Genomic DNA, 144,179 nt, shown 5'->3' on the forward strand with positions numbered 1-144,179 from the left:
AAGCAGGACATTAAGTTTGGGCCTCATGCCAACTTACAGTGTCCCACAAAGGATAGACCCAAGCAAAAGCTCTTCTGGATTAGAGTACTTGCTAGTGAAACTCGGTTTCCCCTCCAAATACATTTCCTTTATTCCTCACTGTACACTGAAAATCAAGCCTCTCATCTAGTCAGCAAATACTCACATGCATTTGAGTAAGAGCGAGCAAATGGGAAGACCTTGCGTTAAGAATGTCATGGTGCCACTCCTGGGTCAGCCCTGTGTGTCCCTCAGCTAAGTGCCCACAAGATGGGTTTGGGTCAGGAGTTTTAGTCAAGGCCCTTGAGCCAGGAGCAGTCTTTGCAAGTTCTATGATCTGCATAGAGAGATCCAGGTCCCTGTCTCAAACAGTAACCAGAAGATGCAGACTTGGTCTCAGACAGGCTGTTTCAACATGTAGCATGTGTAAAAAACAGTTTCTGGAGCCACAAGCCTTCTACCATCTTACCTTCTTAGATTTATTTCAGAACTTTGAGTAACAAAAAGGGCCAATGGTACTCTGGGAAAAACAACCATGACTTGAACTGTATGATGTGGTGTATGCCTGTGCTAGCCCACTTGTTTTTTACAATTGAAATTTTTTAATATTTATTTTATTTATGTGAGAACACTGTAGCTGTCTTCAGGCACACCAGAAGAGGGCATCGGATCCCATTACAGATGGTTGTGAGCCACCATGTGGTTGCTGGGATTTGAACTCAGGAACTCTGGAAGAGCAGTCAGTGCTCTTAACCGCTGAGCCATCTCTCCAGCCCTGGACATGTCACTCTTAAGACTGCTCCCTTTCCTGATTTGCTTTGATTATACTTCCAGCTAAATTCTAAACTCATTTGTCAGTTTGAACAGAATTGCCATCCCTCCAGCCTCCAGCAATTGAAAATTTTTATTCGATTTATCAAAACATAAATCTGATCTCTGTTAGAAATTTCTTAACTCATTTTTACAGGGTGAAGTCTTAAGATCTCATGTGAGACTGGCAGTATGGTTCATTAAAAATGAAAGCCTCCAGGCTTGAGTCTGTTCTCCTGGACCTACATAATAGAAAGAGAAAAGCAGCTCCACAAAGTTGTCTTCTGGTCTACACACGCGCGTGCATACACACAGACACACACGCACATGCACACATGTACAGGCACATGCACGAATACACACAAATAAATAAACTCATGTGAAATGTCCCTAGATATTTGGGAGCACTCACACAGTTTCCCATTTGCTTTTAACTTCCCAGATCTCAGGGTGCTGGGCTCGTTACTGCTCTCTAGGATTCTAAAAGGCACTTGGAAAAACATGTACCACATTTACTGCCTTTAATGCAATAGTGTGTGTGTGTGTGTGTGTGTGTGTGTGTGTGTGTGTGTGTGTGTACTTTGAAGTTTTGGTTTAAGGGTTCAGCTGAGCTCCCCAATTAGCTTATAAATGGTCTCTTATCTTTAATCTACCATTTTACTTCATTTGCAGTCAGATTTCAGTTTTGTTTACCAGATGCTGGAGAAAGAAAACTCCATCTTGAGCTACTTCTCCAGTCTCTGAGTCAGTGAGGGCCGTACACTGCAGTGGCTCTTCTCTCAGTAGTTAGCTAGCCTGCTTGTGGCATGTTGTTGTGCAGGGGTAAGACTGGGCTGGGGGTGCTTCTGTGTTAGCCAGGCGCCCCTACCTAGAGGTGCAAGCCCCGGGGAAGGTCTAGAGCCTTCACTCTTACGTGATTATGGATCCTCTAGTTAGGGTCTATACACCTCTCTCTCCCCAGATCCATTCCTCTCTCCCTCTTCCTTTGTAGAAAGAACTAAATTCCCGAGAGGGAGCCTGGGAACGAATATGTGGTGAGAGAGACCCTTTCATCTTGTGCAGTTTGATGTGGTCTTGGGTGGAGCAACTGAAAGAACCTGTAATCAGCAAAGAGGATGTGGACATGCTGGTCGACAGACACGCAGATGCTGCCGAAGCCCTGTTTTTACTAGAGAAGGTAAAGTAGCAATTGGACCGCTAATGAAGCTAATTAGGGCCTCATAGAAGCTTCACACATGTGCAGAAAATCCATTACCAAAAGAATGAATTTTCTATTTATGTCTAAATCAGTAGGTTTTCTTTTCTTTGACCCCCTAATTTTGTGTGTATGGTCTGTGTGCAGGTTTGTATGTTTGGCTACAGTACTCACAGAGGACAGGAGAGGGCGTCCGATTCCCCTGGAGCTGCAGCTGCAAGCCTTTGTGAGCCACCTGCTGTGGGTTCTGGGAACTGAACTCAGGTCCTCTGCAAGAGCAGCTCATGTTCCTAACCACTGAGCCGTATCTCCACTCCCCTGACTTAGGAGTTTTTCTAAGATAAGAGACTAAATTGGGGCTGGGATGTGGTTCAGTGGTAGAGGACTAGCCTCGTGTGTGCAAGGCCCTGGGTTTGATCTGCAGCACTGTAGACACAGCAAAACTGACATACAGTGTAAGGCTTAGAAAACAAATGGCAGCAAGTGCTTGTAATCCCAGCGCTCAGGAGGTAGAAGGAGGGCTATAAATTTGAGGCCAGCCTGGACCGCATACTGCATTCAAGGACATCTTGTAGTATGCAGCAAGACTGTCGTAAAAGCCAAGCTGGGGAAGTGGCTCCATGGTAGATCATTTGTGTAGCATGTACCTGGGCCCGGGTTTGATGCCCACCCCTAAAAGGAAGCTGTCCATTACCAAGACCGAGATGACCACACTTTAGGAATCATTCTACTGTGTAAATTTCAGAAGAGTTGCATTAAATTCTTCCAACCTTTCTTTCCTTTTGAATCTTTTCAGTATAAGTTTTAACATAGCAAATGTCATTAAATTTTAGATTTTATTTTGTCTTAAAAGTGTGGTATTTTATCAGGTGTGGTAGTGTACATCTTTAATCCCCTCACTCAAGAGTCAGAGGAAGGCACATCTCTGTGAGTTTGAGGACAGCCTCATCTATATAGTGATCTCTAAGCCAGCCAGGGCTACATAGTAAGACTCTGTCCCCAAAACAAAGCAAAACAAAAAGGTATGATTTTTTTCCCAAGTAGGTGAGCATCTCAGGGAGTGACTACGGTGATTGTGTAGCTCTTAAGCAGGCTGTGTTAAAACTCTTCACCTTTTCAAAGTTTCCTTTACTGACTGTGAGCATGTGTCCATACAAACTAAGGTGCGGGCTGGAGTGTGCACTGTGAGCATGTGTCCATACAAACTAAGGTGCGGGCTGGAGTGTGCACTGTGAGCATGTGTCCATACAAACTAAGGTGCGGACTGGAGTGTGCACTGTGAGCATGTGTCCATACAAACTAAGGTGCGGACTGGAGTGTGCACTCCTTAGAGTTCTTAAAAGGGACTGTTTCACTTGTGTGTGTGCATGCGTCTACATAGGGAATGTTGTACTTGTGTGTGTGCATCTACACAGCTTAAATATGTACAGAGTAGAAAAGAGTATCAGGAAGCTATAAACTAGTTCCAGTGTTTGCCAGCAGAGAAAGATACTGTGAATATAGGAAGAGATGGAAATTATTTGTCATTATACATCCTATTACACAGTTTAGTATTTTAACCACCTAAGGATACAATCTTTTCAGTTCAAAATAGGCCTTGCTTTTGTTTTGGGGAACAATACTAGCTGTTAGCCTGGAGTTACCTACCCTGAAGTTTAAAAATCTCATTGTTCCCAAGTCTTCGCAGAGATCTGTGACTGCATCTACCCACAGACTACTGTCACAGCCTGTTCACAACACACATGTAGGCAGTGCCCTCACACGTTTGTCATGTATATGTTCATGAATACACATTTGTGCATGCATGTGAAGACCTAAGGTTAGCGTCATAGTCTTCCCCCATCTCTCTACCCTGTGGCTAGCCTGGCAGCTTGCTCTAGGACCCCATCTCCACCTCCTTGGCTGTGTTTATAGCCAGGCCCCTCATACCCATCAGGCTTTCTGCATGGGTTCTAGAAATCTGAATTCCGGTCTTAAGGCTTACACAGGAAGCTCTCTACCTGAGCCATCTTCCCAGCCCCGTGTATACCTTATAGGGTATGGTTTTTTCCAGTGTGTAGAATCCTTTTCTTAGGGTATCTTCCCGGTGGTTCTATGTCAGAGGTGAAACAGGAGACGGTAGACAAGGAAGGGCAACCTTGCTGAGCAGCTGTGAACAGCCCCTTCCCACCTCTGGCTACTTGGAGATGGAGGACGCCTTTCACAGACGAGGCATGGTAGAGCAGCTGGCTCAAGGTTCCTTGATGAGATCAGACTTGATCCTTCTGGTGATGCTCATGCACTTGTATGTAATGTAATGACAGTTTGTGTCCACAGGGGCAGTACCAGACCATCCTCTGTGTGTTGCATTGCATTGTGAGCCTGCAGACGCTTCCGGTGGAGGTGGAGGAAGCTTGCCTTTCACATGCCATTAAAGCCTTCACCAAGGTGAGTCCGTGTCTCCACACCATCACGCCACCTCTGTAACTCAGGGGTCCAAAAGTCAACTTCCCTTCTCAAGTCAGACATTCGGCTGTTTCCCGTAATGCAAATGTGCTCTATAAGTCGTTACAGAGTTTCCCAACAGTGCATCAGGACAAAGCTGGCCTGTCAGGTTATTGAAGGATAATGTGGGAGCAAAGAGAAAAACAGAGGGGTGTTCAGCAAGTCTTAAATCCTGTTCTTCAGAGTAGTCGGGTATTTGCATATCCAGCCAGCCCCACCTTGGGTTTAAACAAGAATCATCTAAGCAGAGTTAAACATCCAAAATTATCACGTTGGTACCCACAAAGGCATGAACTACATGCTTTTAGGAGAAACGCAGTTATTTATTTCTGATGTGTGAGCCTTGTAGAGGCCATCAGCAAGACAGCGGCTAACAAGCAGATCAGCAAACAAGCGTCCTGAGTCCCTATGTTGCTGGTGAAGTGAGCAGCCTCTCCTTGTCATCCTTTGTCTGTGGAGGGGAGAATCTGTGCCAGGAACCGGAGTCCTTAGTAGGACATACCTTCCTCTGGGACAGTGCGGGGCTCTCTGTCCTGGTACCATCACTCCTCGGCAGAGAGCAGCTGGTGTGGCAAAGGCCCCCCCGTGTCTTCCCAGCAGTGGCAAAATGACAGTTGGGAAGGAGCAAGGAAATAATTGTGTGGTTGGGGGTCACCACAACACAAGGAACTGTATTAAAGGGTTGCAGCATTAGGAAGGTTGAGAAGCAGTGCCACAAACATTAGATAAAGGATGGAGCTGCAGTGACAGGCGGAAAGCTACACTTTCCCCGTCTCACAGTCCCCTGCAGCCTTAGGCTTCTGGACGTGGTGTGCCGCTGTAAGGAGCTGTCCCTTGTAGCATCAGTGCTGAGTCTCAGCCTCACATGGCTGCTGACGTCCCTGGGGCTCCTGCTTGGAGTGTATTAAACTCCAGGCACGACACTGAATGAGTTTTCAGTCAGAGGTTTGGTACCAGTGTGGTTGACAGCTCTAACATAGTCATTCAGCTAAAATGTATGAAACTTAGCATATGCATTTAACTATATGTATTTTTATATAAATCTTTATTGTTTTTTTTCAAATCCTTCTTTTCTTTGCAAACAGAAACTCATTAGATTATTTACTCCAGTGTCTTAAGTAAAAATTTTTCTTTGTCACCAGGTTAATTTTGATTCTGAAAATGGACCAATAGTTTACGACACCCTGAAAAAAATATTTAAGCACACGTTGGAAGAAAAGAGAAAAATGGCAAAAGACAGCCCGAGGCCTGGTCTCTCCTGAAGCTTTCTTCTCTGGACGAGCATCCGACCTAAGCATCCATCCATCCCAAGCGGGGAACAGTGCTGGCTGCGCTTCCCCCCCTCCGGCCATTGTCAGTGCTGTCTCCCTTTTTTAGTTATTTATTTTGAAATATCTTTGAGCTGTGTCTTAAAAAATTGCCATAAAGTTGGTGCCACTTTATTTATTTACTGAATTGATAGTATTGTATTGACATTTTAATTATATTTGTGTCCTTACTCTTTTTGACATTTTGGAGGAAAAAAACAATCCTTTCAAAACAGTTATTCATTTTCTCTTTCTTTTTCTTTTCTTTCTTTCTTTCTTTTTTTTTTTTTGACAAAACTCTTTGTGGAGTTTTTACCAAATAGATCATTTTAGTAGTAAAACCTCACTATGTATCCTTCCCAAGACATGTGTCCCTCCCTCAGAGATATGACCTAAGATAGTCACCAAGTGTCTTAAACTGTTTTATATTCGTTACTAAGAAGGCTACTAATACATTTTAAAGGACCTTTAAAAAACTTTGAAGCTTTTTTTGTTTTGTTTTGTTTTTAACAGATGTGGCAAAGTCTTTCAAAGAATATTATTTTCAGTGATTCAGTGATTCAGTTTACTTTAACAGACTGACTGGAGTGGTTGGGTTTCGCACTTGTAGAAAGTAGTCTTGCTGTTAGTCAGGCTTCCCGACAACCTCTCCCTTGGCTTTCAGGGGAGGGAGCAGCTCTCAACCCAGAAACCTTATTCTGTGTCCCCAACCTGCCGCTGAGCCTTCACTGCTGTCCAGAGAAATGGATCAGAAGTGGCTATGTGGGCAGTTGCTAAGGAACAGAACTGGCCTGGTCCTCCTAGGGACTGTAGAAAGGACAGCAGTGAAGGACAGCTCTCGGGTGGGGGGGGGTAGGGTGGCCATCCTGCACAGGCCACTCAGAGCTGGAGCAAGTCAGACCGGCCACTTTCTGTCCCCGGGAGTGCTGGCATTGCTACCTGGCCTATGCCCAGCCCCAAAGCTGCCCTTTCACAAGCCCACTTGCCTCGGCCTCTGCCGCCAGCTGCTGTTCTGCTGTAGGATTATAATTTTTAAGTTGAATTTGACCCCAGGTTGCACTCACCCTAACTGGCTTCAAATAAGGACAGGTGACCGGTCAAACTTGTTCCCTTAGATTAAACTGGTAATCAGCAACTGAGGCCTTATTTAAACTAAATTACTACACAGGAGTAGCAGAGCCCATGGCAAATAGTTTTCTTGACCAAGGTGATGACCAGACCAATTCAAACTAAAGACGTAACTCTGTGATTCTCAGAGTTGTAGGAAACAAGCAAGACTGAATTAGAACAAATGAAATTTCTCTAACTCATGCATTTCTGAATTACAGTCTAGCGTGTCCAAAACTATTTCGATCATTAATTTCACCAACTCTGACGGCAAAGACCAAGTGCAGTTTCCTTCACCTTGAATTTTCTTCTTGGGAAAGGAAATACGGTGGCAGTTACTGGACCAACCAGCTTACCCAGTGCTGAAGTATCCTTTTAAGTGCCTAGCCTAACAACAGGAGCCCTTGCACTCTGTCTCCTGTGATCATTCTAAAAGCCGACATTCAAAGAGAACGCTTGTCTTCGCCTCTCGTCAGCCTTGAATGGGCAAGTGACACTGTGGACCTTCGCTACCCTCCCTCCTTAAGGCCAGCCGCGCCTGTGCATTTACAACACTTGCTCTAAGTTCTGCAACAGCCATGTGCTAACACCACTGCATGTCAGAAAATCTAAATACACCAGCCTGAGAAGACACAGGCTCCATGCTTATTTGAATAAAGGTGAAAAGAACCAACCACTGACCTGTCTTGTGGTTCTTCACTCTACTGCTCTCAGGCATTGTGCATTCTCCTGTGACCCAGGTAAGGGGTTGCTCTAAACTGAATTAGCAGTGAGCGAGCTGTGCTCACCTTCAGATGTAGTGGGTCCAGGTTCTAAGAGGAAGAGTTTCTAAAACAAAATCCAGGCAGACAAGACTCTACCTTCCTCTGTCTAAATGTCTAAATGTCTAGCCAAAAGGATGAAAAGTCACATATTGAAGAAGTTTTAAGGTTGCAAATTCGGCTTAAGGAAAAGCAGTTGAGCAAACCCCACACTGAGTGTGCTCTTCTCACCAGGGACAGGAAGTACCTCATTCCCCTTGGTACCCTGAAAAGCATTGGAGACACTCGGTGATGAAGACCCCAAGTAAGACAGACTCCCCACTGTATGCTCCCTGCCCATACTGCAGCCTGCAAGCTCTTGATTGGTGGACCATCCCAGTCTAGAGCACCCTCATGACACCAGAGCCCTTCGAGTGCTGTGAGCTCTGGATTCCAGTAGATGCCTATTTCCCACAACTTTGGAAGCAGCACACACAGGGAAAGGCAGAGCCAGTACAGTGTGCCTGTCTCCAGCATCCACACTCACCAGCCCAGCAGCTCATTCTCACTGTTGTTGGTTTCCGATGCTTCCGAGACTCACTAACCGCCCTCTGGGAAGAATTGCTGCTCCTGCTGAAGAATTTGCTTATTTGCATAACTCAAATTCTATGCTGATTTACTTAATCATATATTTAGCCAATTTTCCAGTTTTATGTGAACATGCCATGTTGTTACAGGCGCAGGTATGAGTCTAGAGGGCAGGCAGATGCTGACGTTTCCAGGATCTTGTGTCCAGTTTACAATGAGTTGTCCAGAGACAATGGGATCGTCACTGGAGAGGAGATGGTTTCTTGAGGAGATGCAGAAGGGCCTGGAGGTGTGCCATACCTTCCCCGTGGCCTGGCTTCAAGAGGGCAAGAAGGGTGAGAGGGGCCAAGAAGATTGAAATATCCTGACACCTCTTGTAATTAAGTTTTATGTATCCACAGTGACTCAGAATTACTTAACTCATTCTTACTTAAGTAACCTAACCATTAGCCTGCAGTTTGCCTCTGATGGGTGGCAACGTGGATGGGTGGGAGAGAGTCTCCAGTATTCAGGGCTGGCTTTGCACTCTTTACATTGCTGAGGATGCGCTTCCAATGATCCCGCCCACACACACACACACACACACACACACACACACACACACACACCCATTAGTTCTGTGATGTAATACGGAAGTGTTTAATAACGTCTGAAAGGACAAGGAAAGCCACAAGCACAATGCACATACAAGTTCAGTCCCTACAGAGGCAAGGAGAGGCGTCAGACCTGGAACTGTAGTCACAGGAGCTGAGAGCCACTGCATAGGGGCTGAAACCCAAGTCCAGGTCCTCTGCATGAGAGTACACTTTAACTCTGAGCCAATTCCTCTCTACCCATTGATTTCTTGTGAAATTTTCTGCATTTTATTCTTTTTCTTTTTTTAAAACAAGGGCTTGGGAAATACTCAGTGGCTAAAGTACTTGTTCACGCATGTCTGTGTGAGGGTGTCAGACCCCTGAACTAGGAGCCATAGACTTGTGAGCCCATGTGGGTGCTGGGAACTAAACTGGGGTCCTCTGGAAGGGCAGCCAGAGCTCTTAACTCCTCAGCCATCTCTTCAAACCCCAAAAGAAAAAATCAAAAGCCCCAGGCTTTTGATTTCAGATTCATGTAGAGGGACCATTTCTGTAGGGAAGAAATGGATAAATTGGGCATTCGATTGATGTGGTTCAACCTAATATTAAATGTTCCTGTGACTGGCAGGGATAACTCCTGGATTCTGGTAAGGTCTGGCTTAGATGGCCATTCTAAACAGCATCCTGCACTGTTACACTGGTTTCTTTTACAAATGTAAAGGGTTTGTTTTTTTTCGAGCAAGCATGTGCCTGTTCTTTGCTGGGCTGTGTACAACATGGGAATCATGTAGGCATGAGTTCCTTTATCCAAGAGCTGAGGTCCAAATGGCCTCCAAATTCATGTGATGGGCACTAAGTCCTCACAGCAACTGTGCTGAGGGAGAGCCTCTGAAAAAGGCTAGCATCATGACCAGATCCTGCCACCACCCACTAGTCTGTTATTTTCCTCTCTGCCACATGAGGACACCATGTTCTTGCCCCAACCTCCACCCCTAGGTTGAAAATCCACCTTGGTAGTAGAAAAAAGCCCTCCCATAAGTGGCCAGCACTTTAGCCTAACCTCCCAGCCTGGACAGCAATAAAATTATTCATTAGTTATTAAGAAACTGGTACCTGGGGTTGGGGATTTAGCTCAGTGGTAGAGCGCTTGCCTAGCAAACGCAAGGCCCTGGGTTCGGTCCCCAGCTCCGAAAAAAAGAAAAGGAAAAAAAAAAAAACTGGTACCACAGGAGTAGGGTGTTGCCGTGACAAGTCAAAGTGCAGAGGCACTCTGGGAGCTGGGTTAATGAAGACTTGCAATAGTTCTGGAGTTGTGTGGCCATGACTGATGTAGCCTTAAGTCATTCTTAGTGGTTGTGTGGTAAGTGGACTACACTAGACACAAGATAACTGTATCTTTTCACAGCGTGTGACTTTATCAAGTAGACTAAATTCGTAAGTGACATGGCTTTTGTTGGTGGCAATTTGTACAGTGGTCCTGGTTTCTCCTGAGAGCTGGACATTGCTAAGAATGTTTTTTTTTGTTTTGTTTTTTTTACTGCAAGCTTCATTACTGATATTAACATCTCAGAGCACTCTAGCACCAAGCCTGTTCTAGACATTTCTAGAGATCAGAACGTAGGGATTATGGACTAGTATATTCAGCAGATTTCTTCTGTCCAAAAGATGTCCAAGGATGCTGCTTGGCTTCTCTTAGCTGCTTTTAGTAAAGCAGGAGAAGAAATTATTTAAAACAGAATTCCTAAGAGGAAGCAGGACACAGAGCTCCACACCAGGCCCCCTTGATGAGCTCAATGTATCCAGAAGGAAGAGCGATGCTGTTCATCAAAACCCAGGCTGACTGTCTAGGAGGCGGTTCAGAGCTCTCCCAAGCTGTCGTAAATGCTTGGAGAAGTGGGCAAGTTTGGAAAGGACCTGGATGCCTGCAGACCTCTGGGCTGCTCCTCAGGCTCACCTCATTGGTTCTGACTGCAGCCATCCCATCTGCGGAAGCCCCCTCCCCAGCCGTGGCACTGTTGGGGGCTGGCAGAACTTTGAAGAACTGCAGCTTGACGGATGGGCGTTAGGTCACTGGAGCCAGATCTCTGGAAGAGATCGTCGGGACTCTAGACTCCCTCTGCTTCCTCAGTCTCTGCGTCCTGAATACAGGGCAAACAGATTCTCCTGCACTATTCCCACTGCACAACCGTGCTGTCACAGATGCAGCTAGTGAGGCTAAGCCCCCAGAGTCAGAAGCCTTTGAACCATGGACCTTTTGTCCCAGAAATATTTCTTTCTTTAAAATGGTTCTGTCAGGTTTTTTTTTTTTTTTCCCAGCAATGGAATGCTGACAACAGCATGACTTAAACATTTCTCCAAGTCTCTTATTTAAGAAAAGGCAGCTGGATTCTCACTGCTAGCTGCCGTCTCATGCAGTCTGCTATAGTGTCACATGCCACGCCGCAGCTGGAGAGTGCCCCACCATATTCACGAGAATGAAAAGTCCACATGCTCGCTTAGGATTCCGGAAAGAGTTTTAGCCTTACGGATACCACGAAGGAATGTAAAGTCCTTGGAATGAGGCTTAGGCGATAGCTCAATTAGTGCTTGCTATGCAGGTACAAGGACCTGCACTTATTTTCCTGAACCCATGTCAAAAGGCTGGGCATGGTGGTGTGTGTTCTCAGTCCTAGTGTTGGGAAGGCAGAGATGAGCAGATCCCTGGGTCTCAAAGGCCAGCCAGCTTAGCCGAATCAGTGACTTCCAAGCCAGGAAGAAGCTGCTTCAGACAAAAGGTGGACAGTGCCTGAAGAACACCACCAGAGATTGTCCCCTGATCATCACAGGTATGCACACACGTGTACATGTGTACCTGTGTGCATATATGTGCACACACAGACACACACACACACACACACACACACACACACACAAACTTAAAAAAATCTCATCTGGGGGTTGGGGATTTAGCTCAGTGGTAGAGCGCTTGCCTAGGAAGCGCAAGGCCCTGGGTTCGGTCCCCAGCTCTGGAAAAAAAAAATCTCATCTGGTGAAATACACCTCAAATATATTTTAATAATTATATATATTAAAACCACTCCACCCATTAGACTAACAATGAGGAATATTCTAGAAAAAAATCACTGCTGCCCCCAGTGGCGTTGCAGATGTGACTGCTGTGTCACATGTGCGTCAGTAGGTGGCAGAGAGGAGAGAGACTATGTCTATGTTCCATGCTCTGACCTATGGACATCTGAATGATTAGTAGTCTATCATTCCCTAAAAAGGAGTGAGCCTGAAATGACCACCTGACTGGCACCAGGGAGCCCAGACAGGGTGCTAACCTGAGACAACTGTCATTTAAGTGCCAGGCAGGCCCTGACAGGCTCACAGGATGGGAAGCAAGCCAGAGACTAGAAGAACCCCACCTGGGACCAAGGACCCCCTAGCAGGAATGAACCCAAGACAAATGGCCACTTGGGTGGGCAGGAAGAACAGGCCTGACACATGCACCAGACTGGCCCCGTGGGGCCAAGACAGGAAGCGAGCCTGAGTTGACCACTAGTCTGGCGCCACCCAGGTCTGGAAGGGAAGGCCACAACACTCCAGAGATCATTCCTGAAACAAACCTAGACACTCAGAGACCTCGGGTGCTGCTGAGAGGAGCAAGTAAGAGGTGGAGAAATGGAAGAGAAAGAGAAACAGAAGGATGTGGGCCCAATGAAGAGAGGCAGAGCTGGGGACTCAGGGTAGTGAGGAACAGTCTGACGTGAGTACCAAGGATGCTGCCTGGGACTGATCATGTGGGGCCCTGACTTGTGCTGACACTGGGGTCCAAGTCTGGGGTCCAAGCAGTAAGGATCTGTTACCACCAAAGGACAGGCAGGCGTCCCTGGTCTGAGCTGTCACTAGGAACAGATTGATGTCTGGATGCTGTGCAGAACCGGCCCCACCCTCGCCCCTGCTTCACAGGAGAGCTGGGCCTACAGGCATGAAAACCTGAGAGCTGCCTCAGCCCCTCGCCAGCTGCAGTACTTGGGAGAGCAGAGCATTTCGGGAGCTGTGGGTGAGCAGGCCTGGAGGAAACAAGTGTGGGGGAGCTGGCCCTACCACTAGTCTCCCTGTGGTGCTGTACCTGGGGCAGGCAGGAGAGCAGGCTCTGGGGTCATGAGAGCAGGAAAGCTAGCTTGTCTCCCACCTGCTGCAGCAAGTACGGGGCTCGAGGTGGGAGATAAGGGGATAAGCAGGGCACATAATGTGAACTTTGCAAAGAACCAGTAATAAGTTTTTTTAAAAAAAAGTTTTAATTACTGGATTTTAAAGGGAGAAGAAAAAAAATAACCAGACAAAAGGGCCAACATTTATAAGGAAAAGGAAGCCAGATGGCCAGATTTGTTTAAAGCAACCCAAGCCAAAAGTGAGTATCTTGTTAGGTGCGCTCATGCATGCATACGTACGTATATGCGTGCGTGCATGTGTGCATGTGTGCGTGTTTGCGCGCGCGCGCGCGCGTGTGTGTGTGTGTGTGTGTGTGTGTGTGTGTGTGTGTGATTCTAGCTCTTCAGTGAGTAGAGACAGGATGGTCCCTAGAGCAAACTGGCTAATGTGGTTAGCAAACACAGAAAGTTCTTGGTTCAGCAGGAGCCCCTGCCTCAACATGTAGGGCAGAGTGACCCAATATAAACCCAAGCCCTTCCCATGCACAAATAACAACACACAAACATATGCACATTATGAATTCCTGAGGGCCCTATACCCGAGTCACGTTTAATCGTAAGCTTATCAGGAGACAGGAAATTGTACTGAAGACAGTGTATAGATAGCCACCCTGGGAAACTACAGGGTTAAGGACCCATTTCCTTCAATAAACAAGTCACAATAGAAAATCAGAGAGAATCCATAAATGGAAGAGAACCTGTGTGGACCTGGCTTCGATCCTGACATGAAGAAACCATCATGGACTAGTAATGCCAATGCCCACAGGAGATCTGGTGATGCCAAGGAGGTACTGCAGTTTTTGTTTTTAAAATGCTTATGGGGGTTGGGGATTTAGCTCAGCGGTAGAGCGCTTGCCTAGCAAGTGCAAGGCCCTGGGTTCGATCCCCAACTCCGGAAAAAAAAATGCTTATGGAGGAAGGGGAAACTGCAATTAAATATGGTGATGCACGCCTTTAATCTCAGCTCTCGTGGGGCAGAGGCAGGTGGAGCTCTGAGTTCAAGGCCAGTCTGACCTACAGCTCAAGTTCCAGGACAGATGGGGATACACAGAGAAAGCCTATCTTGAAAAAACAGTAAATAAATAAATTAGAAAGATATATTTTATGAGAAAAGAATCTACTTCCCACAAACAAAAATCTAAAAATGAGTTTAGCACTTGTCTTTCCACCTTCCTACTTCCTCCTCCCCTCTCTTACTTCCTTTTTTCTTCCTCCTTTTTTTCTGATTTTTAGAGAGTATCTCCCTCTGAATTCCTAAGCCTCAGGAATTCTGAGGTGCCATTATGCCTGACTTTCCACCATGTTTTCACACGTCAGCAATCCAAACTTGAAATTGCAGAGGCAATGTCATTTATCCTAGCATCTAGAAGACAAGATACCAGGACATGAACCCCAAGAGCTGTGAATGGCCTGTTTGTTGTATGGGCTCCAGAGTGGCTGCAACAAACCATCAAACTTTGTGACTTACCGGAAATGAGTTCTCTCAAGGCTCCCCTCAGTTCGTGAGCCTGAGTGGCATGTCAGGAGGGCTATGGTTCCTTCAGAATCCCTCTCACCTTCGTTGGCACCCAGCGTCCGCAGTGTTTGGCTTGTTGCTACAATACTGATTCGCTTCAGTATCCGTCTCCATAGCCACCATCTTCACACCCATCTTCTCCATGGCCCCGCCCCCCTCTTCCCCTCTTCCCCTACATGAGCTCTATGGCTGCATGGCCGTCTGGGTAACCTTGATTGATGCTTCTAAGGTGCTTAAGTCTATCTGGAGAGCCCTTTCTTGCACATGAGGTCACATCCAGGTCCTGCAGATGAAGTTAAGGGTGACTTGCTCCGGTGAGGGTCATGGTTCACTTTACTCTGACTGTCACTGGAAACTGTAATAGACTACAACATAAACTAGACAGCTATTCGCTAAGTGAACAGCGTGCCTTATTTATAAGCGGGAAGACTCAAGACTAGCAAAACGTCACACCCTCACTGATTGATATTCCAGTGCAGTGCTAAGCAAAACCCGGCTGCCTTATCTTTAGAAGTTGCAAAACTGATTTTGAAAATTTTGATATGGAAAGGCAAAAGATCAAACAAGCTGAGACAACTTTGGCATCCTATGGCCCCTTGAATCATCCTCCTTGCGGAATGTTAGTGTGTGTGTGTGTGAATGTGTGTGTTCCTGGGATAGAACATTTTCTTCCTCACTTATAAATATTATTCATTTTAACAGCTTTAGTGAGAGAAAATTAACGCAAAATCCTTGGCAATTTGGTAAAGGTGTGTGTGTGTGTGTGTGTGTGTGTGTGTGTGTGTGTGTGTGTGTGTGTGACTGGGATACCAGGGATCCAGCCCGGGACCTGCTGCACACTAAGCGTGAACATTCAGGGAACTACATACATCTCTAGCCCTGATTCAGTGAGCTTTGGCTTACTTATGTGCACATCATTGAAACCAGTACCACAGTTGGCATATGGGATGTCCCCAGGACCCTAAGAACCTCCCAGGACAACGCTCACACGGAACCTCCCTCCGCACCCAGAGGGCCACCGACCCAACTGTGGATTGACTGCAGCTTCACTTAGGCCAAATCAGAAACGAGATTCTCTTTTTCTGTCAGGCTTCTGTCTCAGCATCATTTGGCTAAAGTTAATTCTTGCTATCATAGGTACCTATAGTTTATTCCTTTTATTGATGAATAATATTGTCCCCAGTGGATAATCTACCTTTTTTTTTTCTTTTCTTTTTTTCGGAGCTGGGGACCGAACCCAGGGCCTTGCGCTTGCTAGGCAAGCACTCTACCACTGAGCCAAATCCCCAGCCCCAATCCACCTTTTTTTTTTTTTTTTTAATTTAAAAAAAAATTTTTTTTTAGTTTTTTTGAACTAGTATGTAGCCCTGGCTGCCCTAAAACTCACTATATAGTTCCAGGCCGGCCTTGAACTGTAAAAGACCCATCTGCCTCCTAACTGCTGGGGTTAAAGGTGTGTGTCACCGATGTGTGTCACCATGCCAGCTCACTCCATAGCCATTTATCCACTCATAGGCTCATGGCCTTCGCTTCCAGTGTTCCCAGATGTCATGAGCACCTGAGTCCAAGTCTTTGTGGCCATGTGTTTTGCTTTGTTTCTTCTCTCCTTGGATAGAGATTTGGGAACAGCCGGGTGGCATAGTGGTTCCCTAAAGTGTCTTAAGGTCTCTTAAAACTATGTTTCAGAGTGATCGGGCCATTAACTTCCCCACGGTCAAATATCAGAACTCAAGTTTCTTTATATCTTCGATGATACCTGGTATGGTGAATCCTGCTCGATTTTGTGTGTGTGTGTGTGTGTGTGTGTGTGTGTGTGTGTGTGTGTGTGACAATTTTGAAGTCCCGCCTCTGCACCCTTCCCCCATGTGTGTACACGCCTAAGTGTGTGCGTGTGGAGGCTTGAAGTCTACCTCAGTCACTCTCCACTTATTTTTTAAGACAGGGTGGATCTCTCCCTGAACCTGAAGTGTGAATAGACTGGTTGGCCACCGAGTCCCCAGAATCTCCTGTCTCTTCTCCCAAGCACTGGATTGACAGTCACATGGTGCCAGGCCTGGTTGATTTGGGTTTTTTTGTTTGCTTGCTTCCTATGTGGGTGCTAGAAGATTTGAACTTGAGTCCTTATGCTTTCGTGGCAACTATTTCCCAACTGGGCCATCTCCTCTCATTGCTATTTATTTATTTATTTATTTATTTATTTATTTATTTATTTATTTATTATTTAAAAGTAAGTAGACCTTCTAACTGAATTCCAGCACCTGATTGTGATCTCCAGTGAACCTTTGTCATTTGTCGTATTCTTAGGATAGGAAGCTTGGGCTATTTTATTTTATACTCTAAAATGTCTTTAAATAAATTTCAATTTATTTCTTAAGATTTTCCTTTTCTTGAGAATTTCTAAAGGATCGAATTTGGAAAAAAAAAAAAAACCCAACCCAATCTGTGTTGTAACAGCTGTCTTACATCCTTCCTTGGTCCCTGTCTCTAAATATTACTCAGTAAAAGTAAACCATCATTCTTCTAGACTCTGACTAATGCTTTTTTTTTCTTCTTGGTTTTTCTGGCCACCACACATTCAGCACACAGCCTCCCTGGAAGCCAGATGTTTGGCTTCCTGCTTTCTATATTTAAAACACACGGAGGAGACATAGCTGTGATAGCCACATATTTTTTATTTTATTTTCTTCTTTGGGTCAGTGATTTAAAATGTTGACATCATTTTAATTTGAAGGTACAAGAACGCTGGTTCCCTAACCTCGCTTAGGAAAGGGTACAGGCAAACCGTCTTCTGCAGGGCTGGGAGGGAGGTCAGGCCAAGGCCCGGAGGCCTCCTCTGCAGGAATTCTGACACAAGGCCTCCTGGCTGTGGGCCAGAAACTGAGTCATGGGGAAAAGCTGCCTGCAAAATAAACCTTTGGGCTAATGAGAAACGCTGCTTTGGAAGGGCCTTTGTCAGAGCTGAAGTTAAAGGTCTGAACACAGCAGCCAGGCCTTCATTCAGGCCTGACTAGAAACCCTTTGGAGTCCTCCCAACCCCCCTCCAGGTTAGACCCCCTTGAGCAGCCCATACGGAATGAGGGGTGAACATGGGAACAGACAGCAGCCCGAGGCAGAAGGGGTCTTTCCTGTAGGATATTCCAAGCCAAGTCCTGGGGAGATTGGCCACTGGGGACCACATGTGCTCACCTGACAGGACTGGCTTTCTGGACACAGAGCCACTAAATGTGAGCTCTTTTGTTCCTTTGTTCTGAGAAGACCAAATAATTCTCTGTCCCTCCATGGGAAAACAAGACTCAAAATGAAGCGAAGCCAGAGGGTCATTCCGGTGACAAGTTTCTAAGAGCCGTACTTTCCTGACGTTTTGTTTTGAGGAAGAATTTTACTATGTACTCCTGGCAAGCCTCAAAATCAGAGAGCTTCCTGCCTCTGCCTCTGCCTCCTGAGTGCTGGCATGAGTCACTAAACCCAGCCTTGTTTTTATTAATCCATTGTTCGAGCTCTTTAATCTAAGTGTTTACAGCAACCCAGAATTGTCCCGGGGTCCCCACCCCACCATGTTCCTCTATGCTGTGAAATACTTTAGTCTTCCCCAAAGCACCCAAGGCAAGGCCTGAGACGGTGTCTGTGGCTCTAGACATTGGTTCAGTTCCTTGTCCTTATCCCTCATCTAGATCAGGCAGAGACCTCCAGTGTAGCCGGAACACACACATATCTTTTCCTTAAAAGACTAGAATCACTATTGGATTCAGCCTCTCCAAAGGACAGATGTCTGTGCTTTGGCCTATACAAACTGACAAATAACCCCTGAGCTTGTTGGATAGGACCCTAAGGAAGTCACTTTGATTTTATCTTTTTAATAAGTGAAGGCGGTCTAATGTATCAATGTATTCTCTGGCAGGTAGCACCAGGGCTTCTTATGGCCTCAGGGTCTCTTTCTCCTCAACACCCTAACCCCCTTTGAAACAACGCATTTTAAATCTCAGACTGGCCTTGCATTCACTACGTAGCCAAGAACAACCTTGAACTTCCGATCTTCCTGCCTCCACCTGGTACATTCCTGGTTAATATGAGGCTTCATATATGCTACCAACTGAGCTACACCCCCAGCCATCTTTCTCCTTCCCTCTCAGCGCAGCCTGGGTACAGGCTGAATTCTTAGCATGTTCCTTTCGAACTTCGAGTCTCAAAGTTGATCCAGAGTTGCCTGAGAAGCATCAAATCAGATTCGAGCAGGAGTCCTGTTCATCTTTATCAGTCAGAGCCACTGTCCTGGACCCTTACAGGAGCAGAAGATTTGGTAAATCTGAAGTGAGAGGAAATCTGTGCTAGTTTCATGCGGTGGTCCCTGCCAGGCATGCTCTATTATATGCTGTAATCCTGCTGGACAATGATGGGTCATTCCTGGTGTTGTAGCCCTCAGAAAACTGAGATAGGAAGAGTATGAGTTCAGGGCTTGCCTGGGCTACATAGAGGAAACCTGTCACAAAACAAAACACAATCTATCCTGTCCTGAAGCAAGCAAACAACAGGTGGTCATTTGAGCAGGGGCAGAGCCCAGGCTACTCCCTCACTTCTATTCCAGTGCCCCACGAATGGTGTCCCACATAGGAAGTAAGGGTAAGCCCAGGCTAGCATGTCTCCAAAGAAAATAGGGTGTAGAAAGTAGAATGTGAATTTAGAAACAGCACCAATCTCCCAATGCTTTTCTTAAAAAAATAATTATTTATTTATTATATATAAGTACATTGTCACTGTCTTCAGACACACCAGAAGAGGGCACCAGACCTCATTACAGATGGTTGCAAGCCACCATGCAGTTGCTAGGATTTGAACTCAGAACCTCTGGAAGAGCAGTCAGTGCTCTTAACCACTGAGCCATCTCTCCAGTCTGGGTTTGTATTCTTGTCCTTTCTGTTTCTATTTGGCAGTATTTTATATTTTGAATTTCTATTGAATATATTAATTTTACATGGTACTGTGTTACCTAAAGATACCTTTGCATAAGTATACATTGTACGTTGGACACATTCCCGCTAATTTTTTTTACTATATTTTTATAAAAGCATGGATCTGGAGGTGTGGTGCACATCTGTAATCCCAGAACTTGGGAAGCTGAGACAGGAGGATGGAAAGTCTGAGGCTGTCCTGGGGGAGACAGAAAGACCCTGACTCAAAAACAAACCAAAGAAAACAACAGAGGCTGGGGATAAGGCCTAGCAAGTAAAGCTTTCTGGTCATCAAGCCTGGCCAACTCAGGAGCTCCAGGATAAGCATCTATCTGAAAACATAAGGAGAGAGATAGAAGACATCCAACATGGACCAGTGACCTCCAGATGCATACATATGTACAAATGCATGCATACATCATACACACACACACACTCACACATACACTCACAGACACACACTCACACTCACACACACACACATACACACACACTCACACACATACACACACAGACACACACTCACACACAGACACTCACACACATACACACACACTCTCACACACACACAGACACACACATACACACACATACACACAGACACACACTAAGAAGTATCGTTTCTAGGACTGCACTGATCAAAAAGCCTCAGAGAGACTGGGAACACATGGCAGGGGATGTAATGGTCAGCTATACAGACATGGTCCTGGGCTTTTCTTAAAACCCATGTTTCTGTAAAAGGGATCTCGCTGTCACTGTGGGCTTGGGTCTTTGAGGCAAGCGTCCATCTTTGGCCGTGACTGCTTGTCTTTGCAAGACTATCCTCTGGACTAACAATTCTAGCAGGGCCTCACCATGGGTCCCATGAGCCTCTCTGCTCCGCACTCCTGACTGCTCCTCTGGAGTATACACCTTCTCCTTCACATTTGTGTGTCCAAACAGGACCCAACCTTCAAGTTCAGCTCTAAACACTGAGTCCTCCACAAAGCCCGTGAACCAGACACAACTGAACGCTTAGAACTGCCAAGCTTTGTGGCTAAAGTTGGAAAGATGTGGCTCTTTAATTACAGGAAGTCTCCAGCATGGAGAAGCTGGAGTTCTTGCTCAACTCATTGACCCACTGTCAAGGTTTGGGTCACAGTCTCAGCAGATCTTGGGACTTGACGTCTAAATCATAGGACAGCTTCTACAGTTCCACGGTCTTCCTGAATGTGAGACACGCAGTGGGTGTTAGGAATGGTAAAGAAACAAGCCAGGGACCATAGGTAGCGCTTTAGCTTGGGTTTTATTGCTATGAAAAGACACCATGACCATGGCAACTCTCATAAAAAAAATATTTAATTGGGGCTGGCTTATATTTCAGAGGTTTGGTCTGTTATCGTCGTTATGGGGGGCACGGGAGAATGCAGGCAGACGGTGCTGAAAAGGTAGCTGAGAGTTCTACACCTGGATTGGCAGATAGCAGGAAGAGAGCGAGACACTGGGCCTGGCTTGAGAGCATCGGAGACCTCAAAGCCCACCCCCAGAGGTACAGTTCCTCCAACCAAGCCACACCCACTCCAACAAGGCCACACCTCCTAGTAGTGACGCTCCGGTCCGGAGCCATTTTCATTCAAACCACCACAGCTCTACAGAATTAGAGCAAAAGGATCCAAGATGGCTGTGTTTTAGGGACCGTGGATGAAGAAACAGGAGAGCAGCCAGAGGCTCCTGGCCCAAGATGATCAGGTCCAGTCAGCAGATGGTGGCTGGAAGCTTGAGCCAAGGTTCCTGGCCTCTCTCCACAAGTCTCCCTTTGCAAGCATACTGCAGATGAGGACATGACTGCACAGAAGTGGCTCATGGCCAGCCACATTGATCGTCTAAATTATAAGAGACCACAAGCTGTCGTAAAGGGCCAGCTAACGAGGACTGGAGAGATGGCTCAGTAGGTAATGTGCTTACATAAGCACGTATGAGCCAGAGTTCAAATCCTAGAGCTTATGTTATTAAAAAGGAAAAAAAAAAAAAAAAAGCCGTTACGTTGTAACCCCAGCACTGAAAGATAGCCTCCCTGTTGTTTTTTTAATTCTGTTTTTTTTTGTTTTGTTTTGTTTTCTTTTTTGTTTTTGTTTTTGTTTTTGTTTTTTTTTTTTTTTTTGGTTCTTTTTTTCGGAGCTGGGGACCGAACCCAGGGCCTTCCTAGGCAAGCGCTCTACCCCTGAGCTAAATCCCCAACCCGCTCTGTTTTTGTTTTATTTTGTTTTTTTTTTTTTAAAGATTTATTCATTTATTATATATAAGTACACTGCAGCTGTCTTCAGATACACCAGAAGAGGGTATCGGATCTCTTTACAGATGGTTGTGAGCCACCATGTGGTTGCTGGGAATTGAACTCAGGACCTCTGGAAGAGTAGTCGGGTGCTCTTAACCGCTGAGCCATCTCTCCAGCCCTTTATTTTGTTTTTTTATTGTACTTTGTTTGGCTATTTGTTTTCTCATTTTTTTTTAAAAAAGGTAAGACCCATTCTCAGCTAAGAAGCACATCTGATACTATCTTATAAGATGAGTAAGGCATGACCCAGCATCTATAATCTATTTCCCTTATTTCCTGATATTTTTCCTATAGAATATATCTTTTTTAAAAATTATGTTATTACTTTATGTTTTGCCTACATGTATATCTGCATACAGTGTATTGCAGTGCTTGAAGAGGCCAGAAGAGGCCACTGGATACCCTGTAACTGAAGTTGTGATCCACTGTGTGGGTGCTTGGAATGGAGCCTGGGTCTTCTGGAAGCACACAGTCAGTATTCTTAACTTCTGCGTCATCTCTCAGCAGCCCCTGCGGCATATACTTTAAGGGTTAATTTTTTTGGATACATTTGTCAAATGTATACTTGTCAAATGTTATCCAAAAGTTTCCAGGTCACGTATATGTGTGTGCACATGCCCACACTTGAAAACTAGATGGTCGGGGCAGGGGGCTGCAGAGATGGCTCAGCGGTTAAGAGCACTGGCTGCCCTTCCAGAGATCTTGAGTTCAATTCCCAGCAACCACATGGTGGCTCACAACCATCTGTAATGGGCTCTGATTGCCCTCTTCTGGTATGTCCGAAGATAGCAACAGTGTACTCATATAAATAAAAATAAATAAAAGAAAACTAGACGATCATTTTGAAATAAGTTCTAGAGTGAACTTTTGGTTCTCGTGGACAGTGACATCAGGGTAGAGGCCTTGGGGCTGATTTCTGTGCCACTGGGCTATCTGTGAGTTGGCAGCGTGTACTGGGGTTTCTGAAGGCAGAAACTGAGAATCTGGGTTGTGGGAAACTTAAGTCACCCAGCATTGTCCAAAGGGTGCCCATGTGGGTGGGGCCGGAGGGGCCAGGTGACGAATACAAAGTGGCTTGGGGAGGGTGGAGCTGAGGAAGCCTGCAGGATCTAGGTGCTGGACCCTGAGGAGACCACAGCAGGACAGCAGGCCCAATTTGAAGGAAAAATCTGGGGGGTTGGGGATTTAGCTCAGTGGCAGAGCGCTTGCCTAGCAAGCTCAAGGCCCTGGGTTCGGTCCCCAGCTCTGAAAAAAAAAAAATTAAAAAAAAAAATCTGGGCTGGTGACATTTGGGTCAACCTCTGAGTGTCTTCCTTCCATGCCTGTTGAAATCAGGTCTGTTACATTACCTCATCTTTCAACCAGGACTAGTGAAACAGGAACTGGTCTTACCCTGCATTTAGAAACAACAGCAAACACAAAACAGAACAAACAACGCTTTTAAAGGCACCAGATGTTTATCCACCAAAGACAACTCCCGAGATAGAAAACGAACAAGGCGAACGCACAACTTCTTCACTTGCCACCTCGAGAGGGTTTTCTAGCCTGAGCCCTGACAGAGGGAGTCTCAAGCAAGGAACTCAGACTGAGCTCCAGAGATAGAGTTGAAAGTCTGGGCAGACCAAAGCATTTAGAGCACATAGGAAGAGTCCCGAGAGATAAGCGTGCACACAGCGCCTGCAGATGGGCCACAGCTCTCAAGTACGAGTCTGTAAGAAAAGCAAGCACGTGGAAGACGGAACAAGCCTAGATTAAAGCCCATCCCACCAGCATTAATGGAAAACTCGGCAACCATAAGCGTTGGGAAGTACTTGCTGGGTTTTGTTTCCGCAGTGGAAATTATCAGCCCTATCCTGACAATTCCTCTGCCCGTGACAAACCGTTTCTAAGTCACCCAACTGCATCGCAGAACAAAATGTAAGGTTTGTAGGAATTCAGAAACACCCAGCACCCAACAGAGTAAGATTTACTGTGTCTGGCGTCTCATCAAAGATAATCAGGCAGGCAGTGAAGTCAGAAAACGTGAAGACAATAACCACAGAATCACGGCCAAGTCAGAACAGACAGATGGTAAAACTCACAGGCAGAGACATTAAACATTATTATAACTGAGCGCCTCAGAGGAAGGGATTTGCTGCAGAGCTTGGTCACCTGTGAGAAAAGACATTTCAAGTTTTCCTCTGACCCCTGCATGTGCTCATGGCATGCAGGTGCCCCAACACACACACACACACACACACACACACACACACATGCTAAATAAACAAAACACAATACAATTAAAGTTATTATACTTTGGTGGCGGCCTGGAGAGATACTTGTAGAGTGGATAAAGTGCTTGCTCTGCAGGCACGAGGGCCCGAAGTTTGGATGCCCAGCACCTTTAACTTCCAGGCACAGTTATATGCCTAATAACGCCAATGTTGGGGGCAGGGCAGAGACTGCAGATCCTAGGGGCTCAGTGGTCAGCCAGTCTAGCTAGAATATAGAGCTCTACATTCAATAAGAGACCCTGTCTCAAAAAGTAAAGTCTTTCAGGTGTGGCTTTCTGCTGACTAACCCTTATCCTGAAGCCACTTTAGACACGGTGGTCGATAGCTCTGTGTTAACTTGACACAAGCGAAAAGTCATTTGAAACTTCAATTAAGAAAATGCCTCCATAAGGTCAGGTTGTAGGCAAGCCTGTAGGACATTTTCATGATCAGTGATTGATGGGAGAGGGCCCAGCCCACTGTGGGTGGTGCCATCCCTAGGCTAGTGGTTCTGGTTCTATAAGAAGGCAGGCTGAGCAAGCCGTGAGGAGCAAGCCAGGAAGCAGCACCCCTGCATGGCCTCTGCATCAGCTCCTGCCTCCAGGTTCCTGCCTGTCCTGTTTGAGTTCCTATCCTGACTTCCTTTGGTGAGGAACAGTGCTATGGAAATGTAAGCCAAACAGACTCTTTTCTTCCTTTGGTTATGGTGTTTTCATCACAGCAATAGTAACCCTAACTAAGACAGGGACCTGCTAGGACTTATCCCCCAGAAGGTTTAACGGAAAGGCATTTGTTATAAATAAGAAAAGATGCTCAGGAGATCCCACAGCTTTTAGGAGCTCTGGACCAGGTACCAGGGACAAAGATCAAACATTCATCTCTCACTTCACCACAGGAAAGCACGATAAAGGCATCTAGGAAAAAAAATGAATAAGGATTTCACACCTGCTCTAAAAACACTGAATTCCTTGATCTAAGCCCAGGATGAAGACTGGGATGCCGGCGCTTATCCCTGTCAGTCAGGATCTCACTGAAGGGCTAGCCAGTGCAATCAGGCAGGAAAAAGAAATAGAAGAATACAGCTCGAAAGTCAGGACTAAAAAGTCTTCAATGGGGGCTGGGGATTTAGCTCAGTGGTAGAGCGCTTACCTAGGAAGCACAAGGCCCTGGGTTCGGTCCCCAGCTCCAAAAAAAAGAACCAAAAAAAAAAAAAAAAAGTCTTCAATGACTTCATTTTGGAAAAACAAAGAAGTGAACAAAAACAGCCACCACAACAGAAACCAATGCGACCCAAACCAAAGTAGGCTTCGTTTTGTTTGTCCTGGGTCTTGTGCACACCAGGTGAGCCCTTACCACTGAGCTAACCCTCTCTTAACCTTACACATTTTGAGACAGCCTCATTCGGTTGCTCTGACTGGCCTTGAATTCAGTCTATCCCAGGCAGGAATTGAACTTGTGATCGCCTCTTTCAGGACTCTGAGTAACAAAGCCTTGCATCTCTGGGCCTGGCTCAAGTAGTTGTTTTCTTGTTTTACAATGAAAAACGTGCTCTGAGAATAATAGAACTACTTGTTTGTATGGATGGATGAATGAGTTGATGTATATAAGAACCTATTATTAATCTGAAAATTTCTGGGTACAAGAAGCCTGAGGAAAAAAGAGTGGGATTTTCATTCATGTAAATTCCTGAAACTATGAAGTAACTTTTTAAAAAAAAATTATTGTTTTAGATTTATTTATTTTTATGTATGTGAGTACACTCACTGTAGCTGTCTTCAGACACACCAGAAGAGGGCATCAGATCCCATTACAGATGGTTGTGAGCCACCATGTGGTGGTTGGGATTTGAACACAGGACCTCTGGAAGATCAGTCAGTGATCTTAACTGCTGAGCCTTCTCTCCAGCCCATAATATAACATTTAGAGAAAGAACGTCAATGAATGCTAGGGAAGGGGAGGTTGAGAATGGGTTGGAAGGAAGAAGTTACACAAGGATATGGAGGGGAAGCACACTGGAGTGTTGGCTCAGCAGTTAAGAGCATGTGTTGTTCTTGGAGAAGACCTGGGTTCAGTTCCCAGGACTGACACTGTGGTTTGCAACTCCAGTTCCAAGGATCTCAGTCCCTGTCTTCTGACCTCCATGGGTCTCAAGCATGCATGTGGTCCACATACGTACTTGTAGGCAAACATTTACATGGCCCTTTTTTAGAGGGCATGGGGACATTTTTTTTTGAAAAGTTAGATATGTCTGTTGATAAAGTGGTGATAGTTCAAAACAAATGAGTTTTTAAAACATCGTGTGCTTTAAAACTGTTGGCTTCTGTACATGAGTTCTACTCTGTGGGGCTGTTGTAGAAACAGTTTAAAGGACATGAAGAGTCAGGCTTACTGAACTTGACCCAGCATAATTGTCCATAAATGAAATACATCCTCTTTCCCTCCCTCCTTTTCTTTCCTTCTCTTTCCCTCCCTCCCTCCCTTTCTCTCTCCCTCCCTCCCTCCCTCCCTCCTTCCTTCATTGTGTGGGCAGTTGGTAGACTCTACTATGGCAATTCAGTATCCACATGAGCAAGACAATGTTCCTGCCCCTTGTCCTTGATGCTGGGCTTCCTCTCATCTCTGGCCTGAGCACAGTGGTCGCTCCAATGGGGCCTACCCTGCTCCACTACAGAGCCAGACCTATCAGTAAACGTTTTAGACCTTCCCTTGTTCTCCACATTATGTCCAAGTTTACACACAATATCACAATATCATCATGAGGTGGTTTGAATAGATATGGCGCCCATGGATTCATGACTTTGCATGCTTGGTCATGGGGAGTGGCGCTGTTAGGAGGTGTGGCCTTATTGGAAGAGGCGTAGCTTTGCTGGAGGTCGTGATGTGTCACCGTGGAGGCAGAGCTCTGAGGTCCCATATAAGTTCAAGCTCTGTCCAGTGTGGAATATTATTCGTTAGCTGCCTTTGAATCAAGTAGTAGAACTCCCAGTCCCTTCTCCAGCACCCTGCCTGCCTGCATGCTGCCATGTTCCCACCATGATGATAATGGACTTAACCTCTGAAACTGTGAGCCAGCCCCAGTGAAATGTTTGCCTTTGTAAGAGTTGCCCTGGTCATGGTGTCTCTTCACAGCAATGAAAATCCTAACTGAGGCACCTTGCATGTAAATATTTTGGGCTCGGATTCAAGTTATTATCAGATGGAATCGCAGTTATGATCGCAGGATAATAGGATGCATATATGTTCATCTCCCTTTTTCTCCGGGTTTGCTTTCGTTGGTCTCAGTGATCCGATGCTGAGAAAAACCTGAAAATATTGAAGGAATAACTCTTAAAACCCTTCACAAGTTTAGGTTGGGCCTCATTCTGGGTCACATGAAGAATGTTCACGTTGGCGCATCCCCATACCACCCTGAATACGAGTCATCCCTTTGTCCTACGTACGCATTCTGCGTAGACTACCCCTCGCCCCGCCCCCTTCCGTTAGTCCCTCTGTAGCATCTCGGCTATGAGATCAGACTCTTGTGGTATTGTAGTATTATGTTCAAGAAATCCTGATTTACTTAGTGGTGGCCCTGCGAGAAGCTGCGCACTGCTTCCTTTAATTATCGTTGCGAGATAATTAACCATCATTCCAAGAACAGGAAAGACAGGCAGGGCACCGTGAGGCATTTCGAGAGACTAACATCTCGGAACTTGCACACATCGCTATAATTGTCTTATTTTATTGTTGTTGCTAATCGCATTGTGCTTGATTTATGAATTAAAGCTTTATGAAGCAGGGAAAAAAAAACCCAGAATATACATAGAGTCGAATACTATATCCAGCATCAAATTTGGACTGTGCGTGGTAGAATGTATCTTCTTGCTCACAAATGGGAAAGCACACTGTTACCTAAAGGGAAGCCTCGTGACAGAAGACAGAAGGGCGTTAACTACTCACTGGCTTCCTGGCCTGGTGCCTAGTTCTGCCTACTCACCATCTCACTCATTATTCTTTGGATACAAGAACCTTTTCCACCAGGCAAAAAACTGAAGTGTAGGGCTCACAGTCAATACCAACCAAGACCCCTTACATGGTTTGCCAAGAGCGTACCTCTCCCAGCTTTTGCTGTCCGTGTTAGGGAAGGCTTCATCTCTGGACTTTAGGGACGAAGCAGAGCACACACGTGCACTGGATCAGGCAGCATGATGTTGGCTATAGACAAGCCAGGGTGGAAGACTTTGGTCACTGTTGGTTTTGTGTTGTGTTTAAGTATATCTATCACATGGGGAGTACCTGGCATTTCATCTCCTTCAAAAAATGTTTGGTGAGTTCTTCTGCTGTGTTCTTTCAGTAAAGATCTTTATTTGGCTATAGCGGAAGTAGATGACAGTGACTCCCTAACGAGGCATGTTGGAGTGTTTTGAGTTACTTAAAGACTCCAGGTAACAAGTAGAAGGTGGTTGGCTCGGGGGACCCTGATACTCCCCACCCTCACGTCTCAACATGCTGTAATCCTCTCCTAGGTTAGGAAGACTGCTGGCCCAGACGGACAACAGGTCCACAGGCTCTATAGGTGGACAGAAAGGACAGGGGTCCACCCTTCTCCCAGAGGCATGAGCGGCTTTTGAGCAGTGTTCCTAGAAGTTCCACCCCAGATGTCTGCATCTGCTTGTACGGCACCCCAACTGTAAAGGAAACAGGAAATGAATGTAATATTTTTAGCTGCCCACGTTGCTGCCCCCAAAGAATCAGGGCTCTTTGGGTAAGAAAGAGCTGACAAATGGATCCTGGGCAGATGGCCAGCAGCGCCTGCATGCCTTGGGCCTCGCGTCCGAGGAGCAAGCGCATGGCCTCCTGCTACCTCTCTGGATATCTTTCCTGAAGAGATATTCTTAGTCCCTACTCAGGAAACAGAAAGTTTCTACAAGCCAGCACCACCACACGTGCTGTAGAGGATGCAGGCAAAATGGCTGCTTATGGACACCCAGCGTCGAGGACTGCCTTGCAGGAGCCGGAGCCGGAGCCCTCCTCCTTGTTGGAGTGGCTCCAGCGGGCCTCCTCCAGGCTTGGCGCCAGCTCTACAGCAGATGAAGAGGCTGTGCTGAAGCACCGGAACACAGTATCTGCACTAGGACATGGCTGACTTGAGGCTCCTGGAAGGCATCCGTGCCCAGGCTAAAGTGTCCATAGGAACAGACATCACTCATTCGGTCCTGCCTAAATGTGTGCAGGACCCAATATAGGTTCCTGGCTCTGGAGGCCCGGCTTTCCCGGTCCCGGGCAGCAAGCTGAGAGGGCCAGGGCGTGGGTGGAATACACAATGCTGGAGGAAGTTCTGTGCCTGTCAGTGCCCGGCTCCCTGCCAAAGTCGGAGAAAGCTGCTTTCTGGACCCACCTTCTGCCTCCTCTGCCTCCTCCACTAGGGTGCCCTCTGCACAGGGAAGTGGGCTTGAGGCCATGAAGTCCATGGTGTAAAGTCCTGTTTGGGGCTCCAGAATGTCAACAACTTTGATTATTTTGGCTCCAATTAGAAAGTAGGTACACTTTACTTCTTGTGGGGGTGGGGTGGGGGTGGGGGCTTCTTCCCACACTGTGATTTCTCTCTCCATAAGAATCACCCAGCTGGTAACTGATATTTAAGGCTTCTTCCTTTGTTGGGCAAACCTACTTATTAAGAAGCATGTTGCTTCTAACTCCCAACCCCCAGATAGGGTTTCTCTTTGTAGCCCATGCTGTCCTGGAATTAGCTCTGTAGACCAGACTGAACTCTAACTCACAGAGATCCATATGCCTCTGCTTCCCAAGTCCTGGGATTAAAGGGGTGAGGCAGTACTGCCTGGCTTCTTATTGCTTCTTTTTTTTTTTTTTTTTTTTTTTTTTTTTTGGTTCTTTTTTTCGGAGCTGGGGACCGAACCCAGGGCCTTGCGCTTCCTAGGTAAGCGCTCTACCACTGAGCTAAATCCCCAGCCCTTCTTATTGCTTCTTAAGGAGGTTTCCTGGCCTGGTGGTGGCATAGGTGAGTTCTCGGGGCAACTAAATGGGGACTACAGAGGTCTCTGATTACTTGTTATGCAAATTTTAACTCAGCAAAGTGACAGGCACAAGGTTTACAATAGCCACCAATCCCTAGAACGGAAGCTGTTGATTTGCTCTCGTGTCCTGTTCTTTTCCCATCACAATAATAATTAGTTTGCCCAACGGTTACTATGTATGCCCCATTAGCTACCGTTTTATGCTAAGGATTTGATTTAATTCTTAAAACAACTGGAAGAGCTGAGACCTATTTTCTTCTACCAGCAAACTCTGAGGTCAGTGCACTTAAATAACTGGCCCAAGATCACACAATTATTTAGGTAGTGAACTATATATACAGATCCACATCTGCCTGGCCTAGGCCTGAGTGTTAGTCTACCCTAGAATCTCTGACTTGAAAACAATCCCTAAAAGTACACTGCTGTAGTCCTCCAAAGGAGCGCAGTCTTTAATTCCAGTCTGTTGGTTTTCATTAAACATCTACCATGGAACTCAGAAACTCAGTAAGTAGTTGTGGAAGGGTTTGTGAGTACCAGTTATGCATACCCATTGAATGATGTGTCCCACGTTGGACTTGAACTTGAGCAAGGATTGCTTGAATTTTATAATCCTCCTGCCTCCACCTTCCAAGTGCTGGATTACAGGGATGCACCATCTATTTCAGTCTGTGGGGTACTGGGGATTGATTTCACCTTCCTGCTTGCTAGGTAAGTAACCTACTGACTAAGTCTTGGGGACCCCGTTACGCAGGAGTAGGTAAACACGAGAGTACCTGAACAATATATTCAAAACGCACAGTTCGTAGGTGGTTGGCATGTGGGTTCTGAATCTTACTCTTGCGCCCATCCTCTCCCCAACTTCCTTACGGTTGAACATGACTCACACAAACTCCACATACTTCCTGTAAAGGGAGGAAAATGAGTCTGACACTTACTGGGGAAATGGTGCTGTTGTTGATCCCAAGCGTACGAGAAGAAAGACACCAATCCCAATCATGAAATTAAAGCAAGCTTCTTTATTCATGTACCTGGGCTGTCTCTCCCCAAAAGTTGGGTTCAAGAGATCAGCATCGAATATGAGAAAGGCAAGGTTTTTATAGCTCAGGGGTGGGGGGGTTCCAAATGGGGGAATTTGACCGGTGGGCTAAATAGGCGGGGTTACAAGAGGAAAACATAAGGTGGACTTCGTAACAATCTCTTCAAACAATGGTAGGGTTGCAAGATGGTTGTTACAACTTTTTGAATCAAGGACGTAGTAGTTGTTTCCTGGAACAGGCAGCACAGATCCATTTGTAGTCACGGTTCCACGTAGGGCACAGGCCAATGGTTGAGAAACAGATTTAATCATAACGAGGAATGCACCTACCTAGTTTGCCCTTACTGTCCGATGGCTTCAAGCCCAAGATGGAGGCAGACTGGTTCATCACTGTGACCTCAGGAATCCCAGAACGCAGGGACTCAGCTTTTGTCATAACCCCTATTCACCGTGTGTGTGTGTGTGTGTGTGTGTGTGTGTGTGTGTGTGCACGTGTGCACATGAGTGCTCTCACATGTAGCTTGTGCACGTGTGTATGTATGGGTGGAGGTCAGAAGTCAATGCTAGTTACCTTATTTCTTCAGACAGGGTCTCTTACTGAACCTGAGGCTCGCTTACTCTGCTGGGCTGACTGGTGCCTCCCCAGCACTGAAAGTAGGTGTATGCTACCACACTTGGCTTTTGATGTGGGTGCTGGGACTGACTGAACTAATGCCCACACTGAGCCATCTCCCCAGGCCTCTTGCTTCTCTGCTCTATCTTTCTGCAGACAGGCCTCTCCCCGTCTGTCCTTGCAGCTCTGGGGCTGAGGTCAAGAGGGCTCTCTCCTCTTCGTGCATTTCCGGTATACTCTTAGGAAGGAAATCTAACTGACCTCATTTAGAGAGTGACTTCTGCAGCACTGCTCTGCCTGTGCCGCCACCTCAGCTCTGTGGTGAAGGCGTCAGCTAAGCCTGAAACCTCACACTGACCCCCACCCCAAGAGGAGACTGTCCTTCCAGTCCAGAGGGCTCATTCAGTGACCTCAGGGACCAGGCTTGTAATACAAATGAAGCTGGCTCCTTGGTGACTGACAAACAGTGGCGCTCACGGTGCACATAGAGAGTATACTGTCATGTTGGAATGCAGACTCAGTGAAGAGATTCCAATTTTTTTTTTTTCCTGAGAAAACCAACAAATCCAGACATTTTCAAATTAAACCTCTTGTTCCTTTGAATGCTGTCAGCCAATTTAAAATAGATTTAAACCATTGCCTGAGAGTAACGAGCATTTCTATGAACACGTGGAATCCTGGGCTATGACATTTGTAAACCGGTTAAGGAAGATAATGTGAGGTGGGTCATAGAACTGATGTCCACTCTAAGGATAACCTTGGGAAGGGAAGTGTCCCTCTCTGCCGGAGGCCTCTGCTTATCGAATTCTTTTTTTCTGTTGTGACTACTCCTCAGGGAGTAGTAGGAGTCATGGGCATCTGGAGAAGATGAGGGTGTGGAAGACACTGACGAATATCCTTCTTAGGTTAGCCAGGCCAGGCCGTAACAGGGCCGAGGCCAACTGCCAAGGAGATCTGGTGTATTAGTCAGCATTTCCCAGGAGAGCAGAACCAGTAGTATATTTAAGGCTCCCACCTTATGACAGTCTTACCATACTGATTTATTGGGTCCACAGTTTAGCATAAGCCAAGGAGCATCTGTGTGTGTTCTTGGCTCAATGATTATAAAGTCCAAGAAGTCCTATAAATTCCTTGAAAAAAATTTCATTTATTCAGCATGTATGTGTGCATTTGTGTGGTCAGAGGACAATGTGACAGGAGTTGATTCCCTTCTACCATGCGGATTCTGGGAACTGAACTTAGTCATCAGCCTCGGAGGCAAGTACATTTATCTGCTGAGCCATCTAGCTGGGCTGTGGCCCACATTCTTCCATATGAAGCTGCAGACCTAGGAAAGCAGCTGCTAGTGTAATCTGAAGGCCTCGAAGTCAGAAAGCAGAGAGAGTTCAACCACCCTGTGTCCCTGTACCATTTTGGTTTATTCAAGCCCCGGATGGATTGGATGTCACCCACTCATGTTAGCGAAAGCCATTTGTATTTCTTCAGTTTCCCAATTTTTTTTTTCGGAGCTGGGGACCAAACCCAGGGCCTTGCGCTTCCTAGGCAAGCGCTCTACTACTGAGCTAAATCCCCAACCCCCAGTTTCCCATTTTAAATGCTAATGTCTTCTAGAAATATCCTCACAGACATCCAGCAATGTTATTTAACAAAGGTATCTTGGGGTATGGTGGCTTAAACTGACACACTAAAATGGCCCATCACACCCAGGAATAAGGACAGAGAGTCTAATCTAATCGATGAACAGTAGGGAGATCAAGAGGTGAACTGATCATCTTGAAGTCATGTAATGAACAATGAACGCAGGGACAAAGGAGAAGACACAGGTCAAAGAAGATCTTAACAAGGGAAGAGCTGAGGCAAAGAGGCCAGAGGACATTTCTAGAAGCATGTATGTTTTTGACAGTTTTGGTTACAAATACTGATTTGTCTGTCCGGTTTGAGGAAATTTGGAAGGAGCCATGCTAAAGGTAGAGTGGGAACCCCAAGGTGGCAAAGCCTCAGGGACACAGGGAGGGCTTTGGGCACAAGGACCTCAGCTGAAGGAATTTGCTTATCTTCCATCTTCACATGCACCCAATCCTTTGAGGGCCCAGTGGGTTGCTTCTCTGTGGGTTGCTTCTCTTTTATAGGTCCCAGTTCCTGTAGTCTAGAATGCCCCTCTGGAATGCCCTTTCTCCTAGGACCTCTGGGCAGATGGCTACATTTAGGCATTTGGTTCTATGAATCACCTTCAAATTAGGTTTCTGTTTACTGAAAAGAAAAAACTAAACCGCAAAACCCACCCAGCTATTCCTATGGAAGAAGACCTACTGTGAGGAATCTAGCTTTGTATGAAGAGTTGACGGCATTGTGTCATAACTTTGGTTTATAACCCTCTTTCTCACAGTATACCCTGAGGGTTGAAGCCTTCCCCAAATCCTCCCCCTCCCATTAGGCCAAGTCCATTCCGCTCCTCTAGTTTCTCGTTCACTTTAGCCCCAAACTCTCCATCTTCTAAACTCTCTTGTCATTTACGTTGGTCAGAGAATGTAAGGAAGCTTGACAGTTTGAGTTCATAATATAAGCACGCTGCTGACGTGTACAGTGCCCTTTCCCCTGGATGGACTGCAGATGAATGCTCACAGGGTTTGGTTGCTGTTTCTCTCCCTCCCTCTCTCCGTCTTTCTCTCCTTTTCTCCCTCTCCTATCTCTCACATTATGCACAAACCTACTACCATTAAATAGTACCAAAAAACAAACAAAAAAAAAAAAAAACCAAACCAAACCTAGAGCACAGCGATTCTAGACTCCTAGTTTATGGAAAGTTCCGATAAGAATGGAGAAATACCTTCGCATTGGTTTAAAAAGAGAATAAGTAATGATTATTTTGAAAAAGAAGTTTTAACACAAACAATTCTATACATGGGAAAGAAAAAATAATAAAAGCGATAAAAGTTATGCCATAGATGCATATGACAGATGGGTGAACTGAGCCATGGAGTACCTTGGCGTCGAGCCTCCGAGCCCCTGAGAGGGAAAACTCTGAATGGACCCATCGCCGTGTGTACACGTGAAAACGGCTCTGAACACTCCAGCACCTCCCGCCTTGCAGCGGGTCGAGCGAATAGCGGCCACGTGACACGGCTTGCCCATCACCGCGGAAGGCGGGACTCAGAGGACGGTCCTCGCTATTCTCCCGGTCCTCCAGTAGGGAAAGAGGAGCCAGTCACGGTGGGCGGGTCAGACCCGCCTTCTCCGCGGCAGGGGCGGGCTCAGCCATCACCTTCCAGTGGGGTCCCGGTGAGCCCCGACTAGCTAAGGCGAAAGGGCGAGGCACACGTCAGTCAAGAAGTTCTGCCAATGGGCGCGCGCCCTGCCCGCAGCTCCCGCCCCCGCATCGGATTCCCGGCGCGCGCGTAGCCTTCCCTCAGGCCGCTGAGGCGGCGCCCGCCCGCGCTTCCATCCGGGTTCTCGCGCGCTGCTCTCCGGGCGCGGCGGTGGAGGGCCACGGTGGGGAAGGCCAGACCATTCCCCTGGCGGCAGCGGGAAACCTTTTCTGCGAGCTTGAGGTGGGTACCGCGGGCGTGAAGGCCAGCGCGGGGAGGTCGCCATTTTTTCCTCCTTTAGACTCGGGGCGGCAGCGGGCGGGCAGGAGGGAAGACTTGTGGGCTGCCGCGCCGCACCCTGGGACCCGTGGGATGTCCTGGGCACCTCGGGCAGGCGGTTGTCCCTGGGGCTGGCGGCACGCCGTGGCTGCGGGCCGTGGGGCGCGGGCGGGGGAGGGGTGCCGCGTGGCCGCTGGCCTGCCCCAGCCCCCTCTTCTTCCCGCCCAGCTTCTCGGCGACCGGGCGGGGGAGGGGGTCATTCTTCACATTCCTCACCTCGCCCCTCCCCCCGCTTCAATCAAACTTGCGGGCGGGCGGAAGTCCCGCCCTCTGGCTAGCGCCGGTTGGCTGGTGCCGCCTCCTGCCGTGGCGTGACTGGCTGCGTACGTAGCCAGCCCCTATGACGTCACTTCCGCCATCAGGTTTGTGGGCCGGGGAGACCTTGGCTTTGGGGGTTGGGATGAAGGAAGGTAGGAAGTGCGGGGGGAGGGACGGGGCGGGAAGGCGCTGGCAGGGAGGGACGGAGAGCCAACGCTGGCTGCTTGCCCCTGCTCCGCTCGGCCAACTGCGGCCTGAGGGCCTGGAGCAGCTGCTGGGGCTGGAGGTTCGCTGCGGCGGCCCGTCCTTGGCAAGGGGGAGGGGAGCGGGAGGAAACTGTATCCCAGGGGATATGGGGTAGGAGATTTGCAGCTCGGTGGCACCGGAAACGAGTCTGGCCTTTTGACTGGGAGGCTGCAAACTCTTGGAAGCTAGGGCCTCTCGGAGGCCGGCTAATAAACTTCTCGGCGCTCTTTAGTGGAGGCAGTGTGGTAACCTTTATGTCCTTGGCCAGTACAGTCCTTCGATGATCTAGTTAGTGAAGGGTCTATGTCAGAGGTGATCGTGGGTGTTAGTTTTCAACTTTTTGTGTAAAAAAATCTAATTATGAAAGGGTAGCGCGGGGGAGAAGACAAACTTTGGAAACTTGAGTTAAAATGGAAGATGATGACAGAATTCTTTTTTAACTATTGAAAAATGTTGGCACCCTGTTCTTGAAGTTAAAAACATCAGTGTTCTTGTTTTGGATTGCCTGGCAATCTTGTGAAGAAAACTGAACATCAAGTCAGACAATTTTATAAGAAAAATTAGTTTAATGCAGATTTTTTTTCTTCATTCTGGCTTTTCATTATGTTCTGTCTGTTGAAGGAGTAATAATTTGGAAAATTTGAAGTTGTTAGTGTAACAAATACCAATTGGAAATGTAAGAACTTTTATTAGAGGACAGAAATCTTCCAAATTAAGTTGGGTCTGAAAAGTATTTTCAAAATTGTGTAAATGGGGTGTGCATTTTACCCTATGGGTAATTTTATTGTAGAAATTGGTAGTTTTATAGACTAGAAGCAGGCTGTGCCCTCCTTCACTGTAATTTGAATGAAGTTGTGCTAAATTTGAGACTTGGCAATTTTTAAAGCTGGAAAGGTGGAGGAATGCAAAACATGTGGTTATAGAGAAGGTGTAGGGCAGCAGTGGCACACAAAATAGTCCCAGCACTCAGGAGGCAGAGGTGGGTGGAGCTCAGAGTTTGAGGACAGCTTGGTCTACAGAGCAAAGTTCCAGGACAGCCCTGGCTACATGAAGAAACCATGTCTGAAAAAAATAAATGTGATTCAGTCCACACAGTGAAGTATTAAAAATAAATGTGACTCGGGTCACACAGTGAAGTATTGAAACAAATGGCCCTGCTGAAGTTGTTGCTCCTTTTCAGAAAATGTGTCAGACATTCCTGAATTAGTGGATTGCGTTTCCAGTACTAATAAAATAAACGCTCATAGTAGTTAAATGTTATGAACTAGGTTTCATCTAAATTTCTTGGGTCCTGGGAATGTCCCTTATAAGCCTCCCCCTGAACTAAGGAAACTAATTGGTTTAGAGAATAGCATCCTCAATATCATGCCCTTTCATTTCAGTAATTAATGTTGCAGAACTCAGTGTGAATTGGTGACATTGGTGCAGATAGCTCAGTGGATGAAGGCACTTGCCATCAAGCCTGACAGTGACCTGAGTTTGGATCCCTGGGAGTCACCCACATGGTGGAAGGAGACAACTGAGTCCAACAAGTTGTCCTTTGATCTCCACATTTGTGCAGACACAACACAACATAATTGAAAAAGATGTTTTTAAAAGACTGAGGTGTAGCTCACTCAGTTGAGTACTCGTCAGCCATGCCTGAGCCCTGGCTTCCGTTCCGCTCGTAGTGCTCTGGAGTTGGGCTGGGCGGAACCTGCCTGCAGTCCCAGCACTGTTAGAAGTCATTCCCTGCTACACAGAAGGTTCTGGGCCATCCTGGGCTGTATAAAAAGAAAGGATGGAGGGAAACACCACACCAATCTTCCAAATCATGTATCCTTAATTATTGTAGTGTGTGGTGGTAAGAAACTTTTTAGAAACGTTTAAATCACCAATGTGCTTTGTTTTCCTGCAAAGTACAATTTTCTGAGTGGCAAAAATGGTTAATGTCCTGAAGGGCACATTTCCTCACTATTATAACACTGGTCTCCAAGGAATAAGAAAACAGCTCTGTAGTCATATTCCGTGAAACGTGTAAACAAATAGCCCACCCCATTTAAGTTAGTTGTATGAGTGGGGAAGTATATTTGCCATTCAAGGCTAGCATGTTTCAAAACTTTCAATATCTTTAGAAACTTTACACTATAAAGAATATTTTATACTACAAAGAATATTTTTACTAATTGTCAGTGTTTTGTTTTTTTTTTTCACGTTATCTCAGGACTGTAGTAATGGGCGTGAGGGGGGCCCCTTGCATGGTCCTTGTGTTTGTGGGTATTCTGTGCATTATGCAATCAATTAAAAGTAGACTGAGTTAATTAGATAGAATGGGCTTGTGGTTTTGGTACCTAGTGAGATCTAGCGTATTTTACATTTACAGCAGGAGTATATTTTAGTTACAGTGTGTACCATTTTGAGCTATTCAAGTTTCAGGTGCTCACTGTTGGTAATTGTTTGTTAATGAATAATGTAGCTATGATGCATTGCTTAGCTACTTTTCAAAAGTCAGATTTGCTACCTGAATATGTTTGTCTTAAAGATAGGTTTCTGGTTCTCCAGCCTTATCTCAGAAAAGGCCTTTTCTAGATACAAGATTTAAATTTTCTAAGACAGCTGCAAGATAGATACTTTTGTTATTTTAGGAATATTTTGAGACATTTTAGATAATTGTTTTAAATTGCTATGAGTGGTGGATATGGTTAGGGAACATTTTTGTTTTAACTAGTTATCCAGTTCTATTTTTCTCTGATAAGATGAAGGTACATTGAAATCCTGGGAAGGAAGGATTGACACCATCTTAACTCATTCCCATATCGTTTTAAAAAAATATTTTGTTTTTGCTCTCAAATGGATCCCTAGCTGGCCTGGAACTTGAGTTTTTTTTTTTTTTTCCCTGCCTCTGTTTCCCAAGCGCTTGGATTAAAGGCGTGTCACTCTGCTCAACCCCGTATCTTGTTTTCTTTTGGCTTACTCGACTGACAAATGCCTAGAAAGGAACTTAGTCTGAGTTGTCTGCCTAGATTAGTTAACTTTAGCAAGTTGTGCAACCTATATATTAAATAACTAGGTCTAGGTTAAAGGTTATGGTGGCTGTTCAGGGCTTTTGAGTGTAGAGAAGGAAGGAGAGTTTAGAGTAGAGAAAAAAATTATGTAGAATGATAAATAAGTAGAAAAGTCACCCAGGTTGGACTCACTGCCTTCCTCTAAATGTTTGCACATAGTTAGGCTTAGAGAAAGTGTTTAGGTATGTGGGGATAGCGTAGAGCTTGTGTATTCTCATATAATACTCCAGTTTACAGTGGAAAACTCAGGACAATTGAGAACTGTCTTGGCATTGATTGCTTTTTAGACAGTTAATTAGCTAAGAGTGTCTTAAGTGTCTGCCATATGCCTAAGACAGGAAGTGGACCTTTTGGGAAGTGTGACCTAACCTAGTAAATACTTTGCTATTTAAAACTTAACATGAACCTCAGGATTAGTGCAATGTACTTAATAAATGGGGTAATAGAGATCTTGAAATTGGATTAACTTTGATTAAAGAAACAGGACTCTAGAAAATGTCATCTGTCAATTGCTCATAAATTTACTTACCATTACTAGAAATACTGAAAGTGCTTTATCAAAGAAAAACCAAAATACCATTGAAGAGTTTGTTGAGCATGCATCAACAGTTTGTTCATATTCATTGAGTATTTGAGAGGGACAGATAGTATTCTGATTTTGAATTGTATATAATAAGCAAGTGAAATTGAAGTTCAAGACTTCCCCTAGGAAACATTTTATTTTACTTGTTAGAAAGTTGTGCCCAAGTGAAATTTGTGTGTGTGTGTGTTATATACACTGAGCTACTCCACACACAGAAAAATACCAAAAAAACCTGAAAGTTGCAAAGTTAGTTCTGACTAGGTGTTACATAGTTCAGTTGTCTTTATTTCTAAGTGCTATTAGGGGTTTTCCGTCTTTATCTAACCTTGTGTTAACTTTAGATTTTAGCTTCCAATTTGCCCTAATCAAGTTCTAAATAGCAGATCAGGCGCAATTACCAAAACCAGTTTGTGAATATAATTATATTCAGGAGTTGAAGGTTAATATTAGTTTGTGAACAGCATTATCTTTTATATTAGTATCAAGAATTTATAGAAATGTGTAGAACGGTTTAGGATTATAGATACTGAGTATGATGGCTCAGACACCTGTTGTTCATAGCACTGGAAATCTGGAACAGGAGGACTGTTGATGAATTTTGTGCCTGGGCTGGGTTAAGTAAGATCTTGTGTGTCTCAAAACAAAAAATAGTAAGAAAAATTTCTTGTTGTGTTGGAAGAGGTAAAAGTAGCTTATGAAGAGCGATTGTGTAGATTTATGTCTCCTTCGTTTCAACACAACTTAAAAATACCTTGTAAACTTTTTTTTTTAATTAGAATGTTTTCCTTCTTTTTTAAACAGAACAAGAAACAAATTACATCAAAGCAGAACTTTTCAAATACCTACTTGCTCCTTGTAAACTTTTTAAATAACTTTTTAGGTTGTGTAAATGTTTTACACACAGGTATGTCTGTGTGGTACAGAGGTCAGAAGAGGGCATTCAGTCCCCTGAAACTGGTGTTATGGGTGATTGTGAGCCTCTGTGATGCTGAGAATTGAACCTGGTTTCTTTGCAAGAAAGAAAAAGTGCCCTTAGCTGCTGAGCCATCTCTCCATCCTGGGAATTGTGTTACTAGCTCTTGTCTTGAATTACTAGATTGACCTGAAGAAACAGTTAAAGTAAGCATTGTTGCACTCATCAAGATTGAAAAACATTGTATTTTAGGACTATTTCTCAGTGTCAGAACACTTGGCTTAGCATGTATGAAGTCCTAGGTTTTTTTTTTAATGGATTCTTTATTTTTATTTTATGTGCATTGGTGGTTTAATAGCCGAAATGTATGTCTGTGTAAGAATAATTCCCTGGAATGGGAGTTACAAACAGTTGTAAGATGCCATGTGGGTGCTGGGAATTGAACCTGGATCCTCTAGAAGAGTCAAGCAGTGCTCTTAACCTCTGAGCCATCTCTTCAGCCCCCCTGGGTTGCTTTTTTAAAGCACCATTTATACATGCATACACCTTGAAATCCTTGAGAGATTATAACATTTATATTTTTTGTGTAGTATTGGGGATTGAACGCCTCAGGGTCTTGACTATGTATTCTAGGCAAGCATTCTACCATTGAGCTACCCCTAACCCCAGGCATGCTTTAAATGAGGAAGCTGGTTGGAGGTTGGTATTAAACTTGGAACAGAGAGCAGTCTTGAATCTTGGGGGTGATTGTATTTTATAGAGGTTTGGCCTTTTTAAAAAAGATTTATTTGTATGTATATATGTGCACATGGTCAGGATGGATGTCCTCCAGATCCCTGGAGCAGGAGTTAGAGGTGGTTGTGAGACACACATGGGTGCTTTTCCTCTGGAAGAGCAGAAATGATCTTCAACACTTAGCCATCTCTCCAGCTATCTTGGCATTGTAGAATTGAAATGAGATTTGTAGTCTGTTGGCGGTCATGTTCTATTCCCTCCAATTTGGGACAGGCTGTTAAACTTATTATGAACTTTTACTTAAAAGGACAAACTTTTACTTAGTAATGATGGAAGTTTGGTATGGTAAATATTTCCTTTTCAGAGATCATTTTGTTCGTTGTCTTAATATTAAGACTAGAAAAGCAGTCTAGAAAGACTAAATTAATTGTATGAGAGTTCAGTTTGAAGTGGATGATTAGAATTTAAAACTTCTTTATAACTTTCAAATGCTGCCGAAATTTGTGTATAGAATTTTTGTGTTCATTTTTCTTTGTGTGTGTGTGTATATATATATATATATATATATACATACATACATACACACACATATGCATGCATGCTTAGGAAAAGTTGCTACTCATAAAAAAGTAGTTCTGACCATTGTTAACACCAACAGCTAATTTTCTAACTCTGAACACCAGTTGTGGTTAGCATAGATGTGATACGATTGCCTGTCTTTAGAGGCTACTGGAGTGGTGCCACCTGAATTTAAACTCAGTGGCTGTAAATTCACAGGCTTCCCATAGCTCAACTCTGTAGACTCAGTAATGTGCTAGAGTGGTTCCTAGAACTCAGGAGATGTACCTTATAAACCATCACTGGTTTATTTTAAAGATACCTACAGTGAGGCCCAGAATGTTTCTGATAGGAGCCTTCTGTCCTGGCCAATATTAGATGAGGATGTTTCTAGACTGAAACTTGCTGAAATCTGTCATTCCTTTTAGGAATGTTCATCACTTAGGGCCATGAGTGGTTTATATCACTGGCCATTTTGTGATTAACTTTCCAGCTTGCTTCTTGTAGGTTGAGAAGTAAGTCTGAAAATTCGGACTCTGTAAGGCCTTAGTTTTTCTGGTAATCAGCTCCCAACCTGAGACTGGGCCTCTGTGCACCAGGGATTTAGGTGTGGTATTTCAGGATCTCTAACTTGAGTCCGGTACTAACTTAAACTTGTTACAGTCGATGACAGCTTAAATTCTTAGTGAGTTATTATTACACTTAAAAGCAGCTTTGCTGTTTCACTCTTCTCAACAGTCTATAAGATTCTAGTTTGTCTACACCCTTGTTAGAACCTATTAATACTTTAAAACATGTTTGTTTGTGCATGCTTGCCATGGTATGTGTGCAGAGGTCAGAGGATGACTTGTGGAACTCAGCTCTCCGCACCATGTGGATCCTGAAGGTTGAATTTAGTTCAGGCTTGGTGATAGGTAGGCTTTTATTCCCTGACTATCTCTAGACCTCATTACCTTTTTTGATCAGTAGCTTTAATGGATATGTGTCGTCCTGTTTTGGATAGGTACTTTCCTAATGACTAATGAATGCTATTTGCGGTATTTTTATGTATGTACTGAGTATTTGTGTTTATGAGCCATATCTTTGCAATAATTATACTGTCCTTTCATTAAGTTAAACTTATGCTGTTACTTCTGTACAAGGCGATGGCAGATTCTCAGAAGATTATCTGTTTCTAGATCAGTAGCTGTCCTAGCACTGGTAAAATACTTATTACTCCAGTCTTGCCTGACTTTTGTTTTTGAGATTGAGTTTTAATTTCGTAGCCCTGCTTGGCCTCAAATTTATAGTAATCCTCTTGTCCCAGCCTCTCTGGTACTCTAACTAAAAATCTATTGACCTTGAATATGGCTTTATTTTTTGAACTTTAACTTCAATGACATGGAATGTTAATAGATTTTTGCTTATATTTGTAATCTTTACTACTAGGTCCACTACATAATCCATTTATGTCTCATGAACACTTTTCCTTACTCCTTGACTTGACAATAATTTCATGTAGTATATTTAATGTGCCCATATTTTGGCTACGCTATCACACACTCTTTTGGTCATCTCCTATTGCTATTCTGGAAACTTAGGTTTTCGGATTGGGAGCATTAAGCTGCAGTAGTAGACAGTGGTAAGGATGTAACGTCTGGATCTTGTAACATACTGAATTAGGTGTTTATAGCCCAAGTGTATCATACAGTATAATGAAACTACAACATAGGTCATACATGTAACTGTTCTGTTAAACTTCATGTTCAAGTTAAAGAAATGAAAATCTAATTATTTTCTTTTTCCTCATACAGGGAACCGGAATTACGAAAGAGGAACTGGCTTCCTGTGGTGCTCAACTGTGATTCCTTTCAGCATTTGCCCTGGATGTTGTCTTCACTGTGGGATGAGGTAGTAGGTTGTATAGTTTTAGGGTCACACCCACCACTGGGAGATAACTATACAATCTACTGTCTTTCCTAAGGTGATGGAAAAGTCTGCATTCGTGGATCTAGTAGGAAACCAAGAACTAACTGCACTGTTTTAAAGTATAACTTGCCTTAAAAGCATTTGCTTATTAATGCTGTGCATGTCTTTTATGACTTTTTAATTTAACAAGTAGATGATGGGAATGGGCAGTTTTTACTTACTGTGTATTCTATGTCAGCATAAATGAGGATTTAATTTTGATTGATGTTGATAATTTCGTGTTAACCTTTCTTGAAAGAGACTGATGTTTATTCCAGAAGAAAAAAATTGCTCTATCAGAGTGAGGTAGTAGATTGTATAGTTGTGGGGTAGTGATTTTACCCTGTTTAGGAGATAACTATACAATCTATTGCCTTCCCTGAGGAGTAGACTTGCTGCATTGTTTTATCTAGAGGATATTATAAACTTAGGTGAATTCTGACCCTTTGTTTTACAGTTAACTTCTTCAGTGCAATAAACATTGTTATGTGACATTTTTAGTATTCATGCTTAAAGAATTTAGGCAAATATCTGAACGGTAAAAGTATCTAGGACCAGGCCTTTTGGGGTTATTAATAGATTCATTGTTCTACATTTCTGGTACACATGTCCAGAGAAAGATGCCTTAGGTAAATGGACATACCAACTGGAAGTGTACTGCTGGACCAAATTGAAATCTGGTTATTTTATTATACTTAAAATGCTGTAACTATTACTATTACTTCACTGGTATATTGATTTTGACAGACAAAGGAAAGGGGCTCTGACTTTTGTCTTGGTTCTTTTCAGACCTCAATTTTACCCACAAAACAAAGGAGTCACCCAGAACTCAGGTGACAAAATCCCTAATAGGTAGCTTTAAAGAAAATATGGGAGGGGTATTAAAAAAGGTGACTTGAATGTTAGCACTGTTGATGGGCTCATGTTTTAGCTTTTTCTAGTGCTCAAACTATCTGTTGGACCTTAGGCAAGGCCAGAAGCTCTGGTTTTTAAGTGTTTGCTGTTTAACTGGAGTAAGAGTGGGAAAGGCAGAATGTGGAAGCAGGGGCAGTTAATCTAACTAATTACAGTGTATTGGTATAGTCAGTATGATCTTTTCATGAAACAAAACTCCTTTGGAAAGGCTCAGTTCAAGTGATTTATCCTGAACCAAATTTAAAATTTTTATTCAATATCTAGTGTAGGTGGACACTTTGGAAAACTTGGTCTTTGTTCTAAATTTGGCATATAAAAGATTGAGGAAGGGGCGGGGATATATATGTCTAAGATTCTTTTTGGCTTAATCTTTCCTTTTGGCTTTTCCTTAAGTAGACTGTATAACCTGCCTGTTGGATGTGTTGCAAGTAGCCGAGAAATTCTGTGGTTTTCCGCCCCTTATTCCTCTAGCATGGATATCTACCGGTTGCAGTTTTGAAACAATCTTTACTGAGGCCTGGAGATGATTATTTATATTTTTGTTATTAATTGCACGAGGACTAACATCCTTATTACACCAAGTGGATGGAATTTGGAAAACTGGTATATTTTAACTACTGAAGTGACTATGGAAAGTGATAGAATCACTTAAAGCTGATCTTTGCCAGTGATAAAAGTCATGAACCGAATTTGCTTCTGTTTTAATTTAGGCATCAAAAAGTGAAATAATTTCTGGGTCAATGGAGATGTTAGCTATAAGTGAGAAGTATGCGGCCTGTAAATAGCGAAAGCTTTAGGTTTCAATTGATAAGTAATTTTTTGGTTACCAAGAGGCCATTTTATGAGACTTGATATCTGAAGTTTTGGTAATTGTTTTAAATAAAGTATGCAGTAGGCTGAGTGGTAGACTGTTAGTTTCTTTTTTTAATCCTCTGATGTAATTGGATTAATTTTTAAAGTAACTTTAAAATTGACTTTTAGTTGATCACATTGTTGGCTTTTGCCAAGAACATGTGGCCAAGAACTTTTAAGAATATCAGTCAAAGGATTCTAAGTGGTTGAATTTTAAATAACTCAAAGGCCTGCCTTAACAGGTATGTGAAGTGCGTCCGCCAAGTAGAAGACCAGCAAGAATACAGTGGGCTCCTAGGAAGAGGTAGTAGGTTGCATAGTTTTAGGGCAGAGATTTTGCCCACAAGGAGTTAACTATACGACCTGCTGCCTTTCTTAGGGCCTTATCATACCAGCATACAGTTCCATGCGTGTAAGCAAGAGTTCTTCGTGCAGGTGGTTCTCGTAAGAATGGGAACATTGCAGACCTTTTGAAGACAGTGTGTGCACTGGTTAGTACACAGCAGCACTGCACTGCGTCAGCGACAGGCATCTAGTAAGAATCTGAGGTTCCAAAGTTAAACCCTAGTTGCTCCTGTGTCTCACATTTGGGGGTTACTGGGTAGTTTGGGAAAGCAGAATTTTCATATTAATTTTTTACTTAATTTTCCTTGTCTTTGACATGGGGAGCATCAGCTATTTCCATATTATGTTTGAAAGAAAACATTTAACAAAACCTTTGGGATATTTATTTGGCTTTAACACCAATTATGAAAATTCATGTGTTTTCTGAGGTGTGGGAGGTAATTGTGTTAAGTGACTCACTATAGCATGCAGCTTGACAACACAAATGAAAGTGGTTGCTGGAATAGTAGACTTAACATTGACAATAAAAATATGACATTTAAAAACCTTGTGCGTTTCTATTTTGTGCTGAGGCTTCCTCACCCAATAGTATAACTTAGGCTGGCCTGGAACCTGAGATCCTTCTATCCCACTTCTCAAATGCTGGTTACAAGTGTGTACCACTGTACCTGACACCAAATTAGAGATCTATTGACTTCACTTTCTATTAGTGACTACTATCATTATTCACAGATGTGTTATAAATGTGGCTACATTTGCATACACCCTTGAGTCTTTGAACTTGCACAAGTAAATACTACCTTACAAATAATCCATTTCCTCAGTCTGGTTCAAACATTTACCAAATGAGGAAAGCAGGTAACTTTACTGATATAGTAATGTGTTCTATGAAAACTTGGGTAAGGAGGGTGAATGGTGTCTTTGATTGCTTTCCATTGCTGTAATAAAGACCCTGAGGAGGGAAGGGTTTTTGTTAAAATCAGGGCAGGAACCTGAAAGCAAGACCTGCAAAGGAGCTGTAGAACACTGCTGGCTTGCTCACCATGGTTTGCTCAACCTGCTTTTTATACAACCCAGGACCAGTACCAACTCAGGGGTGGTACCTCCTGAAATGGGCTGTGCTGTGCCGAGCCCTTCCAACTCAGTTTAATATTTCAGACTTCCTGCAGACCGATCTGATAGCATTTTCTCATTGAAGTTCCCTTTACCCTGATACCTTGTATCAAGATGAGAAAACTAGAACAATTGGAAATTTGGGGACCATTGAGATGGAATTGTGAGGGTCTTATATTTCAGGAGGAGAATTTGTACTATACACTACTGGTGTTGGTGATTATAGCTATTTTGTGATACAGAGGTGTAAGTTGGTCAGTAATTTTTAACTAGCATTTGCTGTTAGGTCTGTGACAGTCTTGTGTCCTTGGCTGTCTTGGAACTTACTATGGAAGCCAGGCTGGCCTCTGAACTTAAGAGATCTGTTTGCCTGCTTCTGCCAGTTCTAAAATTAAAGACATGGGCCATCATGTCATTAATTCCAAATCTTTTGTGTGAGAAAGAAATGCATTACTTTACAATAAGTTGTTTCTTGCAGAGGGAGTTCATTGTATTAAGTTTTTTAGGGGAGTCCTGAAAGTTTCTTAACCCTGAGGGAATAGTGAAGACAGGAACAGGCTTTTTTGCATAGCCAAAAAGAGAATAGGTCCCTTGGGTGACAGTTCTATGAGCATGAGCACAACGGCATTGCAGTAGGGGAAAGGCTGATACCCAAAACTTCTCGATCTTGGGATTTGGGAACCAAACTAGGATCAAACTCAGTGAGCATCACACACATCCTGATGCTTTCTTTGGACTATGGAAATTTGGGTCACCTTAAATTGGTTCTTGATGTGCTTTAAAAGCAAGATAATCAGGTAAGTTTGAGTACTAGTGCACTCAGAAAAGGGTAGATGGGAGCAGAGCAGGTGGGAGCCAGCTGAAAACAAGGTATTCCAGAAACCACTCCCCATAGGAACATACGTTAGTCATACAACAAAACACCATCAGAAGAGATAAACCAGGTCAAATCTTAGCACATACTAGCATCCTATGTCCTCAGCAGGCGTCCCCAGATTTTACAGTGTGTAGAGAATTGCTTGAGGGAAGGAGTAAGGTCTAGACCTCAAACTTAACCCACTGCCCTGTCTACAGAGGACAATACCACAAATGACTTCATATAAGATGGCTTTACCTTGAAACAAGGTACCCCAGATACCAATCTTTTACAGACAGCTTCCTGTTTTAACAGCTAGGCAGACTGCAGTTATGGGCTCATCTGACCCTGTGTTAACTGTAGCGTGAGCCTGATGTGTACTGTGGCCATGACCATTATGCTTCACTGTGGTGCTGTCATTGGGAGTCAAGATGCTTAATGTCCATAACCTGTTCCCAACAAACAGGATTGTTGAGGCTTAAATGTATTGCAAAAGGTAGGTCATGGAAGTGAACACAAGATGGAGCCCAAGTGACCCAAAGGCCAACCAGATGGATTTGTATTATGGCAGAACCACTGGCTCTGTCATTCTTAAGGCATGAGTATGCCACAGACTTAGGCATTAATGTTTGAATTAGTGTTGGAATTCATGCTGTGTTGACTGGGCATTGGGCTCAGGCTGAGCATTGTAGAGTTTGTGGCCATGGGTTGGTTTGGTTTCACGTCGTAGACAATCCCTAGCAACAGAAGATGGACTAGTTTGGAGAAAAACAGGCCTTTTGAGTTGGGGGCTAATCCCTCCACATAAAGCCCAGAGAAAGGGTATCAGAGTAGACGGTGTCAGTAAGTGGGTTCCCTGCAGTCATTCAGTTCTGAATGATCCATAACCACATATTGGAACAGGAGCTTCAGATGCTTTCTAGTGGGAAATTAACAGATCAGAGACTGTTGTAAACTACTGAAGGTGCCAGCTAATGCTGAGACCGCAGAAGTGAACACAAGTTCAGGACAACAGGTTAAAAAAAAAAACAGGCACAAATAAAAACATTGTTAAAATGAGAATAAAAGCTTTAAGTGCTTTCACATGTGACATGCCCACATCAGGGACTTTCTGGAATCCTGCTCTGATAAGGAATAAAATAGTAAGCAGCAGAAAAGCCAGTTTTTAAGGGGAATAAGTGAGCAAGGAAATGTATTTCATTAAAGAAACAATAAAAGGCATCAATCAGAAAAAGTAAAACTGAAGAAACAGGTCAAGATAGGCTGTTTTAATGTGTGTGGTGATGGGAGTGCTGTAGAGGGAGCTTAGTAAAGAGCACTGACTGCTCTTGCAGAGAAACTTGGTTCAGTTCACAGCACCCACATGGCAGCTCATAACTGTCTTTAACTCCACAGTTTCAGGGGAGATCTGGCACCCTCAGACATATGACGGCAAAACACATCAATGCTCATAAAGATTACAAGTGGAAGGGATGGTCAAAGTTCAGTACTTACTGGGTTCAACTACACCTACCCCTAAGTCATGTTAAAAAGTCAAACTGCCAAATGAAAACATACCAAGACATCAGGAAGGAAGTGACATCTAAAAGGGGTTGCACAGACTTGGGTTACAGGCTTTTTTTTTTTAATTGTATAGTTTTTTCACTTTACATCTTGCTCACTGCCCACCTGGTTCCCCCTCCCACAATCTGTCCCCCCTTCCTTTCCCCCTCTTGAGTAGGTGGGGACCCCTGGGTATTTCTCCCACTTCGTCTCTGAGATGCTAGGTGGTGCTTCTTCCACTGAGGCCAGATAGAAGTCCAGCAGGTAGAATATATTCCACATACAGGCAACAGGTTTTAGGATAGCCCCAGTTCCAGTTGTTCAGGTCACACGTGAAGTTCAACTTCACATCTGCTACATATGAATGGGGAAGTCTAGGTCCAGTCGTGTATGGTCTTTAGTTGGTAGTTCAGACTCAGAGCCCTGAAGGGTCCTTTGTTAGGTGACTGTTGTTGTTCATGTGGAGTTCTATCCCCTTCAGGGTGTGTAATCTTTCCTCTTCCATAAGAGTCCCCAAGCTCTATTCACTGTTTGGCCATGGGTGTCTGTATCTGTCTTAGCTGCTGGGTGGAGCCTCTCAGGACAATATACCCCTGTCTGCAAGCATAACTATTAGGGATTGGTGCTTGCCCAAGGGGTGGGTCTTAGGTTGGGCCAGATATTGATTGGCTAGTCCCCCCAGTCTCTTCTCCCGTGACTGCATTTCTTATAGACAGGATGAGTTTTGTGTTAAAAGTTATATGAGTGGGTTGGTGTCTCTGTTGCTCCGTGGGAGTTCCTATCTGGCTACAGGAGGTGACCTCTTCAGGTTCCAATCCATATCCCCAGTGTGGTGAGTCACAGTTAAGATCACTCTATTGATTCTTGGGCACCTCCCTTGTTCCAGGTCTCTCTCATGTCCTGGAGATGTCTCCTCACCCATGTTAGTTGCAGCTTTCCATTCATTTTCAAGACCATCTAGCCATCTCTCCTGTCCTTCTGCACTCCTGATTCTGAATCCTCCATTCCTCTCCCCATACCCCTCAGTTCCCTGCCCCCATCTGCCTCTTATGACTATTCCCCCTTCTAAATGAGATTCAAACTTCCTTGCTTGGGCCTTCCTTCTTGTTTAGTTCCTTTGAGACTGTAGAGTGTAACATGGGTATCAGTATTTTATGGCTAATATCCACTTATAAGTGAGTACTTACCATGCTTGTCCTTTGGGACTGGTGTACCTCACTCAGGATGATATTCTTAAGTTCCAGTCATTTGTCTGCAAAATCCATGTCTGATTAAGGACTATGCTTAAGAATACTAATCCTAGCAAAGCTCTCTTATAAATGAAAGGAAAATAATCCCAGGTACAAATTAGAAAGTTTGTTACCACCATTCCTAGCCCATCCCCCAAAGAAGTTCTCTATCCTGAAAGAGTAAGAAGAGGACCCAAACCTCACCGAGAAGGGTCTGTCAGACATTCAAAATGGTCTAGTCGGGCAGCATATAAACCATAGTTACAGTATGGAGGCAGAAGATCATACATTAACACTTAATAGGTAATAAGCATAAAACGAGAAGAAAAGTGCCCCCACACATGGAATACAGGAGATCAAAAAAATTAAGAATTTTGTGTGAGTGCATGGATAATATGTTGGGGTCAGAGCAACTTGTCTTGGGAATTGAACTCAGGTCATCAGGCTTGGCAGCAAGTGCCTTTACCCATTGAGCCATCATGATGGCTAGGAACTTTTAAGATGCTATCTTTCTATATTTTTATAATTAATATTATACTGCTATAATTTCAGTGTAGGTTATAATTTTAAAAGTTCTATCAACCACATCCATAAAATAACAATATGGTACACACACACACACACACACACACACACACACACACACACACACACACCAAGCAAGGAATCTAAAATAATTTGCTTAGTAATATCACTTCACAAGGAAGGCTATAGAAAGATGGGAGGAAGGGAAATAGAAACTATTATCAAACTGGAAAACAAAATACCAATAGTAGCGTCTGACTTTTTGATAATTACCTCAGTGTAAGGTAATTGAGGGTAATGTAAATTTCTCCCATTAAAATAGAGCAACTAAATAGTTAAAGCGAGATTCAACTATATACTGCTTAAGGACCCTGGAAAGGGAGGGGTGAAAAAAATATCCCATATGAATAGAATCATAAAGGCAAGAGTAGAACTACTTCATCAGATAGAAACCACAACAATTAAGAAAGCCATGAAGGGTTCTGGTGGCCCATATCTTTAGTGCCAGTACTAGGGAGGCAGAGCAGGTGGAATACTGAGTTTGGGGACAGCCTGGTCTACAGAGAAAGTTGTAGGATAGCCAGCTCTACACAGAGACACCCTGTCTTGAAAAACAAAACCTAACTAACCAACCAACCAAACCTCATAAGTGATAAAAGGATCAATTTGGCAAGAGAAAATAACCTTGAATATGTCTTTGAATATACATGAATTCAGTTTCAGAACACCCAGATATGTATTAGAGAAACATTGACTAAAATGATAGAACTTTTAATAATCTAGATCACCCAGACCAAAACTTATCAAAGAGCAGTGTTAAACCATTCCAAAGCAGACAACACATTTACAGAATGTTTCATCCAATGGCTGCTGAGTACACATTCTCATTAAAACGTGCAACATTCTCCAGAGTAGTTACATGGTACACCACAAGACAGATTGCCAACAAATTTTCTTTAAAAGTTGAAATCTAGGGGTTGGGGATTTAGTTCAGTGGTAAAGCACTTGCCTAGAAAGCACAAGGCCCTGGGTTCAGTCCTCAGCTCTGAAAAAAAGAAAGAAAAAAAAAAGTTGAAATCTTGTCTTTGTCAGCCATAATGAAATACAACTAGAACTAACAAGAAAAGTGTTACAAACTATACAAACACATGGGACTCAAAGAATTTATGCTATAATCAATAGATGAGGATATTAAAAAAATTAATTTCATGAAACAAAATTGGGAACCACATACTAAGACAGTACTAAGTGAGAATTTATCATGACCAGCATCTACATCATGAAAACAACTCCCTGTTACACTTAAAGGAACTAACGATAACAAACCAACCACCAGGCCAGTAAAAGGAAAAAAAATAAAGATTAAAGCAGAAATAAAAACCTATTTTTAACATCAACAAAAAAAAATCAGTAAGATAGGATTGAGGAAGGGACAACAGTACTCAGAGGAAACAAAGATGTTACATCTGACATTGTAGCAATAGATAATTGTGAACACCTGTGTTTAGTTTAAGTGGACACAGTTTCTGAAAGTGAATAAAACCCTAAACAGACCACGGTGCTGTGAGACTGAATCAGTCAGGAGGTACCCAGCATAGGAAAGCCTTCATTGTTAGAATCCACTGAGCATTTAAAAGAGAACAAAAACCAACTCATGTTTTTCAAAAGTATATGAAGGGGAAAAGAAGGCATTCTTCCAAACTCATTCTCCAGGGCCAGCATTATCAATATAGTAAGACTATACAAAGACACAACAAGTCAGTGATCAGTATGCCTATAATCAGAGATGGTTATAAATGCTGATAAACTCAAGTAAAACTAGAAAACCAAATCCAAAAGCATATTAAAATGGTTTTCTGACATGAACAAGAGGAATTGATCTTAGGCATTCAAGGATGCTTTAACATAGCCTGAATCAGTAAGTACTACACAGCACGCTAATGAAATTCAAAAGCCATCTGACTATTCTGGTTCATGCAGAAGTGACATCTGGAAAAATTTAGCATTCATAATTAAAAATCAAATGAGATAATATACAGTATATAATGTCATATACAACAAGGCTCTAACTAATGCATCAAAGCTGCTAGCTTGCCCTTTGAAGATGGACAGGCAAAGAGTCCATTTTTTTAAAGGATTTATTTATGTATATGACCACACTGTCCTTGACACACCAGAGGAGGGCACCAGATCCCATTACAGATGGTTGTGAGCCACCATGTGGTTGCTGAGAACTGAACTCAGGACCTCTGGGAGAGCAGCCAGTGCTCTTAACCACTGAGCCGTCTCTCCAGCCCCGAGTCCATTTTTTTTTACCACTGTTATTGAAAATGCTGTACATCCAGAACAATGAAGCAAGAGGAAAATAGAAAATGTTTGAATTGAAAAGGGAGAAGTATGGGGTTGGGGATTTAGCTCAGTGGTAGAGCGCTTGCCTAGCAAGCGCAAGGCCCTGGGTTCGGTCCCCAGCTCCAAAAAAAAAAAAAAAAAAAAAAAAAAAAGAAAGAAAGAAAGAAAGAAAAAGGAGAAGTAAAATTCTTACTATTGGAAGATGACAAGTATGCTCTAGATAAGACACCCCCAAGTATTCTGTTAAAGAAAGGTTAGAAAGTCAATATAGAAAAATTGATAGCTTTGGTAGAGACTAACAGTGAATTATCTGGAAAAGAAAAAAAAAAAGAAACCTCAGGAAGGTCTTTAAGTATACTACCTACAAAACATATAGACATTAATTGAAGCATGGACACTTTATAGTAAAACAAAAATTTTGATGATAAAAATAAATGCAAGTAGTCTGCCTTACTTTTCTACTGCTGTGACAAAGCACTGAGACCAAGCAAGACAACTTAGATAAGAAAGGGAAAGTCCATGACCATCATGGTGGGAGCACGACGGCAGGCAGGCATGGTGCTGGGGCTGTAGCTGAGAGCTGACACCTTCATGAGACACGGTTCACTGGGAATGGCATAAGCTTTCGAAACCTAGTAGCTCTTAAATCTATTTTGGGGTCCTTGAGCAGGCTCATCTGGATCATAGCTGGCCTTGAGCTAGCCCATTCAGTGTTCTTCACGTCTTATCCTCAGGGCACTAACCTCTTGCCTAGCAGCCAGAGAACAGATGACCACTGGTTCAGATCTCCCGTGGGATTGGAGGCATATTCAAAGACACTTCCTTTTACCCCTGTAAGGCCTCAATGCGGATGGCTGTGTGAGAAAGTGTAAGAAACAAGAGGTACAGATAGTCACGTGACTTCTAGTACTAACCTACTCTTCATCCACCTTCCTTCCTCCCCCCCCCCCCCCAAGGCAGGGTCTCACTACATAGCTATAGTTGTCCTTGAACTCACTATGTAGACCAGGCTGCCCTCAAACTTAAAGAGATTCGACTGTATTTGCCTCCTGAGAGCTGGGATTAAAGGCGTGTGACACTTCATCTGACTATTCATCACTGTAATTACACTGATTGGAGGACCAGTGAGAGAAACAGGCAAGTACCCTGACAGCTGGTACTGTCAGCTTCCGATGGGAGCTGCCTCATGTACCCAGCCGAAAGAAGAAATAGCTAGGACAGCCAGAGGCTCCCTGGTTACTTTCAGGGTCTTGGTGTGACCTACTCCTTCAGGCTGGCTCTGCTAGGGTGGTGAAGGAGTTCTATGACATTTACAAGTCTGCCATTTTGGACTGAGAGGAGGAATGTTGCCTTTTTGGCTCCATGTTGATACTGCTGTGAGAGTTTATGGACGGTCTTGTGAAGCGCTCTCCATATATATAATCATGTGTAAATTTAAATTTCCTGATAATTGCATTTTTTTTTACTTTTGCAAAAAGTACAAAGAAAGCAGGTGAAAATAATTTTAACTGCGTATATACAAGATTACTTTCCACATATAATCAATGCTAAGCACTAATTAGATGTATTAGGCTCCCTTTTAATACTGCTTTCAAAACATCATGCGCGTCTTATGTGGAAAACAACCTTAATTAGAAATAGCCCCATTTCAAGTGCTCAACCGCCCTTTATGTGGCTAATGGTTTCCTCATTGGACAGATGTAGTCGTGGATTGGCCTGCGAACAGAGCCATGCTGCCATCTGGTGGCTATTTAGTCAAATAGCATCCAGAAGCCACTGTGTGCCTGCCTGGTCTTCTGCCTGCTAGGAAACTTCCTTTTTGTGGTTGTGTCCTTTTAACTTAGAATTAAGACGAAAGGTGCAAATTCTCAGGAGCAAAAGTATCTACAGTGCCATGACTTGCAAGTGAGAAGGGTGTAGGAATGTGGAGGCATCAGCTAAGAGGACGAAAGATATACATGCCCTCCCCGAGAGGACACAAACATCTCTCACCTAGACCATCTGATCACCTAACATATTTCTTTGCTTTTACTGATAAATACCTGCATGTGACAAGTCCCTCTTGCAGCCCCATCCCTAACTGCCGAGTTTCCTGTTAGTGAAGCATCACACGCAGAGCTGTGAGAAGCCACTGAATGCTGTCTTTACATGGGGAGGCCTATCTGTAGAATAGTTGTGTGCGTGCGTGCGTGCGTGCGTTTGTGTGTGTGTGTGTGTGTGTGTACATACACGTGTGTATATGTGCCTGTGTATACACTCATGGAGGCCACAGGAGTTCAGTGTACCATTCTATCACCCTTTGTTTTATTTCTTTAAAACAAGGTTTCTCAGGGAAATCGGAACTAAGCTGTGAGCCAACAAGCCCTCCAGTCTTTGCTAGGGATATAGGCAAGTGTAGCCATATCCAGGATGCTGTGAATTTGAACTCAGGTCTTCACATTTGTGCCGTAAGTGCTCTTACCCACGGATCTACCTCTCCAGCTCATGGTAGTCTCATAAATGGATCTGTTGGGCCCAAAGGCATGTGCCGCTATAATTTTTTAAATTAAGAAAAAAATCAGTTTTTTAGATATAGCCTGCATGCAACAAACTTGATATTTTAGGTGTACAATTTGATTAATTTTGGCAAATGTACACAGTTATGTAGCCACTGCCACAATCATACCGTTTCCATCACTCTCACAAATGCCCCGTGACTCTCAGCACTTAACGCCCTGTTCCACTTCCTATCTCTGACAAACGCATGGCGCTCACTTGGGGTGCCAGGCTGGCTTTAAACTTCTGGACATCATCTGCTCTGCCTCCTGAGTGCTGGGATTAAAGGCGCCCACCCTGCTTACCCTGTATCTTTACTTCATTAGTTAACGAGGGTGGGATCATCTCCTGGACAGGGGATTCTGGCTGCACTAAATGGAGAAATAAAGTCAGCCCTAATTTTGTATTCATCCTTTCCCATTCCTAATTTTATATGCAATATGATAAGCTAACTTGAAATTCCTGCTCCCGTCTTCCTAGTGTGACCGTCTGTACTTTGAACTGTGAGCTGACACAAATGCTTTCCCCCTTCAGTTGCTTTGTCATCCCAAGAGGAGGAAAGAATTGGAGTCTCAGGACAGTAGAGGATTATCAGGGTAGCTCTGGAGGCAGGGTTGGTCATAGATGGCACTGAGAGGGATTTCAGAATTTATAAACCAGGGATGGAGCAAGTTGTGATGTTCTTACCTTTAGAACGTATGTGTTTTAGTGATGTTTTGTTCTGTTTGTGATCTTGAAATTTGTGGTGGTTTGAATGAAAATGGCCGATAGGGAGAGGCATTATTGGGAGGTGTGGCCTTGTTGGAGTGGGTGTGGCCTTGTTGGAGGAAGTGTGTCACTAGAGGGTGGGCTTTGAGGTTTCAAATGCTCAGGACAGGCCCAGCGTTTCCCTGCCTCCTGAGGGCCATAATGCTTCCCATCACCATGAGCATGAAATAAACCTCTGAACTGTACCACAGCCCTTATTAAATGTTTTCTTTTAAAAGAGTTATTATGGTCATGTGTCTCTTCACAGCAGTAAACCTAAGACAGGACTGTCAAGTAAAACATATTAGACGGCCATTCCATTGGACTGAACACCTGCATTCAGCTTCAGTAAACCAACCCGAAATGTACCTGCTCATGCCAAAGTTCCTGTCCGCCAGTCCAAAACCAAGTTATTTGCCCATTCAAGATCTCAGGAGAGACTTTGTTGTAGACTCTTTCTGGAATAAGCACTCGGAGACCAGTGAGAGTGGAAGAGAGATCTCACTGGTGGACTGAAGCCAGGGCACTCCTGAAAGGCTCCGGTACTGGGTCCAGCTTGCATCTTCAGTTTATACTCCAGATCCACAGGGTGGGGCGGGTAAGCAAGTGAGATGTTAGAGAAGCCACGAGGCAGTCGGCCTTTAAAGCCGAGTGTTACGGTTGACAGAGGTCGGCTTTTGTGGTGGGTCGTTAAGGTCATTTGGCTGTTTCTCCAGGTTGCTCAACGTGGCAGCCACCTCTATTCCAGGCTGGTTTGATCAGGAAGTCCCTTCTGCTCCAACACTCAGAAGGAAAGTTACCAAAGACATTAAGCAACTGCTTTTTGTGTTCTGGTGGCTCCTTGTGCCTGTGAAAGTTGCCTAATAAGAAGATGACAGCTCTGTTATGCCCAGCCTAACATGTCTCTATTTTTAGATGAAATGCCACCTGGTTCATGAATTGCAAATAAAGGCAAATTAGACCATTTGACTGCACCTATTTTGAAAATCTGTCTTTTTTAAAAGACTATATGGTCTATCTGAGCAAATTTATGTTAAGCTTTTCACTGTTGGCCGCTGGTTTTGTTTCTTGACCACGATGCATAGTTTTAATTTGATGCAGTTTATCCATTTTATAAATCAGGTTATATTTTTACAAATGCTTTCCTTTTCTTTTTACCTTTTATGCTACTCTTGTGAACTTGGTACAGAAAATACAGTGTGAGATAAATTAATATATCAGTCTTAAGAGGCAAGGCAGAAAGATCACAAGTTCAAGGCCAGCCTGTGCTACATAGCATAAACATGTCTCAAAAACTAAGTAACAAATGGGATAGCACAATACACACTGGGAAGTGCTATTTTGGGCTAAAACAGGACCGGAGGTTGTGTTCACTGCAATGCTGCCTTTTTTTTTTTTTCCTTTTTTTTGGAGCTGGGGACCGAACCCAGGGCCTTGTGCTTGCTAGGCAAGCGCTCTACCACTGAGCTAAATCCCTAACCCCTGCCTTTTTTTTTTTTTTAAAAATTCATTTATTTATTATATGTAACTACACTGTCACTGTCTTCAGACACACCAGAAGGGGGCACCAGATCCCATCACAGATGATTGTGAGCCACCATGTGGTTGCTGGGAATTGAACTCAGGACCTCTGGAAGAGCAGTCAGTGCTCTTTACCCCTGAGCCATCTCTCCAGCCTGAATGCTGCCTTTCATTGATGTGTATCTACAAGCAGAGGCAAAAGCGTGGCATCTTGGCCTTAACTTTCCATCTCTCCTTTTTGTCATAAAGTTTGGGTCAGATTCCTGCTCAGCTGTCCTTGAGGACATGTTAGTCATTTAAGGAACATTCAACGAAAGCTGAGTGTCCACCTCCTTTAAGGGTTAGGATACCAAGATAAGAGTAAGTTTCTTTCCAAGGAGCCAACTGACAGCTCTTAAGACACCCTGTTCCAAACCCTTGAGTGGTGCAGAGAGAAGCCTTTACTCACTGCCCTACCTTTGTAGGAACAATGGAGGCTTGCAGGCAGACAACCCCAAGACAGACTGCCCCTTTCTCCCCCATGCATAAGCACTCATTGATTCCAAGCACACACCGCCTTTCTGTGGTCAAGGTTTGTGTAGCCAGTGCTTAGGTAACGATCAGTCATGATGGAGGCTGCTTGGCTATACATCCTCCTTGACCCCTTCTGTATGAAATTCTGGAGCGTATGTTAATGCCTCTGAAGACGTCTTTCCAATACAGATACACTGACTGTATTCCTTTCTTCTCCTTTATAATTACCTTTTCCATTTATTTTTCTGGGATCCTGACCAGATCTGATTTCTTGGGATCTGAGTTGAGACAAGAGCTGGTCTAAGATTGTTAGTGAGTTAGTTACACATGGAGGTGCATGTTGTAATCCTAGCCTTTGACAGGTGCAGGTCGGAGGATCATAAGTGCCAGGTCAGCCTGATCAGAAAAGTAAAATCTCTCAAGATCGTCATCATCATCAACAACAACAACAAACACCAAACAAAAACAAACAAACAAACAGAAAAGAAAAAAAACTATTGGGAAAGGCAGACGTTGGATGTCTATTTAGAAAGTAATGTGCATTTCTATCCTACTTATGATCCCATATCAAATGAATTATCATAATATATAAATATGCAAACCGGATCCAAGAACACATCAAAAAGTGCATCCATCACAATCAAGTAGGTTTTAATCCCAGGGATGCAGGGATGGTTCAATATATAAAAATCGTCAGTGTAATTCACCATAGAAACAAAATGAAAGGGAAAAACCACACATGATCACCCCATTAGATGCAGAAAAAGACCTTTGATAAAATTCAACACACCGGGTTGGGGATTTAGCTCAGTGGTAGAGCGCTTACCTAGGAAGCGCAAGGCCCTGGGTTCGATCCCCAGCTCCGAAAAAAAGAACCAAAAAAAAAAAAAATTCAACACACCTCCATGATAAAAGTCCTGGGGAGAGTAGGGAGACAAGGGACATACCTCAACATAACGAAGGCAATTTCCAGCAAGCCTACATCATACTAAATGGAGAGAAACTCAAAAGAAATTCCGCTAAAATCAGGAACAAGACAAGGCTGTCCACTCTCTCCACATCTATTCGATATAGTATTTGCAGATGATATGATAGTATACATAAGTGACTAAAAGCTGCAGTAGGGAACTCCCACAGCTGATAAACACAGCAAAGTAGCTGGGTCCATGATTAACTTAAAAAAAAAAAAACAAAAAACCGTAGCCCTCCTACACGCCAATGACAAAAAAGACTGAGAAAGAAATTAGGGGACCAACACCCTTCACAATAGCCGCAAATAATCCAAACTATTGGTGTGACCCTAAGCAAGCAAGTGAAGAACTTGTAGAATAAAAATGTCAAGTCTCTGAAGAAAGAAATTGAAGAAGATCTCAGAAGATGAAAAGAGCTCCCATGCTCATAGATCAGTAGGATTAACGGAGTAGAAATGGCCATCTTACCAAAAGCAATTTACAGATTCAATGCATTTACAGATCTTGAAAGGGCAATTCACAACTTCATATGGAAAAACAAAAATCCTGTACAATAAAAGAACTTCTGAAGGTATTATGATCCCTGATTTCAGGCTATACTACAGAGTTACAGTAAGAAAAACTTCATGGTATTGGCATAAAAACAGATTGCTTGGTCAATGGAATCTAATAAAAGACCCAGTCGTAGATCTACAAACTTATGGACACCTAACTTTCGATAAAGAATCCAGAAATACACACTGGAAAACAGAAGGCATCTTCAATAAATGCCTTTTTGTCAATCCAGTGTTGTCAATCTGGATGTCTGCATGTAGAAAAACTCAAATAGACCATATTTATGGCCCTGCACAAAACTCGAGTCCAAGTGAGTCAAAGACCTCAACATAAAGCCAGCCACAGTGAACCTGATAGAAAGTAGGGAACAGCCTTGAACCCATTGGCACAGGAGACAACTTCCTGAACAGAGCGCCAATAGCTCAGGCAGTAAGATCAACAATTAGTAAGTAGGACCTCATGAAACCGAAAAGCTTCTGTAAGGCAAAGGACTCCGCCAATCAGACAATGCAGCAACCTACAGGGTGTGAAAAGATTCTTTTACTACTTCCACAACTGATAGAAGATTAATATCCAAAATGTATAAAGCATTCAAGAAACTAGATATCAACCCCCCCCCCCAGGTAATCCAATTAAAAATGGTGTACAGAGCTACACAGAGAACTCTTTTTTTTTTTCTTTTTTGGTTCTTTTTTTCGGAGCTGGGGACCGAACCCAGGGCCTTGTGCTTCCTAGGTAAGCGCTCTACCACTGAGCTAAATCCCCAGCCCCATCCCCCAGAGAACTCTTAATAGAGGAATCTCAAATGGCCAAGAGACACTTAAAGAAGTGTTCAACATCCTCGGCCATCAGGGAAACGCAAGTCAAAATTACCTTGAGATTCCACCTTACCACCTATCAGACTGGCTAAGATCAATCCCACAACTGACAGCTCATGCTGGTGAGGATGTGGAGCAAAGGGAACACTCCTCAGTTGCTGGTGGGAGTGCAAACTTGTACAGTTACTCTGGGAATCAGGATGGAATTTTCTCAGAAAGTTGGGATTTATCTACCTCCAGTTGTACCACTCTTGGGCATATACCCAAAGGATGCTCCATCCTGCCACAAGGAGACTTGCTCACCCGTGCTCATTGCAGCTTCATTATTCATACATCATTTATACATTTTATTATTTTATCATCATAGCCAGAAACTGAAAACAACCTCGGTGTCCCTTCACAGAGGAATGGATAAAGAAAACACGGTACACGGGGCTGGGGATTTAGCTCAGTGGTAGAGCGCTTACCTAGGAAGCGCAAGGCCCTGGGTTCGGTCCCCAGCTCCGAAAAAAAAAAAAAAAAAAAGAAAAAGAAAACACGGTACATTTACACAGCGGAGTATTACCTATCTGTTTAAAAAAAAAAAATGACAACACGAAGTTTGGATGGAACTAGAAAAAAAAAAATCATCCAGAGTGAAGTCACCCAAACCCAGAGAGGTAAATATGGTGTGTATTCACTTACAAGTAGATATTAGCTGTCAAGTACATGAAAACTAAGCTACGATCCTTAGACCCAGGAGGTTAGGTGAAGAGGAGGGGTCTAGGGGAGATACATGGGTCTCCCTGGGAGGGGTACATTGAATAGATTTACAGGTGGGGACAGGGCAGAGGATTAGGTTAGGGGGTGATGGGTAGGGGGAGGCAGTCTGTGGAAGGATGGCTGGAACTGGGTGGTCCTTGGCGGAATCTGTGGAAACGTCCTGGAATCTATGAAGGTGATCCTGATGAGGGCTCCTAGGACTAAGGAAGATGGAGCCTCAACTGGCCGTCTCTTGTTGCCAGTTAAGGCTTCCAGTGGCAGGAATAGGCTGTTGGCTAAGGAGGCCCTCACAGAAATCCCTAAACAACCAAGGCAGTTGGGAAGACAAATGTTTACTCTCTGAAAACTGACAGCAGAGCCCAATGACCAAAACCAACACCCACACAACTCACTGAACATGGGGAGTTGGAGCTGGTTGACTACATGGAACCTTCACCCTGAGTTCTTTAAGTCACTTTGGTGGGGAAAGGTACTCTGGAGCTTACTGAGAAACTTGGAAATGGACCAACAACCAGCCACAAAACCTCTCACGCGAATCTATCCTGCCTGCAAAATACGCCACCCATGGTAGCACAGAACTTACAGGAGTAGCCAATCAATGTCTGCTTTGACTTAAGGCCTACTCTATGAGACCACACCTGATACTTCTTGGGTCACCAAGAACCAGAGACTAGATAGCCCAGTGATCTAGGGTAAAACTAAACATTGCTTGTCTAAAACAGTATCAATAAAATGACTCCTAATGCTGTTCTGCTATACTCCTAGATCAGTGCCTTATCCAGTCGTCATCAGAGAGACTTCCTCTGGCAGCTGAGGGAACAGACGCTGAGATCCACAGCTAGACATTACACGAAGAGTCTAAATGGGAGGTCTCCATCAAATCCTTCCTCTTAGAGCTCAGGGAATCCTGAGCAAGAGGAGATGGGAAGATTTTAAGAGTCAGAGTGGGTGGAGAACACCACGAGAATAAGGCTGCCCTGAATCAAATAAGCAAGGCACATTATATGAACTCACAGAGATAGAAGCGTACATGGGCCTACACAGAGAAGGGCTGACATGGGTCTGCACCAGGTCCTCTGCGTGTATGTTATATCTACTGGCTCAGTGTGTTTGTGGGACAGTTAGAACCAGTGGGTCTCTGATTCTCGCTCCTGCTCTTGGGAGTCTTTTCCTCCCGTTAGGCCACCAGCTTCAGTCACGATAGCTTTTGCTTAATATTGTTATATTTCATTTCATCGTGTTTGGTTCTCATCTTCTGGAAGCCCATTTCTCTCTAATGAGAGACAGAAAGGGAGTGGCTCTGGAGGGGACAGGGGAGGAGGAGGAACTGGGAGGAGGGAAAAGTATAATCAGGATATCTTGCGCGAGGAAAGAATCTAAATAAAATGACAAGATGAAAAATATCAAAAGGTGTCTAACTTGTATATAATAATGAAGAAGACACAGGGCTTTGTATGTAGCTCAGTGGTTGAGTGCATGCTTAATACTCATGAGGCTAGGACAAAGACCTGGGCATCTCTGTCTCTGTCTCTGTCTCTGTCTCTGTCTCTGTCTCTCTCTCTCTCTCTCTCACACACACACACACACACACACCCCAGAGGGAAAAAGAGAACAAGGGAACAAGAAAACATAAATCAGAAGACATTCTATAAAACACCCAGCTTGTCATCTTCACCAGCACGGTCACGAACGTCAAGGATCCAGGCATCACGACACACAGCCAGCTCTTGGAGGCTAAGATAGTAAGTTCATGGCTCCCATGGGTGACATAGCAAGATCTTGTCTCAAAAACAAACCATCAAAAGATAGAAACTGTCTTGATGTGGACTAAAGGAATGTGGAGATGACTTTAGCCCATGATTATAAGTTTAATCAAATGTTGATAAAGGATCTTATTGGTACATTTTGTAAAACTTGAATAGAATATGAAACTGTGTTAGAAATTAAAACATATTGGTTTTGACTATGATGGTGTCTTAGGGTTTTACTGCTGTGAAGAGACACCGTGACCTTGACAACTCTTATAAGGACAACGTTTCATTGGGGCTGGTTTACAGGTTTAGAGCTTTGGTTCATTATCATCAAGGTGGGAACATGGCAGCATCCAGGCAGGCATGGTGCAGGAGGAGCTGAGAGTTCTACATCTTCATCTGAAGGCTGCTAGGAGAATACTTCAGGCAGCTAGGATGAGGGTCTTAAAGCCCACACCCACAGTGACACACCTACTCTAATAGAGCCACACCTTCTAGTAGTGCCACTCCCTGCACTAAGCATATACAAATAACGGATGGTGGCCTTTGCTTGTGGAAAGCTTGTGGTAAAGTATTTCAATGGGATGTAAAGCCAGGTCTTTTTTTCTCCCTGAAAATTTACTAATTTTTGAGATGGGTATACATACTATGGTACCTGTTAGCATTCTGTCTAAGCTCTGCCTCATAGTTCCCTGGCAATAGCCAGGTATGCCTAACACTATAAAAGGGGCTGCTTGTCCCCTCTACTCTCTCTTGCTCTCTTGTTCTGCCCCCACTCTCTCCCTATTCTCTTCCCCCATCTCTCTCCACATGCTTATGGCCAGCCCTCTACCCCCTCCTCTCTCTCTGCCTTTTTCTGCTCATTGTACCCTCTTGACTCCCCTCCCCACTCCCTGAATAAACTCTATTTTATACTATATCAGCGTGTGGCCCCTGGGGGGGGGAGGGGTGCCTCAGCATGGACCCACCGAGGTACCCTCTTCCCCCACACCTCACCACACCTCCACAGAACATATCCCTCTCTCTTTATCTCTTTATCGACACATCAGTACCCAGGCTGGTCTTGAACTTGTAGGCTCAGTGATCCTCTTGCTTTAACCACCCAGGTAGCCGAGACTTCTCTGCCATAAATTGCCAGTTGGGCTCTTTTTTATGCATGTAAAACTTTAATTCAAGCATTTGATTGTTTTAAGATGTAAAAAAATAGGAAACCATTTTCATACTTATTTTTTAAATTAGGAGTGTGTGTGTGTGTCTTCATGTGAGTGTGTGTGAATGCAGGTATCTGCAGAAGTCAGAGGAGCGTGTTGGATCTCCTGGAACTGTCGTGAGATGCTGTATTTGGACCCAAACGCCTGTCCTCTTGAAGAGTAAGTCCATGCACTTAGCATCTGAGCCATTTTTCCAGCCCTAGCTCCCTAACCGCACTGAAAATTGGCTTTTAGAAACCAGTGTACGGTTCTGGAGCTCAGCAGGTAAGAGCACTGGCTGCTTTTCAGAGAACCCGGGTTTGAATCTCAGCACCCACATAGTGGAGTGGCTTAAACCTTTTATAACTCCACTTCTAAGGGGATCTAACACCCTCTTCTGGCCTCCATGAACACCATAAACACACAGTGCACAGACATACAGGGAGGCAAAACATCCACACACTTAATATCAAATGAAAAAAAAAAAGACCTGAGCAAGTGCAGAAAAATACTTGAAAAACACTTTTTTTAAAAATTTTTATTTATTTATTTATTTTTTTGATTTTGAGCTGAGATCCTATGTGGATCAGACTGGCCTTGAGTTTAAGATCCTCCTGCCTGGACTCCCGAGTGCTATACTTTCTTCAGGACACAATGTCCACATGCACTACTTGGCATTCTTCCACTTACAAGCTTCACGCGTTTTCTCACATTCGCCTGTTTATCTAATAATTCACACTGCTGTGGACTCAATGGATAGTTACACTGTGGGTTATGACGCAACGTTTTCTTTCTTTTTTTTTTTTTAAAAACAAATTGTGACAGACTTGGCTGTTGTGAGATTTTTCAGTTGGTTCCTAGATCTTTTTGAACAATGTTATCAGTTTGCTTTTGAACACTGGTGGTTTGAGTATGCTTGGCCCAGGGAGTGGCTCTATTAGGAGGTGTGGCCTCGTTGGAAGAAGTGGATCACTGCTGGGGTGGGGGGCAATGAGAACTTCCTCCAAACCACCTGGGAGCCAGTTTTCTCCTAGAGGCCTTCAGATGAAGATGTAGATAGAACTCTCAGGTCCTCCTCCTGCACCATGCCTGCCTTGATGATAATGGACTGAGCCTCTGAACCTGTAAACCAGCCCCAGTAAGATGTTGTCCTTCTAAGAGTTGCCTTGGTCATGGTGTCTCTTCATAGCAGTGCAAACCCTAACTAAGAGAAACACTTCCAACCTTTTGATACTATGAGATAATCTAAGCTCATAATGTATATATTCTGTATATCCCATATAGGGAGCTCTGATTCCTACATTATAGAGTGGTTTAGGAACCAGGTGTGGGAAGATGTGTTCACTACTGCGGGGCTATAATTGTTTCCGGTTTCTTTCATGCGACAGGGCTAGGAATCATCTGTGTGAGCATCTGAGCCATGAGCACCAGATATCCAGCTGCTTCTTTATTAGACTATATTGGGATGCATATCGAGGTATCTCATCCTTTTCTGGTACCACATCCTGACTGCACCTCCCCTACCCCCCAAGCTTATCAATGACCTTCTCTTCAACAGGGAAGAATCTCATCTCTACCATGCGTCACACTGTCAAAACAAGGTCCAAGAATTCGAGAATTCTGAATGCTTGTGAGAGAAACTGAAAACAAAACAAACCCAAGAGTCTTGTGGCCTGTTTGTTCAGAACACAGACTCTGCTCTTGTATTTGGTTTTGTGTTCCTCCCAGGTGTAGCAGGCAGCAGTGTGCTTACTTCAGACAACTCATTATTACTCGTTATTGCTACTTAATGCAGTGTTTGGTCTCTGTGGAAACACATGTTATTCCTATGTGTGGCTCCTCCTTGTGGTTGTTTACGGCTTGAACGCACGAGAATTTTGATTTTTCTTAACTCTCAGTATACATTGGCTGATTCGCTGAATAAACTTGGCCACTGCTAAGACTTTCCAGTCTGCCTCCCTTATCCACTCCATTCTCCCAGGCCCCACCCCCTCTAGAGTAGTAGACATCATACGTTTGCTTTTGTTCCTGACGCAGTGTGCACAGTCTTGTGAGAAATAATTTTTGAATTGAAGGGAATTATAGCAATTTCAAGACAGAGAGTTCTTAGTGTCTTAAGAGATTGATTTAAAAAAGAGAGAGATAGAGATAGAGAGAGATTGATAAAACAAAACAAAGCAAAAAAAACAAAAACAAAAACAAAAAAAACCCCAAACCCTAGATTACCTTAGCTAACAGCTTCTGGAAGTATTTTGGATTTATAGGTAGAATTGACTCCCAACTGCTGAGTTCCATTCTGTCTTCATTTTTTTGCATGTGTGTGTGTGTCTGTGTGTTGAGGGTGCCTATGTGTTTGCACATGTGCATGCATGTGGAGGTCAGAGGCTGACATCAGGTGTCTTTTTCTGCTACTCTTGTCATATAAATCGAATGATGGCACACTCCTTTAATCACAACACTTGGGAGGCAGGGGCAGATGGACCTCTGTGACTTCGAGGTCAGCAAAGGCTACGTAGTGAGTGCCTGGACAGCCAGAGATATAGAGAGAGACCTTATCTCAAAATGCAAAACAACAACATTGAGGCAGTGTGTTGAGCATCCAAACCAGAATCTTGATGCTTGAGCACCATGTCACGCACAATATCCACTGAGCCCATCTCCCCACGACATTTATTTTTATTTAATGTATACCAGTGTTTTGCCTGCAGGTAAGTGCACCATGTGCATGCAGTGTCTGTCGAGGCCAGAAGAGAGCATCTGATCTTTGGAACTTGAATTATCAGCAGTTGTGAACTATCTTATAGATGCTGGGAACTGAACCTGGGTCCCCTGCAAGATCAGCAAGTGCTCTTAACAGTCAAGCCACCTCTCTAGCTCCTCTCCTTATTTCTTAATATTATTCTTATCGATTTCATGTTTTTCTTTTTCTGAACAATATACTGGTATAACATCTTTTAATTGAAAAATTGACATTCCAAGTTTTGCCTTACCGAGTGTGGCTTGTATCCTCAGAATGCTTGAACTTTAAAAAAAAAAAATGAAGTTACTTGTAAACAATTTGATCTTTTCTAGGCTTAGTTTTGCACTTTCTCAGGTGAAACAAGAAAGGCTCTGAGGCCCCATCTTGTTTTCCTATGGAGGTGAAACCATTTCCGGATGTTATGTAAAACTACGAAGGCTATATTGCTTCATAGAATATGTATTGCTCCCCACCCCGCTCCCCGTATTCCCTCTAACGCCTCCCCCCCCACCCCCACCCCCGGTCCCCATGGCTTTTACCCTGGACAGTGCAGCTTTGTGTCACGTGCTGTCACGTGTTCCGTGGATGCGTGAGGAAGAGGAGCCACTGCCCATCTCTGGGTTTCTCTTTTCTCTGTACTGTCCTTTGAACTGGAGCTGCCTTGGTTACCCCGGACTTCATCTCAGGTTGACCTCCAGGTCCTGCTCAGGTTTCCCTTCTCTGTTTTGTGAACAGAACAGTTTTCTAACCAGGAAAGTTCGCTGCTCACTTCACTTATTGTGCACTGATTTATTGTGATTTATTTATTAAATCACTGATTTTCCTCCACTGTTTCCGTGTGCAGTACATCCGCACTTAGAACACGTCCTTTGATGTATGTGGAAGACTGAGTCTGGTCCCTGTTAACTTCTGCTATTTGTTACCTCACTTTAAGAAGCAAATAGGAAATAATTTGAAAATACCACTCATGTCAAATTCCTAGAAATACAATTGAAAATTTAAATTCAATTAAATTGAGTTCCACTCGAATTCCTAGTCTTTTCGCAAAGGCTTTGTCTTTCTGTTACAACCAATATGTGATTTTTGTATGAGTAAAATAATTTAAAATATCACAGCTTTAAATGTCTTCAAACTTAGTTTGCCCTTGTCTTTTGTAATCATTAAAAAAAGATCGGAATTATTTTCAAGAAACAACACCTACAGCATTTTTGGCGTTTAAAAGTGCATCCATCCATGATGCACTTTAAAACACAGGACGTCATTTAAAGCGGGAGTGTGGAAAACAAAACAAGACTGAACTGGCAGGAGGAAGGCATCTAGATAACACATCTTTTAAAAAGAATTGATTAGTGAGTTTCCTTAAAAGTACTCGAAGATTACGTCGGTTTGGCTTTTCTGATTTTTCTGTTTCTCCAAGATCCTACCTGGGTGTCCTGCAGTCAAGGAAAGAATCCCGCCGTGGTAGGGAACCCCTCCTGTAGTCTGAAGCTTCGGGTTGCAGCCACTAAGTCAGCAAGGGGCGGCCTGCAGCACGCAGCATTCTGGGTATTGTAGTTCCCCCATCTTTAGCGCTGCGTGGGTAGTGAAGTGCGCGCGCGTCATCCCGGTCGGTGTACTTCCGCATCCTGCAGTCGTCACCTGTGCCTGTGGACGATCCTCCCGCGGTTCTGGTGAGCAAAAGTGCAAAGACCCGGGCTCCTGCCTATCCCTCCAGGCGGAAGAGTCCGGAGAGCTGGCGTGGGCCACCCACAGGGTTCAGGTGTCAGCCGCTACTCCATCCTCGATGCGTGGAGTCTTTGGGAGTGGAATCAGCTGTTCTGCCCGTCTTAGAGGAGGGTCTCAGTGAAGACCCTCGGGTGGGGAGGGGGCCATGTGAGAATGGGATTTGGGGTCCAGTGCCTCGTCCTAGACAAGCTACAGGTCGGTCTGGCCTGCTTCCCAGGCTGTGACGCTGCAGGTGTGTCCCCTGTGTTAGTGCTAGGTCAGGGAGATTGGACCTGGGGCACCTAGATGTCACCTTTCCACTCCCACTCTCCGTTGAGACTGGGAGGTGAGGGGTAGGAGCCATCCTCCACAGGAACAAACATCTGAATTGGTGAGGACAGGAGTCTTGGGGAGCTGCACTCATCAGACATTTGGAAATACAGCTTGGTCACTAGGACCTGTGTTCGTACAGAAGGCTTATCTTGGGGGAAAACATACAGAATTGCCTCATTGAGTGCAGTGACAAAGACCAGGACACTGGGGCCAGCCTTGGTGTGTGTGCGCGCGCGCACGGGCGCGCACGCGGACTGGCGCACGTGCATACATTCGTGTACGTGTGTGTGTGTGTGTGTGTGTGTGTGTGTGTGTGTGTGTGTGTGTGTGTGTGTGGTTTTGGCCTTTGTACACGTTGTGGGCTTTTGACCTTGTGTGGCTCCCTTGAGCTTTGGGAACTTCCAAGAGCCATGTCCCAGGGTTTGTTGTCTCTCTGAATTTCTGGAGGTGTAGCTGCGTGTCTCTCTTTGTTTTTAGCTCTCCGAGTGATCCATACAACTCCTTTTGATTATATTCACCGCCCAAAATTCTTCCCCGATCCACTAGACTTTTCTCTACCCACCCATCTTTGTGTCATATCTTTTGGTTTTTTTGTTTTAAAACCCTTTAAGACTAACGTATGCTGACCAAATATTTGAATATTTCACTGGATTGTGATTGGCTTACCACAGGCTCTATACTCTTAGAGAAAACCGTTTCCTCTTCTCCTAGCAGCAAATAATTGCCCATAGCTCCATGCTAGGATTTGGTGCCAAACTCCTATCTCTATGCCGAGATTTGTTCTGGCTTGGGCTTGCACAGGTCTTGTGCATGGTGTTGTAACTGCTGTCAGTTATGTACAGTTGCTCTTTGTGGCCTGGAGACATTGTTTCTTTGGAGCCATCTACCACCTCTGGCTTTTGCAGCCTGTCTGCTACCTGAGCCTTGGCTGGGGTTTTGTGGTATATAGGTTCCCATTCCAGCTGAGGTGTCTGCAGTTTCTTAGTCTCTACCCGGTGGCCAGCTGTGGGTCTCATCTGTGCAAACAGAAGTGCCGTGAATGAGGACGGAGAGGGAGGTAAACTAATAAACCGCTACGGATTGGCTTCGTACTGTATCCATTTAGCAGAATAGTGGTAGTGGATTCTTCTCTAGAAAGCTATCGCATGTCTAGATGGGCTCTTGTGCTGATAATGGTATAGGGTCCATCTTGTGGAGAGACACTAGAATCCAAGTGCAGAGTGGTTGGTGACTCTCATGATGCTTTTGCCACTACTGTGGCCGTAGACATATCTGGATAACTTGCTAAGCCAGTCATCCTTGTAGTTTGTGGGGGGCCAGGTCATAGCCAGGTCTGATTGGTGACTACTTTTACTCTGGTAGCATGCACAGCACCTTTTAGCACCTGAAAGCTAGCCAGAAGTGACAGAAGCCTCCAGGTCAGTACCAGCCTCAGCAATAGGGTCTCACTACCAAGTTTTGGAGGATAACCAAGAGCATTGGCAATAGCTCATAATATTTGTGGAGGATCTTCTGGGCCTTAATGGCTAACAACTCTAAAAGAGGTAACCCATTTCTAGCAGTGGACTTTTAAATGTATTATTCTCTGGTGTCTAGTGTGTGTGTGGGGATTACTGTTACAGGATAACTACATTTTAACTCTCCCTCTTCTCTGTAAATTGAAGAATTTATGGTAGAAGGTCTCCACATGCTTTTTTTTTTAAAGGTCTTTAGTGTTATTTATCCTTCTCTCAGGACTTACAATTTTTAACTGTACAGTATTAAAACATTACAGTCGTTCCCAGAAGTATAACAGCTCTAAATCTCCATGGATTCCTAACCTTGATTTATCACCTGCAAGCGAGTGAACTGCCTTGCACCCAATCCTCACCTCGAACTGTGGCTTTCTCTGGAGTCTGCTCCTTTCTGGAAACCTATGCCATAGCCTGTTTGTGAGTGAATCCAGCTGCTCGTGCACCCTCAGGGCAAGCACCAGTTCTGGTTTGTGTCTCCACTGGGTCATTTTGAGCAGGGCTATTGCAGGATACTATGCCCTGAGCATAACAGTCACCATCTCCATCAGGACAGTTCAGACTACTTGGGACAAGAGTTCCTTTGACTCAGTTTTTGTGGATACATTTGTGGATACATTTCGTGGATACATGTTCTCCTTTCTTTTTTCTTTTTTCTTTTTTTTTTTTTTTGTTTTTTTTTTTTTTCGGAGCTGGGGACCGAACCCAGGGCCTTGCGCTTCCTAGGCAAGCGCTCTACCACTGAGCTAAATCCCCAACCCCCAGGTTCTCCTTTCTAAATTTGTTCTCTATCCCTGCTCTCTACCCCCAGTACTACATTGTCTTGGAGCACTAAGTTGTGATCTCTGGCAGTATTCAGTTTTGTCCTTCAGTATTGTATTAACTCTTCCGTGTCCTTTGTCCTTTCATATGAATTTTTGATTTTTTTTTGAAAAATATCTACAAAGTAATTCCTCAAGATTTTGATGGGGATGTATTTGAATCTGTAGCCCAGGTTGGAGAGAATTGGCACCTTCACAGTGCTGAGTTTTTCTTCTTCATATATGGTACATGTCTTCGCTTATTTAGATCTTTCATTTCTTTCAGCAAAGTTTTTGCACTTTTTCTCACAGCCATCTCATAATTTTTTAAAAAAAATTATACTTAGTATTTCTTGGTTTGGATGCTATTGCATTGTACTGTTTTAACCACAAATTCTAGTGGTTCGTTTCATCGGAAAGTAATATTTCATTATTAACTTTGTACCGACTAGTTAAATTAACTTGCTTTAGGAGTTTTTATTGATTTTGTGGGATTGCCCTGCATAGTCACAACATCTATAGACCAAGTCAGAGATATTTCTTTCACTGGCTACTTACAGTGTGTCTCTCTAAGGTTTACATGTTACCTTTGAATGACACGTCTTTTAGGTGCCCGTTTATTCCATGAGAGCATCTATCCCTATGTATGTTAATACTTTCATTTGTGAAGGGCATCGTGTTTAACAGTATTTATAGATATCAAGTCATCATTCAGTACTTTTGTTTTGCTCTTTAACAGTGACGGTCATTTTCCTCCATACTCCCAAAAATCACCTAATGAAATGTACAGTTCTCTAACATTGTCTCATGCCCCATTTATATAACTGTCCTCGGTGGTCTCCTTTTCTCGTTTATGTGTGTAAATCCAGGATCCAGGCCAGGTCATGTACAGTGTGTGAGCAATGATTTTCTCCTCTCTGTAATGAAGAGAAGATCTCCCTCTACTTCTTCTTAAACAAACTGTTTATGAAAGTTGACTTTCTATAATGGGGCAAGCGCTGCTGATGACCTAGATTCCGAGTGACATTTCTAATCTGGGGAGCCTCATCTTGGATTTGTGAGTGGGGGTAGCCAGGGTCACGTGAGGAGAGGCCAGGCCTCCTCTCAGCTCCAGGTCTTTCCCAGATCTTCAGTCTGGAATTCTCCTGCTCTTCTACATTGGCTTTCCTGTACTCTCCTTGAGCCTCCAGGCAGATATGGACGGGATGCTTCTGTTTTTAGTGTGAATCAGGGGGCTTTCTCTGTCAGCGTGAGTGCCTGCTGCTGGGCACTGCGTTTGACCCAGCCGATGGAGGATGGAGGCTCTGTGACTCAGCCAGGGATGGGGCTTGACCTTGTGGGTTCTCCTTACTGGCTACATTGAGATGCTTGCTCTCAGTCGACCTGCCCACCTCACCTCTACCATGTCCCCACTTCCTGCTCAGTCGGGAGACTGGGGCATGATGGGCCTTCTTCCTGAGCATTCTTGCTTTTCTTCTTGTTCCTCAGATTGGACTCTGAAGGCAGACACCTCTCTGAGGAGAGTATTCTGGAACGTGGGAAATGGCCCCAGGGCTCCTGACAACCAGAGACAAGGTGAGTCTTGACACTTCCCATACTCCTTTGCCCTTTTCCTGTCTGCAGTGTTCCTCGAGGGTGGAAGGCAGTGCCTATCTCCATCTGGGAGGTCTAACCTATCTTACCAGGAGCTTTTTATACAAACCTCTTTGCTTCATTCATGACAAAAACATTTCCCAAATAGTTAACTATGATTACCACGCAACTAACATGCAAACACAGGATATCCAGGCTTCATAGCCAGTGATTCCCAAGGCCCCATGTGTGTGCACATGCACACTAGGGCATGGAAGCCAGAAGCCAGCCTTGGGTACCATTCCTCAGGAGTCGTCCATTTTGTTCTTTTGAGACAGAGGCTCACTGGTTAAGTCAGGCTGACCTAGCAAGCACCAGGGATCCAATCTCCACCTCCCTGCACTGACACATGGGTGCTGGGAATCAGACTTGGGTGCTTATATTTCCAAGGTACACACTTTACCAATAGCGGCCTTCCCAGCCTCTAGGATGGCTTGTGAAGGAGTTTGCAAACTGGAGACATCTTTTTTTTTTTTTTTTAAACTTTTTTTTTTTTTTTTTTTTTTTTGGAGCTGGGGACCGAACCCAGGGCCTTGTGCTTGCTAGGCAAGCGCTCTACCACTGAGCTAAATCCCCAACCCCGCAAACTGGAGACATCTTTAAAGGAATGTCTCAGGCCTTCTGACTGCAGGCTGTCCTTTATGATGTCAGAAGCTTGCACTAGCCAGCGGCCTTCGATACATTCGTTTTCTCGTAGAGGCGAAGATGGTAGGCCTGCAGTCTGCGTGCGGCACATGGATAGCTTTGGTTTTGTGACCACCGTGGTTTGTGTTTGCGTTTTCTTACACACACGCTCCTGGGAGGAGGAGGGTCTGAAAGCCGTTGTAATGTGAGTATACTGTAAGCAGAAAGAGGATTTAATTCACCCAGTGTACCACACGTGAGAACCTGGCTTCACAGGGCTCCGCAGGATAACATGGCTCGCCCGAAGCTGCACCTTCTTGCTAATGACTAGCCCGGTACAGTGGAATGCTGGGTATTTGTGCTCAGGAAGAAGTCAGCATTTAGAATCAGAGACTAGCCTCTACTGAATGAACGTATACAACTTCATACCGCTGTAGAAGGAAGCGCATACATTGAACCATTTTAAATTGAGGAAGCATCCAAGCTTCCTTTTAAAGCATCCAACCTTTTAAAGGTTGGAAGGTGGTGCTTAAAAGTCTGCATTGGGCTGCGCGATAGGTCAGCTGATAAAGCTCTTGTCCAGTAGGTTTGAGGACCTGACTTCGATTCCTGAGAACCCATATATCTTTAAAAAAAAAAAAAAGGGTAAGGGGAGGCCGGAGGACGACTCAGCAGGTAAGAGCGTTCTGGGTGTGATGGTGCACGCCTTTAATCCTAGCACCCAGGACGCAGAGGCTGGTGAATCTCTGAGGTCAAGGGCAGGCTGGTCTACAGATGGAGTTCTAGGACAGCTGGAGCCACATAGAGAAACAAACATTGTCTGCCTTCAAACAAACAAACAAACAAACAAACAAACAAACGAGCAAGCGAGCTCTGTGGAGAGCTGGAGTTTGGTTCTTGTCACTCACACTGGTTGGCTCACTACCACCTGTAACTCCAGCTCTAGGGAACCTGGAACCCTCTTCTGGCCTCCCTGGGGCAGCCGTATTCATGTTCATGTGTATACATAATATACATATACATACATATATATGTTATATATACATCATATACATCATATTCATATACACATACACATACGCATACGCATACACATACACATACATATACACTTACATATACATATACATATACATAGTCAGGGCATGGCAAGACGGTGGAGTGGGTAAAGCACCTGCTGCCAGTGACCTGAGTTTGATCCCTGTGAGCTCACATGGTAGAATGAGAGAACCAAGTCCCGCAAGTTGCCCTCTGACCTCTACACGTGTGCAGTGGCGTACACGCATCGCATCCCAACACAAATAAATGTTGAAACACTGTAAAACAGTTCACGTGTGGTGGTGCGAGCTTGGATCCCAGTGCTGGGGAGGCAGAGATAGGGAGACCTAGGGCTCACTTCCCCGGGCAGCCTCACTCATCTAATGAGTCTTAGGCCAATGCCAGACCTTGTGTCAAACACCAAGGTGGACAACACTTGAGAAATGACAGCTCGGGGTTTTCTCCGGCTGCCACATGCATGCATATGCACCACCAAGTGCTGGGATCAAAGGTGTGGCCCACCACACCTGGCTCCTAGAGAAATGTTCTTCATCAGCAGTGTTTTTTAAAATTGTATTTTCAGTTGCTGTATTATGTATCAGATCTGAATTTCACAGAAAAATCTGAAACACACACACACATATATGTATGTCATATATATGAAGGATTTTGCTTGAAAGTTGAATTATAGCATTAAAGGGCTGGTAGATACATAATAGCAGCTAATTAGAAGTCATTTAACAGCCCTCTGTTGAATCTTAAGTTTTTTTCAAAGTCTGCCGCAAAACCATAATATGTTTTACAAAAAAAACAAAAACAAAACAACCTCACTTCAGGCTCCATTACTGCAAAGATTCCCATTTGATTAGAAGACCCAGCATTGGGATTTTAAATGTTAAAAACGGGGACTGGAGAGATGACTCAGCGGTTAAGAGCACTTGTGTTCTTGCAGAGGATTTTGCTTGGTTAGTCATGACTACAGTAACTTCTGTTCCAGGGGATCCAACCCCCTCTTCTGAACTTTGCACCAGGCATGCGTGTGGCGCAGAGACACACATATAGGCAGACACTTATACACGTGAAAATAAAATAGCTGTAAAGTTCACCTATGAGAGATATGCAATTCCGTGCCACCTAGTGTATTCAACTGTACGGCCTTCACCACCATAATGTTTTCGTCACTTCCCAAAGAAATCCTGTACTCGCAGGAGTTATTCTACTCTATACTCTCTTCTTCCAGCTTCTGTTAACCACTGTGGGGGTTTGAGTAGGAATGGCTCCCATAGCCGCATAGATTCGGATGCTTGGTCATTAGGTAGTGGTGTTGCCTGACAGGGATAGGGGTTGTGAGTTCGTTGGAGTAGGTGTGGCTTTGCTGGAGGAAGTGTGTCACTGTGGGTGGGCTTTGAGGTTTCAAATGCTCAAGCTGGGCCCAGTTTCTCTCTCCCTCCCTGCTGCCTGCTGATCTGGACGGAGATCTGGCTATCTCTCCAGCACTATGTCTGTCTGTGTACCACCATGCTTCCCGCTCCTGACAATAATGGACTAAACTTCTGAACCTGTAAGCCGGCCCCATTAAATGTCCTTATTAAGAGCTGCCTTGGTTGTGGTCTCTTTATGGCAATAGAACATTAACTGAGACAACTCATGGGCTCTGTACTGTGTGGATTTAGTTGTGGAGATCTCATGTGAGTGGAATGGTTCAATTGAAGAAGAACACGTAATAAAAACGTCATAAAAGAGCAATCCAGGGGTTGGGGACTTAGCTCAGTGGTAGAGCGCTTGCCTAGCAAGCGCAAGGCCCTGGGTTCGGTCCCCAGCTCCGGAGGGAAAAAAAAAAAAAAAAAAAAAAGCAATCCAGGTCTTGGTCCTTCCCATCACCAGCCATCGAGCTGACAGAGGCAGTCAGAACCGGTGTCTGCAGAATGATAGAGTCGAAACTAGAAGACACTCTCGAAGTGAACAGCCGATGCTCCGTGGCTGTCTGCAGAATGATGGAGTCGAAACTAGAAGACAGTCTCGAAGTGAACAGCCGATGCTCCGTGGCTAGAGGGCGCGGTGGTTCGGCTGCCGACCGTCTGCTCAGTGACCTGCAGGAAACTCAGCATAAAGAGCTAAGGGAACCACAGACCCAGAGCCAGAAGAGTTCAAGTCAACAGTGTTTCAACCAACAGAGAATCCAATAAAGAAACATTGTAAAAAAAAAACAATCCACTACTTACAAAGCTACGAAGCATACTGACTGGAGTGAAGGTTTCAGCAAAGGTGTTCAACAGACTGAAGACTGGAGATAGTTCAGCAGGGTGTCCATTCTAAAGACAAAAAAAAAAAAAAGAAAAAAAAAAGAAAAAAGAAACAAAACAAAAACAAAAAAAAGCAAGAGAAAGTAAATAAAACCAGAGTTTAAGAGCGCTACAGGCGGGGCTGGGGATTTAGCTCAGTGGTAGAGCGCTTACCTAGGAAGCGCAAGGCCCTGGGTTCGGTCCCCAGCTCCGAAAAAAAAGAACCAAAAGAAAAAAAAAAAAAGAGCGCTCCAGGCACCATTAGGTACAGTGATGCTCACAGTGGGGAGGGAGGAAAAGATCCATGGAGGAGGGGAAGCCTTTGAACAAAGATCTGTACATGTAAGAAGCCCACAAGCACCAAATAAGATGAGCATTCAAAACAAAACAAAACACCACGGCATGACTTTAATAACCAAAGACAGAACTTTTGGAAGCAGTTAAGTGAGAGGTGACTCATTTCCCACAAAAGATCATCAATGTGTGTGACTAAGCTGATTTCTTATCTGAAAGCCGATACGGGTCAGTGAGATACCAAATTGGTAAGAAAGAGTAAGATGATCTCTTCACTCAAAACCTGATGCAGTGCCTTAAAACCGCCAGTACTTTTCCATAGTCTATATGTTTGCACCAAGAGTCATATGTTGAAACAAGATAGGATCTTGGGTAGGAGATTAAATCATGGGGGCAGAACTTGCACGAAAGACTCACCCTATAAAGGGCCTAAGAGGAACTAATTTGGCCCCTTATATTTCCTTTGTCTCCTCTTCCTTATGAGGATGGTGTTTGTCCCTTGAGGAGTTTACAAGATGCTGTCTTGGGAACAGACGAAGCCCTGCAATAACACTTCCAATTGATTTCTAGCACCACGAGAAAGAAAAATCCCAGGCATTTGGTTAAACCATCCTGAGTCAAATAACATTTCCACAGAAAAAAGATGACTAGAATTAGCAAATTCCTCAGAGTAATAAAATCTGCAGTACACATAACCAACACGCACACTCCAGTTCTATCTCTGTCTTACCAGTGTTTGAGAATAATTAAAGAGGAAACAATTCTTTCAAAATAGCACCCAAAAATTTCTTGGAAATAAATGTAACCAAAGAAGCCAAAGATTTGTTCACGAAAACATTTCTGGAAAAACAAAAAGACTTCAAGAAGTAGAAAGGCTTTTGCTTACAGTCCTGGCACCCTGAAGGATTTGGGGAAGCTAAGCAGGGTCAGGCCTGCTTAGTCCTTGGATGGGAGAAAGGATTTCCATGCTTGTGATTAGATAGCAGGACCTAAGTGATCCAAAGTTCAACTCAATCCAGATAAAAGTGCCAGTGACTTTAGAATTCTACCACACAAATCATCAGCAGGACACCTTCCCCCCAAAACTAGAAGAGGAGGGGACACCTTTAAACTTCCCTTTATGGAGCAATATCTTGATACCCAAACAAAACAAGTGCGGTTCAGAAGAAGGTTAAAGACGATCATGTTCTGAAACCTACACCTGACACTTCTCGTCAAGCTGTGGGCATTAATCCGTGCCGTGTCACTATAAAGTTTATCATTTTTTTTCTTTTCTTTTTTTTCGGAGCTGGGGACCAAACCCAGGGCCTTGCGCTTCCTAGGCAAGCGCTCTACCACTGAGCTAAATCCCCAACCCCAAAGTTTATCATTTTTGCTGTTTTATGTGAACAGTTCAGCCTCATCAGGTACGATCACGGCTGTGTACCCATCACCACCATCCTTTAGGTAAAAGAAGGATAGCCTCTCTCCCTTTGTGATTGGCATATTTCACTTGGTGTAATATTTTCAAAGCCTAGTCTAGAAAACACAGGTTAGAATTTCTTTTTCATGTCGTTGTGTGCTACAGTCCATCTGTCACCAGTTGTTAGCCACCTGGGTTGTTCCCACCCTTAAGCTGCCTTGGAGGATACAGCTGGAAACATTTTCTACAATGTTCTCATGTGTGCTTTCAGTGTTACAGAGTTGCTGTTGTCCTACTATCAAACTATCATGTAGAAGTGTCTCATGTTATGTTCCTTCCAGGAGTGTGCAAAGTTTCTATTTCTTTGTATACTTTTTACTTTTTTTTTTTTTTTTTTTGAGATACAACTTCTGCCTGTATCCTTGGATGTCCTGGAACTTACTCTGTAGCCAAGGCTGGCCTCAAACTCACAGAGATCCTGCTGCCTCTGCCTTCTGAGTGCTAGGATTAAAGGTGCGCATCTCTGCCTGGCTCTCTGTAGCCTTTGTTGACCTGTTTCCCTGATTTTTGATAATAGCTATCCTGATGTTTGCATGTTAATGGTGAAAAAAATTCCTTTTTTTCCCTTAAGATTGAGGATCATCGTAGGCAGTCTATTTTCTCCACTCACTCAATGTAATGCCAAAAGTTCTAACTAGGGCAAAAGCAGCAAGGAAAGGGAGTAAAAAAAACTAAGAACCAAAACTGTTCTTATTTCCATGTGACATGATCGTCCCTGTAGAAAATCTCAAGGGACTCAGCAGAAAAACTTCTTAGGTTCATGAGTGAGTTCAGCCAGGTTGTATACGAATATCGGTATCACATGCCCTGTGTGTTGTAGCAGTGGATGTGCATCCAAATTCTAGGCAGTCAAGATCACACACACGTAATATGCACAGAAATTCTGAAGTGTAGTATAAAGTAAGTTCTTATAGGATCTTAATGCTGGAAATTACATTTTGCAAAAGAAATCACCTTTCCCCCTTCTTCTCCCTCTCCTTCTCTTCTCCTCCCCCTTCCTCCTCCTCCCTCTCCCCCCCAGACACACACACACACACACACACACACACACACAGAGTAAAGACTGGAAGATTTGACATAATAAAGAGGTCAGTTCTCACTGAATGGAAATACATGGTATGCTGGCTTGGTTTGTGTCCACTGGAAAAAGGAAACCTAACATTTTCTTGGTGATGGTTGGGGAAGGCCCAGCCCACTGTGGGTGGTACCATCCCTGGGCTGGTGGTTCTGGGTTCTTTAAGAAAGCAGGCTGAGCAAACCAGAGGGAGCAAGCCAGGCAGCAGCACTCCTTCAGGGCCTCTGCATCAGTTTCTGCCTCCAGGTTCCTGCCCTGCTTGACTTCCTGCCTTGGCTTCTTTCAGTGATGGACTATGATGTGGAAGTGTAAGCCAAATAAACCCTTTCTTTCCTAACTTGCTTTTTTGGACATGGTGTTTGATTGTAGCAATAGAAACCCAAGGTGAACAAATTCTGGTAAAGTTACACAAGTTTGTCTGTAGGTATATGCAAGGTTACTCTAAAATTTGTATGGGAAGACACAGGATATTTAAGACAGCTAAAGTAACTTTAAGTGACATTTATCAACTGTGTGGTTGTACATATCTAATCCCAGCCACCCACAACACTGTGGTAAGAGTTGGGAGTTGAGCTAACATGGACAGTATAGCAAGAACCACTTCGGGTAAAGTAAAATGGAGAATGAAGTAGGAGGATTTAGTCTTCCTGAGTTCAAACCCTGCTATATAGCCACACTAGTTAAAACTGTGGCTTTTGAAGGTCTTGTATATGCCTAGAGCAAAACAGGACACCCAGCGTTTCCGAGTTCTATGTGTGGAACTGGCGTTTGTATATGGAAATTGTCTTCAACACACAGCAGTAAGGTTCAGGGCGGCTTTCATGAGCAGGGATGTGTTCTTGTTACAGGCATTAATGGCTTTTCATGACGTGGCCGTGGCCTTCAGCCAGACGGAGTGGAAGCTGTTGAGTCCTGCTCAGAGGATCCTATACAGGGAAGTGATGCTGGAGAACTATAGCCATCTGGTCTCCCTGGGTAAGGCCACCCTGTTTTAAGTCTTGGAGTTTATCTATGGGCATGTTAAACACCTGTGTAGCAGCCAACACCTCTGTTTTACTTTAGAAGGCCCATGTTTTGCAGTGAAATGTGTGTGTACTTGCACACCTGTGTGCTTGTACATGCAATGACTGACAGTGTATTTCTAGGGATGAATACTGATGGCGCCTGCGCTGCCAGTGTGTGGGTATCAGGTGTAGGTCTGCGGGATTGAAAGAAAACACGTACATGGGTCACCCGTTTTCAGAGAGTGCCACCAAGGCTTTACTGAGATCTCCTTATATACCCTGAGGCAAAAGCCGTGGGAAAAACAAGGCAGGTGAAAATCCCCAGCCAGGAAAACAGGAAAAGTCTGTGTGGTGGAAAGTCCCGGGCCCAATCAGGGACATAAACAACTTCTTAACAACAAGTTGGAAGACTCAGTGGAGGGGGAAGGGTGCCATGGAAAGTCCCAGCCCCAAATCAGGGGTCAAGAGCAGCTGCCAAGGATGTAAACAACTTCTTGCTATATAGCAGGCTAAAAGGCTCAGCGAGGGGGAAGGAAAACCCTAAGGTAGGGCCCAACAATTCCCCCTCTTATTTTTTTTTAAGTAGCGTTTATCTTAGGATCAATCTGGGGTTCCAAAACTCTTTCCCATCTCTGAAAACCCTGTCAGCCTCAGGGTTTCTGTCTTAGGTGAGTATGGTCCCAGAAGGGTGCCCGTCTTTGGCTAACTACTTGTCCTACAAACTGAGCCTAATTTGGGCCAATGGATTAGTCCTGGCCAATGAAAATCAAACCTGTTTGGTTTCAGCCTGAGACTGGATCTGTTGGTACTTCAAAACAGCCCAGGGGCAGCTGCTAAGAGTGAGAAATCAAGATAAGCATTTAAATCCAACAGCCTTGTTGCTATTAAGGACCTTAACAGGGGTTACACACAGAATGATAAAAGGTAGAACAAGATATAATATGGGTTCCCCAAAGGAAGTCCAATTGAGAGCAATTTGTTGGTTGACATTAATAATGACCAACTGAGGGCTGGAGAGATGGTTCAGCAGTTAAGAGCACCGACTGCTCTTCCAGAGGTCCTGAGTTCAATTCCCAGCAACCACATGGTGGCTCACAACCATCTGTAATGGGATCCGATGCCCTCTTCTGGTGTGTGTGAAGACAGCTACAGTGTACTTATATATAAAATAAATGAATAAATCTTAAAAAAAAAAAGAATGACCAACTGAATCTGAATATTAACGCTATTCTGCACAGTCAATGCCGTGGCGACTTCTCCAGAATGTATCCTGTATCCACAGTCCCAACGACAGCTGCCAACTGAGATATGGCCACACTGGCCACTGCAGCAGCAATGGCTGAAGTGGCAATGGCAGCAGTGACTGTCGCAGTAATGCCAAAGTCCCTTTTATGCCTGTAGAGTACCACTGGGCATCAGCCTTCATCTAGAGGGGTATGGGGATCACACCAGGAACTCGAACAATCCATGCAGAATCTTCCTGTTCCCAGCAACTGGTCAGTAGGATAGGACCTGTAAAGGTAGAATCTCCTCCCTTGACACTGCCTGAGTCCCATTCTGAACCAAAAGAAAGGGGGTGCCAACACGCCTGGCACAGATTTCAGAAAATTTTCTCTTAATTGACCAAAGTCTCCAATATCGAAAAGAAATATTGAGTCTTTTCTGGAGCAGCAGCTACTCCCCAAAATTTAAAGCACGTCGTAAGCTTGTAGTAAAATTAAAATGTCTATATAATGAATAATATACACTGAAAGATTCAAAGTCTTAGCTTCTTGTATTGAAGCAGTGACAAAAAAGTTTTTACATGATGTAGGGCCAAGAGTGATTCCTTGAGGAAAAACTTTCCAATGGTATCATTTCATGGGCTCTCCAAAATTATAAGCAAGCTCACTAAATGAAAATCTTTCACAATCACCAGGATGTAAAGAAAGAACATAAAAACAATATTTTTTTTTGTCTATTTTATTTTATGTATGTGAGAACACTGCTGCTGTCTTCCGACACGAGAAGAGGGCAGCAGATCCCATTACAGATGGTTGAGAGCCACCATGTGGTTGCTGAGAATTGAACTCATGACCTCTGGGAGAGCAGCAGTGCTCTTAACCACTGAGCCATCTCTCCAGCCCATAAAAACAATATTTTAAATCTATAATAATTCTACATCTATTTCTTGAAATAGCAGTTGGAGTGAGCAAACAGGCTGTAATGCTCTTAGAAGTTCCATAGCCTCATCAACCTTTTGTAAATCCTGTAACAATCTCCACCTGTTTGATTTTTTTTTTCTTAATTACAAACATGTGTGAGTTAGAATCTTGAGCCTGTCTGTGATCAAACTGCAAACTGCAGCCAATGTTTGGCTACACTGGCAATCTTTAACCACAATCTTTAAGTTTCCCTTGTAACACCACAGCACAACCATAACTTTGGAAAGCAAAACTCAACCTCCAACAAACCATCTGTTCTCCAAAATCCAGTCTTTCCAAAACACCATGTCCATTCCTCATGCTTTAAAGTTTGACTGCCAATTCTTGCATATGAACGAACGATTGTGTGGGCTCTAATTTCTCAACAAAGAGACATTGCCCTAAATTCTTTATAAGTCTGGTTTCTAGGTTAAGAATTATATTAAAATATTATTCCAATTTAGACCTGTTTCCCTGGATTGGTTCATACCACGGGTTGTCTAGAATGACTCCAGTTTGTACAAATTTTTAACCATACCCAATAACTTAAAAGCCAGTAAACTATAACCAAGACATGTAGAGCATATTATACATTTAAAACTAATCAGAAACAAAAAATGAAGTGACTACACATATCTTTAATATTTAGATCAAACACCATTTTACCTGTTCTAACTGATTTTAAGAGAAGCACCTTGTCACCCCTGTTGAGTCCAGTAATCACAGTCAAAGATTTTTCTAAGAGAAACAGCCATCAGTTCCATTACCATAGAAGCTGTGAAGCTCCTGGTGCCTTTAGGATCGGCTAGTGTAAACATTTAGCCAGCCCCCTGGGGAGCTTCCCCAGCGGACCTAGGCTCCTAGTTACAGATGCAGGGCTCCAAAAGCCAATTGAAACTTTTTTTTATTTATTTGTTCCTTTCTTGAAAGGAATTAAAACTACATCAAGGGGTGAATCAACCAGCATTTAAAGTTTTAACCATTTTTTTTCTTTTAAACACGAAACACAAAACATTCAAGCAACGAGAAGCAAAACCCAGACATAAACTGACATACATGGACAGCTTGGTGCACCAAGGACAGACAATAGACATACAAGGAAAAAACTAGATGGCATCCCACCAAAGGAACCCAGATATCCTACCTAAAGGACCCAGAACCAGAAATAAGCACTTCTCCAATAGCAGCAAGGAGGCAGGACCATCTCCTGCCTTCCTTCTGTCCCTTGGAGAGCTCTTAAAAAGCTTAAGCTCATTTTCCTTCTCTTGACAAAGCATCTGTGGAGAGTCCGGGAGGACTGTTTTTCTCAACCCCATTCTTTCTCTTGTCCAGGGTGTAAACTGTCTCTAGTCAGGGTCCAAAGACTAAAAGCATCTATGAGAATTGACTTTGCTTCTCTAGATTTTAGCATAACTCTAAAAGAACACATGCACAAAAACATTTTATCGTTATTACCTTGTCCCCTTTTACAAGGTTTACTCACCACTACCCCAAATCTTTATTTTTCTTTGCACATGCTTTCAATTCCTGCGGTCCTTCTGAATTCTGCTTACTGGGGCCTTTCCTGGCCCATTTTCTCCCAATTTCTCAGTCTCCCTTTCCAATGTTATCTCCTCATCTGCATCAGACTCATAGGAAGTTGAATCAGAGTCACTGCTGTCCCTACAAATTGACTCCTTAGTATGTTCATCCTGTGCAGTTCCAAATGTCCTTTCAATTTCCATCACCTGTTCTTTGACCCTCTCATTTTCACTAAGTAAAGCGTCCTTCACTAACCTCCATAAGGAAAAGGTAGCAATTGGAATGCTCTCTGACCACCCATCTTGGAGGGCCTTCTGTAAATCCCCTTTAACCTGTTTCCAATCTGGAATATTCAAACTGCCACTAGCTATAAACCAAGGACTGACTTGTTCTATAGTTTTAACAAAAATCTTGGGCTGTCTTTACCTTCATACCAGTACCTTGTTGTTTGAGTAAACTTACAAGCTGATCTACGACCAATAACGAGGAACTTGTAGTTCCCATCGCTAAGACAAAACCTTTGTAGCTCTACTTTGCCCCGTGGTCACCGCTTGTCCCCAATACGTTCCGCTTCCTTGCCGGTCCATCTTTTGGAACGATCCTGTCAGGTTGTCCTCTCTTTCCCGATCTCGGTGGGACCTCCAGATGACGGCACCTGAGCTGCCAGTGTGTGAATATCGGGCGTAGGTCTGCAGGATTGAAAGAAAACACGTACATGGGTCACCCGTTTTCAGAGAGTGCAACCAAGGCTTTACTGAGATCTCCTTATATACCCTGAGGCAAAAGCCGTGGGAAAAACAAGGCAGGTGAAAATCCCCAGCCAGGAAAACAGGGAAAGTCTGTGTGGTGGAAAGTCCCGGGCCCAATCAGGGACATAAACAACTTAACAACAACAAGTTGGAAGGCTCAGTGGAGGGGGAAGGGTGCCATGGAAAGTCCCAGCCCCAAATCAGGGGTCAAGAGCAGCTGCCAAGGGTGTAAACAACTTCTTGCTATAGCAGGCTAAAAGGCTCATCGAGGGGGAAGGGAAACACCCCAAGGTAGGGCCCAACAGATTACCCTGCTTTTGATTCCCCTGTCCTTGTTCATTCTTTCTCAGTATTCTGATATTCTTTCCCCATCTCTCTACCTCCCTTCTTGGTGTTTAGCATCTCCTAAGTTGGCCTGGAGTTCTGTTGTAGCCTCTTCAGCTGCTAGCCTAAGGTCACTTTGGGTTTGTTTCTCGTGACTAGGAATTGCTTTTCCCAAACCGAAACTCATCACACAGCTGGAACAAGGAACAGAGCCCTGGAGAGATGGATGTCTTCTGGACCTCTGTTCAGGTAAGAGGGAGCCTCTGGGCCGGTGAGGATACAAGGCATTGAGGGACTCCCCAGACAAGGAAGGGGCCCACTCTGACATGCTAACAGTAGCTCTCCTATAGGCCTCCCGGGGCTCCAGGTAAGGCTGGGTAGCACTGTCTCCCTCCCTCCCTCTCACACTTGCTAGGTCACTCCCCACCCCCACCCCATCTCCCCCCGTGTGCATCCTTGGAGACTGACTAGGCTGTTCCCGCTGAACATTCTTCAGTTTCTGTTCTTGACCCCGAGACTGCTGTACATCACACCGGCCCTGTGAATCCTCACAGCTTTGCTTTCTTTATGATGGTTTAGTTAATGCGAAGAAGTGTAGCAATATGACCGCCCTTGCGTGGGGCTAGGAGCTCACTGTCCACCAGGGGGCAGGCTTGTTCCTTCTCAGACTGTCCAGCTTCCCGACCTCCTTCGCTGTTCACATTCCATGGCTACCTTTGCCTGCTCATCCCACCCAAAGCGCCTTCCTACCACGTTATTTTGCACATTTGTAGACGTCTCCACTCATAGTACGCAACCCCTAATCCCTGTCAATTAGACGACGTCACTCTGCATTTGTGTGACACTGTGGAAGGATGCAGGAACCACAGAGAGGCCCTAAATAGCTGGCCCATACACGGGCGTGGGTGGCTTTGAATGATGAGCAATGCCACGCTGTCCTAAGCAGGTAAGAGCACGTGCGCCAGTGGCAGTGCGAGAATTCTTCTGACACATCCTTACCAACATGGGGTACTGTCTGACCCCATTTCCCCACCTCTTTGGAACCTCATGGGGTTTTATGTGGCTATTAGGAGTATTTTCTCACGTAATCCGTCCCCTTCTGGGAGTGACGGACTGCTTTAGACATTCGCCCACACTGTGGTTAATTTTTGTTCAGTTATTGATCACAGTGGTAGAATTTTCCCTAAACACTTAGGTCTTTAATTCAACCCACACTAATTTTATATGATTATTAGAATGTCCAGGTAAATTTCTGCCTGGTTTATCTTTTCTTAAATGAATTTGTCTCCACTTTTACTGACATTTTAAAACGTTTTTTGAGACAGGCTCTCACTGTGTAGGCCTGGCTGGCCCGGGACTCCCTGTGTAGACCAGGTTAACTTTGTGCTCACAGAGCTCTGCCTGCCTGAGCCTCCCGAGCGCTGAGATTAAAGGTGGGCAGTACCATGATCTTATTTTATTTTTTCCCTGTAAATAAACAATGTGGAGGGATGTTATGCTTTATACCAAACTTGGACTTTGTAGGAAAGGATACTGCATGAGGTATATTAACATGTAATATAAAATGCTGTTAAGGTATGAGGTATTAAGAAGTAAGGGATGTTTTTAAGGTAAACTATATTAAAAGTGAAGATCAATGAACTTTGTTACAACTGAAATAGGTTATCCATCATTCCCAAGCGTTCCATATACCTTACCACACTTCTGTTTTCTAACCTCCTCCTTCTCCTTTCTTTTTGTAAAAAGTATATTTTATTATTTTTGAAAATTAATAAAATAAATACTTTATTATTAATAAATATTATTACATATAAATATTTATTATGAATAAATAATATTCTATTAATCCTCTTTGAGAATTTCGTGTACACACACAATGTCTTTTGTTCATATTCACCCTCACTTCTACCCCCTCACTTCTCCCAGGTCTCCTCTCCACCACACAGTTCCCAACTTCATGTCCTCCTCTTTCTTTCTTTTTAAAAATTAGCCCAATGAGTCTCTTTTCTTTTGCTCGTGTGTTCATGGGTCTGAGACTGGTAGACTAACCAGGGCCTCGCCTTAAAGGAAACCTATCCACCCTTCCCAAGAAGCCATCGGCTGCCAATGATATCCCCTCCTTCCTAACCCGTTTTTCCTGATTATTGATTTGTCTGAATTTTCTAGAATGTATGTAAATTGATGCACCCAGGTTGTAACTGTCTTCTCTACTTAGCATAATTACTTAGAATTTTATCCACGGGCGATACACCAATAATTCACTTTTTGTTGGCGAGTAGAACTACTTCATATTGATAAGTCATGATGTACTTAATTACTGACTTGTATCTGAGTGTTGGTCATAAATAGGGTGCATATTTCTTTAAAATGTCATTTAAATAGGGCCCAAGGTCTATTAGCTTGAAAGGCAATTCAGCATAGAATTAAAAAAAAAAAAACCACCCTTCATACCAAGAGCCAGAACATTAAAACTTGAAGATGACGGTGACATATGGCAGATGAGGTGGTGGGGATCAGAGATTAGAATTATCGTTCAGGGCCTGGTGGATGCAGGACTGTAAATTTAGCACCTGGCTGAGGTAGGAGAATGTCAAGAATGGCAGCCTGAAATCCTAAACTTTCAACATTACAGCGGTCTTCATGCTCCACCCCACTGTCCCAGACCAACCGTTATACCAAAGAACAAGATTATCGCCCTAAAGCAGCTGGGAGGAAAACACCTACCTTGGCATCCCCAGTCCCAGGAACGCCTTTTCTCCGCCCTACCCACCAAGTTCCCCTCGTCCCTCATGTTCCTATTGTTCGACCTGCACATCAGCTTCACCCAGGATTAGTCCAGAGGTTGATAGCCCAAGGGGTGCATCCACAGCATCTTCCAGGTTTGCTCCAAGCTGGTGTGCTTCCTCCTGGGATAGACATAGCTCCTTTACAGGGACTATCTGGCCCACTCCTAGGTCAACCCTTGTACCCTTTGGTCTCTGCTGCTAGTCACCCTCTCCTAAACCCTCGTCCTGGGACCCCTCTGCATTTGGCAGTGATGCAGCAGCAGCTACAGCGCTCAGTTCTGCATCCTCCAGGCTCTAGTTCCCAGGCAGCAGCTATCAACGTTCAGACTCCTCCGAATGTACCCAGCCGGTCAGGCCTGCCCCATATGCACTCCCAGCTGGAGCATCGCACCAGCCAAAGGAGCTTTTTACATTGGAGCACGCTGTGTGAGAATGTTAAGGGGATCCACATACCTACCATGATCTACATTATGACAAAAGGCTGTTAAATAATCGAATGGAGCCTACATGGTTCAAATACAAGGGACACAAGATTGTCAGTCCTGGAAGTCTTTCTTTTATAAAATATGTGAATGAAGTGTTGGTGTCTTCTAGAGGTGACACCTAAGGGTTCTGAGAAAATAAAATGTATAGACCCCTATGTACAGAACTGTGTATAAACTTTTGTACATACAAATAGGATAGCTTTTTTGAACTTATACATACAGCTGTACATAAAGTAACTATCAGTTAGGCCTGTGTCAACTGTTTGGATTTTTTTCACTTGTATATTTGGGACTTTTTCTTTGGTTTATTAAAAGTTGCATATGCCACGCGTGTGAACCATAAAAAAAAAAAAAAAAAAAAAAGAATGGCAGCCTGGTTACAGAGAGAGTTCAAGGCCAACCTGAACAACTGTGAGACCTTCATAATAAAAGGGACATAGTTCACCGATAGAGCATTTGCCTAGCATGTCCAAGGCCTCAGGTTCAGTCCCTAGGACTGAATAAATAAGTGTCCCAAGGATTTTCAACCTACTACATGTACTCTTGAAATAAAAGAGTATAAAAATATCTGCAAAGAAATATTTTACATAAAAACAAATCTATAGTTGTGTTACTGAAATATACAACAGAAAACATGAACTCATTGGATGGGCTTAGCTAATAGAGTTGGAGTGATAGGATGGAATCAGTGAATTTGTTTTCTGTTTTAAGACAGGGTCACACTCTGTAGCCCTATCTGGCCTTGTTCTCATAGGGTCCACCTGCTCAGCTTCCCACGTGGTGGGATTAAATACATGCACCACTACATCCAAGTGGAATCAATGAACTTGATTCCAGAACAATTAAATATTATAAACCTGAACAAAGAAAGGAAATAGCTTGAAAAAGAATGGTTTTAGAGACTTCTGGGATAAGAACAAGAAACAGCACTTATGTCATCAGAACCCAGAAAGGATACTGAAAAATATTTGAGAAACTCATGGTTGAAAACTTATTAAAAGATAAACATACAGATACAAGAAGCCATAGAAACATTAAATAAACATCTATGCATAAACACTAAGACACATGATAACTACAATTCTGAACACTAAAAAGAGGGGAAAGACCTGGAAGGCAGCCAGTGGGGGGGGGGGGAGGGAAATGCCTTGCCTATAGAGGATTTTTCATGTGAACTAACTGGGCCAATGAGGACACGGCAGGGATTTTTCTCAAGTACTGAAAGGATTGTAAAAAAAATTTTGTGGGGGGAGGGGATTGTAAATTTTATACCCAGCAAAACTATCCCTGAGAAATGAAAGTGATTCTTTGCCACTAATAGAAATAAAGTTTGTGACACATATGTTAAACTATGGGTAAGGAAATTCTTCAAAGAGAAGGAAATAATAAAAGAGCTGATCTTGCTCTCATCCCCAGTACCAAAACCCAACCAACCAACCAAACCCCCAAATCACAACAACAACAACAACAACAACAACAACAACCCATTAAAAAGAGAAGTTGTGGAGCATTAGAAAGAAGGAAAAGGGTTTTAAGAGTACAAATATGGCTCTACAGTAGAGTGTCCTTTATGACTAAGATTTTTGCAGTTATATTGACGATTAAATCAAGTTTTTACCTTAACTACAATTTCTTAAGGAAGTATGGTAAATAAGAATATAGAAGATAATGGGACCTAAACAATGGTTCTTTGCACTTCAGGAGGTAAAATGTCGATAAGGAATACTGGGGTACCATCCCTCTATGGGCTTTTCTTTTCTGCCTTGTGTGTCAGGTTTAGAATATTTCTGCTCTACCATTAACAGAAGGAAGAGAGAGGTAATAGGCACCAAGTCAGCCACAAACTAAGAAGACAAAAACCAGTAGTTCTTAAGGCTCGTAAATAATCCTCTTGGACTTGCTCTGCCCCCAGGCTCACAGGGCCAATGGCCAGGTCCCCCACCAGGGGTTCCATTTCCAGAATTCTGCCAAGCCCCATCCCATGCCATCAGCTGGGAGGAGAATGCCTTCTCAGAACCACTATGGTCCCCCTCCCCTTGAAGCCAGTGTGGAGGTCCGCTTGCTCCCATGGTTTGTGGACTTTGCCTCCGTTGTGGAAGTGACATTGATTTGATTTGGGGGTCACCACTTTTTTTTTTGAAGCACAGTGCACGTTTACATCAAAATAGCTCTACTAAAATAAAAGTGAAATACCAAACCAAATTAGTGAGTAGACAATTCTTAAGAAATGCACGTGAGCGGTGAACGTGTGAGGAGGGGTTCAACATCTTCAGCCACCAGGGAGCTGCCAATTAGAGCTGCTCTGAGATTCCATTTCACCCCCATCAGAATGGTCATCATCAGGAAAACAAAAACCTCTAAGTTCTAATGAGGATGTGGGGGAAAGGAGCCGCTCCACAGTGCCGGCGGGAATATAACGAATGCAGCCTCGATGGGAACCAGTATGGCAGGTCCTGGAGAAACTAAAAATAGAACTGTTACACGACTGGGGACTAGAGAAGGTAACGGAATAGATGTGATAAGAAAGCAGAAGTCATAAGGAAGGACCAGCTAGAGAGGGTTAGAGAGATAGTGTGGGAGTGAGCAATGGGGGGTGGTGGTGGTGTTAATGACATACGTGTTGGAAGGTGCCACGATGAAAAACCCCAACTTAGAATTCCTGCACTATTGAAAACGCATATCTAGAGCTTTAGAGTCCGAGAAGTATGGCAGCCCTCCCTCACTCTTTCCTAGTTTCCTGGTCTCCTTCGGTCCCAACTGGCTTCTGGTGCCATAGTCAACCCATGGCGGTTGCAGTTGTAGGTGATTATATGGCCACAGAAGGCTGTCTAGTGACACCCTGGAGTGTTTGCCTCAAAACAAGCTTCCCCGTCTTCCCGATATGCAGAAGCCGAGAAGTTTCCTTAGTCATTCAGTGAACTTCTTGCATTTTCCATTAAGTAGTGAGGTCAGTCGAGCTGCATCTGTGATACTTTGCATAGGGATCTCAGCTAAATATTTCACTGTGCATGAGCCCTACTCTTCCACAAATACTGGAGTACAGTTCAGAAACTCGTTTTCCATGTTTCCTACCAACACTCCCTTTCCTGGCAATCTAGGCTCTTTTTAGCGTGCATATCACAACTCTCCTAGCCTCTGTCACCAGTTCTGAAGCCTCTGCCACATTTTTCTATGTGACTGAAACATCTACCTGTTGGTACCAAAAATCTGTTTTTCTTCAGAAAGACAGCAGTGGTACCAGTAGGGTGGAGGTGTTCCTAACGTGGGAAATTAGTTCACACAGTTTCGGAGGCTGACAAGCCTTAGGATTTGCAGCCAGCAGGCTGGAGCTCTGCAAGGAATGCTGCAGGTCCAGCACAGAGGCTTGTAGGCCAAAGCTTTTGCTTGAGTTGGGAAATTGAGGAACTATTTCTAATCGGGAAAGTCCTCAGGAGAAGCATTCCCTTACTGGGGGAAGATCAGTCATTAGTCCTATTCAGGCCTGTGTTTGATGGGATGAGAGTCACTGATGTTAAAGAAGGCAAACTCAGTTGTTTCCAGTTTAAATTTGCCACACTACCACACTGCCAAGTGTACTATGAGGGTAAATATTTTCATTAGAAGCCACACCTCTCCTGTAAGGGCAGGGGTTACCATGCTTAGATCAGTCACCCCATTAACATAAGACACACAACAGTTCCCCTGCTGCTGAAGATATGCAAAAAGATGTATGGTAAACATGATTAGTATTTATGATCAAGTGGGGATATTGATAAGGCAAAACACAGGTATTCCTTCCTTCCTTTCAAATCACAGGCAAGTAGCCAGCAGTGTATACTCTCTGGAATTACAGAAAGAGTGTGTGTGTGTGTGTGTGTGTGTGTGTGTGTATGTGTGTTGTTTGATGGCTAAATATTCAACCCAGGGCCTTGTATATGCCAAACATGTGCTCTATTACGAGCTGTGAGTAGTTGATGCTAGATATGCAGACAACTGCCAAGAGTCGAGTTGATACCGGTAAACTGGCTTACCAGAGGAAGTCAGAGTTTAGTGAGCTGAACTAGAACACATTTCCTGATGAGAAACTGACCACAGTAGGACCTTTAATGACCTGATCTGGGTATGAAGTCCCGAATTCTCACCGTTTGGAAGGCCATGAGGAAAGGCATTAGTCGTTGTCGGGAAGTGTGTTCAACTTGCAGGGACACCCAGAAAGCGAGTGTATTGAGTTTTCATAGGAGAAAACCACGGACTTGGCACTTAGGAGTCAGTAGTTATTCATGAAATGTTCTACAGTTCTCACTCTGGACTTCATGGATGTCTTTCTTATTGTAAGGACTCCTCTTCAGTGTGAAAGGAGCAGTAAGTGGGACACTAATAATTGACTGTGGTCCAACAACCATCTATAAACAGTTGGCAGACCTGTCGCAGATACTTCATGAAATATGTCTCCCTTTGTATCAGCCTGCAGGAATCAGGGAGGTCATTCTGAGGCCTCAGTCAGAGCTTGTCAGATTTTTTTTTTTTACGATCAGCTCCAAGTAGGTAAGAACCAGTTGCAGTGGGACAGGTATATTGACTTGACATCTCCCAGGCAAGTCCTGTTATTAGAGGGGAACGTTTAAGAAAATCCAAGAGACTCTTGGATTAATTAGGTCACAAGAATGAGATTTTTTTTAAGGACTCGTAGGCAGGGACCCTGGCAGATCCTACTTCACTGCTGAATCCCCATTTTCTGATGAGAGTCCCAGGTTCTTTTCCTGGTTTGCATATGGGTGAGGGAGCATTCAGCTGAATAACACATATGGACCTCTTTACATTGTTTAGTACTGCCAGGTGGGGGACGGCTTGAGACTTAGTCACTTCCTTATAGAGCAAAGAAAACCACTGAAGAAATTTGTACTACCCGATTGAGTAAAAGCAAGTATCCGTGGATGTTCACGTCCTAGTCTAATTGTAATATCGTGCAGAGCAGACATCACCCATAATGCTTTTCAGTGTTTTAGTTTTCCTCTCAGAGCCGTGGGAAGGCCATTTGCAGTAGAGTATGGAAGATAGACCTGTAAAGGGAGTGTTTGTTGTGAACATCTGAGGAATCACTGTTGGGGAAATGTTCCTTACCCACAAGGCACCTCTGTGATTCTGACCACTGCTTTCTCTCTAGCAGAACCCAGGACAGAATTAGAGGCCGGTCTCTCCTGCCCGATATCCTTTGCTAGTCCAGAAGTCCTCAGAGTGTGTGTGCTGAATGGATCTCCCTCTCAGACTTTCCCAAGCCCACCAGAAGGAGGCAACTTCCAGTCAGAAGCTCCAGGCTGTTCTAGCAATGGAGGAGGTGAAGAGAGAGACAACAGTGATGCTCTGTTGCAGAGGACGAGTCCAACAAGGATTCTGAAGACGTTCTTTAGCCCATGTCAAGGTCAGATGGCATACTGGGCAGAAGGCGACAGTAAGCAAACAGACCTTGGCCTGGCCCCTGAGGAGGCAGTCCCGGTGTTGAAGGGACCCGATGAGTCAGCATCTGGAGCCGTCATACAAGGAGCGTTTCCACTAGGGCTTAATGATGTCACAAACCTGTTCAGCCCTCAGAAGCATCACGTATATCCTGACTGTGGAGGGGGCTTTTGCCAGAGTTCGGACCTCATGAAGCTCCAGAGAATGGACGGAGGGGAGAAGCCTTACTCGTGCTCGGAGTGTGGGCACCAGTTTACTCAGAAGGCTTCTCTCACTGTCCATCAGAGGAAACACTCGGGAGAGAAGCCACACGTGTGTGGGGAGTGTGGGCGAGGCTTCATGTATGTATCGTCCCTCAACAGCCACAAGAAGATTATTCACTCTGGAGAGAGACCCCTTGTATGTCCGGAGTGTGGGCGTGGCTTCCGCCAGAAGATAGACCTCCTCCTCCACCAGCGGACTCACCTGGATAAAAAGCCCTTCGTGTGCCCTGAGTGTGGGAGGGGCTTTTGCCGGAAGGCCTCACTACTGCAACACCGGTGGTCACACTCTGGTGACAACCCCTTCATATGCTCAGTGTGTGGGCGTGGCTTCAGGCTGCTCTCCAGGCTTCTCACTCATCAGATCACCCACTCCGGGGAGAAACCACACGTTTGCCCCGATTGCGGGCAACGCTTTGGCCAAAAGGGTACGCTCATGAGACATCAGAAGACACACACAGGGGAGAAGCCTTACGTGTGTCGCCAGTGTGGCTGGAGTTTCACCCAGAAGGTCAACCTCATTAGGCACCAGAGGATTCATACAGAGGTAAAACCTTTCCTGTGCCCCGAGTGTGGACGAGCCTTTGAGTTTAAGTCGCTCCTCACCAGACACCGGAAGACACACACCGGGGAGAAGCCCTATGTGTGCCCCCAGTGCGGTAGGGGGTTTAGCCAGAAGTTCAACCTCATTGGGCATCAGAGGATTCATGCAGGGGAGTTACCTTTTCTGTGTCCTGAGTGTGGGCGTGCATTTGTAAAGAAGGCCACGCTCATCCGACACCAGAGGACCCACGCAGGGTGGGAGAAGCCTTACCAGTGCCCCGAGTGTGGACGAACCTTTGAGTTTAAATCGCTCCTCACAAGACACCAGAAGATACACACAGGGGAGAAGCCTTATGTGTGTCCTCAGTGTGGTAGGGGGTTTAGCCAGAAGTTCAACCTCATTGGGCACCAGAAGACGCATACAGGGGAAAAGCCCTATGCCTGTCCCCAGTGTGGCCAGCGTTTCAGGCAGAAGTTCAACCTCGTTAGGCACCAGAGGATTCACACAGGGGAGAAGCCGTTCCTCTGCGCAGAGTGTGGGCGAGCATTTGGAAAGAAGGTCTCTCTCATTAGACACCAGAGGACCCACGGAGAGGAGAAACCTTACAAGTGCCCTGAGTGTGGACGAGCCTTTGAGTTTAAGTCTCTCTTCATCAGACACCAGAAGACACACACGGGGGAGAAGCCCTATGTATGCACCGAGTGTGGCAAGGCTTTTAGCCAAAAGTTCAACCTCATTGGGCACCAGAGGAGCCATACAGGGGAGAAGCCTTACCTGTGCTCCCAGTGCGGGCGTGCTTTTGGTTTTAAGTCACTTCTCACCAGACACCAGAGGACACACTCCAAGTAGAAGAGGCTTTTTGTAAACAGCTTATGTGGGTAGGGAGTGGATGGGATGCCACACCTCACGTCTGACTAGAGGACTCAGTCCAGTTGGTAGAGAAGCCTTTGGCTTTAACTCTGCCCTCATCAGACATCAGCAGACCTACTCTGGCAAGAAGCCCTTAAGTGCAGGGATCGTGGGCGTGGCTTCAGCTGGACGTTTCACCTCCACAGACTTAGGAAGACCCAAGTGTGGGCCATCGGCTCCTAGCCTGAGAGGTGTTTGCCTGACCTGTTGTTTCCTTTCCCCAGGATCAGGGAGCTGGCAGAAATCACTAGTGAATGTTCCTGGAAATAGAGTAGGGGAAAAGTCCTTGCTTGTTCATGAAATCATTGGTTTATTGTTTATTATCTTTGGTTAATAGTATGTGTTAGTTTTCTAGGGCTTCCTAACAAAATACCCCGGACCGTACAGCTTAGGCAAAAGAAATTTACTCTGCTGTATATATGGAGCCTAGAAGTCCTCTGTCAAACCGGCTCAGGTGTTGCTGTAGCCACACCTCCCCGTAGCGGGTGGATGGCTTCCTGATGTGCTGTGCACCTACAGGTCCATCCCTCCTGTATATACTTTCCTGGTGCCTCTCATCCTGGACCACATCCAGATGACCTTGTTTAATCTTGAGTAAATGTCCTGCCTCCAAGTCACATCACACAAGAGGTGAGGCATCAGTATTTACACTGTGGGGATAGGATTCCAGGCATCCTCAGACCTCAGATCCTTAGCTCATTTCAGTATCAGCTCTAAACTGAAAATCTCTAACGCAAAATCTCTAAATCAGGCGTGGGTGAGCATATCATCCCAGTTCACAATCCTGTGAAATCAAATATGGGATTTGCTTCCTCCAAAAATCCAGCGACCAGACAGATACAGGTTGGATGTTCCTATTCCCAAAGGGAAACACCAGAAAGGCCCGAGAAGTGATGGGTCCCAGTGTTGAGCACAAACCTAGCAAGGCAAATTCTCTGGGACCTTAAGTCTCAAGAACAATATTGACCCAATGTTCTGTCCCCTGGCTCGCAGGGCTGGCAGGCAGTATCGTTTCCCCAGCCCTGAATAACAGCTTCATGCATTTGACCTCACTCCAGTCCTGATCTCTCTGGGCCTGGCCAGGGTTTAGAACCACATTTTCCTTTTCTTTCTCTTTCTCTTTCTCTTTCTCTTCCTCTTCTCTTCTCTTCTCTTCTCTTCTCTTCTCTTCTCTTCTCTTCTCTTCTCTCCTCTCCTCTCCTCTCCTCTCCTCTCCTCTTTTCTTCTCTTTTCCCTTCCCCTCCCTCCCTCCCTTCTTTTTTCCTTTTGGTGTTTTGAGACAGGGACTCTCTGTTATGTAGCCCTGGCTGTCCAGGAACTCAATATGTAGACCAGGCTGGCCTCAAACCCAGAGATCCACTTGACTGTGTCTGCTGAGTGCTGGGATTAAAGGGGTGAACAGCACGAATTGCTCCTCCCTTTCCCTGAGGACGAACAACACATGGCTCGGAGCTCCACTGATCTTTTCTGTAGAATCTCCGAAGTCCCAAAGTCTGTCTTCCTTTTGCCCCAATCTCTCTCCGTCTCCCAGGGTTGGAAGAGATGGCTGACGAGCTCTGGTTCACACTGGTGCTGGTTCACACTCATGCTAGCCTCTGTTGAAAATGGTTTCCAGCCATCTCCCATTTCCTCCAAACACACAACTTTTGTGGTTTGTTTGTTTTACAGTGTGAATAAGGGGAGAATTTCCCAAATTTTTGCTCATCAATTTCCTCAGTTTATCTCTGTCCTCGTGTTTTGCTGGATACAGTGACGGCACATAAGGCTACACTCTGATCACCTATGTAGGAATCTCCTCTGATTTCTACGATTTAAAATCCCTCCATTTGGGGGCATCAAGACGGCACAGAAGTCCGAGGACCCGAGTTTGGTCCCTGGAATCCATGTAGAAGAAGTGACCCAACTCCACAGTAGGTCACTATCCTGTGACCTCCAACGCGAGCTGTGGCACGTGTACCCTAAGTACACTCCAGACCTGATCCATAACGACAAACACTCCATTCTGTAAAACACTAGAATTCAATCCAGCCAGGTTCCTTGTCACTGTATAGCAAGAATACTGGAGCTGGTCTTTTCTACTTTGGGGTTTTTCTTTCCTAACCTTTATCCCCCAGTTTTACCTCCTATCATTAGATAGGAGAGAAAGAAGGATGGGCTGGTGGGGGGGGAGAGAGAGAGAGAGAGAGAGAGAGAGAGAGAGAGAGAGAGAGAGAGAGATCTGTCTCTATAATTTCTGTTTAAGTACAACTACTGCAACCAATCCCCCTGGATGACCACCAACCCCACCTCTCGGGACGCTAGCATTTATATACCTCTGAAGGATTCCGGGAATTCCAAACATGATGCAACTGTAGAAGCTCTCCATAGCTGCCAAAGCCATGCCTCTGCTAGGACAGAAGGCAAATCATAGTCAGCTGCTGTGGGAGCCCCATATCCCACACCTGGGATTAAAACGGAGACATATTTCTGTGTTTGCTAAAGACACCAAGAGTCCAGAATTCCCACTACAGGATACCAGTTTTTAAGCTAGGAGTACCCGATTACTGCTAGAGAGCTCATCAGAATCACGTCACACGTGCACCCTCAAACGGGGTCTAGCCTCTACTTATCATACAGCTCCAAGACACTAACACATTTTGAGGTTATGAGAATACGTCACGCTTGGTTCTAAAGTCTGTATTAGTTAGGGTTACCACAGTACTTTGCTGGTTCCTTCACTTGCCTTTTCCTCTTCTTCCCCACAGTCCCATACCTTCTGATCATTTATTTTTTCTGAGACAGTGTCTCATATAGCACAGGTAGGCCCTCACCTGACCGTGTAGCCAAGACTGGCCTTGAACCTGGCTCTTACCTGTTCTCCCCAATGCTGGGTTTACAAGTATGTGTGACCGTGCCCAACCCTTCCAGGCTTTTAAGGACGGTTCATATTGGATCAGGCCCAGACCTTAAATACTCCTGGACTTCTTTAAATGTTCTGCAAAGACGGTCAAACCATCAGAGCTCTAACCTATGAACTGAGCGCGAAGCAGGACACAGTTCAACACAACAGTATTCTTGCTACATCCTCAAAATCATGACTAGCCACCCCAGCCACAAGAGGTGTTCTCAACCATTTTCTTTTCTGCAGCGGTAAGGCAACAGAAACCACTAACTAGTAAATGCCCTGCTTTTCTGATGGGGAGGAAGGAAAGTTTCATTTCTCATCCACCATGAGGTCGTCGATAGATGCTTTTATGCAGCGGCACTCTCTATCTTAACTTTAAATAAACTGGTTCTCTGCAAAGCTGCACACCCAGGTATGGACTGCATCGTGATCTATTGTGGAGAATTCCGGGGGGGGGGTTGAACCTCTTGGGAGTCAGGGAGGATTTATGCTGCCCCTTTATTCTGGAGTCTGCCTCTTTAAAGTGAGTAATACCGTTTTGAACCTCTCTTGTTCAGAAGGTTCTCCAGTGTCCATGACTAGAGGGCTACAAGCCACATACTCAGTCTCCCTAACACACACAGAAGGGCTTTTTGTTGTTTTTGTTTTTCTGTGAGACAGGGATTCTCTCTGTCCTAGATCTCACTAGGTACACCAGGCTGTCCTAAACTTGGAGGTCCACCTGCCTCTCCCTCCTGAGTGTTGGGATTCAAGGCAAGTGCTACCACCACCCTACCTGGCATTTGTTTTTACCTCGTGTGCACCCCAAAGGCTTATCTTGTTTACCTGTGTCCTTGTTCCAGTGTCCAGCCCAAGGTGTGTCACCCGCTTCAGTCACAAACTTCTTTTGTCCTCCAGCCAGGAGTTAAGGATCTGAGGTCACTCAATTTGACATCTAGTCCAAGACAATGCTCTCCTTGTCTATTTTCTCCAAGGTTTAGAGCCCAAATGCTCCTAATCATGACAAATACTCTAGGATTTGCCCTAGCCCGGTCCTTTTGATGTCCCATATTCACCGTAGGATCAGTCTCCCTAGGACTTGGAACATTTACTGGCTCAGGAGGTTTCCCCAGAATGAAACAAAAGGGATTTCGGTCTAAAGGAGTCAGAGTCTTGGAAATGGGTGCAAAATTGGTAAACGGGTATCACTGGCCCCACCATGTACCTGGAGATGTCCAGCCTTGAGTGATAATCTGGTCAGCCTGAGCAGGGGTGGCTAGGACACCTGGGGATGGGGCCACCTTAACAAATTTACTTCAAAGGCCTTTTACCTCAGCTTCTCAAGCTGCCTCAACTGAAAGTGACATGTGTGTGGACATGCATGTGTGTACATGTATGTTCGTGGTGTGGAAGCATCTCACATCAAGGGTTTAAAGTTTCACCTGAGAAACGGACACTAGCATGTCTATCACTTCAGCCATTTTGATCAAATCCACGTCCCCTCCCCACCCCTCTAGTTCCCCACCTATCTCGCAAGTTTTCCTTCCCAACTTTTCATGCTGTCTGTCTCAAAATTTAACGGCCGCAATTTTAGTTTTGCTGTGCTAAGACACCACCGTTGACTGGAACTTATGGAAGAGAGTTTGAGTTGTGGCTCCACAGGGATTAAGAGTTGATGGCGCGGTAGAGGCGTGGTAACAAGACAAAGCATGGTGGTGCTGGGGCAGGATGCTGAGAGCACCTCCTTTACTACAGGCATGGAGGATACAGCACAATAAAGAGAGGCTCTTTACTCTCAAAGCTCATCCCCAGCTACATACTCTTCTATCAAGGCTGGACCTCCCAAACCTCCCCAAACAGCACTAACAAATGGGGACCAAGCATTCAAATGCCCAAGATAGTAGAGTGCGCTTCTCATTCAAATCATCACACCCATTGAATCCGTTAGTGCTGCCTGCATGAATGTCGGACCATCTACTGGAGCAAGAGTAGGCTCCCAGGACCCACACCCTCTCCCACTAGCCAGCAGTTGACAGTAACTCCTCAGAGGTGGGACTTTCTTTAGCCCTTTCCCCATGGATGGTCTTGTGTAAAGTCTCGTGCACTCAGTTCCATGGCTGTGAGTTCACTGTGTGCGGCTGTATTGTCATGTCTGGCAAATGATTTGCTCCAGATGTATCCTCTCTCTTGACTCTTATCATCTCCGCCACCCTCTTTCATGTGGGTCTCTATATTAATTTCTACCTACTACAAAGACGATTCTCTGTGAGGGTTGAGAGACGCACTAATACATAGTTGTAATGATGAGAGATCAGGGGCTAAAAGTTCATCGCTGGGTCCATTTAGCAGCTTAGGAGTAGTGGGTTCTCCCCTGGGGCCAGTGACTTAGCCAATGACACGTTTTTGACCCAGCTAATGGTACCGGACACGGGTTCCCATCTCATAGAATGGGCTTTAAGAACACTCATGCCACACACTCATATCTTATCTGGTCAGTCCGTATGGCAGCTTGCAGGGTTCACGAATAGGTAAGGGTGATTTCTCTCCCCTGATAGTGTGGGTAGAACTTTCTAGCATTATGAATCCTATCCAGGAGGGGTGAAACTTCCATATCTGTACCAGTTTAATTTCTCCGTTCTGTGACACAGGTAGCTGGGGTCAGCAATGGGGTCCTACTACCAAGTTCTGAATAGCCAAGAACAAAGAAAATAACCGTTATCTTTTTGATGGGGTGGTGTCTATGCTACCTCACTGAGCAACAACTCCCGGTAACCCATGTCCGCATGTCCGGCACTGAAGTGTTTAATAGCCAACGATGTATCTTAGGAAGCTTCTAAAGTGGCAAGTTCCCATATGGCACTTGTAAAAGTCTTCAGTATTAATTATCCTTCATCACACTGCTGTACACTCCTGTTTTTTTAAGATATCTCGCTCTCGCTCTCGCTCTCTCTCCCCGTCTGTGTGTGTGTGTGTGTGTGTGTGTGTGTTGTGTGTATATATGGAGGCCCGAAGCGAGCGTTGGAGCCCCCAAAGTGGAGGTATAAACAGTTGTGAACTGCCTAGAGTGAGCACTGAGAACTTGGAGTCTTCTGGAAGAGCAGTACATGCTCTTAAACTGCCCCGGGCTGTACCGTAAATACAAATCTTTTTGTTTGTTTGTTTGTTTGTTTGTTTTTTGTTTTTTGTCCACTCACTGAAAATGGAGATATTAAAAACAGAAAAAACAAAATCTGGTTTGCGCTTCTTTTTGCTATAGCACCCTAGATAAATATGAAACTACACGATCTTGGTGATGCAACATAACAAGACTTGCTTGGGTTGATAGGAAACCACAAGAAATAAACACTAGAGTGTCGTGGAAAGAGTCATGCACCTACAGCTACTCAACTTTGGAAAGGGAAAAGGACCCATCAAACCATATATTCTTCAGTGCTGTGTCTGAACTGGAATTCAATAAGCCTGGATCCTAACACCTCCAAACACAAAATGTTTGCTTGCTTTTGTTTCTGCAGTGCTGAGGATTGAAGCCAGGATCTCGAGTATGCTGGCAAACAATCCCACAGTTGAGCTGCAACCCCAGCACCCCAAATAACTGTTATTAACTGGATTGTGTGGTAATAATTTTCACAAGGGAATCATGTTACCCAATTGATTGGTTTCTTCAATTTTGGTAACAGTAGATTAAGACAAAATATTTAGGAGTGACAATACAGAGTATTCTAGGTCAGTAAGGAAAACTCTACAAATATATATAGGAACAAGGAAGTCAACAAACAAAAAGGTATATTCCCTTAGAATAGCTCAGGTGATGGACATGTCTCACAAACTATAATTCATAATATCCAATCTGACAAGAGTTCCAGTGGGGTGTGTGTGTGTGTGTGTGTGTGTGTGTGTGTGTGTGTGTGTGTGTGTGTGTGTGTGTTGATACAGGCTACAAGTCAATCTTATAATTCCTATGGAAAGATTTAACAGGTAACGTATAAATTGCTACAGAATCATTGCTCAGAGGTGCTTCAGGAGGGCTCTCCCTTCTCAATATGGAAATACCCTCTAAAGATTTATCGTATGAAGAGCTCATGTAACATAGTAGTAAGGCTGGGCTCAATTTTAAAAAGTATATTCGAGAAAGGTGAAATTCAGATTATACTGTGCTAAAGATTACTAAATAGGACCTGGCTAGCCACTTGCAATCATTCCTCACATAATAGAGATTTCAAATGGATCAGTGCTCTAAATTTGAAAATGTTTCTTCCTAAATATTTTGTAAAATTAAATATACACTCGAATGAAAGTGAAAACAGACACATCAGAGCCTGTGGGATACAATGGAAGTGCTTCTTGGAAGGAGGTTTATAGCTGTGGAAACTTACATCAATAAGTTGGACGGGGGCTGATGAGATGGCTCAGTGGGTAGAGGTACCTGCTAGCAAGGCTGCGTTTGATCCCCAGGATCCACAGTGTGGAAGGAGAGAACCCATGTCTACAACGGTCTTCTGACTTCCACTGGTAGACCATGACCTGCTAAGCCTACACAAATGTATCAATGTTAAAAACATCAGATCTTAAATAAAACCTGACAATTCACCAGAAGTCCTTAGAAAATCAAGAGCAAATCAATCTCAAAATTAATAGAAAGAAAAAGTAAAGGTCAAAAATGAAATTAGTGAAATGGAAAATAAATGAGCAATGTAACAGATCAAAGACGCAAAGGGTTCTCTTCTGGAAGGATATATAAAATTGGCAGGCTTCACAAAACTAGCACAAAAAGGGGGGGGCACTAAAAACTAGTGAACTTAGTGACCAAAAGGTGATATTAACAGCAGGTAACACTGAAACCCAGATCAGTAGGATTCTTTCCAACATTGTACTCTAATTAATTTGAAAAATTGAGAGGCATCAATATATTCTTCCACAACTCTATCCACCATTGACTTAGGAAGATGCAAAAATCCCGGAGCAGAATGATCATGATCAATAAGACAGAAACTAATCAAACAGCCCCCAAGTCCACGATCGGAAAGGTCCACTGATGAGTTCTCCCAGACCTTTAAAGAAGAAACACCAGTACCACTGAGGTTATTCCAGGGAAATAGGGAATAAACATTTCCAGACGCATAAAGATATCACCTGGTACCAAAACCAGACGAGAAAAGGGGAGTAGGCAGCTAAAGGCGGAGCTCCTTGATGAACACAGATATGAAGGATTTCAAGAGGAGAAGCTGAATTTTGCACACTTAAATGATCATACCTTATGATAAACTTGTATTCACTCCAGGGTGGCACAGCAGGTACGAATGTTAAGCACAAGGCAGCATATAAACAGATTCAAGGATAAGAACTACAGAAGCATTCAACAGATGCAGAAGCCATGACAAGAACCGACATCCCTTCACAATAAATCCCTGTAGACAGACTAGAAGGACCACAACACCTCAGGGTAATTAGGACTAGAGACTATACACCTGTAGCCAGTGTTTAGCCTGACTGAGAAAAAAACTGAAAACATTTCCTCTAAAATCAGAAACGAGACAATGTATCTACTGACAATACAGTGTGTGAAATTATGGCTGGAGCAAGAGAGGAACACAATGGATACAAACCGGAAAGGAAAATGTCAAATTATTCCTATTTGGAGATGATATGATTCTATCCTTAGAGGACCCCAAAGTCTCTACCAGAAATGGCTGAGATATGACAAATACTTTCAACAAAATAACAGGATACAAAGTCAATACACGAGAAACCAGTAGCTTTTCTATACACAAACAGCATACTCATGGGAAAGAAGTCAGGAAGAGAATCACATTTGCAATAACTTCCCAGAAGGAAAATGCTTAGGTGTAAGACAAAAATGCCCAAGACTTTTATAATGAAAACTATAAGTCACCAAGTAAAGAAACTGAGAAAATAGAAAATGGGAAAGGCAGACAGACAAACAATGATAACACCGCCATCCTACCCCAGATCAAATGACGTTCTTTGCACAAATAGAAAAATCTTAAAAGTCATAGGGAACACAAGAGACTGTGACTAGCCAAAACAGTACCGAGTACACGAAGATTAACTCTACAAGTATCACAACACCCGACTCTGAACTCCACTACAGAGCCATCTGGACCAAAATGGCACAGACTACAAGGGACAGGAAGCCCAAAGGATGAGACTGGGAGACTCAGACATAAACCCACGCACCTTCAGCTCTTTGCTTATTGAATGGAGGACGACAGGATATAGTGGAAAATAATCACAGCCTTAATCAGGCAGTGCTGGAAACACCGGATGCTCGCACACAGAAATCCGAAGACCCCCAGAGGGCTCTCATCCTGCAGAAAAGTCAACTCAGCGATCAAAGACTTTGATGCAAGGTTTGAAATTGAAATTACCAGGGGGAGCTACTTCTAAAACAAAAGAAAAATAAAAACCTCTGTAGCTATTAACTTATTAGCATCACCCAGGATTCAGGTTCTGTATCCCTCCTCAAGCTACATAAACAAACAGAAATGGAAAAGTATCAAGTCAAAGTTACACGAAAAGCAGCATTCTTGTCGCACAAGTGCTCGAAACAACAAGGACGCTATTTTACAACACTGGCGCTTTTATAAGAGAACGATAGTCTCAAAAGAACCCACAACATCTCCAAGTTGTTCCCTAAACCACCAAGCCATTCATGTGACTCTAACAAACTAGTTTGGGTTTTGCAAAGAAAAATCAAATGCATTGGACCATGGTGCTAAGATGCAAAGCTTATCTTTCCTTGCATCTGATTTATAAATGACAGATCATAATATAGGAAGATATACCTTTATTTTAATTTTAAATGTGGCATAACTTAATGAAAGGTGGCTCAGGTAATTAAAAATCCCGCCAAACTGTCAAGTTCCCTAAGTAGTCCATAATTAGATAACTGGGCAAAGACACTACAGCCATCGCTCTCACGGCCCTCACGGCCCTCACGGCCTTCACTGGGGCTAATGATTAAACTTGATTAAAAATGTTTAATCAAGTAGCCTTGGCTGTTAAACTCATGCTCTTGTGGATACATTCTCAGGCCTTCTTTAATAGGGAACTGCAGAATGTGACTGCCATTACATAATAATTAAGGATAAAGAATACAGAGTCCTCATTAGAACACACTTTTCTGTTCTTCCTTCTGGGACAGCGTGATGGCTTAGAGAAACGCCATTTTATGGTAGGCATCTATCTTGGTATGCACATTTGTCTCTGACTCCAAACCCCAGAAGATAAATTCCCAGTAAGTCAGACTCCCAAAATGTACAGTCATGGTCATCTACTTGATGGTCTGATATGATTGGCTGCTCTTGGCTTCTGTAACCTGCTTATGCAGACAGTCAAGGACTACTTTGAGCTCACCTTTGACTATTTAACCTTGGGAGAACAGAGGAAGTCTTGGCTTCTCTGTGCAGATACTCAAGATCTTACAGTTTCCCCTTTAAAAACCCTACCCTCTCCCCACTCTGCATAGAAATCTCTAATTTGGCACAGAGATTGTTGTCCTGCTAGCAGCTTAATAAATTTAACCAATTATAATATGGACTGAGTCTATGGTGTTTACCTAGGGGTCATGAACTCCATAACTCAGACTCTCAGGTTATTTGATTCTAATAACTCCACAGTGAGATACAATGAATCATCTTTAGTTTTGCACATGGGTTATGTGCAGTTTCTAATCTAATCCAATCCTTGATGATTTTGGAATTTCAGCTGTGGATGAAAACGTTCTAATTCTTATTACTGCCATCACAATATGCAGGGCGTGAAGACTAAAGCTTTCTTTTGGCTCCCACGATGCAAAGAGAAACACTGTAAAAATTCACGTGCCCCAAAATAGGCAAACGCAGAGCTAGCTCCCCGCTTTAGAGGCAAAATTCAGACCTATGAGAAGGACAACAATACTAATTATAGAAAAAAATGTATTTACTCAGAAGCATTCAGAATGGCAACAAGACAGCTGGATTTGTTTCAACTGCAGAGTGGTATTCGGTTAACACCAATGATTATTTTCCTATAAGATACACCAGAAACAACTCAAGATGAAAAGCAAAAACAAAACCACCTACTGCCCCTATAGAAACTAATATGTATTGTGTACCCACAAGAACCTGCTTTAAATTTCCGTGCTGATTTATATAACCCGAGACTGTAGCAGGCAGGGTTAGTGGCTATTGAAGATCCCACTGGGAATGGGCTATCCACAGACACATTCGGTAGTGTGTTAACTATACAAAAAAAGATACCGTACAGTTTAAAAACAAATCTTACCAAGCCTTACATTTCATTTTTTTTCTTTAAAAGGAGTGAGTTATGTTCAGGGGACTTTAATACATGAAAACACGTGCAACATGTCTAGTCATTGGGGGGATGCAAATCAAAGCTGTACTTAGACTCCACTTCATCCGGATCTGCAGACTGTGTTCTTCAAGTACAAGGAAGACAGTTAACAACCACCTCAAGAGTCTCATAGGGCAGTGCTCTGTGCCCCTGCCCCCAGCCATCTTCCTGGAACTAGCAAGAAAGATCTACAAGGAGAGAAAGTGACCTCAAAATTGTAGAGGCTGGGAGGGAGGGATCTCAATAAATTATTGTTAAACAACAACAACAGGGGCTGGAGAGATGGCTCAGAAGTTAAGAGCACTGGCTGTTCTTCCAGAGGTCCTGAGTTCAATTCCCAGCAACCGCATGGTGGCTCACAACCATCTGTAAAGAGATCCGATGCCCTCTTCTGGTGTGTCTGAAGACAGCAACAGTGTACTTATATACATAAAAATATATAAATAAATCTTAAAAAAAGAAAACAAAGGCTGGTGAGGATGTGGGGGATACGGTACCCTATTCACTGATGGTGGGAATGCAAATTAGACTGACATGTGCGGAAAGGACTTTGGAAGTTTCTTAGAAAATAAGATGTCAGCATTACAGAGATAATCTGAATACTCATGTTTATTGTAGCCCTATATATATGATGGCTAAATTATGGAATTGGCCTAAGTGTTCATCAGCAAATACATGAGTAAACAAAACGTGGTATATTGTATGCACAATGGGGTTTTACTTGGTTGTAAAGAAGAATAAAATAATGTTTGCAGGAAAGCAGGTGGAACTGGGGATCACCATACTAAGCGAAACAAGCCAGTTGCACGAAAATGTTTGTGTTCTTCCATATATGGAAGCTGGGGGGGGTGGCGGGGAGGAGGGAAACTCCAAAGGAGACACGTGAAGGATGCACAAAGGGAAAAGGAGCCGGGGCTGATGAGGTGGATAGGGGTGGGTGTGATCAAAGCACATTCTCCACCCAGATGGAAAAGTAGTCCTTGGTATTGTTCAATGAATGCACGTGAGTAAAAAAGTATAAGGTAAAACATGCTAGAAGAAAACATTTATGGGGTGATCTTCGAAGCCTGGTTCTAACTTAAAATTCCGAGCTCATCAAGGACTAGCAACTGTTATGCATACACATAGAAATTTATGACAATAGTGCCATCGACATTATTAAAAAATGACTACAAAAAGCATATGAGCGTATAAAGAAACTTATTTCACCGCTCAGCGGTCAGTCCTTATTATAAAATACTTGAAACGAAAAGCTTCGCAGTATTCTGTTTGTAGACTGCGGGGAAACGGGCATCTTTTTTACCTTGTTGGTAGAGATGTGAAATGGTTCATAAGCCAAGAGGGAGAAGCTGGGACTATTGGACAAAGTTTCACTTGCGTATACCTGTTGGCACAGCGAGCGTGGTTCCAAGCCCTTATCCCAGAGTCACCGGCCGTTGTCTGGACACACTCATACAGGCAGGTTATTCATGGCATTACTGTTGCACAACTATTCGGAACTGCTTAAACACTGAATCACGCACTGACTGGAGAGTTATGTGTGCATAATGAAGTAAAATGCAGTTATGAAAAGGAACGAGGAAGACAAGAAGACAAGATACCGGTGCACTGGCTCGGCAGCTGTTTAGGGAATGTTATAGGGGATAAGACAAGGTGTGAAAACATAGTCTGCTACCCTTTGTGGAAGAAAGGAGGGAGAATGATTAGTGCGTGTGACTGTTTCCCCCCTCAGCCCTGCTGCGTGTGCACACCGGAATCACAAGCAGATCCTAAAGGCCGGTATGTTGCACCACGCAGAATTAGAGAGGCCATCTGGAAACTGCTCTGCATGCATCCTAAGAGCCATGCAGAAGGGTCTGCTTCTCTGTGGTGCTCGCACTTTAGACAGAAAGCGCTACAGATGTGAAGCGGAACAAGCGAGGATCGATGAGATAACTGTGTGTGTTCATCTATGTTTGTGTGCATAAGCATCTTAGTTAGCATTTATGTATCAGTATACTCATATACTCTCAAATATTTTCTAGGCATCTCTACTGAAAAGGTTAAGAAATGGGGACACCCTACAAGAGGTGAATGCATACAATGTTTAAGTCTCTGCCTGTAATATTGCTTTCCAGTAACAGTAAAGAAACGGAACTTCTTGGTTTGATGATCCTAGGATATCTTGTTATACCACGAGTAAGAAAATGCTTTTTAAAAAATAAACGGAGCATGACAGTATTACCAGGAGCAGTTTGAAGGGCTAACGGTCATTGGGCAAATTTGTGACAAGTAAGTCCTGTCTTAGGGTTTCTATTGCTACAACAAAGCACAATGACCAAAAAGCAAGTTGGAAAGGAGAGGGGGGTTTATTTAGTTCACACTTCCACACCACAGCCTATCATTGGAGGGAGTCAGGACAGGAACTCAAGCAGAGGTGGAACCTGGAGGCAGGAGCTGATGCAGAGGCCATGGAGGGATGTTACTTACTGGCTTGCTCCCCATGGCTTACTCAGCCTGCTTCCTTATAGAACCCAGGGCCACCTGCCCAGGGATGGCTCCACCCACAGTGGGTTGGGCCCTTCCCAGTCAGTCACTACTTAGGAAAATGCCTTGCAGCTGGATCTTATGGAAGCATTTTCTCAATTGAGGCTCCCTCCTTTCGGATGACTCTAGCTTGTGTCAAGTTGACATAAGACTAGCCAGCACATGCATTAACCTTAGAAACCAGAACTTCCTCACCAGAATTCTTATTTCCTTTCTACCCTCTGCTAGAGGTAATAGCCAAGAGTAACCAACATGTCAAGGAAGAGGGATTAAGCTCTATTTGTTGGAAGAAGGATTGTCAAAGAATTTATGCACATATGTTTTATCTTTAAATATGTATTTTAAACTGACGTTTAAAAGAAAATTGTGCATATTTATGACATAGTGTGATGTTTCAGTATATATGTATGTTTATATAAATATATATGTTCATATATACTGTAGTGTTTAAATCAGTGTAAAAATCTGTCTTCTATAGGTGGAAACATCACAAATCTTTTCTTTCAGCCTTTTGAAATATATAGTACATTGTTCTCTCCACACACCTATTGCGCCTAGTCCCATTCATAACTCATTGCCAATTATTAATCACTCCCTGGCTTCTCATAACCACTATTCTACTCCCAACTACCATGAGGTCAACTTTTAAAAAAAGGTTTTAAAATCCATTCTTTGAGAATTTCTTACAGGAATAGAATATGTTTGGCTCATACCAGTCCCTCTGATTCTCCTCTCAAGCCCCTCCCACCCTCCGACCACCATATTTCCCTTCCTGCTTTGGGCTCTCACTCTTTATTTCGCCCTCCCTTTGTGTCTCTCCCACAACAGAGCCCAGTTAGTGCTTCTAGGATGTGGGTGGTGGATATGGGGACATCCTTTACTCTCTTCATGTAAGTGACATTGTGTGGCACTGTCTTTCTGTGCCATACCCACTTCAATAAATATAATTACTTCACTGTAAACCCACAATGGCTAATAAACATTGGACGGACAACACTTCAAGGGTAACGCCTTTATAACTTAACATTCCTTTCAATGCTGACACGTCACAGTGTGCGCATGCTTACGGGCTCACACACAGGGTTGTCCAATCTCTTAACACTGTGACACAGCTCATTGTCTACAGATGCGTTGGGTTGCATAGGACCAGCTTGGATAAACCCGGCAGTGTGGCATTCCAACACGCCTATACAGTGCATGGTATTTCCTGCCTCCTGAACACCCTCGTTAGTTCCCTATTAAATATGTGATAAATTGTTGCAACTGGGCATGGTGGCACACATCTATAATCTTAGCACTTTGGAGGCAGAGGCAGGAGGATTCAGGGTCTGGTAGACTCATCAGCCAATGGGTTCCTCTTTGTGAGGAGTTATTTCTATTACCAGCACAACGTTGTGTCTAGCTATTGACTCGCTTAGGTGTCTTATTTCATGTTAATAATGTTGGTCACTAGCGGGGAGAGTGGTCCAAGGCTTGAATTACATGAAGGCCACCACGCTTGCCTAGCACACAGTTCAGTTCTGAGGATCTGAACCCTGTCTCTTACACTTGTGTGGCAAGCACTTAGCCACTGAGCGATAACCCCAGACCCTACCCGTGGTTTTTAAAGGAGACCAAGTAGCTTCAGGTTACAGCCACACCAGGCTAAGAGCATGTGCACTTCCGTGCTGTATCTCAAACATTCTTACAGGGAATAGAGAGAATGCTGCACCAATAGGCCGAGAGAATGAGTAGAGAACGACTTCCAGCATGGAAGCTTGCGGAAGAAGGACAAGTTATCTTTCTTTAATCTTTCTGATAGAATCATCCCCCAAATGCCAAAAATGCCTTAATTTTAGACGTTTGAAAAAGAAAAAAAAATCAGATATCTACCCTCACTTTTACAAAAAGGGGGAAGCTGGGCACAGTGGCATCCAGTACTTAGAAGATGGAGGCAGAGAGATCAGGGGATATATAGCTAGGGGATATATCTATATCTATATCTATATCTATATCTATATCTATATCTATATCTATATCTATCCTATCTATCTATCTATCTATCTATCTATCTATCTATCTATCTAGGATATAACAATGGCAAAAAGATGAGGGAGGCCAAACTCCCTTGTCATCAATTTTGAGTCAAGTCCGTTGAGTTTGCAGGAGTGGTTAAGACATATCGGCTGAGTTTGTATTGTGAGGAAAAAGATCCCTTTGTTTACCTGTTATTACTGTTGGAAAAATAACCAGTGAATCCGGGCAAGATGGTACATGCCTGTGATCTCAGCCCCTGCTGGTCCAAGCATGTGTTTTTCTTGATAATCATTCCCACGTGGTGTGTGTGTGTGTCTGCACATGTAGAAGCTCCTTGTTGCATAGCTGAGACCAAATATTTGATCATAAGCAACGGAAGGAAGGAAGGAAGGAAGGAAGGAAGGACGGACGGATGGAATTATTTTGGCTTGTGGTTTGAGGGCACAGTGTGCCATGGTGAGGAGGAATGGCAGAAGCAGCAGCTCTGAGCTGTGGCTGTGGCAGTATGAGGCAGTTCACCCACATCCGGGAAGATCAGGGAGCAGAGATGGAGGCAGAAGAATAAGCCCCAGGAATTGCCCCTTAATAACTCCTTTCCTGCTGGCCAGGCCACACCCCCCAAACAGAACCACCAGCGGGAGGGAGAGCAAGTGTTTAGACAGATAAGCCTATGGGGAACATTGTGCATTTAAATTCTAAGTCCCGTAAGTTGGCTTTTCAGGACTTCAGGTTCCACATCCAATCAGAGACTGAAGATGCCGTTAGACCTGCCACGGTTGTGTCTGAATATAACTATGTAGGTGTTTTTCTTGCCACTATTCTCTAAGTAACACGTATTTACATAGCACTTACATGGCATTAGATATTACAAGCCACATGCAGACATTTAAAGCATCTAGGCTATGGGGTAGGTTATATCCAAACACTATTCTATTCTATAGGGGATCCTGGAAGATCTATGAACTTTGAGATCTTTTGGGAATCCTGCAGTTGCTGGGGAATGGCTAAATGACCTTGTTCATGTTTCTTGGCCTATCATGCACTAGGTATATTAACCGTCTTTAATAAATTAGTACTAAGTATCTTAAAACAACACACGTTTATCTACTGCAGTTTCCACGGGTCAAAGTACACCTCTGCTGTGCATGGTGGCACAGCTCTTAATCCCAGTGCTGGGGAGGCAGCGGCAGATGGATCTTTGTGAGTTCAAGGCCAACCTAGAACTACATAGTGAGTTCCAAGATAGCCAGAGCTATATAATAGAGAGACCCTGTGTCAAGAAAGAAACAAAACAAAACAAGCAAAGAACTACATCTCTGCTTGGTGGTTCTGGTTCAGGGTTCCTCATGAAGCGGCAATCAAGGAGCCATCCATCCATCCAGGGCCACAGTGAAGTGACTGCTGACTAGGTGGAGGTTTTACTTCTGAGCTCGCCCACAGGCCTGCTGCCATATGGATGTCTTCACGACACAGCAGCTGGCTCCCCTGAGTAACTTGAGAGTAAAGCGGCGATGCCTTTTATAATTTTATCTAAAAAAAATGACATATTCCTGGAGTAGTCTATGGAGTGTACCGAGAAACCCTGTACCCCCCCCCCCCCCAGTCTGGATTAGCCACCCTCACAAGTCTTCTTGTGACATCCTTGTCTCTCTTCTCCCAACGATGAGCAATTTGCTGTGATCTCATCACCACGCCGTTGCTCCTGCCCCTGCTTCTTCAGGCTAGGGGTCTGATCTGTTCTCTGTGGACTAATCCTAATGCTTGTGTGTGTGTGTGTGTGTGTGTGTGTGTGTGTGTGTGTGTGAGAGAGAGAGAGAGAGAGAGAGACAGACAGACAGACAGACAGACAGACACCATGACCACAGCAACTCTTACAAAGGAAAGCATTTAACAGGAGCTGCCTTATAGGTTCAGTAGTTTAATCCAGTGTCATCATGGGGGAAGCAATGGGGCCACACAGGTAGATATGCTACTGGAGAGGTAGCTGGGAGTTCTACAGCTGGGTAGAGAGGCACCAGGAAAAGAGAGATGGGGAGGGGGAGGGAGAGGAGGAGGAGGGAGAGAGAGGGTAAGGGAAAAGGGGGAGGGGGAGGGGGAAGGGGATGGGAAGAGGGGGAGATGGGGGAGGGGGAAAGGGAAAGACACACACACACACACACACACACACATACACTGGGCTTTGCTTGAGCGTCTGAAACCTCAACCCCCCCCCCCCACACACACACTTCCTCCAGCAAGGCCACGCCTCCCCAGTAGTGTCACTCCCTATGAGCCTATGGGGGCCATTTTCATTCAAGCCATCACATTTCACTCCCTGGTCCCCATAAGCTTGTAAACATCTCATAAATGCAGAGATGCATTCGGTCCAACTTCAGAAGTCCCCATAGTCTGTAACAGTTTTTACACTGTGTAAACGTCCAAAGTCTCTTCCGAGATTCATGGCAATCTCTTTACTGTGAACTCCCATAAAATCAAAATAAAAAAGAGATTTCATACTTCCAATATTCCAATAGAATATACATTACCGTTCTAAAAGGGGACATAACGAAGACATGTTGGACCAAAACGAGATTGAAAACCAGAGAGGCAAACTCCAAACTCTGTATCTCCATACATAATGTTAAAGGTCTCTTCAGATCTCCAAGTCCTTGCAGCTTCGCTGACTGCAACCCACTTCTTCCTCTTGGGCTGGTGTCACTCCCTGTTAGCAGTTGTCCTGGGGAGGTTTATCATGGCTCTGGCATCCCCAAATTCCTGAGGTCCCCAAGGAAATCCAAACTTCACCCTCACAGCTTCAAACAGTGGCCTCTCTGGGCCCCCATGCAGGGACATGTAGCTGACCTAAGTGGCTTTCCTTAGCTGTGCAGAGAGATTTCACAAACTCTTTTATCCGTGACTCCAAAGCCAGGACCACATGGCTGGAGATGCCAGGCTCTGCTGCTGCTGGGTTGGACCACAGCCCCCTCTTTCAAATACATCTTTCTGTTCCTGATGTCTTCCTTCACTGCCTAAGATTGGCTGTCCTGGAACTCACTCTGTGGTGAGTGCCCTCGAACTCAGAGATCCGCCATCCTCTGCCTTCCGAGTGCTGGGGTTAAAGGTGTGCAACACCATGCCTGGCCCTAAGCTTTTCTTGAATTCCTTTTCAAAAGTCGGATGCTTAGCTACGTGGGGGTCTTGCTCTGAGGTCACTGCTGCCTTTAATCCACTCAGCGTCAGGCTTGTCTTTTCTTTAATCTGTTTATACTTCCTGGTGCCCCTTTCTCTTCAAACTGCACACTTAGTAGTTTCCCTTGCTCAGCTCGCACCTTCTCAATATAGATCTGCATAAGCATGGCCACTAATAACGAAGCAACACAGTCAATACTAGGCTGTCTGGAAATCTCCTCGGCCAAAGCTGTTAATCTCTAACTCTCCAATTTAGCCTCAGGCAGTTTTGTGTGTGTGTGTGTGTGTGTGTGTGTGTGTGTGTGTGTGTGTGTGTGTTTTGTTTTTTGTTTTTTGTTTGTTTTGGACAAGAGAAGAATGAGCCATGTTCTTCACCAAAACATTACAAGAAGTATCTCTAGGGCATTTATTATTATTCTCCTCTGAAGCCTCTTGCTCCAGGCTCCCACAGTGCAAATCGCCCTCAGCACCACTGTCTCCCACGCTGCTCCTAGGATGGCCATAAAGCCTTGCTGAAAGCGTTCGACTGCTTCCCTAATCCGAAGCCTCAAAGTCCACATTCCTCCAAACAAGAGCGTGGTCAGCCACACCCCGGCCCCTCATACCAACTTCTGTCTTAGGGTTTCCATTGCTGTGAAGAGACATCAGGACCATTTACCTGGGGTTGCCTTACAGGTTCAGAGCTTCAGTCCATTATCTTTATGGTCGGAAGCATGGCAGGATGCATCCAGACATGGTGCTGGAGAGGTAGTTGAGAGTTCTACATCTGAATCAGTAGGCAGCAGTCGAGAGAGAGAGAGAGAGAGAGAGAGAGAGAGAGAGAGAGAGAGAGAGAGAGAGAGAGAGAGAGAGAGAGAGAGAGAGAGAGAGAGAGAGAGAGAGAGAGAGAGAGAGAGAGAGAGAGAGAGAGAGAGAGAGAGAGAGCGCGAGCCTGGCTTGAGTGTCTGAAACTGCAAAGCCCACTCCTTCAGCCAGGCCACACCCATTTCGACCAGGCCACACCCACTGCAACAAGGCCACACCCACTTCAACAAGGCCACACCTCCTAATAAGCGCCTTTCCCTATGAGCCTACGGGACTATTTTCATTCAAACTACCACATTGGGTGACAATTTTTATCAAATGAAAGTGAACGGGTTGGGGATTTAGCTCAGTGGTAGAGTGCTTGCCTAACAAGCACAAGGCCCTGGGTTCGGTCCCCAGCTCCGAGGAAAAAAAAAAAGAAAGTGAACGCACCGTGAAAGCAGCTAAGAGCTCCGGGAGCCCAGGGATTGACAGGTGAGACCCTTTCTCATCACCGCAGTTCTCCTTCTCATATCTCCGTTCCGTCAGCACCACGCTCTACTTCACGGTGGGTCTGTTTTTCCTGTCTTCCCAGTGGGCTGCAGAGATCCAGAGCTCTGCTGTGCGAGCTCTCCCAGACCCAGAGTGTGCCAGCCAGCACTGCAATTGAGTTCTGTTTTCATTACACAGGCTTCCTGTGAAGTTCAAATTAATTTGAATCCTCTCCATACTTTTAAGGCCCCTCTACAAAGGGCTGTGTTCCTGCCTGCCTTGGTAAACGGAAGCCTATCCCACTTCCCTAGGATGGCTTTCATCCTGGCGAGGGCTGCATGCCCCTCATCCCTTTGCCAGGTAGTGAGCTCCCGCAATTCCGAGCTGTGGGTGGCTCTCCACCTGGGCTCTGGGGAAGCATGCCCAAGTCACCTGCATCATGCCAACACCCACCTGTGTCCGGCGACGGACCCTTAGCTTTTAAAACGCACACCGCAACATGGCATTATTTTCTGTTCGATCGTTTGCTTAGCGTCTCTGCTAATGATAGATGGCACAAAAACAATTTTCCTGCCCAGCCCTAAACATTTTAACTGTCTTCCTGAGACGCTCGGGCAGAGGCTGGTGGTGGCATTGAGAATTATGCATAGCACATCCTATTGGAATGGATCAGATATCGGACACCCGAGTCCCTTCTATACGGACACTCGAGCCCCGTCCATATAAGGATGCAGTATTTGCGTGTAACTCACACACATCTTCTTGTATAGTTTAAATCACCCGCAGATTACTTCTGATACCTAGAACAGCACAAATACTGTATAAACAGTCACTGCTCTGGATCGATAAGGTGATAACGTCTAGAGAATAAGTCTACACCGGTTCACTACAGACACACATTTTGGAGGGCGTTTTCCACTGTGATTGGTTGAATCCTCAGATGCGGGACCCACGAGTACTGAAGGCCAACTGTACTTTGAGTTCTTCTTGTCTAATACACGTTTCTGTTTTTCTGGCCCAGGATCTTTGAACAGCATACAGGAACCCACTCCCTCCGGGCAGTTATGACGGAGAAGGGGAAGCTCCGGTAGTAATACGTGACCTTGCTACAGTAGTGCCCAGTGTGTTCTTGAGCCTCAGGGAAACACTCTGCAGCAAATGGGATTGGCCACACTTTGCAGAGGGTGGGCGGGGCAGGGGCGGGGCGCGGGCGGGGCGCGGAGGGTTTCAGGTTCACAGAGCCGAGCACACTCAGAGGCCTCTCCTTTGCCTTCCGAGTGTGAAGCTGGTTCAAGGCTTCCTGCCCAACTTTTCCTGCTGAGACATTCACTTGGCATGAATGGATTGGTTGTCTGAAGGCGATTTCTTTTCTTTTTTTTTTTTCCCCACCGAGAGTGAAGAGCTTATTGATCTTAAAAGTTGGAGTAAGTAAGTGAGATGAGGTACTGTCCTCTCCTCCTGCCAGGCTTTCGAAAGGGGGCGAGAAAACAACTAGGCCTGTGGAATCTGGAGCCTCACGTTTTCCAGCCGGCAAGGGTCAGAACATTTTTGGGCCATGACAAAGTAATGATGGCAAGACCCAGACAGGTCTCCGGGAGCTGTTTCAAAGCCATGTCTTCCTCCAGGCTGCTTCCCCACAGAAGCCATTCGATTTCCCCAACTCTTGGATTTTCCCCCCCTCCATTAAAAAAAAATACATACATACATATATATATATATATGTATATATATATATATATATATATTTCTACTAAGTGCCGAGCAGACTGACCCTACTAATTTTGTGAGCTACTAAGAGCCTCAGTTCCCCTAGTTCATGATCAGAAGGGCTTTTATTTGTTCGCCATTTTAAAGAATAGGGAGAGATTTGGTAGCCTCTCTAGTTGGAGCGGTGGCCAGGTTCCCACTGAGAGATCCACACATAAGAGTCCCGCATTCATCCCAGGCTTGGGCCTCCCGTGTGGCAGCTGAACCATCAGGCTGGCTGTGAAATGCCTTATTTTATTTTCTGCCTAACATCAGGCTGCGAATGAAAATACCTTTTCAACCCTAGTATTATTACCCCTACGGATGGTACCTTTAATGCGCGCTATTCATTGTCATAATGGCCGCACCTGTGTAGCAAGCGCACATTAGAACCGCAGCAGCTGTGGACTGTAATTGCAAAACATTATTTTCTGTTTCTCCCTGAAAGCTTTTGTGTGTGTGTGCGTGTGTGTGTGTGTGTGTGTGTGTGTGTGTGTGTGTGTGAGAGAGAGAGAGAGAGAGAGAGAGAGAGAGAGAGAGAGAGAGCGCACACACACACGTGTGTGTTTCAGTGTCCATGTGGTGTTTGTTTCATCTATAATGACTCTGGCCGGAAGATTCTCTAAAACCCCCTCCCCCCACACTTTTTATACAAGAGCTAAATGTAAATATGTTTGTTTCTCAGTTCGCGTTTCAGGGAATGTCAGAAGCTGCTACCCCATCCTCCCCACCACACGTGGTCAGTAATGACACTTCAGAGAGCTACTTGGGAGCGTGTGGTCTGCAGAAAGGGTTCTGTGATAGACGTTGCTGGGAGCAGCAGCCTTTATGTGCTTGGCACCCAGGCGCTGCCGTGATTAATGCATTTGTTCCTTGATATTCAGCCCCTGGGTGTCTGAGGGACAGTGAATCAATTTAGCATTTGCGGAGATCCGGATAATCACTGGCACCAAAGTTTTTTTTTTTTTTTTTTTTTTTTTTTTTTTTTTTTTTTTTTTTTTTTGCGCCAAACAAGATTTCTAAGAGGAAACAACGCTCTTCTCTCCTTGTTTCTCTCTCTTCATTTCCTTTGTACTCTTCTCTGAAGCCATCCTTGATGCGGTGCCGTGGCCACTGGAAAACGTCTCAGCTGCCAGCTTTGCAGAAGGGGCAGAAAGTTAGCCGCTGGAAGGCAGGCAGAGCTTTGCAGGGCGGGAGGCAGCTGCAGCGTCCTTACCTGCCTCTATCCCATCTGTCATGCTACCTCTTTGGGGGATCTTCGGTGACACGCATGGTGACACACTGGCATTGAAGTAGGTACTTGTAGTCGTCTAAGCAACTGCCTGGGGTAGGACAACATAAAATTGTGTCAGTTAATTAAAGAAATTGAGCATCCTTTCTTCTCCTGTGTTTATCTCATTTGCAAAGACATCGGGGACTTGCCCCCTCCCCCCAAACGCCTTGCGCGCCCACGCAGTGTAGAGGATGCAAACTGAGGAGAGCGTGCAGCAGTGTTCTAGGCACAGGTGTTAGTGGTTGATCAATTTTGACTGGGGGACCAGGACAGCTCATCACAAGTACTGGGGACCAAAAGATAGATCTGCCAACAGCTTTGGGGGATTTGTTGCAAGACAGGGATTCCTGTAAAGTTTCTCCTCCGAGTGAGTGTAGACACGGTGAACAGGACCGTCGATCCCAGCTAATCGCATCCTCACAGTGAAAATGATTCTCAGAGAAATTGTACCTGGAAACCCCCGTGAGCCTACCGGAAGTGGAGCCCGGGACTAACGCAGAGACTCAAACAGGGAGACAGTGCTGAGCAGAGCAGAGCAAGCCATGCAGGGTTTTTCTTGTTCGAGTCCAGCAGTGCAGTATGCTTTGCGGGCTGGCGGATGTTTCCACCCTGGCCTCACAAACACAAGACACACAGAGACGCTGCCTTTTGTCGTAAGGGTGTGAACCGACAACCATCGGTTCTGGTCCGTCTTTGCTCTAGTCCTATTAAAGTCTGTCTTACTTGCCTGATTTACTTAGAAAGCAAATTGGGGTGGGGGGAGCTAATAGGAAGTGCGAAGGCAGCAGGACACCAGCATTTTATAAACGATCAGAGAGGACGTAGACGTTTCTGTTTCTCTCCCAGGGCTTCACCAACACTGCGACATATACCCCCTGCCTCTTTGGTCATTTCGTTGTTCAGTCTCAAATTTTAAACCAGGTACAGTGGTTGACAACAGTGAAGAATCATCAATTCAAGGCCGCCTTGGCCTTCACAGCAAGACCCTCTCAAAACACTAAAAAATTGTTAAGTGCTGCTGATTTTTTTTTTAAAATAATATTAAAATACACTGAAAAATTCAAGACTTGCTAGGCCAACTTGGACTTAGTTATAAAGCAAGGTTAACAGAAGCAGCAAAATTATAACGGGGAAGAAACAAGTCGGGCTTCTGCTGTCTTTTTTTTTTTTTTTTTAATCAGGTCCTGTAAGAATTCCAGAGTATGTGAGATTTTAAAAAGGCCGTTCACAGCAACTTATTTATTCTTCCCATGGAGATGTGTTTATTGTTGAAATGGGCTTTCGGATCAATTTTGCATAAGCATTGTGATTTTTTTTATAGTGGCTCGATTCATTGTTTTTAAAAAGCGTATCAATGTCGCGAGGGAGATAGGAACAGGAAATAGAAGAGGAGAAAGCAAAGCTCTTTTTATTGCCCACGAAGATGAGGTTACAAACAAGCTGGGGAAGCATGACCCTGGTGGCTGTTCATCACGCTCCTGTCCAGGAGGTGGCACTATTTCCTTAAGAATGTTCCAGAGAAGCTGGAGAAAAACCACCATTTACCCGAGGACGTTGTGTTTTGTTCTCCTTTCAAAGGGACAGCACTGGAAAGCATGGGTCCCCACAGCCACGGCGCTCCCCCAGTTTTCAAACAACGAATACTCAGGACTATTTCTTTTTTTAAGAGAATTTAAATTGTTAAAGGTTTTCCGTTTGAAATGAGAGTGACGGATGACGTGGCCACGTTTTTTATGAAGACACAATTTTAATCTGTCAGTCTTCTTCAATCACCCCATTCCCCAGATGAGCTGGTTCCTCTTGGAGAAGAGGGCTGGGAGAAGTTGTATCCTCAGGGTTAATGCTCACCGTGAACTCACTGCTGCTTTGATGGATTTCTTAAGGGAGCCTCAACTGGAAAAGGCCTCCTTAAGAACCTCTGTAGGCATTTTCTTCATTAGTGATCAATAGGGGAGGGCCCACTGTGGGCTGATGGTCTTGGGTTCTATAAGAGAGCAGGATTAGCAAGCCATGGGGAGCAAGCCAGAAAGCAGCATCCCTCCATGGCCTCTGCGTCAGCTCCTGCTTTCAGGTTCCTGCCCTGCCTGAGTTCCTGCTCTCACTGCTTTTGATGGTATGGAACTGTGGGTGAAAAACCCTTTCCTCTCCAAGTTGCATGAAATTTTATCTTAGCAATAATAATCCTAAGACACAGTGTATGTCTGCAATTGAGTGTGAGTGTGTGTACAGGCCCGAGGTTCAACATCAGGTGTCTTCCTCATTCACTTTCTACCTTATCATTCATTCATTCATTCATTCATTCATTCACTGAGATAGGGTTTCTCTGTGCAGCACTGGCTGTGCTGGAACTCACTCTATTCTGTAGCCTAGGCTGACCTTGAATTCAGAGTGCTGGATAAAAGGTGTGCACCACCACGCCCGGCCTTAAATATGTAGCTCGGGTGATTCCTCCTGTCCCTTTCTGTAAAACCTTACTGCTGAGTATCACAGCAACCAGCTCCAGCTTACCCAGTGGGGCGGTCTCACAGTGAACCTGGAGCTCACCGGCTCAGCAGCACCAGAGGGCTCAGGAAGAGCTGCACAGCCTGGCTCTTTACAGAGGGGCTGGAGATCTGAACCCAGGTTTCTAGTGCTTCGCAGCAGGCCTTTTGTTGATTCTGCCATCTCCTTAGCCCCGGTTGTCTTGTTCTTCAATATTTGCTCAGACTGTAGGGGTTCAGAAGCAAGGTGCCAGGAGGGAAGAGCCTCGTGTGGACTGAGGTAGTGAAAGTAAAGCACTGGATCAGGTGCTTTTTACGGACTTTAGAAGCCCACGTGGGAACGAGTACCTAGTGATAATTTTGGGGAGTCTTGAGCCCAAAATTGTTGGCATGTTTGTTTCCAACCCACCTTACCTTCATCCCATTTTCCAACTATTTAATTTGTGGAAAGCATGGTCATTGAAAACACACACACACACACACACACACACACACACACACACACACGAGTAAGATTTAAGTAGCTATTATGAAGCTGGAGAGATGGCTCAGTGGGCATGAGCGCTTGTTGCTCTTGTCGAGGACCCCAGTTCAACCCTCAGCACTTACAGTCTGACTCACAGTGGCCTATAGCAGCAGTTCCAGGAGACTGTCACTCTCTTCTGCTTCGTGGGCATCAAGCACACATGTAGGTAGGTACACATACATGCATGTAGGTACAACATTCATACACATAAAATAAAGAGAGAATTGCTATTACTTTAGCCATGGCTTACTTCTGACTAGAGTATCTGTCCAAATTATCTTGTATATGTATGTGTATATGATGTACATGTGTATGTATATGTTATATATATGTATATATACACATGATGTATATGCATATGTACATGTATATGATGTATATGTATAATGTGTCTTACATCTTGGTTTTAGCCAAAGGTTTGAAAATAATGTCTGAGTTGACAGACACATCACTTACCCCAATCTGATCCCTACACACAGAATATATGGGTTAAAATGTCACATCCTATGCACAAAAAATTGAACAGTTACTATGTCAATTAAGGATCCATTTTAAAAGTTTGGATTAAATATTGCTTTACTATCTCTGAGTAATCACTCTAAGGCAAGACTGAAGGATAAGGTTGATCTTGGAGACTGAGTCTTGCTATGTAACTCAGAATGGCCTCAGACAAGTGAGTTTGCTTCAGCCTACGGAGCGCTGGCATTTGTCACGATGCACAGGTTAGGATGGAGTGAAGGTGTTTTGTCTCACCTTGTAACCTTGTCTTTCATGCTGGAGGGAGTGAAAATGTGCCCATGACCAGGAGATTTCTTGGAGCCATATCTCCTGGTATTCTCAATCTTTTCCCTGAAATACATGCACACAGACAGACACACACACACACACGCGCGTGCACACACATACACACACACACGCATGCACGCACTGACACACAAACACAGATACAGACACACACACAGACACACAGACACACACAGAGGACACACACACACACAAATACAGATACAGACACAGGCACACACACAGACATACACAGACACAGACACATAGAGACACAGACACATAAGACACACAGACACACACAGACACACACACAAGCACACTTCCCAGTGGATGGATAATAGGAAGTGGTTTCTCTGCCCTGTCTTGTCTGTCAGACAGGTGTCTTCATTCTTTGTTTCTGTAGCTACAGCATGGTTGCCTCTGATGGGCTTCTGGGAGGACCGCTGTCTCTGAGATTATTTTTCCACCTCCCTTCACCTATGGAATTCTCTCCACTCAGAGTTTTGTCTCATCTCTTGGCCTTGTCTCACACACCAGACATCTCATTCTCATCTCTGTCCTGTCTGGGACAGGCAAACTTTTCTGACACATGCCGGAGGGGCTGGGTGAGAAAGAGGAGATGACAAAAGTGTCCTGGCATGGCTATAGCAAATTTACTAGATGTTGAACAAACACACAGCATGGTATAACACAAAACAATATGGCAAGAGTAAAGTTTTATCTTCTGGAAATCAGTGACATCAATTTTTTCCAAGACCTAGGCCCTCCCATGTATGAGTGCTCTGTTTTAGAATCTACCTGAAAGGTCTGGACTTGAGCTGCGTATTTGCTCGGGGGACATTATCTGTTAGCTTGCTCCAGTCTATTGTTGGCAGAGTTGGGCACAGGATGGATGTAATACAGGGGACACCACCTGTTATTGACATTCCATTCCTTCAGTCTGGTGTGTAATTGAGCTAAAAATCTCCTTGGCTGTTTCAGGCCTCTTCTCCCTGCCTCTGTTTCTGTCCCAGAACTACTGAAGGTGAAACCTATCTGTATCTGCATTGTCTTTTAAACAGAATGACTTCCTGCTTCCCAGCCTGGTGATTCTGGAGAAATCTCTGGGTTCCCTCTGGCTTTGCAGGACTGGTGTGTTGAACTCTACCAATAGTTTGAATCTTCCTCCTCCTCCTCTTCCTCCTCCTCCTCCTCCTCTTCTTCTTTCCTTCCTTCCTCCCTTCCTCCTTCCTCCTTTCTCTCTTCTTCCTTCCTTCCTGCTTCCTCCTCCCTCTTCCCTCCTTCTCCTCCTCCCTCCTTCTTCCTTCCTCCTCCCTCATTCCTTCCTCTTCTTCTTCTTCCTCCTCTTCCTCCTCCTCCTCCTCCTTTCTCATAAAGCTTCTACCTGAGAGATTTCTTGTTCTAAACCAGCCTTTCCTGGTCCCTGTTCCCATTCTTGCACTGAAGCACTTGATTGTCATGCCACTGAAGAAGAAATGTCAGAGACTCACCAGGGCTTCCTCTGATGAAGGGTTTCCTATCTCATAACCCTCCTGTCTCCGATGCACCTGTGCCTTTCTAGAAACTTCTGAAGTTCTATTCCCATGGTAAGGACAAGGAGGACCCTGACAGTAGGACTGGCTTCCTTACCCTTTCTCATCTCTTCCCATGATGCCTTGTCTAGAAAGAGCGATCACGTCTCAGCATCCCCTTCTGTCTCCTTTCCTCTTCGTCATTCCACTTTAAAGCAAGCAGTGTGTCCCATCTTGATGGGATGGCTCTCAAAGGAAGACCTGCTACCCTTTATCCATAAGGGGATTCTAGTGGGTAGCATCGGGATGACTTTATAAGTACGAAGTTGTGTTGAAGAGTCAAAGACGAATGATCTTGTGTTTATAGATTTCTATGCCCATTTGTTGACTCTTTCGTCTTCTCTATCCCATATAGTTCGCCTTTCTTCTCCAAGGCATGTGGACCCCTGCCCAAGATCATTTAAGGAATTGGTACAAAGGAACACAGGCATTTCTCACTAAGCCTCTGGAAGCTCTTGTGACACTGGCTTCCTCTTGGTACTCTATGGGGATTGAACACCAAAAAGACCTTCACCACTAAAATTCCCAAGAGTTCCTGAATGATGAAGGAATATTAGAAATCTTGTGCAGATTCACCTTAAAATATGGAAAAATGGCTGCTTTCTGTATAGATTTAGGGTCATGCCTATACTTCTATCTCCAATACCAGTAATTGCCTGTTAAAACAGAGGCCCCGGTTTTTCATTTACTCTTAGAGAGTAGGAGGTTATAAACTGGAGTTTCGTTGGTTTGTGTGAGGCTCAGCCTTAGTCAATATTTATACATAATGTGGTCCTCGTCAGGCTGCAAGGACTCAGTACAACATAGTTACCTGCCACAGCCCATCTATAAAAGAGGTTTTAATTAGCATCATCGGCAACAGCAAACATTTACGGAGGAGTGACTGTGTGTTGTAATTGAATTAATGAATTTGTTAATCATTGCTTCTGCTTCCCATAAGTCTGGCCTGAAGTTGAATCACAGAGGCACCAGGCTGCAGGATACCTTGCCAGGAAAACAGATCACGTGTGTCCTTCCATAGGCGAAAGACTTTACTCTCCTTCATATGTGTAACTAAAATCCCTTCTCTAACACCAGCTCCCAGGAGATGGTCTAGAACTCCCGGCAGTGGGGTCCTTGTACGTGGAGATTCAGAGCTTCTGACAGAGCCTCAGAGCAGTGCCCTGGGGTCTCTCTCTATCATTTGTCAGCTGTGTGACAGGGAAAGCTGAGTTATCCTTTTTGCTGGGTTGTTGATGTTAAGTACCTTTCCTGTTTCCTTGATAAAATACCCTTTAAAAGTGCCTAAAGGATAAAGAGGTTTTTTTTTTCCTCTTTGATTTTCATCTTGAGGGTGCCATCAGTTACGGTGGGAAGTCAGCATCAGGAGCTCAAGGTGGCTGACCACATTACACGTGCTTCCAGGAAGCAGGAAGAAACGAGTAAATGCTATCTTCCCGAGCCTCTTTTTCATTCAGCCAAGGGTGCCAGCCTGTGAAATGGCTCTGCCCACAGTTGAGATGGGCCTTCTCACCTCAGTTAACCCAATGATCCTTCCCAAGAATGCCTGAAGGCTAACTCAATCTAGATAATCTCTCACAGACACACCCAAAGGCCTATCTCCCACTTGATTCTAGGTCTGGTTAAGTTGACAATGTCAGTCCTCACAGGGCTCCTTCAAGCAGGTGGTGAGGACACACACTGACCCTTGACACCTTGCACCTCAGGGCCCTGTGCCGAACATCAGGACTACGCCTTGACTATGCCTTTGGTTAATGATAGGATGACTTCTTTCTGAGTAACCAGCTAGACTTTAGGCTTAAAGGAGGATGGTCTAGTGTCTTGTTACAATAACTCATCTTCCCCATTCTATTTCGTTCACTCCTACACTGGAGAAGCCATGAAGCACTGCCCAGAATCACTCAAAGGATGGGTGGGGAAGGCAAGACTCCTGAAGCACCCATGATTGCCTCTCAGTCCTGACATTTGGCCAGTGTCCCTGGAGTTGTTGTGCCCTGACTTGGGTTCCCATTCCTATTCAATTCCCAGGTCAGGTAGTCAAGGACAACTCTCGTCATGGTTTGTGTATAACATGTTCTGCTTGTCTCTTTACGTCACTTCTGTATTTCCACAACAGGAAATGAAGATATGGTCAGGCGAGATTATATAACTCCAGAGAGGAAGGCAGAATCATCAGGATGGAGGAGACAGGTGGCTCATGTACCCTCATGAAGAGGGTGGGGTTGATGGAGTTTATCTCAACCATGAGTGCAGAGCTCATCTTGAGTTGCACTCACCTACGGGAAGAGCACACCCAGAGGGGACGCCTTCCTGGCTCACCTTTGAAGCAGGGAAGTTCAAGTTTGCCAAGGGATAGAATAGAGCTGAAGTCCCCACAAAAAGACCCAAAGTAAACTGAGCTGCTGTAGCCCAAAGCCCTGGCACCCCTGGGGATTGTGGTTGGTCTACATGTTCCCCAGGGGTCAGTGGGGCCTCTCCAGGGTTAGTGCTCTATAAGATCCTGCTTTGTCAGAGCTGGGGATCCAAAGAAGGCTGGACTTGACTTTTCTAGCCATAAGGGGAAAGTACTCAGAATTTAACTTGTATTGTGTTAAAGAGAAATAAATGATTTTATTAAATCATTTGGATTGCGTGTAATAATAATGTTATGGGCTATCCTCTGTTCAGCTTTTGCTCCCCTTAGAGGAATGAAATCCTCTCTGTTCTGGCTAAATGCATTTGATTTCATGTCAGAACATGCTTAACGGACATTCTTGTGGGACCTTCACAGCAAAAGAATCACCAAACAGTATTGCATCTCTGTTCTGGTTTCTTCTTCACACAGAAGACTATTTTATTGTCATACAAACAACATGTCAGATGGGAGTAGCAGGTTGAAGGCACTCGGGTGATGAATTTGCCCCATGGTTTAGCAACCGGCAGTCAGGGAGGTGGGACTAAGGCAACCAGAGGCGACTGAACAATGCTTAGGGTTGCAAAACCACGTCCAACATTCCAACGGATGACCTGGGTAAGGAAGGAGATTTTATTTAATATTCATTAGTCCCTACTTACTTCATACTTCATTCTAGTGGCTGCCTACACAGCCCTGAGCTGAGCAGGAATCGGGAATTTTATATTGCAAAACAGCTGAGAGAATAAATTTCAAGTATATCTCTACAGAAAATGGAAGACGAAGTGATGGCAGACTAATCTGATTCCATCATTCTGGATTGTGTGTGTGTGTATAGATGTATATATGTACATATGTATATATATATGTATATATATATATATATATCATCGCCTCATGCTGTATCCCATTAATGTAGACATTATGATTTTGCAACTAAATTTAATAAAACTCATGAGCATGAGTTGCTATTTGTTACTGGAGTCGCTTGGTGTAGATCTAGGAACTTAAACACAAGGGTAGCTCTAGATTAGCAGTTCTCAATCTTTGGACTGCGACCCCTCAGGGGGTCACATATCATATCTCCTGCATATCAGATACTTGCAACGTGTAATAGTAGCAAAATTACAGTTATGAAGTATGGATTATGAGCTGTGTGGTTGGGGGTTACCGCAAAGTGAGGAACTGCATTAAAGGGTTGCAGCATTAGGAAGGCCGAGAACCGCTGCTTTAGATTTTTCTGATCTTCTGTACCCTGTAGGCAAGCATCGTGAGTGTACGGAAGGCCGGGAGGGCCTTCGGAAGGCTTTCATTGTGTGGGGACAAACACACTGGTGGTAAAGTGGGAGCCGGTTAAGGAGGCTTTCTGTCCACCCCTCCCCACCCCCCGCAGCCAGTCAGAAGAGTGTGTGCCCTCCTAACATCTCTTTTACTCCCGTGCAAGGAAAAAAAAATCTCTTCATATATGTACTATATAGGATATATTATATGATCTGATCTGCCAGGTTAATACATGTCTTTCTCTCTGGTGATCAACTACACATGTTTGCCTTTTTTCTCCGCCTTTTAAACAAGTTCTAAGCAGTGGAAATCGTTGGATTGCTTTTTGTATGGCACGCTTTGGCCTTGCGAATGAATAAGCTCAGGAACTGTATCAATATCAATGAAACCTCACATTCTAGTGGGGAGAGACGGGGGCTGGGCATGACTTGAAGGCCATCATATCTGAGGTACTGAGATCCGACCTGTGATCTCATTTAACCCCAACAACAGTCTCTGGGGGCAGACAAAGGCTGCTACCCTCTTTTAGTTAAAGAAATCTTTGAGAGGCTAGCATACTGCTTAGGGGCTCACACGGGCAAGGCATAGGGTTAGAATTTGAGTGAAGTTTATTTGTATGTAAAGTTTTGTACTATTTGCTTTCCATCACAGTACCCCTAGACTTAGACACTGGTGGAGGTGCTGGTGAGAGAAAGGGAATCTAGAACCATAGGACTTCACATAGTTGGTAACTCGAGGGAGTCTATAAAGTCACTGGCCAATTATTTGATCCCATTTTGAGACAGAACTCTGACAGCTCACGGCGAGTGTGGCCCAAATTGTTGGGTTGAGCCAAATTGAGGCTCCTTGAAAAATCTACAGAGGGTTAACATAGTCACTTTTTATTGCCTTATTTAAGTCATAGAAAAGATTAACATGTACCAGGCTGAACTGAGGCGACAGGGGCAAAGCTAACAAGAGGTAATTTTGCTTCTGACAAATTCTCTTCTTCTTTCTTCCACTTACTCCAGACAGTGGAGTGCAAACCTTATATCATAAAACAAATGCCTATTGATTGATTGAACATTGATCCCCAGCTCCCTGACTCCTCTGTGTGAGGTAGGGGCTTTTTTCAGAATTAACCCTTCAGTAACTCTGATGCAGGCTTTTGATATACACCTCGAGTTTTGGAAGCCGGGCTGTCCGTAAGTGTGCGATTACGTGAACGAGGCTCTCTTCCGGATGCCATCAGGATGCAGTGGTAAAAAGCTATGTGGAGGGTTTGGTCACAGACATCAAAATCTTATTTACTTTATTTCTTCGGGAGTGCACGGTCTTCTCCTTTTGGGGGACTCTCTTCTTGCTCCCCAGTGAATGGGTTTTCCTCTAAGTAGAATTCACTGAGAAGGGATTCCCCGTGTAGTTAAAACAAACACTGCTCACTAGAGACGTTTCTTATCTACGTGGTCCTTTGGCCTGACGAGAAATGGACGTATCTTCCTCTTCGCCGCCACAGTGGGAACTAAAGGAAAGACTCGTGCTTATCTTGATTTTTTTCCCCCCTATGCCAACAGAAGCTTCTCTACAGCACTGGTCTACCTTGTGATTTTAGAGTGTTAGACTTTCCGTTTTTATTACACTCAGCTCGCCCAAGGCCCCATCCCTTACAGGGCTTCTAATAATCAATCCAATGATAGGACAGGCGGTCCCGATTCTGCTGGACAAAATACTCAATTTGGTTTTCATTCAACAACTCCTACTAGGCAGCTCTGGTGAGCAAGGCACTGTTACAGAAGGCAGGAAGACACGGGAATAGGAAGGTCACCCATTCCCTTTAGAATTAGCAGAGGAGAGAAACGGGGCCCAGGTGGAAATAGGTACAAGGCAGAGAACAGTGTTTGGGGGAGGCGGAGGAAGAAGAGGGGGAGGAAGGTTAAAGCAGAGGAATGTTCAAACAATACGGTCATATATTCTGAACATGTTATATATGACCTAAGTCCTCCTAGACATTATCCTAACCTTCTTTGCTATAATTCAGACATTTTAAATATTGACTGACATTTAAAATATTGATATTCGATGTCCTGCTACTAAATTTTTCTGTTCTCTCCTAAATTTAAAAGTAATTTGACGTCCTAAAGTCTGAAGTCCCATTACATTTCTTATAATGAATGAAATTACTGGACACAGTTTAAGAGGTGCTGACTAATCGTAGATTCCTAATAGGCCAGTGGTGAGGACTTCAATATTCCCCGAAAGCAGGCCAGTGCACAGAGAGACGTGCCTCGTTGGGCAGCGAGATCTAGTAGGTAGGTTTAAATGCTAGGCGCCATATCCAATCCCGTCACTTGATCAGCCGTTTAAATGCTCCACACCTTAGTTTTCATAGCCATACAATGCAGGTCATAAGGTTCGAGAAGCCATTGTAGGAAATTAATATTGGGGCATAACTTTAGAAGGCCGGTGCTTCAGGAAACATCCTTGGAGCACTGTTCAGCTGTACTGTACAAAGGAACACTGAGAAAACTCTGCAAATACATTAAAGTATGTGTTACAAATACATTAAAATATGTGTATGGACATGTCAAGTGTAGCCTTGTGTCTATAATCTCAGCACTCAGGAGGCCAAGACAATAGATTCCTGTGAGGTTTTTTTTTTTTTTTTTTTTTTTTTTTTTTTCCCGGAGCTGGGGACTGAACCCAGGGCCTTGCGCTTGCTAGGCAAGCGCTCTACCGCTGAGCTAAATCCCCAACCCTCCTGTGAGTTTTGAGACCAGCCTAAGCTACATTGTGAGTTGGAAGCCCGTCTGACCTGTGTAGTGAGATCCTGTCTCCAACACACACATGCACGCGCGTGCGTGCACACACACACAGCTTAGTCACTTGCCAACTACTTAACTCTATTATTAAATACTATATATATCTGTCTCTATCTATCTATTCCTGTCGTTTCTGAAGCGTTTCAATTTCCGAGAAAGAAAGCCAATAATACGGCTGTGAGTTTTCTTTCTTAGGAAGTTAATATTGCCTTAAGCTCTCTGGACAGCGCACTTCATATTGGCCCACGTCTCTAAGGGCCGCTAGCAGCACGTGAACTTAGACTTGCATGCAGAGGCCCTTTCCTGCATGAATGCCCTGCAGGCTGCATGATGAACAGATCTCACTCTGAAGGTGACCTGCTTTCTGCACAGCTGGGGACCCGGGAGACAGAATCAGTTCAATAGCCTTCTGGCTCTGAAGTGGGTTTGTTGATACCTGCCCCCCACCACGCACCAGCTCTCATTTTTATTCTGGCCTAGCTTTATGGCTTCACTCAAGCTGACAGTGAACGGGGGGGGGGGGGGATTCTCCCTAACAGATAAATGCCTGTAGGTTGTGGTCAATTAGGGATTCCAGTCAATATGTCATTGACTGGCAAGAGTCTCTTTCCTTTAAGAAACAGATCTCATGACAGGCTACCTGGGAACTATGCAAATCGGGAAGATGGCATTGGCTTCTCTGAATGGATCCCTGCCCAACTTCAGCATGTCATCGAGACAATGCTGCCTGAAAGGCAGTCTGCGTCACCCAAGGCTTGGGCTGAGATGGCGCCACAATATTACCCTGTGCCTCAAAGAACACCGCCTGCTCCCTGGTACCTGGACTCCATGTAGGACAGAGGCTTGTGCTACTAAGGGAGGGTAAGTCCATTCACAACTATTAGCTCTTAGATTAGGCTAAGAATGCTGAGAGCGCCAGGATTTCTTGTTACCTCGAGCTTGATGCCTCGAGCTTGTTTATAAGTCTTGCATGGGCCTCCCTCTTCCCAGAATCCTGCCTCGCAGAGGTAGATGAGCTCACTGTAGATTCGTTGCTGTTCTGACTGATGTGACAAAAATACCATCAAGAAACAACCTAAAGGAGAAAGGGCTCATTTCAGCTTACAGTTATAGGGGGTACAGCCCGTCATGGCAACTAAGTCATCAGGAGCTTGAAGGGGCTGACCACGTTGCATCTGCAACCCAGCAGTAGAGAGCGACAAATAACGTTGCTTAGCTTCTTTCCGCCTTTTTATTCCGTCCGGAACCCCAGCCAATGGAATGACACTGTCCACAGTCAAGCGGGTCTTCCGTCAACTAAGCTAATGTCGATAATCCCTCGCACACATTCCCGGGAGCTTGCCTCCTAAGTGGTTCTAGATTCTGTCGGGTTGACAGCATTAATAATGCACGCTGAATGTACATCTCCAGTAAACTAACATGGCGACACCAGTTTACATCCACACCAGCGGTGGGCGGGGGTTCCTCCTCACCCACTTCTTCATCCGCGTCTGTTCCATTGGCTGCCGGATGACTGTTTTCACTGCTCTTCCTAGTCCACGGAATGCCAAGCACGTAGGACGTGCGACCCTCACACAGTGAGGCCACACATCCCCACGTCAGGCTTTGTGACTACTTTCCTCCCTGAACTCCCACATCCTGGTGGACACTAGGTACCTCCAGTCTGAGTTGTCCCTGGACTCCTTGTGTTCCACACGTTCATCTGAACTCGCCATCTTTACTGTGTCCGAGTCTCTCCCTTGTTACCCTTCCCTTCTTACATCAAATCAACTGCTAAATCCTCATGATCCAACCTCAGTCTTTTCTCAGATCTGCAACTGTATTTTCCATTCCCACAGCTCTGCCTTTACTATTTGTTAGATTAGGGAGGTTGATTCCTGTTGAATCTCTCTACCTTCAAACTCGCTCCAATTTTTATCCATTCTTAAATTCCGAAAGAATAATTTATGTCAAGCATAAACCTCATCAAGCTGTTCTTCTTCTTGGAAAAGAAAAGTCATTGATAATCACAGAGGAACTGCCAAGTTTTTTCGTACAGCACACAGATCCCCTGGCAATGCCCTTTTAATACAGCCCCACTCCCGGCAGTGCCCAAAGTCATCTCTTCCTCTTCGTCCCTCGCTGCTTTTATATGAAAGTTATATTTCAATAGCACCTCCTTGTGCACCTTCAGCCCCCAAACACACATGTGAATGTTTAACATGGTAGGATGTCTTTCGTATGTTCTCTCTGCCTCCAGTGCTTTCCCTAAATTCAGGCTCCAAACCATTTCTCCCAGAAAACTTTCCCCAACCTCTCTACCCATTCTGGGGTCTTATTGTAACCTTTGAGCAATTCTTATTGCCATGATATTGCATTCTATTGAAAAGATCTACTCCTGGATACACCCCTCTCTATGTGTGCTAACTCCAGAGCTGGATGTGCCTAACTAGCTTGGTATCCTTGGTGCCTGCCTCAGTGTGGAAGGCATTTCTTGTGTGCTTTGTGGCTATTTTCTAGTAGCCATTGGTGTCCCAAGCAGTTCTAGGCCCTGTCAGTAGAGGGAAGCTATCTCTCCTCATTCTGCCTTACAGAATGACTGAATTTGGTACCATGGGACCCAGTTCTCTGCAAAGATGCCAAACGGCTGTGGAACTCAGACTTGACCTACTAGTTAAATTGTCTGGAAGGATCCAACCTCCCAGAATTCCCTTTGACAGACAGTGATTGACAAACTGAAGGGCTGCTGACTTTGGGCTCTCTTAGGGTCTGTGATAATGGAGGGTAGGTCAGAAAACAAATACAGTTTGCTTCCCATGCGGCATTCTGTAAGCTTAGGGTTTCACTGCTGTGAAGAGGTACCATGACCCAGGCAGCTCTTATAAAGGACAACATTTAATTCAGGCTGGCTTACAGATTCAGAGGTTTAGTCCAGTATCACCAAGGCAGGAACATGGCAGCATCCAGGCAGGCATGGTGCAGGAGGAGCTGAGAGTTCTACAACTTCATCTGAAGGCTGCTAGGAGAAGACTGACTCCCAGGCAGCTAGGATGAGGGTCTTATAGCTCACACCCACAGTGACACACCTACTCCAACAAGGCCACACCTCCTAATAGTGCCACTCCCTGGGCCAAATGTATTCAAACCACCACATACACTGAAGCACACCGGAAGATCCTTTAGGGTCCCTGATTCTTCAACAAGTTCTTCACATGGCTCTTGGGTTTCTTTCATCAAGGCATCTGAGTTTCCAGAGGGTAGAGGTGGAAACTGCTTGTTGCTTCAGAGGCGACTTCTGGAATGCGTGCCAGGTCGCCTGCACAGTGTGTCATCGCTGTTTAGCCTTAAGCTTGATCTGGATTCTGTGTGAGAAATGACAGGAAGTTGATGACACAGGATGCTGAGTCCATAGTTGAATAGGGATGCAGGAGCATGGAGGGAAGGCGCTGATGTGTGGTCCAGGACCACACTGAGGTGCCAAGAACACCAAGCTAGTTAGACACAGTCGGCTGTGGAGTTAACACACGTAGGGAGGGGTATCGGATGCAATAGCATAGTGGAGAGAATTGCTCAAAGACGCAGCAGGCACATCTCAGCCCCCATTTCCAGGTAGTATCCACTCTCTGACACGTGAGCCATCATCTATCTTAGAAGTGGTTCTCTCATCTCCAGAGGGGCCACCAGCTGATGGCTCGTGACGCAGGGATGTATTAACCCAATGAGCCATCAAAATTTCAAATCCGGGAGCAGACAAAATAGTGCCACTGTCTCCAGCTAGTTTGTGGGGTAGTTTTGTCTGCAGGATCTGTGTCTGGTCCTTACACAGAATGGTCTTTCCTTTCTTTTTGTCCCGACATGGTGTGAATGCCGGATTTCCTTGTCACCTCTTCCCAGAGCTGACCTGAAAACCCACCTCTCGGAGCTGACCTGTGTCAGCCTCTCACCTGACATTTACTGTTTAACCTCAGATGAGCGACTCAGCCTTGGGCCTCAGTTATCTGTATGTTGGAAGCGAGGGCTGTGGATGGGATTAAATGAAATAGTGCCCTCCTCACACATAGTATGAAGTATCAAGTCTCACCCATAGTATGCACTTCATAGTAACCCACACTGCGATTGTTTCCTAGGCTCAGAAAACCTTATCTGGAATAGTCTTTGGCTTTCATGTGTGTGTGGGGGTGTGGGTGGTTCCTAAGGCATTAGTCACTCCTGGATGAGGGCAGCACGCGTCATCTATATTGACGATCTTCAGACCCTCACGTGGCGTTGGTGCTGGAGATGATAATGGCTCTTATTAAGGGCCTCTGGTCTGCCGGGGTTATCATTCTACCATTAGAGCCCTGGTCATCTCCTTCTATTTGCACGGTTCTTATCCTACACTGAACAGAGGACTCTGGAAAGATAATGATCCTCATTTGTATCCGTTAGGGTCTCAACCTGTTCTGAACCGTTCTTCATTAACTGCCAGCCGAATTTGTTTTCATTACCCCAGCCCTTCAGAACCACTTGCTTCTGCCTTTTTCTGGATATTTCTCCTTGAAGAATTAAAAAAAAGCTGGGTGAGAAATCTACTTTCGTGTGTGTGTGTGTGTGTGTGTGTGTGTGTGTGTGTGTGTGTGTGTGTGTATGGTTTATACATGTGTCTGTGTGTGATGTGTTGTGTATGTGCGTGGTTTATGTGGATCTTGTTGCATGGTGTATGTGTGTGTTGGTACATGATGTATGTAAGTGTGTGTGGTTTATGTGAATGTTGGTGTATGATGTTTTGTGTGTGTGGTTTATGTGAATGTTGGTGTATGATGTATGTATGTGTGTGTTGGTATAATATGTATGTGTGTGCAGTTTATGTGTGTGTTAGTGTATGATGTATGCATGCATGTATGTGTGGTTTATGTGTGTGTTGGTGTATGATGTATGTGTGTGTCTGTGTGTCCGTGTGTGTGTGTATGTGTGTCCCTGTGTGTGTCCCTGTGTGTGTGTCCCTGTGTGTGTGTGTATCTGTGTGTGTCCCTGTGTGTGTGTGTGTGTGTCTGTGTGTCCCTGTGTGTGTGTGTGCAGGTGTACTCATCTGTGTCTGTCTCTCTCCCTCCATCTCTACTTCATTGTTTTTGAAACCACATTCTCAGTGGATGTGGAACTCGTTAATTCTGCTACACTGGCTGGCAACAAGCCCCTGGGGTCCACCTCTCTCTACCCTTCACACCCGAGATTATATAAATCCAGCTATGTCCAGTGCTTTAAGTGGGCTCTGGAATCTGAATGCAGCTTCTCATGCTTGATGAGGAAGCACTTCACCCGCTGAGGTGTTCCTTCTCGTCGCCTCCCCACACAGTACTGACCCAGAGGCCCTTTCTTCCCACAGTTGTGTGCAGGCCTTCAAGGTTTGGGCCTTTAAACAGCTCTGTTCTATAGTCGTGATTGCCCAGACAGCCGAGGTGGAGCGTCAGAAATGCTTGATTGCGAAAATGCCCGTTTTCCTTTCTTAGAGCAACCCGACAGCTAACAATCAGTAGTGTGTTGTAGTTGCTTGCCTTGTGTGCAAGCCTGAAGAACAAGCCATCAACTCAATATGCCTAAGAAACCAAACACACAGCTGCCTCTGAGCTGAGGCTTCACTGCCGGATAAAGAATGGAGTTGGCATGTGACTGGGATCTTGCCCAGGCTAGGAAAGAGAAAACCGTCCTGGAACTTGGTCTGGAGTGGTCTCCTGAGTTTTCCCCATCTCACAGTAAAGGCTCTGCGGTCCTGATGTTGCAAACGGCCCTAGAGCAGCATGGGAAACCACCTGGGGAAAAAAAAAGCAGAGTCTCCTTCAAGGTGTCATCCTGAAAATGAGGGATGTTTGGGATTTCAGACAGCCCCGGCTCCCACGTGGCCTTCCCACAGTCACAAATGCAATTCTGCAAGTGACTGTTTTGGTAAATGAGTCACATTGTAGCAATCTCCATGAATCAGAGATAATTATATTTTTACTCCACCAGCACTGGTGAAGAAAACTCCCTCATTCTTCAATTAGCTCTTTTCACTCTGGTGTTTTAGAGGGGGGTCTTTCACAGAACGCTAACCTAGTTCCTGGATTCCTTTCCCAGATCAGTTAACACCTTCTTGATTTTCCTGCCTCTCGTGCTTCCTTATGGATTCCTTATCATTCTCCTCTCTTTCCATCCAAAGGAAGTCACTGCAGTGGATTAAATTAGGCTGGCCCAGAGGGGACAGAGATAACATTCTTCCATAGCCAGGAGAGTTATTTATAAACCGCGACATTAGCCTTTCTGTCCTCAAAGACAATGTTATTGTTCACATCTCATCTATCTTATACTGACCTAAAATCTTTGGTAAGACCATGGAATTGAGGCGAAATCGCCACTGTTATAGCCGCTGTTCTGAGCCGAGAAAGCACACTGAGAGCTTTATGTGGTCAGTTCCCGACAGGTCACAAAGATCCTGTGAGTTAGCTCTTATTGTCCCCATTTAACAGATGAGTAAATGAAGGCTTTAGAGTTGAAAATATCTGCATAGGTCCCACAGCTGTGCCCAAACCTCCTGGAGGCAAGCTTTGCTCTAAACAGCTATTATTTCATTTGAATTTTGCTTTTTTGGGGAGCCGACCTTGAACTCCATTTGTAGCTGAGGACTTGAACTCCTGACCCTCCCGTCTCTGCCTCCTGAATGGTAAGATTCCAGGCGCTCATCACCATGCCCCTGGCTTCAGGTATCTGTTAACAGATTGCCTCCTTTGTAACCTTTCTGAGTCTGTTACGGCGTCTTTAATGAATTAGTGGGAGGCTGCATAACTGACACTTAGCCTGCAATGATTATTATTCCTTCATTCACAGAAAGTGGAAAGCCCAAGTTGGAGGTACCAGAGACTCCTGGTGGTGCTGAGGGTTCACTGTGTCCGCTTCCAAGACATTGCTTTATCACGAGATGACAGACAAGCAGAGGGGCAAACAGGGACACACACTATATAGAGCCTCATTTACACAGCTCCTGTTCCTCTTCATCAGAGTGGAGCCCCCAAGACCAGTTCTCTCTCTCACATTAATACTGTGGCACATGGGGGGAGGGTGTTAAGTTTTCACATGGGTTTTGGGGGGCCACCAAGAGTCAAAGCAGAGTATTGATCTCATCTGGTACAGGGCTACCATCTCTCTGCTCTGGCCCTGAAACAGTGGACCCAGAATCATCAGACCTACTCTTTGGGGTCATCAAAATGACATCACTGGAGGCAGTTGACTTTCTTTAGTTCTTATCATTTGGAGACGGGCAGGAGCTAAGGCAGGACCAGGCTCCCCCGGCTTCCGTTTCTTTATAAATGCTTCCTTTTGCGGACTATGCCTGGGCCTTTGGAAAATGAAAACACATTTCAGTTTGTTTTAGAACCTTCATTATTCGTTTGTTGTTTGTTAAATAATCAATACATTTATTTATTCGCTGATTGATTATTTATGTCTGAGCACACAAACAGAGGTCAGAGGACAGCTTGCTGGAGTCAGTTTTCTCCTTCCACCCTGTGGGTCCCAGGGATCAAGCTCAGGCCATCAGGGTTTGGTGGCGAGTTCCTTTTTCTTTTCTTATCAGTCCCTCTTTGGGGCCTTTATTTATTGGGAACCCTAGCCCCTGAAACGATGCCCCTAAATTCCATGCGGGTCTTCCCTGCCCAGTTAGACATACCAAGAGGTTTCTGTGGGGATTCAAAAATCCAGTCACGTTGACAATGAAGATGAACTATCCCATGAGATTAAACAACCCTTTTTCTGGGCTCCTGTTTCTTCTCTGTTAATCGGTGAGAGTAGAACCAAGTGGTCAGAGAGATCCTAGTCAGACCAGCCCTGGGTCCTCACCCTTCTGGTGCTCCTGACAGGTCAGGTGTTGCTGCCAGAGCTGCTTGGGAGAACAGGAAGACATCCTGGAGACTGTTTTATGACCTTCACCTTCTCACAAGACTTCAGTTGACTCCCTGACTACCTTGGAGATGGACTCTGGAAAGCTGGCCCCACTGGCCAATCACTCAGACCTCAAGAAACAGCCGCCATGGAGAAAAAAAAATGTCTGCCCACTCTTCAGTCACTTTCCAAGGTGATGTTAACCCAGGCATCTGCACAGCAGCTACATCATCAGGTTCTCCCCTTGGCTGTGTCACCCCTCTCCCTTGGGACTGGGGAACTGGCGGATTGAGGTGGCTGCAGGACTTTCCAGGGAACTTGTTTAGAGACTTTGATGTCCCTGGTCTCTTTGGGAAATAGGAAACAGTTTTCCCATTTTATTCCGTAATAAATAAAATAGGAAATTAGCAGTCGGATGAGCAACCTGCGGGCTAGGACCCTATCTATACCACCTTCCCCATACCTTTTCCCATAAGGAGCAGAATCCCGGGAGTGGCCCCCATCACAGCACTGGCCCCCCGGGAAGCTGTGAGGTATGTGTTCTCTGCAGCAGTAGCCCAGATTTACTGAATCAGAAGGAGGCATGGTCAGTTCATGCTTGTCCATAGCATGAGATGAGAGGGAGAGATGGAGTTGCCGCGTGTGGCTCATGTACACACGTTGGCTGGCTGCTTGTCCAACCTGTCAGATACTTTCTCAGTGCAGACAGCAAGCAGGGATCCTACCCTACCACAGACAGAGGAGGGAAATGTCTGAGTCTGTGCTTGTTACGGGTACCATCCATCCATGACCGACTGTCCTAGGAAAGAAGGGATGTTGATCCTTCCGTCTACAGAGGGAAGAGCCAGGACACGCCTTAAGCTTTCTCTCTCTCTACTTTCTTCATTGGTGTTGTCCACTGCGCTATCAGAAACTCACGGGTTTATTACACTCAAGCTGAAGGGAAGGAAGCTGGGCATGGGGGCACATTCCTGTGGACTCCTAACTCCTGTGAGGAGTTCAGGGTCATTTTTGGCTACACATCAAGTTTGAGGCCAGCCTGGGCTACATGAAATTCTATCTCAAGGGAGGAAGAAATAAAAAGAAGAGAAAAAGAAAAATCCCCTCCCCTCACAAAGTGGTATTACCACTCAGTGTCACCAAGTAAAACAATTTATTCTTTTGGTTATGGAGACTGTGAGTGTGGGACAAGGTGCTGGCAGGGCTGGGTTTTCCTGATGCCCTTCTCCTGGGCATGTAGGAGATGTCTCTCTTCTTGGAGTGGCCTCTCGTGGTCTTCTGTTCCCGTGTTTGCTTTCTAACCTCCTCTTCTGAGGCCAGCAATAGCAATGGATGAGGACCCGCTCTGTTGGCCTCCCTCTACCCAGTCCACATGGCTAACAGGAAGGGTTGGTGTGGAGACTCTGAGGGGGAATCTGCTGCATGCCTCCTCCCTGGCTTCAGTGTCCTTCAACAGCTCCTGGCTTGGAGATTCATCTGGGACATCCGCTTGCATCTTGAGAGGGTGCTGTCCCGGGGTGCATGGATGCCTCCCAATTCCCCCCATTTCTATAAAATCACCCATAAAGTTGGAGTGAGGTTCATCCTAACAGCTCCGTTTTAAACTGACGACCCCTGCACGAATGCCCTTCATTCAGACGCGCAAGGGCTCCGGACTCCAAGACCTTTCTTCTTCCTTTCTTTTCTTGCTGTGGATAATCCACAGAAGAGCTGAATTTAGGCATCTCATGCAAACCTCCCCGAGACTGCTGGGTGAGGAGAGCATTTCTTTCCTGCTCTTAACCTTCTTACCTTGTTTTTTTGCAATGGAGAAGGTGTGTGTGTGTGTGTGTGTGTGTGTGTGTGTGTGTGTGTGTGTGTGTGTGTGTGAAGAGGACAGGACAGACAGTGTAGGGGGAAGAAAGTGCAGCCAAGGTAGGCTTTGTAGTTGTTGCTGTTTAATGTTTAGAAAACTAAAGAAAGGGAAATCAATTATAGGGCCTACCTGAATTTTATTTCCTCACCCCAAACCAAATTACTCAGCAAACTTATCGCTTGCTATTGCAGGCTTTGGTATTAAAGAAAACAATCAGGCAGGCAGGATTAATCTCCGGCAGCTGCCTTATCTTTAGCTTGCACCTTTGTTATTTTCTGATGAGCGTCTCCCTTTCTGCCGCCACGTTGTACCATACCTCACTGGTTCCTTTCATTTTATCATCAGGCAAGCGCGGAGGACCTTTCAGTTTATTAAAAAACCTTTATTTGTGAAGAACAAAGAGGGGGGAAAAGGCAAACAATGAGGTCAGACAATCTCCTTCCTTCCAGAGTCACTCACCTGTTATTTAGAGTGTTATCGGTTAGGGGGGAAACTTGCATCCTGGAAAATGAGGCGCTGACAGGCTCCTCAGGGTGCACGCGCAGGTGCATGTGTGCGCACACACACACACACACACACACACATGCACAACACACTCACACACAGACACACACATTCACACACTTACAGATATAAACAATACACCCACACTCACACACATACTCACAGACGCACATGTATACACACACACACATACACGGACACACACACATACAGACACATACATACAAAATACATACCCACACACACACATTCATGCACACACACACACAACACACACACATACAGACACAGACACACACACACACTTTCAGATACAAACATACACACACACACATACTCACAGACACACATGTATATACACACACACATACACAGACACACACACATACTCACAGACACACACGTACAAAATACATACCCACACACACATACACACACTCACAGACATAAACATATACACACTCACACACACATACTCAAAGACACACATATATACAATACACACTCAACACACACATACACCCACACTCATACATGTACACAATACATACACACACACTCACTTACACACATATACATACACACACATACATGTACACAACACACACACACACACACACACACACACACACGCCCCTCAAGTCTGACTGACTGCATATCAACCTCCATAAAAGGTTCTAGACTAACAAGACTGTGGCATTTGTTTGTTTTTAAGCTTCTAAAACACCTGCATTGCAATTTCACCTCTCTGCTCTGTTTCATGTTCTCCTTCAGTGCTGCCAAGGTTTCTGTAAAGAAGCAAGCCTTGGTCACTTTCATCCCATGTGATCTGGGAACAACTTGGCCAGTTATCAAGGGAGCACATATCTTTACATATTCAAATACCACTGCCACCATCACCACCACTATAATCATCATCACCATTGTGACCATCACCACCACCACAACCACCATCACCACCACAACCACCATCACCACCACAACCACCATTACCACCACAACCACCATCACCACCACCACAACCACCATCACCACCACAACCACCATCACCATCACAACCACCATTACCACTACAACCACCATTACCACCACAACCATCATTACCACCACAACCACCATCACCACCACCACAACCACCATCACCACCACAAGCACCATCACCATCACAACCACCATCACCACCACCACAACCACCATCACCACCACAAGCACCATCACCATCACAACCACCATCACCACCACAACCACCATTACCACCACAACCACCATCACCACCACCACAACCACCATCACCACCACAACCACCATCACCATCACAACCACCATTACCACTACAACCACCATTACCACCACAACCACCATTACCACCACAACCACCATCACCACCACCACAACCACCATCACCACCACAAGCACCATCACCATCACAACCACCATCACCACCACAAGCACCATCACCATCACAACCACCATCACCACCACAACCACCATCACCACCACAACCACCATCACCACCACAACCACCATCACCACCACAACCACCATCACCACCACAACCACCATCACCACCACCACAACCACCATCACCACCACAACCACCATTACCACCACAACCACCATCACCACCACCACAACCACCATCACCACCACAACCACCATCACCACCACAACCACCATCACCATCACAACCACCATCACCACCACAACCACCATCACCACCACCACCACTATAATCACCATCACATTCATGACCATCACACCACAACCACCATCATCACCACCGCTATTACCATCACTATTGTGGCACTTTGAATAAGTCGTCCCCCATAACTCCCAGGCATTTGCATACTTGGTTCCTAGTTGGCAGCTGCTTTAGGAGTATTGGGTGTGGCCTTGCCAGAGGAAGTAGGTCAGTGGGGTGGGGGTGGGCATAGGCTCTGAGGTTTCAAAAGACTCCCACCATTTCCATACAGTTCTCTCTGCTCCCTGCTGCTTCTCTAGCTACCTGATGCCTACGACCCTCACTCCATCATTCATTCCAACCCCTTGGAACCATAAGCCCCAAATGAACTTTCCCCCCATTAGTCATGGTGGCCATGGTGTTTATCCCAGCAAGAGAAAAGTGACTAAGACAGTGGCCATCATCACCACCATCACCATCATTGGGACAGTTTTGATGCGTGGTCTCTTGATGTAACCCCGAGTAGTCGCAAGTGTTTTGATCCTTCTGTTGGTCCCCCACAGGCAAGCGCCACTATACTTGGTCTCTTCTATATATCTTACACTTATTGTTTTGGGGAGGGATCACTTTGGACGTGTGCTGACTCCTGTTTGGAGGCCAGTTGCATGCTAGTGGCTGTTGTAGGTCTCCACTAGCTGCTTCGGTGTGACCTCAATATTTGGTGAGAATGCATTCATACATCTGTGCCCTAATTTCTTCTTGCTTCAGAGAGGGTCAGAAGAGATGGATGGGGCTGGAG

General features: G+C 44.7%; 2 protein-coding genes, 2 long non-coding RNA genes and 6 other non-coding genes across 28 annotated transcripts in view; 7 read left to right on the top strand and 3 right to left on the bottom strand.

The window, feature by feature from the left end:
- Positions 1 to 7,594, top strand: part of Ptpdc1 (protein tyrosine phosphatase domain containing 1) — a 48,850-nt gene extending 41,256 nt beyond the window's left edge. For 6 of the 12 annotated variants that reach the window (XM_063276153.1, XM_063276158.1, XM_063276159.1 and 3 more), the window contains 3 exons: positions 1,820 to 2,005; positions 4,340 to 4,450; positions 5,650 to 7,594. In XM_063276153.1, coding sequence (XP_063132223.1) covers positions 1,820 to 2,005; positions 4,340 to 4,450; positions 5,650 to 5,769 — 417 coding nt within the window. In that variant the 3' untranslated portion in view covers positions 5,770 to 7,594. Of the gene's footprint in view, positions 1 to 1,819; positions 2,006 to 4,326; positions 4,451 to 5,649 lie in introns of all 12 variants that reach the window. The other 6 variants (XR_010058821.1, XR_010058819.1, XR_010058823.1 and 3 more) reach the window with 5 other exon arrangements.
- A 4,354-nt stretch (positions 7,595 to 11,948) lies between these two features.
- On the top strand, positions 11,949 to 12,080 carry LOC120097987 (small nucleolar RNA SNORA17). Its single transcript, XR_005495940.1, has one exon. It is a non-coding gene; the product is annotated as a small nucleolar RNA SNORA17 (small nucleolar RNA).
- Positions 12,081 to 29,647: 17,567 nt separating this feature from the next.
- On the top strand, positions 29,648 to 46,296 carry LOC120097935 (uncharacterized). Its single transcript, XR_005495857.2, has 2 exons — positions 29,648 to 35,259; positions 43,486 to 46,296. It is a non-coding gene; the product is annotated as an uncharacterized LOC120097935 (long non-coding RNA).
- Mirlet7a1 (microRNA let-7a-1) lies at positions 43,567 to 43,660 on the top strand. Its single transcript, NR_031800.1, has one exon. It is a non-coding gene; the product is annotated as a microRNA let-7a-1 (primary transcript).
- Positions 43,931 to 44,027, bottom strand: Mirlet7f-1 (microRNA let7f-1). Its single transcript, NR_037338.1, has one exon. It is a non-coding gene; the product is annotated as a microRNA let7f-1 (primary transcript).
- Mirlet7f-1os (microRNA let7f-1, opposite strand) lies at positions 43,935 to 44,023 on the top strand. Its single transcript, NR_031806.1, has one exon. It is a non-coding gene; the product is annotated as a microRNA let7f-1, opposite strand (primary transcript).
- Mirlet7d (microRNA let-7d) lies at positions 45,694 to 45,791 on the top strand. Its single transcript, NR_031774.1, has one exon. It is a non-coding gene; the product is annotated as a microRNA let-7d (primary transcript).
- Positions 45,695 to 45,789, bottom strand: Mir3596b (microRNA 3596b). The gene has a single exon (NR_037375.1). It is a non-coding gene; the product is annotated as a microRNA 3596b (primary transcript).
- A 3,026-nt stretch (positions 46,297 to 49,322) lies between the features above and the next one.
- On the bottom strand, positions 49,323 to 69,031 carry LOC108348525 (uncharacterized). Of its 7 annotated transcripts, XR_010059410.1 has the most exons (6): positions 68,893 to 69,029; positions 68,008 to 68,188; positions 67,719 to 67,750; positions 54,109 to 54,219; positions 50,450 to 52,061; positions 49,323 to 49,859 (listed from the first exon to the last, which is right to left on the bottom strand). It is a non-coding gene; the product is annotated as an uncharacterized LOC108348525 (long non-coding RNA). The 7 variants fall into 7 exon arrangements; XR_005495855.2 differs by having other exon boundaries at positions 49,323 to 52,061; XR_010059407.1 differs by having other exon boundaries at positions 49,323 to 52,061; positions 53,559 to 54,219.
- On the top strand, positions 69,003 to 102,513 carry Zfp169 (zinc finger protein 169). 2 transcript variants are annotated; one of them, XM_006253745.5, is made up of 5 exons: positions 69,003 to 69,138; positions 73,305 to 73,391; positions 81,072 to 81,198; positions 86,164 to 86,253; positions 94,419 to 102,513. In XM_006253745.5, exons 2-5 carry the CDS (start codon positions 73,359 to 73,361, stop codon positions 96,359 to 96,361), a joined length of 2,193 nt encoding a protein of 730 aa, XP_006253807.1. In that variant the 5' UTR covers positions 69,003 to 69,138; positions 73,305 to 73,358; the 3' UTR covers positions 96,362 to 102,513. The 2 variants fall into 2 exon arrangements, with proteins under 2 accessions (XP_006253807.1, NP_001414200.1); NM_001427271.1 differs by having other exon boundaries at positions 69,081 to 69,138; positions 94,422 to 97,038.
- Positions 102,514 to 144,179: the final 41,666 nt, after the last annotated feature.

This window comes from Rattus norvegicus, chromosome 17, assembly GCF_036323735.1.
Source record: "Rattus norvegicus strain BN/NHsdMcwi chromosome 17, GRCr8, whole genome shotgun sequence".
Taxonomy (NCBI): domain Eukaryota; kingdom Metazoa; phylum Chordata; class Mammalia; order Rodentia; family Muridae; genus Rattus; species Rattus norvegicus.

What these genes read in the sequence shown, in the direction of transcription:
- Zfp169 (XM_006253745.5), top strand. Translation starts at nt 73,359, where the DNA reads ATGGCCCCAGGGCTCCTGACAACCAGAGACAAG. An exon ending in TAGCCATCTGGTCTCCCTGG is followed by an intron (nt 81,199 to 86,163) that starts GTAAGGCCACCC and finishes TCTCGTGACTAG; the next exon opens with GAATTGCTTTTCCCAAACCG. An exon ending in TCTTCTGGACCTCTGTTCAG is followed by an intron (nt 86,254 to 94,418) that starts GTAAGAGGGAGC and finishes CTTTCTCTCTAG; the next exon opens with CAGAACCCAGGACAGAATTA.